We start from the raw sequence: 144,179 nt of genomic DNA on the forward strand, positions 1-144,179 counted from the left end.
TGGAAGGCTCGGCCTTATGCCTGGTGTTTTGTTCCACTCTTGCCGCCCTAGTTTCCATCATACCGGTATTATGTTCCCGGATTTTTGCGTTCCTTACGTGGTCGGGTGATTTATGTGACCCCCTTGACAGTTCGCTTTGAATAAAACTCCTCCAGCAAGGCCCAACCTTGGTTTTACCATTTGCTTCACCACCACCTATACCTTTCCCTTGGGTCGGCCAACCCGAGGGTCATCTTTATTTTAGCCCCCCCGGGCCAGTGCTTCTCTAAGTGCTGGTCCGAACCGAGCGATGTCCGGCGCCCCCTGGGCAACCAGGGTCTATGCCAACCCGACGTTTGGCTCATCCGGTGTGCCCTGAGAACGAGATATGTGCAGCTCCTATCGGGATTTGTCGGCACAGCGGGAGGTCTTGCTGGTCTTGTTTTACCATTGTTGAAATGTCTTGTAAACCGGGATTCCGAGACTGATCGGGTCTTCCTGGGAGAAGGTATATCCTTCGTTGATCGCGAGAGCTTATCATGGGCTAAGTTGGGACACCCCTGCAGGGTATAAACTTTCGAGAGCCGTGCCCACGGTTATGTGGCAGATGGGAATTTATTAATGTCCGGTTGTAGATAACTTGACACAAGATCTGAATTAAAACGCATCAACCGCGTGTGTAGCTGTGATGGTCTCTTCTCGGCGGAGTCCGGGAAGTGAACACGGTCTTTGGGTTATGTTTGACGTAAGTAGGAGTTCAGGATCACCTCTTGATCATTACTAGTTGACGACCGTTCCTTTGCTCCTCTTCTCGCTCTCTTTTGCGTATGTTAGCCACCATATATGCTTAGTCGCTGCTGCAACCTCACCACTTTACCCCTTCCTTTCCCATTAAGCTTTGCTAGTCTTGATACCCATGGTAATGGGATTGCTGAGTCCTCGTGGCTCACAGATTACTACAAAAACAGTTGCAGGTACAGGTTATGCGATGATCTTGACGCGAGAGCGATGTTTGCTTGTTTTGGAGTTCTTCTTCTGCTTCTTCTTTGATCAGGGGATAGGTTCTAGGTCGGCGGCCTGGGCTAGCAGGGTGGATGTCGTTTGAGTTTCTGTTTGTGTTTCATCCGTAGTCGGATGGTGCTCTTATGTAAGATGATGTTGTATTCGGGTGACATTGTATGTCTTATGTATGTATCCCCATCTATTATGTAATGTTGATATAATGATATCCACCTTGCAAAAGCGTTCCAATATGCGGGTCTATCCTTGGTGGGACCTTCGAGTTTCTTTTGGATAGGGTCGCATATTGGGCGTGACATGAAGCTCGGGGATGGGGCGCGCTCGAGTGTTGCGATGCGAGATGCAAAACTGCCGAGAGATGTGGTGCTCGAGCGATGCGAGATGCGTGATGTCGCTCGCTCGATTTGGATCAAAACAAACGGCATCCAGGTGGTGTGGCGTTTTTGCAATCTGTCACAGGGTTGCCAAATATATATTTCGTTTATCTTATATTAAATTAACTAGCAAAAGAGCCCGTGCATTGCAACGGGAGAGAAAACATAACACACGCTCTCAACTCAACAACCATCACTCAAGACCACAATAGGTCCATCTCCTTTATTTTGGCGAGGCATCATATTTGTGTTGCCGCTTATTCTCCTTCTCAGCCTCGCCGGCGATGGCCTCGATGTTCACATAAAACAAAAAAAACGTGTGTTGGATATGGTTAATCCTAAGGCGTCTCTCTCTCCCTCTCTCCTCCCTCTCCTTCTCTCTCTCTCGCTCGCTTTCTCTCACTCTCGCGATGAGAAATCTGTTGTTTGCCCCTGCGACATTTTTCAGAGGTATGCATGTGTAGTTATCGATGTTTTCTTTTCCCTATATGGTTATAGTGGGGTGTTTATTTGCAATCCGGATCGTCGCCGGTATGGAAAAAAAGGATCTTGTACTATAAATTATAAGTTTGCTTTCATAACAATATTTTAAAAATATTTAACAGGTAAAATTAACATCATATTAAGATTCCACATATTTTTCTAATAAAAGTTCATATATAATTCTCCCTCTGTAAACTAATATAAGCGTGTTTAGATCACTATTTTAGTGGTCTAAACGCTATAAGAGGGAATATGTTAAAATCAAAGTTACGGTTTAAAAGATACAGATAATTTGAAAAATCATTTGGTTTGACTCAAATATATTCCAAAATAATATTTAAAAATACTTAACAGGTAAAAATAATCTCATATTCATATTCTATATATTTTTCAAATTTTATATATAACATGTTCAAATCGGAGTTACGGTTTAAAAGATATGAATGATTTTAAAAAGCATTTGTTTGACTTAAATATAATACGCGGATGAATTACCTAAAACATCAGGAGAGTTTCAAAAAATCTAAAATAACGATTCGGGTGTAACTTAAATCCGGACGGCGGGTTGATTTCAGGAAATAGAGGGATTTTTCTGAAAAATGCCATGACGGACGAAAGAAATCCAATTTGTTTTATTATTAGGTAAAGATAATACAGAATATATGACATATGTGTCAAATTAAGATAAACTATTATCTGATTTTTTTGTTTTACAGTTTCGCTGTGCGGGTCTGCTCGGTCATCATTCGTACCGACCCGCAAAGCCGTTTTTCCGCAAACTGTAAATGAGTTGTGCGGGTCGACGATATACAGGTCTGGAGATGTTCTAAAAATGGGAGAGTGAACCGAGAAGCCGCCCCACATCTCTACTCCTAATGGAGCAGTTGGTAGTCTCGCTTCCAGGTTTTTTTTCGTCCCACCACTTTCGTCCGGTTTTTTTTCGTAGGTTAACCGTCGTAGATTTTTTTCGATGTTGGTTTCTTATTCACCGGTTTATTTACCCCTCATCTCTTTCCTTGCAAACCAGCACTTTCCAAACGTGCACGCAATCACGGATCTAAATTTACTAACTTATCCAAATCAACCGATACCTTCCATTATTGCAAATTTCTTTAGGAAACAAATAATAGATTTTAAGGAAACAAATAAAAGATTTTAAAGACGCATCATACTTTACTAACAATCACTAAAAATCAAATCTAAATTAATTAACCTTACCTTAAATCACTCAATCACTTTAATTAGAAAACATTTTCTTTCCTAACTGCACCCCGCTTAGTGTGCACATAACAATCCGAAGTAATTAGAGTCACATGATTGAATCCATTTATTTAGAGCGACATGATTGCGTTCCGGGATGGAGGCCATGATTTCGTCGAGGTCGTTGCTGCCTCCTACACTCAGGGTGTGTCGCCGAGATCGAGGCGAGCATGAGGAGCTGTGGCCACCGCCATGGTCACCCCATCGCAGGGGATGGAGCACGCCGTCGGCCTACATCTTGTGGAGATCACTGTTGCTCTTCAGGTCGCGTGGTGACCGGATCTTGCCGATGTGTCCCTCCCCGACGACCTCCTCTTCGCCCGGTTGGCTGGCATGGATCTCGCCACTACTGCCCTCAACTTCTCTGCCTCGAGCTCGACGGTCAGCCACCATGGATCCCCCAGCTGGAGGGTCACGTGAACCAGCCGTCCTCCCATGCTGCAGCGGCGAGAATGTGACATGGCTCTCCGTACACGAAGAGTGGAGTTCGGTCAAGTACTTATATACTTGGCCTCTACTGCTGATCCATGTACATGGAGAAGAACAGGCAACCGCTCATTCATGCTTCGTTCCACTCCTTTGCCCTACATTACTGGAGGTGACATTTTTCTATCTCTCTATGTTGTAACAAGCCTGCTGCCTGCATAGTTAATGGATTTTTTATTTAAATTTATCGCTGCTTAGTGCTTTGTTGCAATTGTTCATCCAAGATTCTTATATATAATCTGAGCGTATGTAGGCATACTTAGCTTTGCTATTCCATTTTTTTCTGGCGCATAGAAATAAGAGTATTGTCCAGGTTAGGTATTCAATTGAGTATGGTATTTGGATTGCTATCAGAATGTCTTTTCTATGCATGTGATTTCTCATATCTGATTATAATATTTGTGAAGTCGTGCATTGCACGTGCACTTGGAAGCGGGCCCGTGGCCCGCGCTGGACGGCGCCAACGCCGACCCAAACCACCTCGTCCGCGTATTCTTGGAGTTATGGCTGGTCGATTTACATGAAATTAATTCCCTCAATTCTGGTGGTAAATATAATACACATAATCCATATTGTTATGCACTAGCGTGTATGTGTGAAATAGATGGATTATGGTCCCGTACCCAATAAGATGGATATGTGTGTGTGTTAGAGCGAGAGGGAGACGGGGATAGAGTGAGGAAGAGGGAGGGAGAGTGTGGTTCTGTGTGTGTGTGAAGATTTGATGGTAAAAAAAGTCGCCAATGTCGTAATATTGAACTCTTAAAGTTAATGTGGCCCCGTTGCAACGCACGGGCGTTCTTCTAGTCTTACTCCTAATCTTCTTACTCCTAATATCTCAGTACGGGTCGTTCGTTCGCTTCATTCGTTTCCACCCTTCCATGATCGATCCCACAAGGCGATCTCTCTCCCACCGATTTGTCCTCTCCCTCCGAAAACCAAGACCGGTTTTTCCTCTTCCCACCTCCCACGTAATAACACCTAATGGAAAAAAATCGGAGAAAAAAAACCCCAGCCTGGGGAGCGACCACCCCTCGCACGAAAAAAGCTGACGATCGAGGGCAGCCTCGATCCATTGGGACAGGAACCACGTCGTCGCCGCCGCCCTCGATCTATTGGCTACGTCGACAGGAACCACGCCGCCGCCGCCATCGCGGTTTGCTGATACGCTGCCAATCTATTCTCTACATCGATGGAAACCAGGCGCTAGCCGCGGATCCCTTTGCCGCCGCCGAGATCGAGGCGCCGCCGCCATTGTTGCGGGCCTCCGGGTCACCATCGATACACCGTTGCCAAGGTCCGCCTTCGCCTTCTGCGGATCCCTTTGAACGCCACATCCTTCTTGCCCTATCAATTCTTCATAGGTAATTTCACTGTTTTTTTTTTGAACAAGAGAGGGATCCCGAAGGATCCCGAACTATTTATTCAAATAAAGAAAAGTACAGCGTCTTACACAAAGGACCCTGAAGAAACAACAAACGACGAACAAGTCCCAGGACTTTTGCAAGAAGGACCTCAACCTAAAGATGAAAAACGCGATCAGGTCCACATCGTTCTCAGCGGATACACCTCGCCGTCGCCGGGGACGTGACCACTTGGGGCGACGAGGGAGCCATAGCAACCAGCCATGGCGACCGCCGGAACGAAGATCTGCCTCCCAAATGGCTACAAGGCCGGGAGGAATGGGGATGGCCGCCCTTCGGCCAGAAGAAGCAGCAGAATGACGGCGACGACCGGCCATCGACCGCCACAGCAGGCGCCAGCGCCCCCACCGCAATAGCTACTGCTGTTGAGCTCGAACCCGAACTGACATCTTCAGATGACCGCTCCTCCCAAGCTCCCGCTCCATCACCGCAACGGCTTGAAGAAACCGGGAGAATCGGCTGGCCTTTCTCCAGATCCAGGGCACGAAGACCACGCGCTTATTTAGAGAGCTAGCACCAGAAACATCATCTCCCCTTCGCCACCACCATGGGAGAAGAGCAGAAGATGTCACCGGCGACCACCAGGCGCTGCGCGCAAGCGGCGGTGGGTTGCGCTCCATCGGCATGACGCCAAACACCGGCACAAGGCCAAACTCCACAAAGGAAACACCTAGACTAGGCCTACTATTTACAACAGAGCACCACGCACCTCTCCCATCTCCTTCCCGACCGGCGTCGCCGGCGGCAAAGATCCAGGATCGGGCCGGGCCCGAGTCGCTCTCGTGGTCGCCTCTCTCGAACAGTAGAGAGAAAGGGATAGAAAGGAGAGTATCCGTTTGGACTCCGGTAATTGGAGATGTGCTACACATTAACGGCTTACATTCATGGTACGTACATCCGTTGGAGGCCACCACAACTCTCCAGGTTTGCGAATGTGTTGCGGTAGCGGTAGCCCTCGACGGGGTGCTCGCCGGCGATGACCTTGTTCATGTCGGTTCAGGTCGCCATGACCTTGTTCGCAACTTGATTGATTGCTGATCCATATATTAGTTCCATGTGGGCGTTCGTGTCATCATCCTGGAAAAGCAAAGACAAACTCCAAGATGAAAAAAAGCCTTTCACTATACATCCTTTATTTTTTTTCATGCATCCTGAAAAATCAAAGACAAACTCCAAGATGAAAAATAGCCTTTCCCTATACATCCTTTAATATTTTTCATGCATCCTGAAAAAGCAAAGACAAACTCCAAGATGAATAAAAACCTTTCGCTCTACATCCTATATAGTATTTTTCATGCTTCGACTGAATTTCATGTATCTGCTTTCTTTGATGTCAAGGAATTAGGTCGCATATTCTAAAACCTTGGGATAATTATCTGGAGGTGGCCTCTTGGCAATTACTGCAGTATTCGTTACTTCATCTGACATTTGTCCACTTGATCCATGCTCAACCTCATGAAGTCTACAAAATTCATAGTACCATAATTGTATCAGTGAAGTAGTACATATATCAAGCAATGATCTTGGAGTCTCATGGATCTGGCAATTCATAGGTACGTATGGGAAATTCAAAAAGCAAGCCAACTCAAGATACAAAGGCGGCAGGTTTGCCTACAGGTTGTTCCGCTATCAGATTTAGCTGTACCATGGCTAATATCATGCCCTTCTCACATTTTGGATACATGATGTATTGCAGGCCATGTGGATGGGCCAAATGTTGATGAATACAACACAGAGAGTATACCCTTGGCTGACAATCTTGACGATAGTTACTCCATCTTTGCAGGTTTAATTCTATGCAAATATCGTCAACATGGCTAACATCATGCCCTGCTCACAGTGTGTATACATGATGTGTTGCAGGCCATTCCTTTGGAGCAAATGCTGATGAATACAACACAGAGAATATACCCTTAGCTGACAAACTTGACAATAGTTACTCAATGGGTCCAGGTTTAATTATGTGCAAATATCGTCAACATACTTCTGGTATAAAATCATCGGTTTTGTATATTCTCTATCATACCTTACAGACTACGAGGGGGGCAACAACACATCAGATGGGTTAAGTGATGCTTCGTTGACGGCTCCCAGTGAACTCACACTCGCTCCCGGGGATATCACAAATGTTGATCGACCTTACAATGCGATGTCAGGTATTCTTATACTATGTGTATTACATCCTATTGTTGGACAGATTCAGTAAACTGGCAGGTGTGGTCCAGTCTCCTTTGTACATAATGATGCCTTGTGGTTTTTTTCATTTTGTTATTTTTACATGATGCAGACAACCCAGCAAACTCATTCATGCATAATGGTGCTTCCTTGCCGGCTCCCAGTAATCTCACACTCTTCTATGCCAGCAATGTACGAGACAGTTCAAATGGTATTACCCGTCCGTCTTTGATGTGAAGTAATTAGTCCTTACGGGGGTTCATCTTCATATATTTAATCAGCTTATGGCTATTATGTTGTTCCAGTAGCTCTAGAATCTTCCCATGTCGATGTGGGAAACCAGGTCGGGCGTAATGCTCTAGCTCGTGAATGTTCAGTGTCTAGACCAACAACCGAGCACTAGACAACATGAGTTGTGATGAATGACCGCAAAAACAGCTTCACCGACAAAAAGAGAGAGCTGATAAACGCCCGGAGGCGAGCTGCTTATCGAAAGAAAAAGGAAGAGGGTACGGTCATGAAAATCAGCCTTTTGCTAGACATTCTTCTCGCTTTATAATTAATACTTTTCATACTTTTCATGCCAGATACGTTTTAAGGTACTGCTGATACAATTCATGATTATGGAGAACATAACAAGACCTCATCAATAGAAAAAAGGGACATTATAAACACGCGGAGAAGGGCAGCTTATAAGGAGAAAAAAGAAAAGGAAGATGCTCCGATTATGTACCATCACAAGAACAAAGGGATAAGATAGACGCTAAACGACGGGCAACGTACCACAGAAGAAAAAAGGTAAAACAAGCCCTGATCATAAATATTCTTTACTCCACTTATTATGTGCATTTTGACTTTTATTAAGTATAAAAAATGTTCGTTAATTCAGTTAAGAAATAAATTGAGATCGTGGTATGGGTCGGTAATACCCAAAAAAAATAACTAAATCAGAGGAAATTCCCCTCTTTAATAGTACAGATCTCAGACTAATGTTAGAAAAAAAATTGAGCTATTCCAGACTAAACTTGTATGAACAGTATGTACATGTCATGCTTTTTGATTTGTGGCCCAGACTTTCTAATTACGTATATGATGCTTTCATACACTTATATAGACCCAAACTGTTTATATTGTTATCCTTGATGTTTCGCATCTGTCATATAGTACAAGACATGAATCACAAAGTAAAGCTTACAGTCAAAAAAGTGTTAAGCTTGGCAAGGCATGGTGCTCAAATATGTGTACCTCAAAACTTAATTTTGTTCGCCTGCATCAATCATCCAGTTCTGGTCTGACTTCATTTGCAAGGTTAGTGTGAGCAATATTTGCTTTCCACACTATATCATGAACTTCTCTCCATTTTACGGGTACCTGCAAAACTAACCAAATTAAACAGGGCCATCTGAATATAAGTACAAATTAGATAAGTCAGGAGACAGTAACAGGAACGTCCAGCTTCATAATAGAGCAAGCAAAATTCAAACATTTTCTTGTGGCCAAATTAAAACTAAATGTACACGCGCAAGACATCTTGACCACATAATGTATAATCACTAAATTAGGTGGTTCAGCTTGAAGATATGGGTGGTTCAGCTTGAAGATATGAGACATTTTTAGCTCAGAGAGTAAACGGCTATAGAATTTTACAGGAAAAAAACTACATACTACTCCCTCTAACAAAATATGACACATTTTTTGCATTTCCGACAGCTCCCAAATCTCTGTAAGAGTACAATTCTGCCCTCACCATTGTCCAACTCCCAAATCAGTTTGAATTTGAACCTCGCCGTCGGCAACACCTCGTGCCTCGCCCAGCAACTCACGCCTCGCCCGGTGCTTGCAGCTCCAGGTGCTCACCACCTCCTTGCCCGCTCCTGCTCGCCGCGCCCGCTCCTTGCCCCGACACTGCTTGCCCAGGCCCAACAAATCAGTTATGTTTATTTTAGCATCAGTACGCTGATTTTCAAACCGTGTACACTATGCAACAGTACAGTTCATACCAATCAGTGCTACTCCTTTCAGTTACAGAGTCCATCCCTACTGTACTGCAAAACCTAGATTGAGGAGACGCAGTACTGTAAGTGCTGGAGTAACTGTCTTACAGCTAATCAGTGCAGACGCCGCAACCGCTTCTTCAGGAGCTGCATCATTGTCCATATCACATCGTTCTTCCCTCTGCAACACGCATCCCTACTCTTATCTGCATCCCATCAAGAATCACAACCATATCCCATCCACACAAGAATCACAACGGACTATACTCCTAATCAAGAATCCACCCCACGCAGATAGTACGGGGAGGATGCACACCTTGTGGGTCTTGCCGTCGAGCGTAGAGCGTGGTAGGCGATTGGGATTCCGGTGCGGCCTCAATCTCGGGTGCCGTCGAGATGGAGGGGGGCTCCGGCTTAGATAGCCCGTGGGGGACGGTAGCGTCCAGTACGGGAGCTCCTGTTTGCAGATAGAGGGTAACGAGGAGCGCCGGCGTTTGTCACAGCCGGTGTCGAGTAGGATAAGGCCGCCGTGCCCGCGCTCCTCCTCGGCCTTGGAGCACGCAAGACGCAGCACGGGGGGGAGGGAAAGGCGACACGGGCGAGAGGGAGAGAAGGCGGCGAAGCACGTCACTGGAGGGAGGCGGCGACGCCGGTGGGAGGGAGGCGACAACACGCATCATAGAGGAGAGCTAGGGATTTGGTGGAGGGGAATGACCGAACGAGAGTGTGGTGCGGAGAGAGTGAGAGGTAAGAGAGCGTTTTGCGGCTTCGGTGTTGTGAGGCTATATTTGGGAAAGTAAAAGAAAATGTTAGGTGACAGAAAAAGTGCAGGCCATGTTCGGCTAATCCCCTCGGCACAGGGGGATCGAAGGGGATTGGGGAGGTTTGACGGGAATTTTCACTTGCAAGGGATTTAGTACCCTTCAATCCCTTTCAAACCTCTTTAAACCCTGTCTAACTGAACAAGGCTGCATGGGTCCTAAAAAATGTCTTGTATTTTTTATATTTTGCTATAGAGGGCTTAATAATTTACAAAGACACCACATCGCTAGGGAATGGGGTGCGGACCGTGTGATCACAGCTCGAGCCGAGAGGAGAGCTAGCGATAAGTGGCGGGGCGACCCTTCTGCACCTCCTGATCGGCGGACGAATCCGGCTGCTCACCGCGAAAGGTTTGCTCATGGTTGTTAACCATATTCGGCCAAAATCGTAAACTTTGGCGGGAAGTGGAGGGGACGGACGACATCGTGGTGGAGGGGATGGGTGGCGGTGGTGAGCATGGAGGGGAGGCGGCAGATCCAAGCCATGGCAGGGAGATATGGCAGCGGTGACGCTGTGGCGGGGGGAGATGGCAGCGGTGACATGTGCGCGGAGAGTGAGATGTGAGTGAGGGCTTGTGCCCATGTAGTGAGAGAGTGAGAGGGGTGACCTGTTCTTTCTTTTTATGATATTTCTTTTCAAGGTAAAGAAGGAAAATAAGAGGTTGGTTGTATGTTATTTTTAGAAAAATCTGTTGTTTTTTTTATAAAAGGAAAAATCGGTTGTTTGCTCTAGAGAATTGTAACATACTTTTATTAATTTCTTCAAGTAGGGATATGTCTGGCTATTTTGTTTTTGATTTTATGTTCCCATGAAACGATAAAGAAGTCCTGTTTGCACAATATTCTCCGTTGCATATTTCTAGATCGTCAACGTGAAATATTCATGCTAATTACATATGTTGCTTGTGCAAGATGGTTATGAGCTGGGGAAGAATTTTTTTACTATATTTTCTCAAGTAAGAATGAAGCTAAAGACAACATTCCTAACATTATAGTTGAATACCTTAAGCGCACCAAGTAGATCTTAATTTATAACCGATTATTAGTTGCTTCATCGCTCGCTATGTATACATCATCACATTACATTTTTTTATCAACTTATATCATTGCAAGTGAAATGGATTTTAACTATTTTCTGACTGTTATTGGTTATCTTTTCTATACATGCAGAATTTGACATGCATTACAGTCTTATTATATATAATTCCAGCAAAGATTTAAAATGCCCCATAACAACGCACGAGCATTCTACTAAAAATATATAAAAACTTATATGTTTGTCGCCCGTGGCAACGCACGGGCACTCTACTAATGTACAGAAGTTTGCGGCCGGGGACCGTTTTCGAACAATCCATTCCGGCCGTGCCCACACAGATACAGCCCGAAACTGCCGACGCCAACCGTCCTCTACTCGGGAACCGAACCATCCCCAAAACCCCACCACCTCATGATCTCCACCCTTCCGCGGTCCTGCCCATGGCCGCCGCCGCCACACCTCACCTCGCCGCCGTGGGGACCGCCGCATCGTACGCCCGTGTCCATCTCGGCCAGGCCGAGGGCGCGCCTCGTGCCCGTCGCCGCAGCGGCCGCTACTCCGGCCACCGACGGCGTCGCGTCGGTGCCACCCCACCCCAGGCGCTCGTAAGACTTCTCTCTTTCCGTGGACCAGTTTTGAATCCTGAGCGAATTTGATCTTCGATTCTTCGCCGCGCTTCGTCATTGATCTATTACGATTCCTTCTCCCCTTCAATCTCTTGTATGCATTAATGTATAGGGTTGTAAAGCGCCACACCATATCGGTTTTTGTTGGGGATGAGAGGGATGATCAATCGGATTGCCGGGGTCTTCGCTAGAAGAGGGTACAACATTGAGTCATTGGCAGTTGGGCTGAACAAGGATAAGGCGCTGTTCACCATTGTGGTGTCAGGAACAGAGAAAATACTCACAAAGGTTGTCGAGCAGCTCTATAAACTTGTTAATGTTATACAGGTCAGAATTTTCTTATTCCAGTATCCCGTGAATAATGAAAATGTTTGCTAACTAATACTCCCTCCGTCCGAAAATACTTGTCATTGAAATGGATGTATCTAGATGTATTTTAGTTCTAGATACATCCATTTTCACCCATTTTGATGACAAGTATTTTTGGACGGAGGGAGTAGCAACATGTGATTAATGGAATTACTCTGTTTCAGTTTTCGTGCTTGCTCCAGTCATCACTGTATCTGATATTCATAGTTTCATATATCAGTTGAACAGGTTGATGATTTGTCAAAGGAACCACAAGTTGAAAGAGAGCTCATGCTTATAAAACTAAACGTAGAGCCGGAACAGCGGCTCGAGGTAAAAGTGTTGGGGAACGTTGCAGAAAACAAAAAATTTCCTACGGTTTCACCAAGATCCATCTATGAGTTCATCTAGCAACAAGTGATTGAATGCATCTACGTACCTTGTAGATCGCGAGCGGAAGCGTTCAAAGAACGGGGATGAGGTAGTCGAACACGATGTGATCCAAATCACCGGAGATCCTAGCACCGAACGGACGGCACCTCCGCGTTCAACACACGTACGGAGCAGCGACGTCTCCTTCTTCTTGATCCAGCAAGGGGAAAGGAGAGGTTGAGGAAGATGGCTCCAGCAGCAGCACGACGGCGTGGTGGTGATGGAGCTGCAGTACTCCGTCAGGGCTTCGCCAAGCACTATGAAGGAGGAGGAGGTATTGGAGAGGGAGAAGGAGGCAACCAAAGGCGTGGATGAAGAGCCCTCCTTCCCCCACTATATATAGGAGGGCCAAGGGGGGGCGCCGGCCCTAGGAGATCCAATCTCCTAGGGGGGTGCGGCCAAGGGGGAGGAATCCCTCCTCCCCAAGGCACCTAGGAGGTGCCTTCCCCTCCTAGGACTCTTCCTCCTTGAAACCCTAGGCGCATGGGCCTCTTGGGGCTGGTGCCCTTGGCCCATGTAGGCCAAGGCGCACCCCCTACAGCCCATGTGGCCCCCCGGGACAGGTGGCCCCACCCGGTGGACCCCCGGGACCCTTCCGGTGGTCCCGGTACAATACCGATGACCCCGAAACTTGTCCCGATGGCCGAAACAGGACTTCCCATATATAAATCTTTACCTCCGGACCATTCCGGAACTCCTCGTGACGTCCGGGATCTCATCCGGGACTCCGAACAACATTCGGGTTACTGCATATACATATCCCTACAACCCTAGCGTCACCGAACCTTAAGTGTGTAGACCCTACGGGTTCGGGAGACATGTAGACATGACCGAGATCGCTCTCCGGTCAATAACCAACAGCGGGATCTGGATACCCATGTTGGCTCCCACATGCTCCTCGATGATCTCATCGGATGAACCACGATGTCGAGGATTCAAGCAACCCCGTATACAATTCCCTTTGTCAATCGATATGTTACTTGCCCGAGATTCGATCGTCGGTATCCCAATACCTCGTTCAATCTCGTTACCGGCAAGTCACTTTACTCGTACCGTAATGCATGATCCCGTGACCAGACACTTGGTCACTTTGAGCTCATTATGATGATGCATTACCGAGTGGGCCCAGTGATACCTCTCCGTCATACGGAGTGACAAATCCCAGTCTTGATCCATGTCAACCCAACAGACACTTTCGGAGATACCCGTAGTATACCTTTATAGTCACCCAGTTACGTTGTGACGTTTGGCACACCCAAAGCACTCCTACGGTATCCGGGAGTTACACGATCTCATGGTCTAAGGAAAAGATACTTTGACATTGGAAAACTCTAGCAAACGAACTATATGATCTTGTGCTATGTTTAGGATTGGGTCTTGTCCATCACATCATTCTCCTAATGATGTGATCTCGTTATCAATGACATCCAATGTCCATAGTCAGGAAATCATGACTATCTGTTGATCAACGAGCTAGTCAACTAGAGGCTTACTAGGGACATGTTGGTGTCTATTATTCACACATGTATTACGATTTCCGGATAACACAATTACAGCATGAATAAAGACAATTATCATGAACAAAGAAATATAATAATAATGCTTTTATTATTGCCTCTAGGGCATATTTCCAACAGTCTCCCACTTGCACTAGAGTCAATAATCTAGTTACACTGTGATGAATCGAACACCCATGGAATTCTGGTGTTGATCATGTTTTTCTCTAGGGAGAGGTTTAGTCAACGGATCCGCTACATTCAGGTCCGTATGTACTTTACAAATCTCTATGTCTCCATCTTGAACATTTTCACGAATGGAGTTGAAGCGACGCTTGATGTGTCTTGTCTTCTTGTGAAACCTGGGCTCCTTGGCAAGTGCAATAGCTCCAGTGTTGTCACAGAAGAGTTTGATTGGCCCCGACGCATTGGGTATGACTCCTAGGTCGGTGATGAACTGCTTCACCCATATTGCTTCATGTGCTGCCTCCGAGGCTGCCATGTACTCCGCTTCACATGTAGATCCCGCCACGACGCTCTGCTTGCAACTGCACCAGCTTACTGCCCCACCATTCAAAATATACACGTATCCGGTTTGTGACTTAGAGTCATCCAGATCTGTGTCGAAGCTAGCGTCGACGTAACCCTTTACGACGAGCTCTTCGTCACCTCCATAAACGAGAAACATTTCCTTAGTCCTTTTCAGGTACTTCAGGATATTCTTGACCGCTGTCCAGTGTTCCTTGCCGGGATTACTTTGGTACCTTCCTACCAAACTTACGGCAAGGTTTACATCAGGTCTGGTACACAGCATGGCATACATAATAGAACCTATGGCTGAGGCATAGGGGATGACACTCATCTCTTCTATATCTTCTGCCGTGGTCGGACATTGAGCTGAGCTCAATTTCACACCTTGTAACACAGGCAAGAACCCCTTCTTAGATTGATCCATATTGAACTTCTTCAATATCTTATCAAGGTATGTGCTTTGTGAAAGACCTATGAGGCGTCTTGATCTATCTCTATAGATCTTGATGCCTAATATATAAGCAGCTTCTCCAAGGTCCTTCATTGAAAAACTCTTATTCAAATAGGCCTTGATGCTGTCCAAGAGTTCTATATCATTTCCCATCAAAAGTATGTCATCTACATATAGTATGAGAAATGCTACAGAGCTCCCACTCACTTTCTTGTAAACGCAGGCTTCTCCATAAGTCTGCGTAAACCCAAACGCTTTGATCATCTCATCAAAGCGAATGTTCCAACTCCGAGATGCTTGCACCAGCCCATAAATCGAGCGTTGGAGCTTGCACACCTTGTCAGCATTCTTAGGATCGACAAAACCTTCCGGCTGCATCATATACAATTCTTCCTTAAGGAAACCATTAAGGAATGCCGTTTTGACGTCCATTTGCCATATTTCATAATCATAGAATGCGGCAATTGCTAACATGATTCGGACGGACTTCAGCTTCGCTACCGGTGAGAAAGTCTCATCGTAGTCAACCCCTTGAACTTGTCGATAACCCTTAGCGACAAGCCGAGCTTTATAGATGGTCACATTACCATCCGCGTCTGTCTTCCTCTTAAAGATCCATTTATTTTCTATGGCTCGCCGCTCAACGGGCAAGTCAGTCAAAGTCCATACTTCGTTTTCATACATGGATCCTATCTCGGATTTCATGGCTTCTAGCCATTTGTCGGAATCCGGGCCCGCCATCGCTTCTTCATAGTTCGAAGGTTCACCGTTGTCTAACAACATGATTTCCAAGACAGGGTTGCCGTACCACTCTGGTGCGGAACGTGTCCTTGTGGACCTTCGAATTTCAGTAGGAGCTTGATCAGAAGTATCTTGATCATCATCAATAACTTCCTCTCTAGTAGGTGCAGGCACCTCAGGAACATTTTCTTGAGTTGTGCCATTTTCCGGTTCAAGAGGTAACACTTCATCAAGTTCTACTTTCCTCCCACTTACTTCTTTCGAGAGAAACTCTTTCTCTAGAAAGAATCCATTCTTGGCAACAAAGATCTTGCCTTCGGATCTGAGGTAGAAGGTATACCCAACAGTTTCTTTAGGGTATCCTATGAAGACGCATTTTTCCGACTTGGGTTCGAGCTTTTCAGGTTGAAGTTTCTTGACATAAGCATCGCATCCCCAAACTTTCAGAAACGACAGCTTAGGTTTCTTCCCAAACCATAATTCAAACGGTGTCGTCTCAACGGATTTCGACGGAGCCCTATTTAAAGTGAATGCGGCAGTCTCTAAAGCATAGCCCCAAAAAGATAGCGGTAAATCGGTAAGAGACATCATAGATCGCACCATATCTAATAGAGTGCGATTACGACGTTCGGACACACCATTACGCTGAGGTGTTCCAGGCGGCGTGAGTTGTGAAACTATTCCACATTTTCTTAAGTGTGTGCCAAATTCGTGACTCAAGTATTCTCCTCCACGATCTGATCGTAGAAACTTGATTTTCCTGTCACGTTGATTCTCAACCTCACTCTGAAATTCCTTGAACTTTTCAAAGGTTTCAGACTTGTGTTTCATTAGGTAGATATACCCATATCTACTCAAATCATCAGTGAGGGTGAGAACATAACGATAGCCACCGCGAGCCTCAACACTCATTGGACCGCACACATCAGTATGTATGATTTCCAATAAGTTGGTTGCTCGCTCCATTGTTCCTGAGAACGGAGTCTTGGTCATCTTACCCATGAGGCATGGTTCGCACGTGTCAAATGATTCGTAATCAAGAGACTCTAAAAGTCCATCTGCATGGAGCTTCTTCATGCGTTTGACACCTATGTGACCAAGGCGGCAGTGCCACAAGTATGTGGGACTATCATTATCAACTTTACATCTTTTGGTACTCACACTATGAATATGTGTAGCATTACGCTCGAGATTCATTAAGAATAAACCATTCACCATAGGAGCATGACCATAAAACATATCTCTCATATAAATAGAACAACCATTATTCTCGGATTTAAATGAGTAGCCATCTCGAATTAAACGAGATCCCGATACAATGTTCATGCTCAAAGCTGGCACTAAATAACAATTATTAAGGTTTAAAACTAATCCCGAAGGTAAATATAGAGGTAGCGTGCCGACGGCGATCACATTGACCTTGGAACCATTCCCGACGCGCATCGTCACCTCGTCCTTTGCCAGTCTCCGCTTATTCCGCAGCCCCTGCTTTGAGTTACAAATGTGAGCAACTGCACCGGTATCAAATACCCAGGAGCTACTACGGGTACTAGTAAGGTACACATCAATTACATGTATATCATATATACCTTTTGTTTTGCCGGCCTTCTTGTCCGCTAAGTATTTGGGGCAGTTCCGCTTCCAGTGACCACTTTCCTTGCAATAAAAGCACTCAGTCTCGGGCTTGGGTCCATTCTTTGGCTTCTTCCCGGCAGCTTGCTTGCCGGGCGCGGCAACTCCCTTGCCGTCCTTCTTGAAGTTCTTTTTACCCTTGCCCTTCTTGAACTTAGTGGTTTTATTGACCATCAACACTTGATGTTCCTTCTTGACTTCTACCTCTGCTGATTTCAGCATTGCAAATACCTCAGGAATGGTCTTTTCCATCCCCTGCATATTGAAGTTCATCACAAAGCTCTTGTAGCTCGGTGGAAGCGACTGGAGGATTCTGTCAATGACCGCATCATCCGGGAGATTAACTCCCAGCTGAGTCAAGCGGTTATGTAACCCAGACATAGTGAGTATGTGCTCACTGACAGAACTATTTTCCTCCATCTTACAGCTGAAGAATTTGTCGGAGACTTCATATCTCTCGACCCGGGCATGAGCTTGGAAAACCATTTTCAGCTCTTCGAACATCTCATATGCTCCATGTCTCTCAAAACGCTTTTGGAGCCCCGGCTCTAGGCTGTAAAGCATGCCGCACTGAACGAGGGAGTAGTCATCGGTACGTGCCTGCCAAGCGTTCATAACGTCTTGTTCTGCAGGGAGAACAGGTGCGTCACCCAGCGGTGCTTGTAGGACATAATCTTTCTTGGCAGCTATGAGGATGATCCTCAGGTTCCGGACCCAGTCCGTATAGTTGCTGCCATCGTCTTTCAGCTTGGTTTTCTCTAGGAACGCGTTGAAGTTGAGGACTACGTTGGCCATTTGATCTACAAGACATATTGTAAAGATTTTAGACTAAGTTCATGATAATTAAGTTCATCTAATCAAATTATTTAATGAACTCCCACTTAGATAGACATCCCTCTTCTAGTCATCTAAGTATAACATGATCCGAGTCAACTAGGCCGTGTCCGATCATCACGTGAGACGGACTAGTCAACGTCGGTGAACATCTTCATGTTGATCGTATCTTCTATACGACTCATGCTCGACCTTTCGGTCTTCTGTGTTCCGAGGCCATGTCTATACACATGCTAGGCTCGTCAAGTCAACCTAAGTGTTTGCATGTGTAAATCTGTCTTACACCCGTTGTATGTGAACGTTTTGAATCAAACACCCGATCATCACGTGGTGCATTGAAACAACGAACTGTCGCAACGGTGCACAGTTAGGGGGAACACTTTCTTGAAATTATTATGAGGGATCATCTTATTTACTACCGTCGTTCTAAGTAAACAAGATGCAAAACATGATAAACATCAAATGCAATCAAATAATAATAGTGACATGATATGGCCAATATCACATAGCTCCTTTGATCTCCATCTTGGGGCTCCATGATCATCTTGTCACCGGCTTGACACCATGATCTCCATCATCATGATCCCCATCATCGTGTCTCCATGAAGTTGCTCGCCAACTATTACTTCTACTACTATGGCTAACGCGTTTAGCAATAAAGTAAAGTAATTTACATGGCGTTTCTCAATGACACGCAGGTCATACAAAAAATAAAGACAACTCCTATGGCTCCTGCCGGTTGTCATACTCATCGACATGCAAGTCGTGATTCCTATTACAATAGCATGAACATCTCATACATCACATATAGATCATTCATCATTCATCACAACTTTGGCCATATCATATCACAAAGCACTTGCTGCAAAAACAAGTTAGACGTCCTCTAATTGTTGTTGCAAGTTTTACGTGGCTGAAGTAGGGTTCTAGCAAGAACGTTTTCTTACCTACGTGAAACCACAACGTGATTTGTCAACTTCTATTTACCCTTCATAAGGACCCTTTTCATCGAATCCGCTCCAACTAAAGTAGGAGAGACAGACACCCGCCAGCCACCTTATGCAACTAGTGCATGTTAGTCGGTGGAACCGGTCTCACGTAAGCGTACGTGTAAGGTTGGTCCGGGCCGCTTCATCCCACAATACCGTTGAAGCAAGATAAGACTAGTAGCGGCAAGAAAGTTGACAACATCTACGCCCACAACAAATTGTGTTCTACTCGCGCAAGAAGAACTACGCATAGACCTAGCTCATGATGCCACTGTTGGGGAACGTTGCAGAAAACAAAAATTTCCTACGGTTTCACCAAGATCCATCTATGAGTTCATCTAGCAACGAGTGATTGGATGCATCTACGTACCTTGTAGATCGCGAGCGGAAGCGTTCAAAGAACGGGGATGAGGTAGTCGAACACGACGTGATCCAAATCACCGGAGATCCTAGCACCGAACGGACGGCACCTCCGCGTTCAACACACGTACGGACAGCGACGTCTCCTTCTTCTTGATCCAGCAAGGGGAAGGAGAGGTTGAGGAAGATGGCTCCAGCAGCAGCACGACGGCGTGGTGGTGATGGAGCTGCAGTACTCCGTCAGGGCTTCGCCAAGCACTATGGAGGAGGAGGAGGTATTGGAGAGGGAGAAGGAGGCAACCAAAGGCGTGGATGAAGAGCCCTCCTTCCCCCACTATATATAGGAGGGCCAAGGGGGGGCGCCGGCCCTAGGAGATCCAATCTCCTAGGGGGGTGCGGCCAAGGGGGGAGGAATCCCTCCTCCCCAAGGCACCTAGGAGGTGCCTTCCCCTCCTAGGACTCTTCCTCCTTGAAACCCTAGGCGCATGGGCCTCTTGGGGCTGGTGCCCTTGGCCCATGTAGGCCAAGGCGCACCCCCTACAGCCCATGTGGCCCCCCGGGACAGGTGGCCCCACCCGGTGGACCCCCGGGACCCTTCCGGTGGTCCCGGTACAATACCGATGACCCCGAAACTTGTCCCGATGGCCGAAACAGGACTTCCCATATATAAATCTTTACCTCCGGACCATTCCGGAACTCCTCGTGACGTCCGGGATCTCATCCGGGACTCCGAACAACATTCGGGTTACTGCATATACATATCCCTACAACCCTAGCGTCACCGAACCTTAAGTGTGTAGACCCTACGGGTTCGGGAGACATGTAGACATGACCGAGATCGCTCTCCGGTCAATAACCAACAGCGGGATCTGGATACCCATGTTGGCTCCCACATGCTCCTCGATGATCTCATCGGATGAACCACGATGTCGAGGATTCAAGCAACCCCGTATACAATTCCCTTTGTCAATCGATATGTTACTTGCCCGAGATTCGATCGTCGGTATCCCAATACCTCGTTCAATCTCGTTACCGGCAAGTCACTTTACTCGTACCGTAATGCATGATCCCGTGACCAGACACTTGGTCACTTTGAGCTCATTATGATGATGCATTACCGAGTGGGCCCAGTGATACCTCTCCGTCATACGGAGTGACAAATCCCAGTCTTGATCCATGTCAACCCAACAGACACTTTCGGAGATACCCGTAGTATACCTTTATAGTCACCCAGTTACGTTGTGACGTTTGGCACACCCAAAGCACTCCTACGGTATCCGGGAGTTACACGATCTCATGGTCTAAGGAAAAGATACTTTGACATTGGAAAACTCTAGCAAACGAACTATACGATCTTGTGCTATGTTTAGGATTGGGTCTTGTCCATCACATCATTCTCCTAATGATGTGATCTCGTTATCAATGACATCCAATGTCCATAGTCAGGAAATCATGACTATCTGTTGATCAACGAGCTAGTCAACTAGAGGCTTACTAGGGACATGTTGGTGTCTATTATTCACACATGTATTACGATTTCCGGATAACACAATTACAGCATGAATAAAGACAATTATCATGAACAAAGAAATATAATAATAATGCTTTTATTATTGCCTCTAGGGCATATTTCCAACAAAAAGTGTATATGTGGCTTTTGCAGGCATGCTATCTCATAGCAGTAGCGCGGGTTTTAGATGTATCAGTAGCGCGGGTACCCGCGCTACTAATAAGGCGCTACAGCTAACTCATAGCAGTAGCGCGTGCGCACCCGCGCTACTGCTACACAAGTGTAGCAGCAGCGCGGTTAGAAGAAGCTCGTTACTGCTCGTAGCGCTAGCGCTCTTTGGCTGGACGCGCTACTGCTATTGAGGCGCTGCTGCTAACTTTTATACACTCGCTACTGCTCATTTAAGTAGTTTTTTTTGGCATATTTGTTTTGTATTTGAACAGGCTTTGTAGAAGAATCTTTAGCACATAGAAATGTCATCATGATACACATATAAATGCCTGCGAAACCACAAATGTAATCATAGCATGTACATACAAATAGTCTCATCATAATCATCATCCAACACAAAGTGATATCTTGTCATCATCTCGAAAATAGCAATACATGCAAGTCTCGAATACTTGCAACTACAACAACTCATCCATCTAAACAAAGGTATACGCAAGAAGTGCACACCTTCCAGACCCTTCCTTAACCCCTGCCCAAGTGTTCCCGGGCTAAGTACTGTACGACCCTCGCGCCCGGCTAGTTGAGCCTGTGTTGAGGCGGCATCTTCAGGCGTGTCCTATGAGGATTTCATGAAGAGAGACTTTTTGCAACCCATGGTACGACCCTGCCCGGGCATATCATCCATATCCTCATTAGCAAGCTGATAGCCCGATTCGTCATATGGTTGACTCATCATATCTATGTCACAGTCATACGCGTTTGTATTGAGGTAATCCATAGGGTTGACCTCCGTCTCATCATCCATTCTCTGTTCTACAGGAGAAATTATATCAGCCAGTACTATTGCACCCCCTTCATCATGTCGTCCGCCGCTCTCACCCGGCACTACAGGAGCTGGTAATTGCGTAGGCGGGGTGGTGGTCTCCACACATGCTTGTTGATGTGTGGTAGTTATTGGTGTGCTCTCGACCGGCTCCAGACGAATAAGATTCTTTGGCCATAGCAGCACCCAACCCTTGTAGCTTCCAATCCGCGGCGGGGTCTCGTCATCCGCTCCCACATGCTGTACTGGAGGAGGCAAATCCTCGTGCCCCGATTTCACACTGGTCAAGCTAACCCTGAAGTGCCCAGCGGGGATCGGCTGGTTGTGGAACGTGCGTTGAGAGGGGTCCATTATCATCCCCTTTCCCACGTCCACCTTCTGGCCTTTGATCAAGTAGAGTATGGTGCACGGGGTTTCTTTCGCCTGCAAACACATATGTCTGCGGCGTAAAACAACCGAAAGGCAACAAAAATGGAATATTATCTATATATATGTTGGTGCGACATGTAATTACCGTGACGGCGTCGAGCTCAGCCAAAGATGAAGGCCCACCTAGCGCGCCTGAGACTAAGGACGGGCTGCTATGAGCGGGAGCGGCTGCGAGAGGAGGCCCGGTTGCTTGAGCAAGTGATGGTGCGATGGTGTTGTTGTTCATGGAGTTGCTCGCAATGAAACTGGGCATCGGGAAATCATGTACCGTCTTGTCTGGATTTTCCTTCGCCCAGTTGATGATAACTGGAACCAAGTTAGTAGCGAAATCATTTCTGCAGGCAGTTACAGCTGCATTGACTGCCTGCTGTAGCAACTCATATTTGTCCTCGGCTGCTTTTTTCGCGTCCTCAGCTGCTTTTTTCTCGACCGCAAGCTTCACCTTTGCGTTGATGTCCGCCTGACTAAACTTCTTTTTCTGCTTCTTGGCCTCCGGGCCGTCGTTGTAAAACACCTTCCACGTGGCGTCGTCTCCAGCGCCGTGCACATGACCATATTGCGGCCGCTGGTCCAACGGGAGTCCCTTAAGTTCGTTCAAGGCCCGGTTGAGAGGGGTGTCCCACTTGGGCCTCATCGGAGAAGTAGGGCTTTCGGCTGCAAGCCGGTGTTGCTTCTCCAGTAGTCTAATCAATTTCCTCGTGATCTTGTCCGTGCAAAAAACCTTTTTCTCCTTGTCCCACTTGTAGCGGGCCCTGATGAAGTCATGCTCCAAGGGGTTGGTGAACTTCGCGAAGGGGTCTGGGAGACCCGCGGCTTCACGTTCCGCGTCCTCCTTATCCCATATGGGCCTTTTACCGAGGTAGACACGGCTTCCGAGGCGATGCTTCCCCGTGTTCCTTTGCTGAAGGCTTTTGAATTTCGCAGCCTTAGCCTTGGCTGCCTCGGTAGCGCAAATGTCCTTGAACTTTTCGAACTCCTCTTCCGTAAGTGTCGGATTTTCCTCCAGAAACTTGGACAGGGGTTCATCAGCCTCAATAGCTCGTTTCACCCTCCCTTTCCAGGAGGCCAAATCATTGCTGAACATGCCCATGGCGTGATTGTTAATCTTTTTCATCTTCGGATCATCCCACGGTTGTTCTATGTTATCATCCCGGTCGGGGAACTTGAATCTCTTGTGCAACTTCGTTAGGAGCAACTGCGTCAAATGTTCTTTACTCCTTAAGTCATCGTCGTTGATGCTCGCGCATTCCCGTAGGATGCATCCTACTTGGTTCCCATAGCACTTGCGAGGTTCTTCCGGCTCTAACGGCTCAAACTTGTCAGGTGCCATCTTTGTGATCACAAGTCGTCCAATCCCTAGTTTGTTAGGTTTTCATATCCTCTGCTTCTTATGCTCCTCTTTTCGGTAGCGGCATCGGGGCCGGTACCTTCCCCGCCGGTACCTTCCCCACCGGTCTCGGTGCCGCCATCGGTGCCGGCGCCGTCGGTGTCGATGTCGGCGTCAGTACCATCATCGAGGCCGACCTGCAAACCTTGCTTAGCAGTCAAATAGTCGAGGTACTCTTGTTCACCCTCATAATCCATCTCGTCTGCATCTTGGTCAGAAGGCCCAGTTTCTTCGTTGTTCGACATGTTTCCTATGATTAAGTGGCCTCATTTATTTCTAAAAGTATGAATAAATGAGAAATGACATAAAAAGGAATATATGTGCCAGCACTCGATATGCCAACTATGTAGCACAAATCATGCCTTTAATCACGGGAAATTTCGGCATGACCGTTGCTAAAAAATGGACATATCGAGCGCCTGAAATTCACCGAAACGAAAATGAATCAACATTCAGGCGTAACATAGGCCACTCGGATCATTTTCCAAACATGACATGTCCAAAACATGACATATGCACATATAACATGTCCAGTTCAAATTTGCATATAAATTCAGCTAATTTTGAAACCTAGCTAAATTCATAACTAAATAGATAACCTAATTAATTAACATAACCGAAGAACCCTAGCAGAGAGGGGGGGTTTACAGAGAGTGCAGGGGCGAGGAGGCAGGCCCGACGACGGCCGGCAGGGGAGAGGAGGGAGGCGAGGGCCGACGGGTCGGGGGCGAGCGCGCCGGGGTCGGGGGCGAGCGCTGGCGCCGGAGTCTGGGGCGAGCGGCGGGGTCGGGGGCTAGCGCCGTCGCCGGGGTCGGGGTCGAGGGCCGGGACGGGGGCGAGCGCCGGGGCCGGGTCGGGCGCGGCAGTGCGACGGGGGAGAGAGAGTGGGGATTTGGGGGGAAATGGCGGGATGAAGCAGGACGAGTGAGAATTTTGGGTTAAGTGGACGTAGCAGTAGCGCGTTATGTCAAAACGCGCTGCTACTAACATCAGTAGCTGCAGCGGTTTAGGAGAAATGCGCTACTACTAAATTCAGTAGCTGCAGCGGTTTATCCAAAACGCGCTGCTACTACCGTCGCTACTGCCAGTTTTTCTTTTTATTTTCCTTTATTTTATCCCACTTTTATTTCCCGAGGGCAGTGAACGAAGGGAGGGCGATATATATTGCATCATTTGACGGTTAAATATGTATGCAAAATAGGAACATATATATTACACATCATTGGACCCATGCATAATAATGGCTAAGTGTGTATACAAAATAGGAACATATATATATTACACATCATTGGACCCATAACATACGTTTCCTCAGTGCTGACGTTTTCGTTTTTGAGTCACCTTCTTTCCCTTCTTGTTCGTCGAAGAATAATTGAGCCCCTCATTGTGACTTTGCCTTTTCCATGGAGTACGATTTTTCTTAGGTAATGTAGTATTGATTCTTCTTTTGACGTATACTTCATCATCATCGTCATCTTCCCTCATTGGGTTGCCGTACTGATCATAGTCTTCCTCGTTGGCGACTCCATCCATTCCAATGATGTTCCTTTTGCCTCTCCTCACGACAACACGGCTGGGATTGCGCGGGTCAATTATGAAGAAGCATTGTGTCACGTGCTTAGCGTGTACCCATGGCTCGTTTTTTGCGATAGTGTTCACGGTAGCGCTCTTGGCGTCGGGTATAGTCATGGTAGTGAACATCCGGCTTTCTCTTTCGACATTCTTAGCCCATCTGACACGGAACATCGTCGTGTTGTGCAGTCCAGAGTAGTCAAGCTCCCAGATCTCCTCGACCCTTCCATAAAATCGTTCAGTTGTGCCGTTGTCGCTGCCGGACATGCATTCCATCGTCACCCCTGAGTTCTGATCATCACTGTCCATATCTTTTGCCTCCGTGTAGAACGTGTATCCGTTGATATCATATGCCTGATAGGTTATGAGGTTGGGCGAGGGGCCATGTGCTAAGGCGTATATGAGCAATCCGTCCTTAGAGCCCTCCTCCGGGGGATTAGCAATAATATGCTCTTTGAACCAATGCAGGAAAGTGGAGTTGTGCTCTCTAGTAACTTCGGCGTCCGTCCTGCATACCCCCTGGTCACAATACTTCTTTGCGATAATTTCTTTGTGCAGTGCCACGAAAGGATCTACCTCGTCTAGGTGTTGTAGCACTACCAAGTTTGCTCTGTCAAAGTCGCTGCATCGATCTGAGTATGCCACGTGCAGTTCCCTGTGACCGTTGCAGTGACCATCTCCTTCGAGCCTCCCATCGTGCTTGTTAACGGGCAAACCAACACTAACACCAGGCGGCTGGTCTACGCCATATAGAAAATTCTCACAGAAAGAGATGCACTCTTGTGCCAAATAGCCCTGGACGATGCTTCCATCTGGACGGGACATGTTACGAACGAATCCTTTGATGATCCCATTCATCCTCTCAAACGGCATCATGTTGTGCAGGAATGACGGCCCCAGGTCTATTATGTCATCCACAATATGGACACACAGATGCACCATCACGTCGAAGAACGCGGGCGGGAAGTACATCTCAAGCTCATTCAGTATCACAACGATCTCTTCCTGTAGCCTTTGGAGCTGCTTCACACTGATCGACTTTCGAGAGATGATGTCGAAAAAGTTGCAAAGACCAATAAGCGTGTCACGGACGTGCTTGTCCATTATCCCTCTAAGGGCAACAGGTAGTATCTGCATCATCATCACATGACAGTCATGAGACTTCATCACGCTGAACCTTTTCTTGTCCGTGTCTAGATATCTGCTTATCTTGCCACAGTAACCGGAACTAACTTTGACTCCGGTAAGGCACTTAAAGAATTGATTGATCTCAGCCTGACTTAAGGGGAAGCAAGAAGGGGGGCAATAATCCTCTTTCTTTATTTTCTTGCCCTTCTTCTCCCGTGCCTCTGTCTCCGTCTCTGTCTCGTCTGACATTTTACGGGGCGGCATGTGCAGATCTTCCCTGATTTTCAAATCTTGCAAGTCTTTTCTTGCCTTCGGCCCATCCTTGGTCTTATCCGGCATGTTCATCAGTGTTGCGAGCAAGCTCTCAAGGACATTCTTACAGATATGCATTTGATCAAGGCAATGAGGTGTATCGAGTTTGTGCCAGTACTCCAAGTCCCAGAACACAGACCTCGTCTTCCATACCTTCAGCAGCGGCTCCGGCGCCTTTCTCATCGTCTTTCCCGGCGCGGGGCACTCCTTCCAGTTTTTCAACAGCTCATCGATTTCGGCACCGCTCCGCTTACGTGGAGGTCCTCAATGCTCAGCGTGACCATTGAATAGATCTCCACGGTTTCTCCACGGGTCGTCCTGTTCAAGCCATCTTCGATGCCCCATGTACACGATTTTCCCAGACTCGCCATCTTTCCTTGACGTTAGCTGCTGAGACGTTGTATCATCCATGCACCGCGTGCATCCGCAATATCCATGGCACACCTGGCCTGCCACATATCCGTAACCGAGATAGTCCTGTACTGTCGTGATCAGCGCGACTCTCATGTTGAAATACTCACCTTTGCTGGTGTCCCATGTCTTGGCCGGTGTTTTCCATAACGTGTCTAACTTCTCTTGAAGTAGCCGGTTTAATACTGATAGAAGTTGTTCAACGCTCTCCACTGGCTTCCATCCTTCAGGTGTCTCAGCTTCGGATCATCTCCATCGTCGGGCTTCTTCCTCTCCGCGTGCCAGCGCATTAGCTTTGCTTCCTTGGGATCTACAAAATACCTCTGGAGACGAGGAGTGATCGGTAAGTACCATACAACTTTCTGGGGACATTTCTTCCCGGCCTTCTTGTATCGAGAAGCATTGCACACTGGACAGCTTGTTTTTTCCGCGTGCTCCTTCCGATAAATTATGCAATCGTTGATGCATGCATGGTATCTAACGTGTGGCAGATCAAGAGGGCACACGATCTTCTTAGCCTCATCAACACTAGTAGGACATAGATTACTCGCGGGAAGAACATCCTTTAGGTACTTGAGATGCTCATCGAGGCTAGTGTCGGTCCATTTGTTTTTAGCCTTCGTCTTCAGGAGTTGGAGCGTGAAACTCAAGCAGGTCACCTCAGGATTGCAACCATCATACAATGGAGTGTTCGAGTCTACCACCAGTTGCTCCAGCTTAGCCTCCTCTCTAGAAGTAGCTCTCTCAGTACTCGTCTCCTTGCGAAGCAATGCTTGAACATGAGGGTTCCGCACAACTGAACTTAGTACCGACGAACTCTGCTGCGTGGAGTCCATGTTGTTCTCTCCGCCGCCATGTCCGGCCCCTTCTCCTCCGCCATGTGCGGCCTCTTCCCCGCCGCCATTATCGATCATCTCTTCGTCTTGCCCCGTGTCATCATTGCCTGCCCCGTCGGCATCCTCAACATCGTCATCCTCATCTTCAATTATCCACCGAGTATAGCCATCCATGAAACCAGTCATGAGCAGGTGCGCTTCGACACGACCATCGTCATGGGGGTCGAGCCAAACTATTCCTTTGCATTTTCGACACGGACATAAAACCTCTGTCCGGTTATTTTCTTTCATGTCCTGCACCGCCGACCGCAACCACCTGTCCACCATCGTTCCACTGACCATCGTCAACTCTGCACGGTAATAATAAACAAATTGATTATAAAAATGCATGCATGCATCAAAGTCATAAAAAAATTTGGCATGACCTTCCCTAAAAATAGGACATATATGGATCTAGAGTTTGCCCGGAATTCGCCGAAACGGAAATAAATCGACATTTCGGCAAAACATAGGCAACTCAAAAGCACAATTTGGCGGCGTCAACTCATGCCACACACACAATTTCCACAAACATATCACACACACATAAACATATTTCCATTTTGCAAAAGCATGAAATTTTCATCACCTCTATCTCGATTGAGATCGAGCACACGGTGGAGATGATGTTGTAGGGAGATCAAAAGTGCACAAAGCTCTTCTTGACAAAGATAGATCTAGTTAGGGGGCAAATAGGTCACTTAACTAAATCCTACATCTACCTAGCTACCTAATTTGGGAGGAGACAATTTCAACTAGTGGAGGGGGAAGGAAAAAGAAAAAGGAGATGCATTAATGGAGGTGGTGTAGTTATGTAGGAGTAATGAAGAGAGAGAAAGGTGGATAGAAGAGAGGGAGTAATGGGGGAGAAGTATTGAGGAGAAGAAGAAGAGTGAGAGTGGGAGCATGTGGTGGAGGTAGGGGAAGGGAAGAGAGGAGGGGGAGGTAGGGGGAAGGGAAAAGAGGAGGGGGAGGGGAGGGACGGGTGGGGAAAGGTAGTGTTGGGTTGGTGCGGGTTAGCAGTAGCGCGGGACCTAAAATGCGCGCAGCAGCGCGCTTTGGGATGCGGCGCTACTGCTAACTGGGACAAAAAAGTGTGGCAATTTGAAATTTACCAGCAGCGATCTCGGGAAAAGCGCGCTACTACTACATACTTAGCAGTAGCGCGGTTATTGCGACCGCGCTACTGCTACTTAGAGTTAGGGGAACACCGCCGGTCGATATTTGTAGCAGCGCGTTTTAGGCCGACCGCGCTACTGCTAAATCCTTAGCAGCAGCGAGTTTACAGAACACGCGCTACTACTAGTTAGCAGCAGCGCTCCTTTTTGAACCGCGCTGCTGCTAAGATTCTGTGTATAGGCTTTTCCCTAGTAGTGTAAACTTTTCCTTCACAGTGTTCGGAATGGAGGAATCGCTGCCAGGCCATCCTCTGGAAAGTGTCCTCCACCCACAGTTTTCAAAGGAAAAATAACATCTGCCCGGAGCTCTTGTTTTTGCACAGGCCCGAGGCGCCGGGAAGCAAAAGGCTGCTTCAACCCCTACCTGGGACCCACTTATGGTCAGAATAGGTGATTTGTGCAAGCTGGAAGCACCGGGCTGTATTTTTCACACATATAAAAATCGTTAGCTGGGGCCAACGTGTGTTGATTTCTCCTGCTAGTTTTCCTACGTTCCGAACAGCGATTCTTTTCTTATTCCTCTGTTCTGCGGAACCGCAGGACTGAAGTGTACGGCCAATGCTATTCCTGTGCGGTTTTATATTCCTTCGTTTACTAGCCTTCATACCGAACGGGGCCTTAATCTGTGTGCATGTGATGCTCAATTTACATATTTCAGTCCGAGAGGTAATGGAAGTACAGTTTGGGTATTCTTTGCTTATTTTAATACTCATACATGCAGGTGATGGGTTTGGTTGACATTTTCAGAGCTAAAGTGGTTGATCTTTCAGACCATACACTAACTGTTGAGGTAAAATCCGTGATGTTTCGTATCTTGCAGATAAATTACACTATCACTTGTATGTAGTTTATTAAAGTAAAGTATGCTCTCTGTTTTGAGTCATGCCAAAGGTAACTGGCGATCCTGGAAAAATTGCTGCTGTACAGAGGAACCTGAGCAAATTCGGGATCAAGGAAGTTGCCAGAACTGGCAAGGTTATACTCCTTAGAAAGATTAAGAGGAAAGTATCGTTTTCCCCCCGAAATCCTCTCTGATGGATCAATTTCCCCCTCAACTCTAATACCGGATCAATCAACCCCTCAAATCTCTAAAACCGGATCAATTCCCCCCTAAAGTGGTTTTGGACTTGATTTTGAGTGGTTTTGACCCAGATCGTGCACTTCTCTCGGTTATGGCCGCGCACTTCGCGTCTTCAGTGCGCCCAGCTCGCCTCCGTGGCCGGCATGCTCGCCGCTTGCCGTCTTCATGGTCTCGACCAGGCTGCCGCAGAAGTACTCCCACTCCATGCCTACACGGACGCCGATGCTTCCCGAGAAGCCATCTGATGCCATGCTCCTGCTCAAGTCCGACTGCCCAGTGCGGGAACCGCTCTGTGTGCCTCGCACCGCACTGACCGGCGTCCCGCTTGGCCAGCGCAGGAGACGAACTGCATCAGCACCGTCGACGCGCTCATCCGGCCGCCCGTGATCACGCTCTGCTGCACCAGGCCCGCATTCTCTTCCTCCCGGTGAGCGGCGACGGTGTTCGAGGCGGCAACCACGCAGGCGTCGTTCTCGATGAGCGTCTCCAGCGTGTCGGGGCTGCTGGAGGATGACGGCAACGTGATCTCGTCGTCTTCGAGCTCCGTCGTAGGCTCTTGTGGCGGAGACGGCTCTGGGCCCCGGTGCCAACGGCGTCTCTCGCCGGTTTGCGTGGCCGCGTTCGCCCCGGCACCACTGCGCGACGGCCACATGGTACTCGCCGATGTCGAAGGAGCTCCAGTTCATCCTCTTCTCGTTCCCGGCCTAGCAGCTAGAGGTGGAGGAGGACAAGGATGAGTCAGTGGAGGCGTCGCGCGGGGAGGAGGCGGAGCCCTGGAGTGCGTACTCGACGATGCTGACTGGCACCACCTGAAGCGAGACGAAACAAAGGAGAGCAGAGCGGGTACGCGGTCTGGGTCAAAACCACTCAAAATCAAGTTCAAAACCACTTTAGGGGGGAATTGGTCCGGTTTTAGAGATTTGAGGGGCTGATTGATCCGGTATTAGAGTTGAGGGGGGAATTGATCCATCAGAGAGGATTTCAGGGGGAAAACGATACTTTCCTCAAAGATTAATACCATATCCTGCTTTCTTCTTGACTATATCTAATGGGCCTTACTAATGTAACAGATAGCTTTGAGGCGTGAGAAAATGGGACAAACCGCTCCTTTTTGGAGGTTCTCCGTAGCTTCCTATCCTGATCTTGAAGTAAAAATGCCTTCGAAATCTACACTAAGCACTGCAAAGACAACCAGTGGGGATTCTGAGGAATCATCCCAGGTAAGGAATGATAATTCTTATCATTCATATAATTCTTGTAGCATGTATTTATCTTTTTTTTCAGCACTGCAACAACACTGTCTCCATTTATTTTGACCTGGTTTATTGTGTTGTGTGAATTCTTTTTATGTATTCAATGAAAATCAACACGCATAATTTACTTCTTCTATTCTTTATAATAAGAATTGTTCTTTACTGAATTGATCTTGTTGATTATTTCTTGCTGTTCTTTTTTCTTTCAATCTGAGTTTGTAAGGGCAAAATAGTTTCTGTAAATAATTTGCCAATATTGATCCTTGCAAGTGCACCTTATATGCAGTGAATACTGATGTGGTTAGCTAGATTTATCTATTTATGCCTATCAGTTTAGGACAAAAGCAGAAGTTGGTGCATTATTTAAATTGTTGTATCATTCCCAAGACCCGCATTATGTCGAATTGTTAGTCTTGATTTGAAAGTAGTAAGAAGTTGGCTATCTTATAGAATAACCACAATTTCACAAACACTGGTTAGAAATGACCTTGCCTATGTTTGTGTGAACAATTTTATTGCAAATATTTTTTGCTTCAATTTGCAACAGCAGCTGTATGAATTTTTATATAATCTTATGTTCTTATTACTAGGGCGATGTTTATCCAGTGGAATCTTACGAAAGCTTCTCGATGAATCAAATTCTTGATGCTCATTGGGGTGCCATGACTGACAGTGATGTAAGTTCTTGCATTCTTCTTTCACTAGAGCTGCTGTGTTGCTGAAAATTAATGGCAAGAGCCCTGAAGTGTACTTGAACACTAAAATTGTTAAAATTTGTTTGCATTGAACTACAATTGCAATTTTAATACCCATTTGGAAAATAAATGGCATACTTTTCTTTCTTTAGCCTACAGGGTTTTGTTCACATACTTTGTCGATCCTTGTGAATGATTCCCCTGGAGTTCTTAATGTCGTACCGGGTGTCTTTGCCCGGAGGGGCTACAATATTCAGGTTCGTTTTCTGCTTATATATCTTATGTTGCCTCAGTTAGATCATTGCAGGTTACATGGTTGCAGTAAATGCTTAAAAGTTGTATCCATTACTTTGACAGAGTCTTGCTGTTGGCCCAGCTGAAAAAATGGGCACTTCTCGCATCACCACTGTCGTTCCTGGAAATGATGAATCTATCGCCAAGCTAGTACAACAACTTTACAAGCTCATCGATGTTTATGAGGTCAACTTATAAATGTGTGGTTTCTATGATTGTTGTTGCATTTGTAAGGTTAACTCAAATTCATCTTGGTTTCTCAGGTTCAAGATCTTACACATTTACCATTTGCGGCTAGAGAGTTAATGATCATAAAGGTCGCTGGGAACACCTCAGCTCGCAGGGATATCCTGGATATTGCTGAGGATGTTTTCAGGGCCAAAACGGTTGATGTATCAGGCCACACAATAACTCTTCAGGTAATAATTACTTTACCCTCTTGGGTCCGTCCAACTACTAGATTTAGGACTTTATATTCTTTTGTTGGTAGATAAATCAGTCGGTTTAATCTAAGCATTTTCTTAATTCAATCTAGACATGTTGATTGTAGACAGCAGAAATATGAACATTAATCAGATACAGCCTTTACTTGGAGCATTATCTGTGTAGCTGTCAACTAGCTGATAAAAATTTCAGTATAGATCTGCTGCTATTTTGAAATATATGTTAGTGCTTATTCATATTGATTTAAGTAGGATAATAGAGACATGCGACAATGTGGGCGTTTATAGATTGTTTCAGTGTCATGTATGTATGGCTATACCGGCAAATCGTATGTCTGACATAAATGTAATCCATTTGAACAACGAAATTTGACATAAACTGTATTTATATAAATATCTCATAAGAATTCACTTGCCGCTATTTCATAGAAACATTTCCATTAAATCAAAGCTCATGCAGTGATTTCTTTGTTTTTCCTATGGCGTAATCAAACACCCTTTCGTTGGGATTTTGTCGTATTTAATCCTACAATTCAATAAGGCCGGACATTGCGATCCTACCCTTTCCATTTTCCTGCATTTCTTGAATCTTGTAAAAGAGTCCCGCAAGGACTAAATTTAGTGGCATCAATAATTTGTCTTAACAAACAATAACCTTACTGGCATGCAGCTTACCGGAGATCTTGATAAAATGGTTGCATTACAAAGGTTGCTTGAGCCCTACGGCATCTGTGAGGTTCGTACTGAAGGTTACTTTTTTTAAGCTCTTGAGCTCACTTTGCAAATGCTCCATAGTATCCATAATTTGTGTTCATCAGTGGATTAGTTATTCCTTGATTGTGGAGTACTCCCTCCGTAATGAAATATAAGAGTGTTTAGATCACTACTTTAGTGATCTAAACGCTCTTATATTTCTTTACAGAGGGAGTACTTACTAGGCCAATGCAAATTGTAGTTTAGCAACTGCAAATTTTCGAATGGTTATTTGTAGTCGATCCTTTACCCTCCTTGGCCATGCATTTTGCAGATTGCACGAACTGGCAGGGTTGCGTTGTGCCGCGAGTCAGGAGTCGATTCTAAGTACCTCCGTGGGTATTCCCTTCCTGGATAGCATGTCAGTTGGCGACACATCACGCTCCATCAGTTCATGGATTGCCATGATTCTCCTGATCTCGGATCTCCTAAACACCCTCTGTGCAATTGCGTTTTATTCATTTCGAAGCATCCAACAAGAACTCACCTGTTATAGTTTACATTGAATAGATTTATGCTTTATCCTCTAGAGTTTTTCTTATAGAAACCACAGAGAAACAGGATTGGGATGTTTGAATCCCATGTGAGCTCACGGAGGCAGAAGAAGCCCATCCATGGTTTCTACACTGAGGTTTTAGGCTTTGAAGGAAGGGAAAATTCGTTTCTGATCATGAGCACAGCTGAGCCCGTTATCTCATCCACATGCTGTTCTTGGGATCCTCGTGTTCACCCGTATTCTGGTCATTAGAATGCTGGGTATTGTAGATGTATTTCAAGATGGGACCGCCTCATTTATTATGCAACCCAGCAACCCTGTGGCACCGGTACAGGAGGAGGTCGGATGGATCAGCCATTTTTATGGGCCTACCTGAACCGTCCCGGCTTGACGTCTACTCTGCTGCCTCGGCCTCATAGGCCTGGTTGCCAGCAGCTTACGAATTTGAATACATTTGGCGCACACGAGCGATCCAGTGGTCGACAAAATGCAAGCACACATGTCATGGAGTAGTTGACTGTAGATGTACACTGCAACAACAAACTGGCACCCACAAACGAGTTTTAGTCATGCTCGGGGGCACGAGTTTTAGTCATGCTCGGGGGCATCATCCAAGCCAATTTCAGTGACGCACAGGGACATCACCCCGGCCAGTTTTCAGTCATGCTCGGTGACTAGAAAAACTATTTGTCATCCAGACATCAGTAGGTGCAAATTGGAAAAATCACATTTGTCTCAAATGACTTAAAAGGTACAGAAACCAAATATTATAACTCCACACATTTCAGCATAGTTAAAAATACAGCAGTTTACACTCGGGGAGGAACAAGCGTGGGGGTCCATGCATAAATCACACACTAGAAAATCCTCAAAACTTAAAATTTAGAGTTATCATACATGTTTCTCCAAGTTATTAAGAAGCATCAGCGAACAGCGGCCTGGTGCACGAAGTGCGACGGTGTCCGGCGATGCCACAGTTCTTGCAGGTTGTAGGTTTTGGCACCCCTGTCAGGGCAGGTAGTCTTCTCATGTCCTGGCAATTTGCAAATGCTGCAGAACTTTGTCCTTTTAATCAGTCCTTCATATGGTGCCTTCTTCCTACTGAAGCATGGTCGCCCGGCACCACATTTCTTGCTCGGAGCAGACAGTCCAGCAAGTGCATCCCAGTTACCAGAAAGATTTGTTCACGGCCTGGTCTGTTTTGAAGTGAGCAAGATGCCGGGGCAGGATATCCCTAGCATCTTTCGTCCATCTCTTGAGGATGTGCCGCTTTGGCATCTCCTTCACGCCAACATAGTCCATCACCTGAAACATTGGAAATCAAAATATGACTTTTCGCGGATAGCAGAGGAATGAGCAATATTGAGATAAAAAATACCTTCAAAGCATGGTAACAAAGCATCCCCATGAGGGTGAATTGCCCGCATTCACACTCGAACCACTCGCCATCGTCCGACATGGTCACCTCGTAATCAATCACGCTCCACTTCTGGTGTTTCTCGACATCGTTGTGTCTTGCAATGTACTTCTTCTCAATTTCCTCGACCTGGTAAGCCCGACCCTCAAAAAGGTTCTCATCAAATTGCTCAAACATTTTCCTGGTGTAAACCTTATTTGTATGTTGTTGAATGGCAATATTTGTTCTCATGACTGCTCCGCTCTGTATTTCTCACAAAGAGATTCATCATTAGAATTTTTCGACGACGTACACTTGCACAACAATTAGGAAGAGGGCACAAAAAAATCTAAAAGAAATTGCTTACAATCCGTATCCTCTTCTCCTGGTAGCTCTGATCCGACTCACGGTCGAATTGCAGCCCCATATTCTGTCGCACAAACACATGCATCGGGAGTGACCTCTTCGTGAAAGGCACATTCTGAGATGAACCGAAGAAGCTTCCTATTATGTTGTGCAGAAAGGTTCCGGAGTGGCCTCTTCGTGAAAGGCACATTCTGAGATGAACCGAAGAAGCTTCCTACTATGTTCTACACCGCTGTTGGTGCTCCGGCCACCGGAGCTTCAGCTCAATGGCTCATACGACGGGTACCCACACCGCCTCCGGCTCCTCGGCCGGCTCCGCGCTCTCCAACGGCGCTCCGATCTGGTTTGGCTCTCACTGTGTTCTCACCAATGACCTGCCACCATTCCGTCTCCCGCTCATCTTCGGGCCACGTGCATCCTCATCCTCCTCCCCGGCGCCGTCCTTCGCCCCGCCTCCGCCTCCATCTCCTGTCAACATTCCCTCCGCTGCATCAGGCTACACCCACTCGTCACCACATATCCCCCTCCTCGTCCCACCTAGTTGCCTTGTTCGGCAGGTTGACAACCTCGCCTACGTGCACCTTGCCACTCCACTGCACAACCCATTTAGGTTCATACGCCAAGCCATTGCTCACCACCGCAATAACCCTGCCTTCGGCCTCACATCCTCTACACATGGCGCCGGGCGTCTCTCCTTCCCTAACGCGGAGGAGCGCCTAGCGGTCACTGGCCATGGTCCTATCCACTTCCAGGGCAACACACTCTTCTTCGAACGGCCAGAACACGCCGACAACAGATCCACAACCATCTTCATTCACATGGCTGAGATCGAGGCTTTCGATTTCCCGGACGAGCTATGGCACCCTGAGGGTGTCGACTATTTCTTCTCCCATCTTGGCGACTTTGTCTCTGCCGACCAACACTGCTTTCAGGGTGACTACCCGAGCGTCCGTGCTCTGGTCATGGTTGCCCGTGATTTCGTCCTTCCCCCATGCCTAATGGTTAGGCTCCCCGACAATATTGTCAAGCTTGAGAGCCGTGCACTCTTCCGTCATGGTTCTCAGGCCTCACCCTTCTCCTCGGAGGATGATGACGATGGCTCCATCTCCTCAAACCCTCATCTCTCTCCCTCCACCATCTCACAGATCAAAAACATCGCTACGGCAATGTCACCATTTGCTTGCACACCGGAGTCACCCACGGGCCCTCCTCCATCTCCTGTGGACCGGCCTCTAGAAGGCATCCCGATCCTGGCTGTCATGGCCGATGGCATGCCCGTCGCCATGCTGGTTCGTGCCCCTTGGGCTCCCCCAGCTCGCTCTCCCTCTCCGGCTCGGGATCGGGCTCGCCTTCGCCCCTCTCGTTCTCTGCTAGCCTTACCAGCCCCACCACCTTCACCTCCGCTGCCTGCTGCACTATCTCCTTCGCCATCTCCACCTGCTCCCTCGGCCATTCTCTCGCCGCAGCCAACCCATGAATGCCTGGCTAGGCGTATCAGCAGGCGCGCTAAGATGGCGGCTGACTCTGGCATCAAGGCCAGGCGCAGCGCCAGGCTGGCTGAGATCGAGCCGCCTGTCTACTCCACCATGACCGCCAGGGCCATGCGCTCCAAGGCCAAGAAGCTCGACTTGGCTGCTGCGTCCAAGGATCTTTCTGATGCTCTGATCCATGCTCGTCTTTGCGACGAGTCTGGGTTTGTCGACGGAGCTTCTCGCGGTCTTGCCTCTCCTGAAGATCTGGCTGCTGTTGCTGCTGCCTGCGGTGCCTCGCAGGGAGCGGTTGCGGAGATTGCTTCCGCCTCTGGTGACATGGACTCGCCATGATCAGCTCTCCGTTCTGTGGCCACGTGTGTGGCGGCCAACTATGGCCATGTAACCGGGGTCTAGCTCCGCTATGTAGTTGCTATGGTAGAAAGACCGAACCTGTTAGTGTGCTCACGCCTACTTCTGTCAGCTTGTCGTTCTGTAACTTGACACGATATGGTTGTCGATCGTGTCAATACCCCTATGTATGGTGCTACCTCAAGTTTCATCTATGAAGAATGCTTCCTACTCAATTGTATCCTGGAATGTCCGTGGTTTAGGTGACAATGACAAGTGCGCGAACGTGTTCTCTGAAATAAACTGCTTGCGGCCGTCCATAGCCCTTCTTCAAGAAACCAAATTACAAAAACCAGACACAATCAAGCTTCGATCGATCTTGCCACATTTCCTAGACTCGAACAATCACCTGGACGCTTCTGGAACTGCGGGCGGAATTCTTTCGGCCACAAACTCCCGATGCTTCTCGCTCATCAATTGCCAACACAAACGCTTCACATCTACCTTAACTCTATCTTGTCTTGCATCGCCACACAACATCTTCGTTACAAACGTATATGCTCCATCGCAACGTGATCTAAAGACGAACTTCCTTGACGAACTAAAACTAATTGAACCACCAGCGCAATCACCTTGGCTCCTGATTGGAGACTTCAACATCACTAGATTCCCCCACGAACGTAACAACAGCAACTTTCGACGATCAGAGGCTGACGCTTTCAACGATGCAATCGACAAACTTGCCCTCTTAGAGCTTCCATTACTTGACAGAGAGTTCACCTGGTCAAATAAAAGACACTCCCCTACTCTAATCCGACTAGATAGGGTACTAATCAACTTAGCTTGGGATGCTATCTTCCCAAACTCTCACTTAACCTCTCTTACTAGGTTCATTTCTGATCACGTGCCACTACTAGTCACAATATCCACGTCCGTCCCATCTTCCCGCATTTTTCCATTTGAAAGATTCTGGGCCTCATTCCCAAAATGTGCAGATACCGTGCGTGAATGCTGGCAGCCCATCTCTGCTCATCTGAGGCCCCCCACAGACCATGCTGCCGCCCTTGCTGGGTGTATCAAATCTACACGATCGGCCCTAAAGTCTTGGGCCAAAACACTGAAGCCCATCTACCAACGAGAAACCAACTGCAAACTGGCTATCCAGGCCCTTGATTTAAACGAAGAAATCGCCCCACTTCTCCCGCTCGAACAAAAACTTCGGCTTACGCTCTCCAATCTGCTCCAACTAATTATCAAACAAAAGATCTCCTTCTGGAAACAAAGGGGGAAGGTACGTTTGGCCATCGACGGTGACGAGAACACTAGATTCTTCCATGCTTCGGCAACCCAGCGATCGAGAACAAATAAAATCCCCATGCTTATTCACAACAACACTGAAGTTTTCCTCCACGAACAAAAAGCTCACATTTTAAAAGAATTTTTCCAACAGTTGATTGGCACCACTAAACAGGCAACCTGGAACTTCAGTCTTCTGCAGCTATACCCCTCTCCCCTCCCTCAGCTTCGTGACCTAACACTACCCTTCTCCCACGAAGAAATCCATCAAGCTTTTCTCTCCATGAACACCAATGCCAGCCCAGGACCAGACGGCTTCGGGCCCATCTTCTTCAGGAAATTTTGGCACATCATCAAACCATCCATCCTACCTTTTTTGCTGCCTTCCAGGATCAAACATGCTCTCTCGAACGCTTCAACCGAGCCTACATGGTACTATTACCAAAAACACAGGCGCCAACTGCTCCTGATACATTTAGACCAATCTCTCTCCAAAACTGCACGCCAAAAGCAGTTGCCAAAATCCTCACAAACAGAGTTAAACCTCTCATACCGCTTCTCATTCACTACGATCAGATGGGCTTCCTCCATGGCCGTAACATTGCCGAAAACTTCATTTATGCTGCAGATATTCTCAGTACGTGCCACACTCGCAAAGCACAGATAATGGTTTTTAAGTTGGACTTCAGAAAGGCATTTGACTCCATAAGCTGGACCTCCCTCATTCAAATCCTAACAGTACGTGGCTTTCCCTCCATCTTCTGCGATTGGGTCCAAAATATCCTCTCCACTGGCAAAACGGTTGTTCTCTTGAATGGTGTTCCAGGGCCCTGGATTCAATGTGGATGTGGACTTAGACAAGGGGACCCATTCTCTCCGTATCTGTTCATCATTGTCGCGGATGTTCTCCAAAGATTAATTGCCAAAGCATTTCAACCTAACATACTCTGCCACCCTCTAAGACCTAATGAACCACCGGTGACACTGCAATACGCGGATGATACCCTCATAATCGCTGCTGCTAGTGATGCAGCAACCCTGATTCTCAAAAAAACACTTCATGACTTCGCTCTGGCAACGGGGTTGGTTATCAACTACCACAAAACTGCTGTTCTCACAATTGCTACGGACTCTGCTACTCAAAATAACATTGCTGCTACTATCGGTTGCTCAACATCCGATTTTCCGCTGATGTACCTAGGGCTTCCACTTTCCCCTTCAAAATTACCACTGACAGCTTTCGACCCCATCATAGATAACTTTCGGAAATTCCTATTTGGCTGGGTGGCGCGCCTTCTCTCAAGGGGGGCCAGGCTCACCCTCCTGACTGCTGTCCTCGACTCCTTAACGGTCTATTTCATGTCTGTTTTCAAGCTACCAAAATCCATCTTAGCAAAACTTGACGCTATTCGGAGAGCCTTCTTCTGGTCTAACGAGTCTACATGCACTGGAGCGAGCTGCCTTGTCGCGTGGAAAAATGTTTGCAAACCTAAAGATACTGGTGGTCTAGGCATTAAAAATCTTGAGATCCAAAACCGTTGCTTGCTTATGAAATTTTCTTCCAAAATTATGCAACACCCAAATGTTCCCTAGACCCAGTGGTTCAACCAACAGCACCCTCTCGGTATTGCTGCAAAAACTACACGACCTTCCTTTCTATGGAAGGTTATCAACAACAACTTGCCATTGCTCATTGAGCACTCCTTTGTCATCACATACAATGGCCTCTCCACCTTCTTCTGGCTAGATAAATGGCTGCTGCAATCACCACTTCAAAAAGTTTTTCCCAACCTCTACTCACACTCCATTGACGACAAGGTTTTAGTGGCTATTGTCTGGCAAACCAGCTTATTAGCGAACCTGCGGAATCGTCTATCTAATGCTGCTGCTCGCGAGCTGGATTGTGTGTTGTTGTTGTTGCCGGACTTCCAACAGGTCGACCAACCAGAGAACGGTCGCTCACCCACGGCCTGCCGTTCTCAGCAAAGAATGCCTACTCCTCTATTGTTGCTGAAGACTACATCGACCCATACCACGATCTTGTTTGGGCCTCTAAAGTCCCGATCAAGGTCAAGATCTTCGCCTGGCTACTCCTTCGCGATCGGATCAACACGAAGGTCAACTTATTTCGCAAGCATATTGCTCAATCAGCCGCATGCCCTCGCTGTCAAGATCCTCATGAAGATGCGCTACACCTCATCTCCAGCTGTTCTTATGCTTCACAAGTATGGTCCGCCCTGGGGCTGCATGCTCCAACCTCTCTTGACGACCTGCTACAACACCAAACACTTCAAGGCCTCAACCCCAACATATGGCCATCAGTCGCTCTCACTATACCTTGGAAAATTTAGGACTCAAGAAACACCCTAGTTTTCAGAAACGATGATCATTCTCACAGAACCACGCTACGCAACATTGTAACTGATTTCTCTCTCTGGGTTTTTCGGTTCAAAAAGAAGGAAGACAAATTATTCGCTAAGCAATGGCTTCACTTCTTATCCTCAGCTACATCCTAAAAGGCTGATGTTGTAACTTATCTCTGTTGTAATTCTCGAACTTCCTTTGAGTGGTAATATATTCAGGTGGGGAAGCTCTCCCCCCCGGTGACCGTTCAAAAAAAAAACTAGATCTTTTGTGTAGACATCTATGTGCTTGTGCGATGTACAGTGAACCTTTTCACCACAAGTCAGTGACAATGAATGGTTATGGCTGGCCCGGTGCTCAGCAATGAACCATCCATCGCAGGGCATTCGCACCGGCTGTTTTGCTGCTCAGGCTTCCCCTATAAAAAAGGAATCTACCAGTTGCAGTTAAGGCAGTCGCATAGCCAGTGATCAAGCGGATTAAAATAAAATGTAAGTGCTTGCGAGTGTTGTGTTATATGTACTGACCAAGCATCCACACAATTTCCTACATACACTTTGTCCGCTCGACATTCAGATGGCTCTTGCCATATCTTATACCAAATTTGAGCTCCCATAAATAATTAAAGGTTGTAGAAATCATACACTTCCCTGAGAGAGTCAAAACTCATTCCAATATCAGCGTACCTCCTGATTGTTTCTTCTAATGGAGTAACTCCCCCAGGGCATGGTTTTCTGTCAGCAGGTGCACGGCCAACTCGCAACATGCAAGAGAAAAATATCCCAAGTTTTGTAGATGATATCTCAATTTAGAGCAACACCTTTTTTTATCATGGTAAAACCTTATTTTACTGATCAGTGACACAACCCACCAGAGAACAGTCCATGCTTCTGCGACAAACGGATTAGCATTGCATTTTACAACTACTACCTCCGTACAAAGACGTCTTATATTTTGGTACAGAGGGCTTACATGGCAAGGCATCCAAATTGATATCATAATTTTCATATCACAATTCTAGCAGAGCACCGAATTCCTTGATTTTGTCTAATGGTTTTCTTTTTACCTTCAAAACAGACCAAGCTACCTGTGTCAAACGGTTTAGGATTTAAAATCGCACCAGGATTTCTCTATTAAGTGACTTAAATTAATATTTTGCCGACATTGGGTTTTAAGGGGCTACCAATCGACCCTAGTGAGCACAAATTCAGACATCTCCTAAAATGACAAAGGCATGTAAATTGCAGAGTCATCTCACCTCCTAGTCCACCTAGGGGCCTCTGGCTTCACTTTCCCGGTGGATTCCACGGGTTGTGTCAGAGACTCCTTCCTCTTGCCGCCTGTGTCATGTTGGCCAGCAGCGCCATCGAGGTGCCCCACCACAACAACACACGAAGAGTCACCGCCGGGCGTAGCTGGTGGCTAAACCCCCTTAGTACCAAAGGATCTGGCTGCTCAACGTCCACAATCACCTCTCTCGGTGGGAACCTGCATCGTGATTGGCAAACAAAGCCCGCCGTCAGCATCAGCAAAGGCCGTAAGCGTAGGGCGAGAAACAACATCAGAGTAGGCCCGAGCAAGTACCTGTCTAACGGATCCGGCAGGAGCTTCAGTCCGTTGTCAGCCATGGCAGGGACTGCTTGAAAGTTGCTCGCCACCGACATGGCTATCAGTGCGCCAGAGATATCGGGGGGAGGGGATATCAAGGGGCATATGGCTTGCGGGGAGGAAAGGCGAAATGAATCGAGTGGGTAAAGATAGTTCCAGTTGACCCACGCTAAATCGGGCGCAAAAGCAATTACTGCTCCATTGACGGAACCGTCTTCCAAGGAAATGACGTTTCATCCAACCTGATCCACCGGACAGTTTCCTGGTCTCTACTTATCCGACCATAGAGATTGTGCAGTGTCCGTTTTGTGAAAGGCACATTCTGGGTTGAACCGAAGAAGCTGCCAACTATGTTGTACACCTTGTTTAGGTTCACATTGTTCCCCTTAGTTGCTTCACCAAATCTTTCGTGTACACATCTATGTGCTTGTGCAATGGCCAATGAACTTTTTCGCCACAGGTCAGAGACAATGAATGTTTGTGGCTGGAGCGGTGCTCAGCAATGTACCATCCATTGTCTGCAGCTCTAAGCAATCTGATCATTGCAGGACACTCACACCGACAAGACCAACTATTCTGCTATTCAGGTTTCCCCTGCAAAATGATTTTTTTCCTGTGTCAGGTATATGAATCCAGTCCAAGCATTATGTAAAAAACTGCCAATTTTTTATATATGGTATTAAGTGCTAACTAACCATCCGCAAACGATCTCCTGCATACACTTTGTCCGCTCAACATTCAGAAGGCTCTTTCCATATCATATACCGAATCCAAGCTCCCAAGAATACAGACTATAGAAAATCATATGCTTCCCAAAGTGAGTCAAAACTCATCCTAATCTCTGGCTTCACCACATTCTCCAAGGGTTTATCATCATACCTCATGATTGTTTCTTCTAATGGAGTCGCTCTGCCTGGACAGGTGCCCTATCCGGAGGGGCGCGACCAACTCTTAACCTGAAATTAAATTCACATTCATTCAGATGATGCAATAATATTTTATTCAATAGCCTGGAGGGCATGTTCTTTCGAGTTTCATTACAATAGTTCACATGATATGCCCAGAAAACAGTATGCATGCCAATTCCATGCGAGGATGACATGATTTGACGCATAAACCATTTGGGAAGCTAAATTGCATGAATGAATGACTGCCACAGCCAGAGGATCAGCTACTTGGCAGTAGTACTAATGCACATTGGACATCCATCGACATAGGGAATAGGGAACAAAAAACAGAACCATTTATACAGAAAAGAAAAACACTCAATTATATGTATACCTTCAGGTCCACCCTGGTGCCTCTGAGTTCACCTTCCCGGTGGACTCGGCGGACTGACTTGGAGACTCCTTCCTCTTGCCGGCAGAATTGCTCTGCTCAGCAGTGCCCCTGAGTTGTCCAAGCACAACCGCGCACAATGATTCGGCGCGTCTCAATGCCGATGGCCCAACAACCATGGAAACGAATGGATCTGGCTGCTCAACATCTGCACTTATCTCTCTGTAGTGGAATCTGTGGCAAATTCAAGAAATTAAAGAGCGGTCACTGACCATTTTCTAAAATTCAAAATAACAGTTTCTGAGATAATGTGATCAATTTTCATACAACAGTGATACCGTGTTTTTTGTTGCATTTACATATGGATGGCATGCTATGCCCATAGAAGACTAAGGCCGCGTTCGGCTCCTCTCCGCTCCCTCGACTGCGCTCCCAGAGCGGACTGGTCTGTAGCTCATTTTCAGGGAGCGGCTAAAACCGAGCTCCGCAGCTCCGTGGAGTCAGCAATATTGGAGCGGGATGGAGGGATTCCGTACAGGGTCTAAGTATTCTAATTTCGGCATGGTTGGCATGGTCTAACCGGGAAGCATTATATATGCTAATTGCACGCATGGTTTATTACCCGAATTATAGGCTCAGTTTCAGAAAAAGAAAAAAAAATCATAGGATCAGCTTGTTGACAGTAGTACTCATGTCCACTAGACAGAGAATTAGGCAATAAAATAATCAGAACCATGGATCCAGAGGAAAAAACACTCATTGTTATGTATACCTTCTGCTCCAGCCTGGTGCATCTGGGTTCAAAATCCCGGTGGACTCGACGGACACAGACTGAGTTGCTGAGTGCTTCCGCATCCGTTATAGGCAAATTTACAAAAATATGAGGGCGCTCACTGAGCGATCGAACCAGAGACCTCCCAAATGCAGCTTGGTTCGTACTACCACCGCGCCAGCAAGCGGGAACTGATAACTTTCAACTCTTCAGTTCTTCGTTCCTTCCCTCCCGCTTTTTTCTTTTTCATTTTTCCGTTTTCCTTTTTTCCATTTTTCTTTTCTGATTTTTCTTTCTTCTTCTTCCTGGTTTATTCCCTCGTCGATTTTTTTCGTTTTTTCTCTTTTCTTAAATGCATGAACTTTTTCAAATCGATGGTGTCTTTTCTTTTCAAATTTGATGAACTTTTGTTTTAAAAATCAATGAATTTTTTCTATTTTTAGTTAACTATTTTAACAAATTATGATTTTTTTCAACTTTGATGAACTTTCTTCAAATCTGATGAACTTTTTTCAATTTGGTGTGCTTTTTTCAAATTCAAATAACTATTTTCAAATTCGATGAACTTTTCTCAAATCCGATGAACTTATTTTCAAATTTGGTGAACTTTTTCAAATTTGATGAAGAATTCAAATTCGATGAACTCTTTTTCAAATCCGGTGAACTTTTTTGAAAAGTTGATGAACTTTTTTAAATTCAATGAACTTTTTCCAAATTCAGTGAACTTTTTTTAAAAAATTCGATGAACTTTTTTCAAATTTGATGAAGAATATTCAAATTCGATGAACTCTTTTTCAAATCCGATGAACTTTTTGAAAAGTTGATGAAGTTTTTTAAATTCAATGAACTTTTTCCAAATTCAGTGAACTTTTTTTTAAATTCGATGAACTTTTTTCAAATTTGATGAAGTTCGATGAACTCTTTTTCAAATCTGATGAACTTTTTTTAAATTCGAGAACTTTTTCCAAAATCATTGAACTTCTTTGAAATCCGATGAACTTTTTTAAAATCTGTGAACTTTTTTCAGACTCATGGTCGTTTCATTGTTGTGAGCTTTTTTTAAAAAAATTGTCCACTTCTTTTTTTCATTTCATGAACTTTTGTTTTTGAATTCGTGAACTTATTTGAATACATGTACCTTTTTTACATTGGCCAACTTTTTTTTGCATGTTCATGAACTATCAAATTTGTTTTACATTTTTTCCATAAATTCACATTTTTCATTAATGTTCATTTTTACCATACGTTCACGTTTTTCCTCAATGTTTTCAAATAAACTAAAAAATCTAAGCGAGATATGTAGCACTGCGACGCTGGTTCTTAAATAAAATCACGCTGAAGTGAATCACTAGCAGCCAGTAAGTCTACTGGTTGGCTAAACGTGAAAACTACTGCGAGGTCGCGAGTTCGACTCACTGAGAGCCACCTTTTGAGATCTTTTGCGCATAATAATATATATTTTTCTTCGCGCGCGTTCATGGGCCGGCCCACCAAGAGCCGCCGCCGCAGGCGCCAGCTGCCTTCCGTTCAGCGCCGAGTAGGCGCTCCCGCCGAGTTCTCCCACCAGAACCGCGCACGACGAGTCGGCTCTTGCCGGTGCCGACGGCCCAACAGCCATCAAAACTAATGGATTTGGATGCCCATCACCGGCAATGACCTGTCTTAGTGGGAATCTAAGAAATCGAATACAAGTCAAACATATATTTGTGCTTGGGCGTGTCTGGATTGAATCGAACAGATTTATACAGTTCAGACATTACCGGATCTAGCAGAAATTCGAGTCAGTTGTGGCGTAGGCTTGCAAACTCCGCCATACCATTTGCCGCCGCCATGGTTTCGCTTTCCGCCATCAAGATAGGAAGGTTGGGGGGAAGGGGAGAAAGGCCATGTGTATGCAGTCACACTTCGTCGCCGCCGCAGGCGCCAGCTGCCTTCCGTTCAGCGCCGAGTAGGCGCTCCCGCCGAGTTCTCCCACCAGAACCGCGCACGACGAGTCGGCTCTTGCCGGTGCCGACGGCCCAACAGACATCAAAACTAATGGATTTGGATGCCCATCACCGGCAATGACCTGTCTTAGTGGGAATCTAAGAAATCGAATACAAGTCAAACATATTTTTGTGCTTGGGCGTGTCTGGATTGAATCGAACAGATTTATACAGTTCAGACATTACCGGATCTAGCAGAAATTCGAGCCAGTTGTGGCGTAGGCTTGCAAATTCCGCCATACCATTTGCCGCCGCCATGGTTTCGCTTTCCGCCATCAAGATAGGAAGGTTGGGGGGAAGGGGAGAAAGGCCCTGTGTATGCAGTCACACTTCGTCGCCGCCGCAGGCGCCAGCTGCCTTTCGTTCAGCGCCGAGTAGGCGCTCCCGCCGAGTTCTCCCACCAGAACCGCGCACGACGAGTCGGCTCTTGCCGGTGCCGACGGCCCAACAGCCATCAAAACTAATGGATTTGGATGCCCATCACCGGCAATGACCTGTCTTAGTGGGAATCTAAGAAATCGAATACCAGTCAAACATATATTTGTGCTTGGGCGTGTCTGGATTGAATCGAACAGATTTATACAGTTCAGACATTACCGGATCTAGCAGAAATTCGAGCCAGTTGTGGCGTAGGCTTGCAAATTCCGCCATACCATTTGCCGCCGCCATGGTTTCGCTTTCCGCCATCAAGATAGGAAGGTTGGGGGGAAGGGGAGAAAGGCCCTGTGTATGCAGTCACACTTCGTCGCCGCCGCAGGCGCCAGCTGCCTTTCGTTCAGCGCCGAGTAGGCGCTCCCGCCGAGTTCTCCCACCAGAACCGCGCACGACGAGTCGGCTCTTGCCAGTGCCGACGGCCCCAACAGCCATCAAAACTAATGGATTTGGATGCCCATCACCGGCAATGACCTGTCTTAGTGGGAATCTAAGAAATCGAATACAAGTCAAACATATATTTGTGCTTGGGCGTGTCTGGATTGAATCGAACAGATTTATACAGTTCAGACATTACCGGATCTAGCAGAAATTCGAGTCAGTTGTGGCGTAGGCTTGCAAACTCCGCCATACCATTTGCCGCCGCCATGGTTTCGCTTTCCGCCATCAAGATAGGAAGGTTGGGGGGAAGGGGAGAAAGGCCATGTGTATGCAGTCACACTTCGTCGCCGCCGCAGGCGCCAGCTGCCTTCCGTTCAGCGCCGAGTAGGCGCTCCCGCCGAGTTCTCCCACCAGAACCGCGCACGACGAGTCGGCTCTTGCCGGTGCCGACGGCCCAACAGCCATCAAAACTAATGGATTTGGATGCCCATCACCGGCAATGACCTGTCTTAGTGGGAATCTAAGAAATCGAATACCAGTCAAACATATATTTGTGCTTGGGCGTGTCTGGATTGAATCGAACAGATTTATACAGTTCAGACATTACCGGATCTAGCAGAAATTCGAGCCAGTTGTGGCGTAGGCTTGCAAATTCCGCCATACCATTTGCCGCCGCCATGGTTTCGCTTTCCGCCATCAAGATAGGAAGGTTGGGGGGAAGGGGAGAAAGGCCCTGTGTATGCAGTCACACTTCGTCGCCGCCGCAGGCGCCAGCTGCCTTTCGTTCAGCGCCGAGTAGGCGCTCCCGCCGAGTTCTCCCACCAGAACCGCGCACGACGAGTCGGCTCTTGCCGGTGCCGACGGCCCAACAGCCATCAAAACTAATGGATTTGGATGCCCATCACCGGCAATGACCTGTCTTAGTGGGAATCTAAGAAATCGAATACAAGTCAAACATATATTTGTGCTTGGGCGTGTCTGGATTGAATCGAACAGATTTATACAGTTCAGACATTACCGGATCTAGCAGAAATTCGAGCCAGTTGTGGCGTAGGCTTGCAAATTCCGCCATACCATTTGCCGCCGCCATGGTTTCGCTTTCCGCCATCAAGATAGGAAGGTTGGGGGGAAGGGGAGAAAGGCCCTGTCTATGCAGTCACACTTTGTCGCCGCCGCAGGCGCCAGCTGCCTTCCGTTCAGCGCCGAGTAGGCGCTCCCGCCGAGTTCTCCCACCAGAACCGCGCACGACGAGTCGGCTCTTGCCGGTGCCGACGGCCCAACAACCATCAAAACTAATGGATTTGGATGCCCATCACCGGCAATGACCTTTCTTAGTGGGAATCTAAGAAATCGAATACAAGTCAAACATATATTTGTGCTTGGGCGTGTCTGGATTGAATCGAACAGATTTATACAGTTCAGACATTACCGGATCTAGCAGAAATTCGAGTCAGTTGTGGCGTAGGCTTGCAAACTCCGCCATACCATTTGCCGCCGCCATGGTTTCGCTTTCCGCCATCAAGATAGGAAGGTTGGGGGGAAGGGGAGAAAGGCCATGTGTATGCAGTCACACTTCGTCGCCGCCGCAGGCGCCAGCTGCCTTCCGTTCAGCGCCGAGTAGGCGCTCCCGCCGAGTTCTCCCACCAGAACCGCGCACGACGAGTCGGCTCTTGCCGGTGCCGACGGCCCAACAGCCATCAAAACTAATGGATTTGGATGCCCATCACCGGCAATGACCTGTCTTAGTGGGAATCTAAGAAATCGAATACAAGTCAAACATATATTTGTGCTTGGGCGTGTCTGGATTGAATCGAACAGATTTATACAGTTCAGACATTACCGGATCTAGCAGAAATTCGAGCCAGTTGTGGCGTAGGCTTGCAAATTCCGCCATACCATTTGCCGCCGCCATGGTTTCGCTTTCCGCCATCAAGATAGGAAGGTTGGGGGGAAGGGGAGAAAGGCCCTGTGTATGCAGTCACACTTCGTCGCCGCCGCAGGCGCCAGCTGCCTTTCGTTCAGCGCCGAGTAGGCGCTCCCGCCGAGTTCTCCCACCAGAACCGCGCACGACGAGTCGGCTCTTGCCGGTGCCGACGGCCCAACAGCCATCAAAACTAATGGATTTGGATGCCCATCACCGGCAATGACCTGTCTTAGTGGCAATCTAAGAAATCGAATACCAGTCAAACATATATTTGTGCTTGGGCGTGTCTGGATTGAATCGAACAGATTTATACAGTTCAGACATTACCGGATCTAGCAGAAATTCGAGCCAGTTGTGGCGTAGGCTTGCAAATTCCGCCATACCATTTGCCGCCGCCATGGTTTCGCTTTCCGCCATCAAGATAGGAAGGTTGGGGGGAAGGGGAGAAAGGCCCTGTGTATGCAGTCACACTTCATCGCCGCCGCAGGCGCCAGCTGCCTTTCGTTCAGCGCCGAGTAGGCGCTCCCGCCGAGTTCTCCCACCAGAACCGCGCACGACGAGTCGGCTCTTGCCGGTGCCGACGGCCCAACAGCCATCAAAACTAATGGATTTGGATGCCCATCACCGGCAATGACCTGTCTTAGTGGGAATCTAAGAAATCGAATACAAGTCAAACATATATTTGTGCTTGGGCGTGTCTGGATTGAATCGAACAGATTTATACAGTTCAGACATTACCGGATCTAGCAGAAATTCGAGTCAGTTGTGGCGTAGGCTTGCAAACTCCGCCATACCATTTGCCGCCGCCATGGTTTCGCTTTCCGCCATCAAGATAGGAAGGTTGGGGGGAAGGGGAGAAAGGCCATGTGTATGCAGTCACACTTCGTCGCCGCCGCAGGCGCCAGCTGCCTTCCGTTCAGCGCCGAGTAGGCGCTCCCGCCGAGTTCTCCCACCAGAACCGCGCACGACGAGTCGGCTCTTGCCGGTGCCGACGGCCCAACAGCCATCAAAACTAATGGATTTGGATGCCCATCACCGGCAATGACCTGTCTTAGTGGGAATCTAAGAAATCGAATACCAGTCAAACATATATTTGTGCTTGGGCGTGTCTGGATTGAATCGAACAGATTTATACAGTTCAGTCATTACCGGATCTAGCAGAAATTCGAGCCAGTTGTGGCGTAGGCTTGCAAATTCCGCCATACCATTTGCCGCCGCCATGGTTTCGCTTTCCGCCATCAAGATAGGAAGGTTGGGGGGAAGGGGAGAAAGGCCCTGTGTATGCAGTCACACTTCGTCGCCGCCGCAGGCGCCAGCTGCCTTTCGTTCAGCGCCGAGTAGGCGCTCCCGCCGAGTTCTCCCACCAGAACCGCGCACGACGAGTCGGCTCTTGCCGGTGCCGACGGCCCAACAGCCATCAAAACTAATGGATTTGGATGCCCATCACCGGCAATGACCTGTCTTAGCGGGAATCTAAGAAATTGAATACCAGTCAAACATATATTTGTGCTTGGGCGTGTCTGGATCGAATCGAACAGATTTATACAGTTCAGACATTACCGGATCTAGCAAAAATTCGAGCCAGTTGTGGCGTAGGCTTGCAAACTCCGCCATACCATTTGCCGCCGCCATGGTTTCGCCTTCCGCCATCAAGATAGGAAGGTTGGGGGGAAGGGGAGAAAGGCCCTGTGTATGCAGTCACACTTCGTCCACCGGTCAACATTTACTAATCGTTGACGGCGCTGTGTACAGGTCACGAGACGGCGAGCATACGATTCTGATCCACGCACTACTTTTCATGACGGAGGCGAGCCACGGCTCGGCTCGTCACCGTCGCCCGCGGGCTTCCGTACGCCACTGTTCGCCTGTGTATTACGTCAGACAATCTATTTTCTTACTCCCGTATTATGCCGAACGGTCCCACTGGATCAAATCCCTAGACATGTACGTACAACCAGGATAACATGTTCAGATGCCACCGCTCTCAGTAACGCCGCTCTCCATGTGGCACACTATCTCTATAGCGTTAGTGTACCTTTGAAGTAGATTCCTAATATATAACTCACATACATACATGTCCACATCCGGAAAACGCGGTTATCATAGGTAGTGAGCAAAGTATATGAACCTAGGGATACATCTGGTGTTTTCAATAGGATTAGGAATATATACGATTCAAAATTAACCCTAATTGGGGCAGTTTCAACTTGTATAGTGTGTCAAGAGGATTCTAGTCATAGTGATTGAAGACGATATCCATGAAAATGCTACACCCAATTGCACAAGTGATATGGGTTGTTCATGGGAGGAAAGACAGAGAGGAGGATGAAGGACACACACGATATACACTGAGTCGTGCTTGGTCATAAAAGAAATGTTGACCAATTTGCCTATGTGTTTTATGTTGTTTCATAGCAATGGCGAGCACTCGGCTAGTCTAGGTAAAATAGGACCAAGGAGCATAGACTGGCAGGATGCATATTGATGCGGATCTTACGGCAGGTGGACCGTGGATGTACAACCCAAGCAAACACACAAGCAGTTTGTTGGAGATTTGATATTCAATGCGCCTTTTCCACTGTGCAGGCCAACACTCCCATTTTTGAAGTATCTCCTAGTAACACAAGAATATTTGCATTTGTGCCCCTGGCTCTACAAAGCTCGGTGATTTTTGGATCCACGTTTGTATGGTGCTTTTTGGGTTTGTTCTTTACCTGCCTTGGTGTCCATATCACATTAGTAGGTTCACGTGAAAAGGGCCTCAATGGCCACTTGTTTGCCTCTTGAACCGTTTATTGCAATGGCGTCTTGGGTCTCGCAGTTTCTACCTTTTGAATGATAATTGGTGAAGAATAGTCAGATAAACCGTTTGACCATTTTTGACATACTCACTATGTGCGTACGGTTTATACGTTTTTTCGGTTTGTATGGTATTAATATATTGGTGAATACGGTGTGAAATTTAGATACGGCTCGGTCTCCGTATATACCAAGTTATTTCGGTATGGTTTCGGTACATATCTTAAAAACCAAAGTTGACGCGAATTTGAAAATGATATATAATAGTTTGCAAATTTATGACTCAAAACACATATCTTTTTATACAAAGAGCATATAACTATATGCGAGTGCATATGCATGCATGGATTCGATGGTTATGGACGTGCTTAGTATTCTTGTGAAGAGAAGTATGACTGTTACAATAAAAGTGGATGCGCTTAATAGGAAATCTAGCTTATGTAAAAAAATGACTACTTGTATGGTTGTTCTCCCCAAGATATATACATATATTTTTACTTCGGTTTATTCGGCAAACCATTCGGTTTTTCGGTATATACCATAAAAAATAGAATTCAAAACGGTATGAAAAGTTCATACCATACCGAGACCATAAAAACCATAAAATTGGTTCGGTTTGGTTTATTTTCGGTATGGTTTTTCGGTTCGGTTTTAAAATGCACAGATGAGACAATACGACACATTAATATTGAGAACACATTACCGGGGTGATGACAGGGACAATAGGGCAACATGGCGCACGAGATAGAGGTGGCAAGATTGGGGTATGAGGAAGGGCGAGAAAGGGTGGCTCAACCGTGGTCTAACTTGTCCGATGATATGAGACATGGACACATGCGAAAATGGGTTGTATAAGCTGATGACCCCATGTGAAAGTCGATGGCATTGGTTAGGGCACAACCAGGTGGATTTGATAGGAGTGGTGGTGGAGGCTTGCGGTCTCAAATTATCGGATGATACTGTGAAGATTATTCTGGACAATCATTTTCAACAAGTCACACAAATGTCAAGAGTGGGCATGTATACATGTGAGAATGGGGTGGTATGACGCAATGCTCATCTGAAAATCAACGGCCTTATATGAGCGAGAGAGCCAAAGAGGGCCCCTCTTTGGAAAGAACTATTAGGTTAAAAATAAGCGAGCAACAAAGAGGGCCCCTTAGAAGAACTATTAGGTTAAAAATAAGCGAGCAGCTCTATAGATAGGTTACAAGTAGGATAATTTTGTACTCCCTCAGTCCAATATTATGGGACAGAGGGAGTACCATTTTACCAAAAGCAAAAACTTCAGCCCAAGGTTATTCTTTTAGAATGTGCATTTCCCTCTTCTATAGAAATAAAATATGAGTAATTCATTATGAAAGATTTCTAATTTCCTCAACCTCTCAACATTAGACTTGATTCTTATTTAACGCTTTTGGTTGCTACAAAGTGCACCTAACATGTGAAATGTGCTCTACCTGGAACACCATCGTCGAGTTGAAAGTACCGGATATTCATAAAGACTTTCTTGAGACAGCAACCAAGAAGATTAATGAACAGTGCTACTCAACTCGAAAAATGAGGGAATCGTCGTATACATATAAACTTGGATTCAAAACCGAACTCTGCCCAGTAACGGTTTTATAGAAGATAGAGAAAAGAAAATACAGAACGTAAAGAAACTAATCCTTCACTTAACCTATTTCCAGCTTTGTGTTGTTTCTCTCTCAGAAGAAAAAAAAGGAAAAGAAATCTGTCACTAAATATTAAAATCCAGGAATGAACCAACTAATTTATGTGTACCACTATAAACAACCACAAGAGAAAAGATTGCAGCGCCGGCTATGGGTTGCAGTTGCTTATGTCAGTTTGGCAAACCAAATCCTACTTCTGCAACATTTTTTCTTCTAAAACCTGCACATGAAACAGAAAGCCTGTCATCAGATCAGTACTGAGTTTCGGCGTTGAAGAAAGGAACAAGCTGGCTTAGCCAAACACAGACCTATAAATATGCATGAAAACCACTGGTACAGTAGTCGAAGAAAACTGAAGTGAACAGGATGCGCATCTACATGTCCGGATGCCCAAATGGCGCACGCACAAATAGCTGGCCATGAAGCGTGACAACTGCTGATGTTTGATGCGGATCAATCCTTAACGGCAAGTTGATCACCTGAGACAGAACAATCAGTTCATGTTAAGTTGAGGAAGTACCCAATCATTTATGTGTTTAAATGTTTATAAACAATCACCTTCTTGAATGCAGTGATGCCCCAAGGGTTATCAGGCTGGTCAGGGTCCCCAGTTATAACCAGACGTCCAGCAGGATCAGACTGAACATGCACCTGCTCCAGTTGGTACAAGAATTAATATTTTATCCCTGGCGCAGACTCAATTTCGTGTGACAAGCTCTTTTTGTTTATGTTGCACAGATTTTATTTTATTTTTGGATCAATGATTAAGTGTGGCAGCTGAGATGCAATCTCACCTCTTCCCTTAGAAGCCCAGGAACTAGCGCATATATCTCAAAGCATTCTTTCTGCATGAAAGCAGTAACAAAATGTAGCAGTTTCAGCTCAAATCCAAATGGAATTTCACAATGAGAAACGACTCTTAAGAAATTGTTTAATATTTCAGACTATCAAGACACTTCATGTAATATTCGTGCACCACCTTAAAACAAAATAATTATGTTGACACTTACAGTTTGACGAACATTAATCTTCACCCAATCGGCAGGTTCTCCAACATCAATGACCATAGAATCTTCCCTGAAATTGGGCAGTACGTTACATATAATAACATGCATTATAGACATAACATCCAAATCCATGGATTCTTCTGACAAGTTCAATCCTACTATAAGGTCCTATAATTTTTTGGGATTTTCCTTATTAAATTGAGGAGTGACATTTCAGGGGTCAAGTTGTCTATTGCATGCCATGCCATATTCGGAGAGCATGCCTGTTAATTCCCATTGGTTTCAGCACAAACAAAATTTGAATGTTTAAACTCTTATTTTATTAGGTCCATTCAGCAGGTAAGATTCTTGATCTCTTGAACATAGGCAACAGCAGATGCAAGATAGAGAGCACATAAGCAAATGCAACTTCTTCACAGTAAAAAAATTCTGCTTGCACTTTAAAACGAACCATGTATGTGTAAGTGAAACTTAAATAACTGCTATTAAAGGTTACTTAATGTTTTCAATCTGCTAAATTCTTGAGATTGTAAGTTTGTCTTAACAGCTGAAGTAAACATAGCCAACTGAGATTGATGGGAGGTCTTAACTGTGACTTGTTCACTTTTGTACGTGAGACCTTGAAAGCACGCTCTGGACTAGATGCTTTCTTCCTCTTGAGTACCCCTGAAATGCCAGAAAGATATAAGAGAAGAAAGCATCACATGCTAACGCAAAAATACTTGTGAAGCATACCAAAGCCTTTCAGATTCTTATCACGACTTGAAAGGGGTATTGAGTCTTTGTCCTGTAGAAAAGTGAATATATTTGCATGAAAAGATCAAAATTGTAGGAAAATCAAAGTATGTGCAAGTAAATGTCAAGATATTATTTACCTTAAAAATGTGATCTCCATACATGTCATTGGCAAGGAGACGGTGCGCATGCCAACCCTGCATAGCACGTGCTGCAGCATCCCTTCTAATTCTTGCAGAAGATGATGCATTTACACCCTGCGAAACAGGAAACAAAATCATCAAGCTTACTAATGTTAGCAGGTGACAGCAAAACATTTTCGGCAATGTCAGATATCTTAAAGGCAGTCATTGAAATAGTTCCTATCTTAACATAAAACTGTGTTAATTCCGACTGTGAAATATATGTACACCAATCCAGCTCTGAGCCCGATAAATCTTTTAACCATTTATGGAAAGCAAGAATTCCTTTGAAAATCAGAATTTGGTTGTCGTTTACTTGGCATAGGTCACTAATGACACATTGAAAAAAGGGATGGGAAGGGGATGAAATCTGTCGTTTCTGCTCACACACTGAGAACATATACCATATTTTCTGTGATTGTGTAGCTGCTAAGTTTGTTTCGAGTTCTGTTAGCCTCACTCTGGAAGCAACACATCATCCTAGTTGTTTTACACTATTTTTGGCGGGCACCTTCATATATACCAGGCATATGTAGTTTGCAAGTGGTGGGATTGACTGCCCTGTGCTAGGCCTGCTGGAAGTTGAGAGAGGAGCTGGTTTTGATAACAAGCTGATTAAAACTCGTGCTGAGTTAATCTGTTATGCTTGCACCTTTATGAAATATTGGGCAGGGCTCCACTCAAGCCAAAGATCAATTGGTTCCTAAGCTTAATGAATGGCTGGTAATGAGGTGGAGAAAATGATGTTACAAGAAGATGTAAGGTGATGATGAGAAGAGAGGTCCTCAACACTGAACTTGCGACCACTTCATGGTTGATATTGTTCGGATTTTTACCTGTGTGCTGCTCCCTTTGCGAGTGTGGCTGTGCACCTTTACAGTTGCGCTGTGCTTGTGCACTTTTGATACCTTTTAAGTCTAAATAGATAGCAATTGCCTCTGTACGGTGGTTAGTGTTAGGTGATACCGTGCAAGCACTCAAGAGTTTTGTTATTTCCTTTTTGGTATGGTATGCACTGAACTTGACATGTTCCATTATTCCTTGGAATAGTAGAAGCAGGCATAACATTGTGTCATGTGGAAAACAGTTCAACAGGACAAGAAATCAGTGGTGACAGAACAAGAAGTCAGTATTTTTTTTAATACAAATCTTAACATTTCCTTGATTTTCAGTTAGATTGAAATATGAATTTGAAATCCTTAATATTTTAGACAGGGGTATGTCAACCCATCAAACTTTCATATGTGCACCAAACTAGAAAGTGAACTGCAAAAATTCATATATAGTTAAAACTCTACTTCCCAAGATAAATACCTCACGGTTTGTACCACCAGGTTGTGGTATAGCAGGTATTGATATTTTAAGCTGGCCAGTTCGTACTTTGTGTTTTTCATATTCAAGAAGTGCCTGAGTTGATAAGAAACAACAGTTAACAACAAATGAAGCAAATGCATAAACATAACATGGAAATACATAAGCTTAGAATAGTGTTTTTCTTTCTTTTATTCCATCCGAAAACTGACAAGGCGGCATCTCACAACAACAACAAAGCCTTTCAGTCCCAAACAAGTTGGGGTAGGCAAGAGTTGAAACCCACAACATATCGAAACCAAGTCATAGTTCTGGCACATGGATGGCTAACTTCCACGGACCCCTGTCTATGGCTAAACCTTTGGTGATAGTCCAGTCCTTTAGGTCTCTCTTTACGGACTCCTCCCATGTCAAGTTTGGTCTACCCCGACCTCTCTTGACATTATCGGCACGCCTTAACCGTCCTCTACGCATGGGCGCTTCCTGGAGGCCTGCGCTGAACATGCCCAAACCATCGCAAACGATGTTGGACAAGCTTCTCTTCAATCAGCGCCACCCCAACTCTCTCACGTATATCACGAGATGGCATCTCGCGAAATAAGGAAAATGAAGGATCTTAAGTCTTACATAAATACTCCCTCAGTCACATATTAATTGACGCTCAAGCGGATGTATCTATACGTACTTCAGTGCTAGATACATCTGTTTGAGCGTCAATTAATATGGGACAGAGGAAGTAGCATCTACTCCCTCCCATCTGATCAGCTAGTCCCATCTCCAAAATCGCAGCAACCAAGATGAAGCTAATTAAGTGGTTCTACGTCCTTTCCGGTTTAAACGGCTCACGTGTATCCCTAGATTGACAATTTGATCAACGTAACACGAGTTATATATCACAAAAGAATAACCATTAGAAACTTCAAATGTTGTATTTTCTAATGGCATACCGTTTATGACGTACAATTTGTACTGCATTTATCAAATTGTCGATATAGGGTACACCTTGGCCTTTTAAACCAGAAGGGAGGAAGTAGACAACATACCAATGCTACATGCATATCCACCTCTCTCCTTCATGCATTAGTTGATTCCACATCAAGAAACAAAATTTGACAGAATTTAATGTAGCCATAGCAAAAATTTACCTATTCCTAAAGCAATGAGCCTTACAAAACGGAAAATCAATCTTTTTTAGATGAGACTAACAAACCAGAAGGGAGGGAGTATCAAATATGGAAGTAAAGTACAACAGTTTCTATGAAATGAAAAAGAAGCAAGTATTATAGTTATATCTGTTTGGTTCCTAAACCATTAAGAACACTAACTATTGCAGTGGATCCATTTCAGCTCCATATTTCTATTTGTAATAACCATCCTAGTAGGTTTTAATGGTATATAGCTTTTCGTTCAGCAAGTAAATTTACAGTAAAGCTCCATATGCCATAATATTGTTTCAAGAGAAACTGCTTCCCAGCTACCATAGTGGGGATGAGATGCGCTTGTGAGACAAGTACAACATGTAACCAAATTCTGCGAGCAATCTATCACCTTCTCGTAGAAAATCCGAAATGACCAAGACACCGTAGTGCAAGTCCTACAAAAGAACACAATAACAACAATAAGCTGACACAAAATTTAAATCTTTCACTGCAAACTCGTTTAACATGTACCGCTGGAAAAAAAAAAAGCTTACTTTGGTGGCCTGAAAGTCTCTCCAACTTGACGCCATAGTTTACAAACTGTTACCTGAATAATCAAAATAAACGTCGTGAATAACTATCAATGTTCAACGGAAAGATACTGCAGTATTTACAATAGAAGATGAGCAGTGGATTCTGCACAAAAGCACAGTATCCTTAAATTTGTTATCATCGGTGAGCTACTTGCTAGTTATTGCATTCATTGGTGGAACATGTGGAGGAACTTCAACGCTTTCACGGTACTAAAAAATCACGCTGTAGTATCGGGATTCGGGAGCATGTCCAGTCTGTTCCTGTTCAGTTGTGCGACGAAAAGGAAATCATTGATACCTGCTCATGGCCTCCCAGGTGAGCGACCTGCCTCCACAACCTGGAACAGAACAGCGTAAGGCACTTCGTTAAGTTCATTTAGACGAGAAAATGTGGTTCGAGTAGCTCGGAGAAACGAGAGGGATGCGCACTTGAGGCAGTTGAGGCCCTTGCCGTAAAACTTGGGCGGCTTGAACTCGAGGCTGTGCTCCCTGTGGAAGCGCTCCAGCTCAGACATGAACGCCGCCTGCTCCTCCTCCGTCCCGGAGTCGTGACCCTCGAGAAAAGGGTCGGGCTCCACCGGCTGCTGGCTGGCGCACTGCGCCAACCCGGCCGACCCGTCGCCCTCCGCCTTCACCTCCGCCCTCGGCGACGCATCAGGGGTGGAGTCGTCGTCCTCGTCCTCGTCATCCTCCTCGTCGTCATCATCTTCGTCGTCGTCCTCGTCCTCGCCGTCCCCCTCATCGCCGTCGTGGCTCATGGCGTCCTCGCCGTTGGTCTCCACCCTCACGCCCACGGCCTCCTCCCCGGCGTCGGGCGGCGCGGTCTCCCCGCGGTCCCCCGCATTGGGCAGCCCCGCCCGATCCGGGGAGCGCTCGCCGTCGCCGTCGCTGTTCGTTTCGGGGGACGGGGGCGCGTCCTGGAACTCGTCGGCCACGGGCGGCTCCTCCTCCTTCGCGGCCCGCGGGTCGGGGTGGCGCGGCTCGTCGTCGCCGTCGGCGCGCGGGAGGTCGCGGTCGGAATCGGCGCCGTCGCTCATCGCGGCACGGGGGAGGAGGAGTGCGAATGGGCGGCTGCTATTTTCGCGGTTTGCACCGAGGGGGGGAGAGGAGCGGAGAGAGGGAGGGAGGGAGGGAGGGGGAGGGGGGTAGAGAGGTGGCGACTCGCACGGGAAGGCAAGGGACGGAGAAGAGAGAAGAGAAGGATGGATCTCCACGGCTTGCGATGGATGGAGGGACGGACGGGAGCCAGATTCCTCTCTCTCGCGGCCCGTCGGAACCCGTAGGCCGATCCACCCTGTCAGTGATTCCTCCTGGGCTAGGCCCATTACTGTTTTGGAAGTCACTAGTAGGTATTGTAAAGGACCCTCCTAAGTTCGGACGTTCGGATTCTAAGAGCATCTCCAACAGCCGCGCTAAAGCGCCGCGCGCAAAAAACCTATTTAGCGCGCGCGCTGCGGCTGATTTTGCGCGCCCGCCTGCGCTGGCTCCAGCAGCCGCGCCATAATGCAGCGCGCGCGCGCCGCTCCAGCAGAGCGCAAAAATACAGCGCGCGCGACTTGCCTGGCATTTTGCATATATGGATATTTTGGACAAAAATGAACATGTAAAATTTGACACAAACAAGTTGATGAATAAAAGTTCATGCCCACAAGTTCAAAATCATGCCCACAAGTTCATCCAACCAAGTTCAAATGCAAACTAAAAGTTCAAGACATGAAAGACACATCAATCTTCATCTTCCTCTTCTTCGTCTTCGTCCTCATCTTCCGAAGACGACTCTTCCGCCTCCGAAGATGAATCTTCCTCCCTCTCCTCATCACGCACACATCACGCACCGCATCATGTGAAGCTCCGACGGTGTTGGTAAGATCTTCAACGGCATCTTCATGGGAATGTGTGTGAGAAGCCATGACGGCCGGAGGTGCACCCATGGCGGCCGGAGGTGCACCCATGCCTCCCATGAGAGAAGCAAAACTCATGCCTCCCATGGCGGCCATAGCGTCGAAGGGTGCTCCAAAGCCACCCATGCCTCCCATGGCGGCCGGAGGTGCACCCATGCCACCCATGCCTCCCATGGCGGCCGGAGGTGCACCCATGCCACCCATGCCTCCCATGGCGGCCGGAGGTGCACCCATGCCACCCATGCCTCCCCGGAGGTGCACCCATGCCACCCATGCCTCCCATGGCGGCCGGAGGTGCACCCATGCCACCCATGCCTCCCATGGCGGCCGGAGGTGCACCCATGCCTCCCATGACTCCAAAGCCACCAATGCCTCCCATGGCGCCGAGGCCACCGCCTCCCATGGCGCCGAGGCCACCGCCTCCCATGGCGCCGAAGCCACCCATGCCTCCCATGGCGCCGAGGCCATCGCCACCCATTGCACTAACCAAGGCTCTTTTTCGGATCAAGACTTCTTGTTGGGCAAGATTGACATACTCTTTTTGCGCCGTATTGAGGTTAGATGTGTCCATGAAGAACAAGTGCTTCTCCCATTCCAACAACTTAGCTCGCTCCTCGTTGCTCACTTTCCTCTCCTCTAAAGTCACCTTTCTCTCCTCGGCCGCCACCCTTCTCTCCTCGGCCGCCAACCTCCTCTCCTCGGCCACGGCATCTTGGTTCCTTGCCATTTTCCTCACCTCATTGGCTTTGACCCTTGCCTTCACAATAGCTTCCATAGCATTTTTGAGCTCATCATCTCCTTTCCTCTTCTTCTTTTCGGTTTTGTCTTTCTTGCACCCATCCGGTCGTTTTGGCTTCGAGTATGAAACCGAGTTGGGTGTGGGGCTTCTCTTGCCGTCATCACTTGATGCATCATCCTCCTCCTCATCATCATTCATCTCAATTGCTCGCTTCCGTTTGTTGCTCAAATGCAAATCCTCCAAACCATCACGCTTCTTCCATTTCTCATCATCCTTTAACACTTCATAGCAATGAGGCAAGGTAAAGATCCTGCCTTTCTTGATCTTCCCCTTCTTGGTTGTCCTTGTCTCTTGTTTGAACAAGTTTTGTGCAATCTTGAACTACAAGAAAAACAAAACAAGTTAGCACTTCGGTCACCAAAAACAAGTATGATGAACATATATGAGATGCCACTTACTCGATCATCCTCATTTGTGCCACTTGGGTTAATCTTGTCCACTGACTTTTGCGCGGCCGCCCACTTTTGACAATCCGAGTTGATTGTCGACCATCGGGACCGAAGTGATCTCTCGGAGCGGTCAATTCCACTCTTGTTGTGAGCATCAAAGTGTTCTTTCATTCGCCCCCAATACGCGTCTCTACTTTGATCACCTCCAATGGATGGATCCCTCGACACATGCAAATAAGTGTAGCATAGTAACTTGTCATCGGTGGTGGAGTAATTGCCCGCTCTTCCTTTCGGCGCCTCGATAATTCCCTCACCCTCCTCGTCCACCTCAAACTCATGGTCTTCGAAATGGATGTCATTGGTTTGAGACCAATGCGAATTGTTGGACCCAACACCCATAGTGGACATGTATGCATCATCGTTGAGACTACAAAGTTTTTTGAACAATGCAAATAAGCTATCTATATGTGATGATGATGCATTGAAAAAATAAGAAGAAGAAAATACTTGGAAATTTTTTCACCTTGGGGGCATTTCGTCGAACACGTGGTGCGCGTCGGCGGCCGGCTCAACGAGTGAGCTCGCCGGCGCTTCGGTAGCCGCCGCGGCCGTCGAACGCCCTGCAAGCTTTTTTTCCCTCGCCTTTGTGATGCCGGAGCCGTCCGCCGCCTTGTTCTTCTTCGCGGATGTTTTGCCCTTCTTCGTCCGCGCCGCATTGGGTACCTTCTTCGATGGTGCAGCGGCGGCACGGGATGGCGCCGGCGCGACGCCACCCGGCGTCGTAGTCATCCGCGGCGGCAAGAAGAGGCTGCGCGCGAGGCTGACGCTCGGCGGAGCTCCGGCGGTGGTGACGCCAGCGCTCGCCGCGCTAGGGTTTCCGGCGGCGGCTGCGGCGGCGGCGGTGGGGGGGTCGCGGCTGTACAGCGGGGTGAGCGGGGCGCCGGTGTGCGCGTCCATAGTCGGTGGTAGGGCGCCGGCGCCGGCGCGCGCGGGGCATAGGACGAGGAGAGGAGAGAGTGCGGCGCGAGCGCTCAAGTGTGCCGCGCGCTGTAGCTGGCGCCCCAAATACACCGCGCGGATAAGTGTTTTTGACCGCGCGCCCAATCCGTTATAGCGCGCGCGCCGTTTTTGCGCGCCCGCTGGAGCGACCCGCCGCGTTGCGCGCGCGCTAAAAAGGCCTAATTTGCGGCGCGGTGCTAGTTTAGCGCGGCTGTTGGAGATGCTCTAAGCATGCCAACCCGAGGGAGGAGTAGTTAAGGCCATGCTTAAAACATCAAGATGGCGAAAAGTCCATCAAAACTCTCTGATGACGACTAGTGGTGAAGGACCAACATCAAGCTGGAGAGAATCCATCAAAACTCTTTGATGACAATAGATGGGTAAGGTCCTTAAGGTACCCTAACAAAAACTCGTGTGCATCAGCTAGGTTTCCAAGTTTGATCGCTGTCGTCGGCTGCTCTTGTTCTCATTAGCGATGGTTCTCGTGGTAGTCTTGATATGTCCCTTTGGTCCTTGTCCCTGCTCGTAGTCTCCATTGTTTTTCACGTCCATGTCAAAACCCTAGAAATTCCATCCGTGTTCTACACCTTTCGCGTGTGGCTAAAGTACGTGATCGTAATACATCGAACCTAGATAGAATTTTGGACTAAGGTTTGCAAAAGGGAGTACAGATGGGGTGGAAGGAATGCCGCGTGGATTGAAACTGACGGTTGCGTAGAAGAAGGGGGTCAACGCCGGGTGGAGAGATTTTGGCAAAGTGGGAGTGGTGGAAGCGAAGGTGTGGGGAAGTTGATAGACCAGAAACCCGCCTACGCGTAAGCAATAGCGAATGCACTTTGGTATGATCTGGTGCTCGATAAAAGGTATTGACTGCAAGTTCATGGCGAGGATAGGTTTCTGATCACTCTCCATCAAGAATCAGTGAAAAAAGAAAGGTTGTAGATGGATGACCTTGGATGTTTGATATAGATCTCACCGTAATGGAGGAGTATGTAGCTATCAAGTCTATAGAGGAGTATAAGTTTAGCAATATTCCCATATGGGTTATGATATTTGGAATGTAGATGGGTATGATGAGCAGTGATACAGTGGAGTCCTTGGGAGAATGGATGGCTTGGAAAATGAGGCGAAAGGATAGTTCATATGTATAAAAGTGAGGTTGGATATTAGGATCTCATTGCTCCACAAAAAACCAGTTGATTTGGTTGTGGGAATTGATGTGACCGAAAGGAGATAATAAAGAAGTGGTTCAGATTTGAATATGAGTATCTACCAGACTTGGTATCATATGTGGGATCATCGGGCATGTTGAAATGGAGTGTAAGATCATTGGACCCTGGTGTTCTTGCCCAAGTGTCTTTATTGAATCTTTTAGTTTCCTTTTTATCACTAGTTTGGTTAAAACAAAATTACAAAAAATGGACGTAAAGTTGCGTCAAGCTTAATCTTGATGAAGTCTTTCTTGAAAATGTGGATTCTGAGAATTGCTATGAAGTGTTAAAGGAAGAATTTAACACAATGTTTGGTATGAGTTCCTTTAATGATAAGAATGACTGCAATGATATTAGTATGAATTCTTTTAATATCCATTGATGGAGTCATGTACCGCGGGTGGCTAACACTAAGGAACCTGGCCTCGTCAACTACAAAGGGGCCCATGGGCCCATGATGTGGCATTAACCCTAGAAGGCCAGTCGACTTTCTTGGCACCCAAGACTAAAGGACGACGGCACCCCCAGATTGCATCCAACATGTAAACCCTAAGACATCTCCTATCTATCTAAAGGGAGGTTTAGGGTTCCCCTTGATCATCGATCCTGAGATAGAAGAAACTTTCGGTAGCAACATCATACACCATCGTAACCCCTCGCATGAGGTATCCCTCCACTATGAATAACCAAAACTAGCAGGACATAGGGTATTACTCTCCGGAGGCCCCAACCTAGATAAACCCCTCGTGTGACCTCCGATCCATGGCTTCCAGCTACGCTTGGACCCCTACCAAGGGATCTGGCGTAAATTAGCTCCGTCAGGCGTGCCAGGCACGGTTGGCGCTGGCTAGAGACCTATCATGGATTGGATCTCGCTCTACTTCCGGTGTCCAATCGTCGGGGGAGAGTTTAACCTTTGGCTCCTTCACGTTCATCGCAAACAAGGCAGGCCGGGTCGACATCAACCTACCCACCGGCCTCACCTTGGCGGGACCTCACAGAGGACCTCCTCACGATCTCGTCCGGACTAAGGAGCGCACCACGCCATCAACCTAGATGCACCTCGTGGGCCGCCTCCATTCCATTCATGGAATGGAGGTCACGCCAGCAATCCAGCTAGTCGCGATGGTCTGCGGGCCCCGCTGCCTCAGCTAAGTGTCAGGAGACTGTCTCGTCGTCGACCCAGAGACGCACGAAGGCGCCGACACGGCGAGCATGGCTTCAACCTCAGGCGACGAAAGAAACCACGCACCAATCTCGCTCACCAACGAGGACGAGAACGCGGGCCTCTAACCCTTCAACGAGATCACATACTCCAACCTCTGGGGAAAGGAAGGGTCGTCCACGCACTCAGAGACCGACACCTCTTCCGATCAGGGGACATCCCTATTCGAGGCCCTGCAAGTGATATCTTTCCACCAGGTCATGATGACGAAACCAACCACAAACGTGCAATGCACGACAGAATCGATGGAGCCTGCGGCCTCGGGAACCCCGATGGTAGGACTGATATCGCCCATGACCCAGCTATAGGTAGACCCTGCGTTGACGCCTCAACCACAAGTCAGCACGGGCCTCCATGTGTGTTCGCCGGCAGGCCTCACCACGACGACTACGCCCCTGCGGGGCACCACATCAACGCTGCCCCCGATAACGGGGTATGCCTTGAACTATCTCACAACCCCCATCGGCGGTACCAACCTCGCGTCAAGAATGTTGGAAGCCATACGCGTCTCCTAGCTTAACGCACAGCTCGCGCTACAACAAAAGGCACTGGAGGTTTCCACTCGTGAGGCCCGATGGAACAGGACGATGACGCTAGAACGACTGAGTCGCCCACACCACCAACAGCAGAACCTCCTACAGTTTTGGAAGTCACTAGTAGGTCTTGTAAAGGACCCTGATAAACTTATCATTTTCGTTTCTAAAAACATCAAGATGGTGAAAAGTCCATCAAAACTCTCTGATGACGATGAGTGGTTAAGGACCAACATCAAGCTGGAGAGAATCCATCGAAACTCTCTGATGACAACAAGTGGGTATGGTCCTTAAGTGTAACACCCCGAGAATCATGCTACAGTAACCTCCCCCTAATGATGGCCATGTCATCATGATTACTATGCAAATTGCTACTTAATAAAAATCAAAGTCAAATTCAAATTTAAATTGCAAGTCAAATATTTACATCTTAAAAAATGCAAACAAAATAGTTCATAACATTGCAAATAATCACTAAGTACTTGCCATGATGAAACCAACCTCATTTGAATTCCCAAAATGCCCCTGGAAATTGATTAAGTGGTTCAACAACAAAATAATTAACCTTTTCAATTTCTAAAAATGCTTACACATTTCTAATTGCCCCTAAACTTTTTGTGCCAACCCAGAATATTTCCCTGTATTTTTGTGCCAAGTTTCATATTGAGCAAAAATCTTTTACTAGCTAAACTAAATGCAAAACAATAATGAAACTAGTAAGCAGAAAATAAAAAATGAAAAGGTAGAGCTCACCTGTTCACCTGGGCCTTGATTCAGCATAATGCGGCTCGGCCCAGACAACTTTATTCTTCCTCTGTTCACCCGAGACCCCATGGACGAGTGTGCCATGTCAATCACTTGGATGGCCACGCACCGGCTATCCGCCGCTCCCCGACGACTACAAGAGCGTCCTCGAGCCCCTTGCTAACCCTAGTACCTTTCCCTTCCTCCTCTATGTCACCCTCCTCTCCAAAGCCGCATCTGAGCGCCGCCATCATCGTGCCATCATTGTTGTTGTTGCCACCGGCTATCCCGTGTCAACGGAGTGTGTCCAGGAGGCACGTAGTCATCGCCTTCATCGACTACAACACCAGAACGAGGCGAGGAAGCCTCATCGGCGTCACCATCACCCGGTCTTCCCCATCGGCCTCCGCCAGTGCTCGTCGGTGATTCATCACCCCCAACACCTCTCCCCCCTCCACGAGCTCGCCTTTGTGCTCACTGTGAGCTCCCGACCACTCCCCCTCTGTTTCCCCTCCGTCTTGCCACCCCTATGATGTCTACTACACAACCTTCTTCTTGTAGACGATGTTGGGCCTCCAAGTGCAGAGGTTTGTAGGACAGTAGCAAATTTCCCTCAAGTGGATGACCTAAGGTTTATCAATTCGTGGGAGGCGTAGGATGAAGATGGTCTCTCTCTCTCAAACAACCCTGCGACCAAATAACAAAGAGTATCTTGTGTCCCCAACACACCCAATACAATGGTAAATTGTATAGGCGCACTAGTTCGGTGAAGAGATGGTGATACAAGTGCAATATGGATGGTAGATATAGGTTTTTATAATCTGAAATTATAAAAACAGCAAGGTAGCAAGTAACAAAAGTGAGCGTAAACGGCATTGCAATGCTTGGAAACAAGGCCTAGGGTTCATAATTTCACTAGTGCAAGTTCTCTCAACAACAATAACATAATTGGATCATATAACTATCCCTCAACGTGCAACAAAGAGTCACTCCAAAGTCACTAATAGCGGAGAACAAACGAAGAGATTATTGTAGGGTACGAAACCACCTCAAAGTTATTCTTTCTGATCAATCCATTGGGCTATTCCTATAAGTGTCACAAACAACCCTAGAGTTTGTAGTAAAATAACACCATAAGACACACATCAAACAAAACCCTAATGTCACCTACATACTCCAATGTCACCTCAAGTATCCGCGGGTTTGATTATACGATATGCATCACACAATCTTAGATTCATCTATTCAAACCAACACAAAGAACTTCATAGAGTGCCCAAAGTTTCTACTAGAGAGTCAAGACGAAAACGTGTGCCAACCCCTATGCATAAGTTCACAAGGTCACTGAACCCGCAAGTTGATCACCAAAACATACATCAAGTGAATCACGTGAATATCCCATTGTCACCACAGATAAGCACATGCAAGACATACATCAAGTGTTCTCAAATCCTTAAAGACTCAATCCGATAAGATAACTTCAAAGGGAAAACTCAATCCATTACAAGAAGGTAGAGGGGGAGAAGCATCATAAGATCCAACTATAATAGCAAAGCTCGTGGTACATCAAGATCGTGCCAAGTCAAGAACACGAGAGAGAGAGAGAGATGAAACACATAGCTACTGGTACATACCCTCAGCCCCGAGGGTGAACTACTCCCTCCTCGTCATGGAGAGCGTCGGGATGATGAATATGGCCACCAGTGATGGATCCCCCCTCCGGCAGGGTGCCAGCACAGGGTCCCGATTGGTTTTTGGTGGCTACAGATGCTTGAAGCGGCGGAACTCCCGATCTAGGTTTCTTTTCGGGGGTTTCTGTATTTATAGGAATTTTTGGCGTTGGTTTCACATCAGGGAGGGTCTCCGAGTCAGCCACGAGGCAGGGGGCGCGCCCTCCACCCTTGTGGATGACTCAGGACTCTTCTAGCCCAGCTCTTTTGCTTCAGGGGCTTCTTCTGGTCCATAAAAAATCTCCGTAAATTGGTAGGTCAATTGGACTCCGTTTGGTATTCCTTTTCTATAAAACTCAAAAACAAGGAAAAAATAGAAACTGGCACTGGGCTCTAGGTTAATAGGTTAGTCCCAAAAATCATATAAAATAGCATATAAATGCATAAAAAACATCCAAGATGGATAATATAATAGCATGGAACAATCAAAAATTATAGATACGTTGGAGACGTATCAAGCATCCCCAAGCTTAATTCCTGCTCGTCCTCGAGTAGGTAAATGATAAAAATAGAATTTTTGATGTGGAATGGTACCTAACATATTTATCAATGTAATCTTCTCTATTGTGGCAAGAATATTCAGATCGATAGGATTCAAAACCAAAGTTTAATATTGACATAAAAACAATAATACTTCAAGCATACTAATAAAGCAATCATGTCTTCTCAAAATAACATGGCCAAAGCAAGCTAGCCCTACAAAATCATATAGTCTGGCTATGCTCCACGTTTATCACACAAAAAATTCAAAACATGCACAACCCCGATGACAAGCCAAGCAATTGTTTCATACTTTTGATGTTCTCAAACTTTTCCAACTTTCACGCAATACATGAGCGTGAGCCATGGACATAGCATGGTGGAAGAGAATATGGTGGTTGTGGAGAAGATAAAAAGAGTGAGATAGACTCACATCAACTAGGTGTATCAACGAGCTATGGAGATGCCCATCAATAGATATCAATGTGAGTGAGTAGGGATTGCCATGCAACGGATGCACTAGAGCTATAAGTGTATGAAAACTCAAAAAGAAACTAAATGGGTGTGCATCCAACTTGCTTGCTCACGAAGACCTAGGGCATTTTGAGGAAGCCCATCATTGGAATATACAAGCAAAGTTCTATAATGAAAATTCCCACTAGTATATGAAAGTGACAAAATAGGAGACTCTCTATCGTGAGGATCATGGTGCTACTTTGAAGCACAAGTGTGGAAAAAGGATAGTAACATTGCCCCTTCTCTCTTTCTCTCATTTTTTGGGCCTTCTCTTTTTTTGGCCTCTTTTTTTATTTTATTTTATTTTTCGTCTGGAGTCTCATCCTGACTTGTGGGGGAATCATAGTCTCCATCATCCTTTCCTCTCTGGGACAATGCTCTAATAATGACGATCATCACACTTTTATTTACTTACAACTCAAGAATTACAACTCGATACTTGGAACAAAATATGACTATATATGAATGCCTCCGGCTGTGTACCGGGATGGGCAATGAATCAAGAGTGGCATGCATGACAGAATTATGAAAGGTGGCTTTGCCACAAATACGATGTCAACTACATGATCATGCAAAGCAATATGACAATGATAGAGCGTGTCATAATAAACGGAACGGTGGAAAGTTGCATGGCAATATATCTCGGAATGGCTATGAAGATGCCATAATAGGTATGTATGGTGGCTGTTTTGAGGAAGGTATATGGTGGGTGTACGGTACCGGCGAAAGTTGCGGGGTACAAGAGAGGCTAGCAATGGTGGAAGGGTGAGAGTGTGTATAACCCATGGACTCAACATTAGTCATAAAGAACTCACATAATTATTGCAAAAATCTATTAGTCATCAAAACAAAGTACTACGCGCATGCTCCTAGGGGGGTAGATTGGTAGGAAAAGACCATCGCTCGTCCCCGACCGCCACTCATAAGGAAGACAATCAAAAAATAAATCATGCTCCGACTTCATCACATAACGGTTCACCATACATGCATGCTACGGGAATCACAAACCCCAACACAAGTATTTCTACAATCCACAATTACTCACTAGCATGACTCTAATATCACCATCCTCATATCTCAAAACGGTCATAAAGAATCAAACTTCTCATAGTATTCAATGCACTTTATATGAAAGTTTTTATTATATCCCTCTTGGATGCCCATCATATTAGGACTAAATTCATAACCAAAGAAAATTACCATGCCGTTTAAGACTTTCAAAATAATATAAGTGAAGCATGAGAGTTCATCTATTTCTTCAAAATAAAACCACCGTCGTGCTCTAAAAGATATAAGTGAAGCACTAGAGAAAATGACAAACTACTCTGAAAGATATAAGTGAAGATCAATGAGTAGTCGAATAATTATGTAACTATGTGAAGACTCTCTAACATTTAAGATTTCAGATCTTGGGATATTATTCAAACAGAAATCAAAACAAAATAAAATAAATTTACGCTCCAAGCAAAACACATATCATGTGATGAATAAAAATATATCTCCAAGTAAAGTTACCCATGAACAAAGACGAAAGAGGGGATGCCATCCGGGGCATCCCGAATCTTAGTTGCTTGGGTATTCCTTGAATATTACCTTGGGGTGCCTTGGGCGCCCCCAAGCTTAGGATCTTGCTACTCCTTATTCCATAGTCCATCGAATCTTTACCCAAAACTTGAAAACTTCACAAAACAAAACTTAACAGAAAACTCGTAAGCTCCGTTAGTATAAGAAAATAAATCACCACTTAGGTACTGTTGTGAACTCATTCTAAATTCATATTGGTGTAATATCTACTCTATTCCAACTTCTCTATGGTTCATACCCTCTGATACTACTCATATATTCATCAAAATAAGCAAACAACACATAGAAAACAGAATCTATCAAGAACAGAACAGTCTGTAGTAATCTGTAACTCTAGAATACTTATGTAACTCCAAAAATCCAGCCAAATTTGGAAAACCTAAGAAATTTTTGTACCAATCCAGATAAAAAAGAATCAGATCAAAAATACATTTCTGTTAATTATTAAAACTAATTTACTGGGTGCAAAAGTTTCTGATTTTCAGCAGGATCAACACAACTATCACCGTAAGCTATCCCAAAGGTCTTACTTGGCACTTTATTGAAACAAAAGCTATAAAATATGATTACTACAGTATATTAATCATGTGAACACACAAAAATAGTAAGGGTAAATATTGGGTTGTCTCCCAACAAGCGCTTTTCTTTAATGCCTTTTTAGCTAGGCATGATGATTTCAACGATGCTCACATAAAAGATGAGAATTGAAACATAATAGGAGCATCATGAAGCATATGACTAGCACATTTAAGTCTAACCCACTTCCTATGCCTAGGGATTTTGTGATCAAACAACTTATGGGAACAAGAATTAACTAGCATAGGAAAGCAAAACAAGCATAGCTTCAAGATTTTCAACACATAGAGAGGAAACTTGATATTATTGCAACTCCTACAAGCATATATTCCTCCCTCATAATAATTTTCAGTAGCATCATGAATGAATTCAACAATATAACTATCACATAAAGCACTCTTTTCATGATGCATAAGCATATAAATTTTACTACTCTCCACATAAGCAAATTTCTTCTCATGAATAGTAGTGGGAGCAAACTCAACAAAATAACTATCATGTGAGGCATAATCCAATTGAAAATTAAAAACAAGATGACAAGTTTCATGGTTATCATTAATCTTTATAGTATACATGTCATCACAATAATCATAATAGATAGGAACTTTATTCTCATAATCAATTGGAACCTCTTTCAAAATAGTGGATCCATCACTAAATAAAGTCATGACCTCTCCAAATCCACTTTCATCATTATTAATATAAGAATTAACACGCTCCAAAATAGTGGGATCATTACTTCCTAAAGTTGACACTCTTCCAAACCCACTTTCATCAATATAATCATCATAAATAGGAGGCATGCTTTTATCATAATAAATATTCTCATCAAAACTTGGGGGACTAAATATATCATCTTAGTCAAACATAGCATCCCCAAGCTTGTTGCTTTGCATATCATTAGCATAATGGATATTCAAGGAATTCATACTAACAACATTGCAATCATGCTCATCATACAAATATTTAGTGCCAAACATTTTATTGCATTCTTCTTCTAACACTTTGGCACAATTATCAGAATCCTTATTTTCATGAAAGACATTAAACATATGAAGCATATGAGGCATCGTCAATTCCATTTTTTGTAGTTTTATTTTATAGACTAAACTAGTGATAAAACAAGAAACTAAAAGATTCAATTGCAAGATCTAAAGATATACCTTCAAACACTCACCTCCCCGGCAACGGCGCCAGAAAAGAGCTTGATGTCTACTACACAACCTTCTTCTTGTAGACGCTGTTGGGCCTCCAAGTGCAGAGTTTTGTAGGACAATAGAAAATTTCCCTCAAGTGGATGACCTAAGGTTTATCAATCCGGGAGGCGTAGGATGAAGATGGTCTCTCTCAAACAACCCCGCAACCAAATAACAGAGAGTCTCTGGTGTCCCCAACACCCAATATAATGGTAAATTGTATAGGCGCACTAGTTCGGCGAAGAGACGGTGATACAAGTGCAATATGGATGGTAGATATAGGTTTTTATAATCTGAAATTATAAAATCGGCAAGGTAGCAAGTAACAAAAGTGAACGTAAACGGTATTGCAATGCTTGGAAACAAGGCCTAGGGTTCATACTTTCACTAGTGCAAGTTCTCTCAACAATAATAACATAATTGGATCATATAACTATCCCTCAACGTGCAACAAAGAGTCACTCCAAAATAGCGGAGAACAAATGAAAGGATCGAGAAGAGGTGTCTAGAGGGGGGTGATTAGACACTCAACAAACAAAGTTGGTAGTTTTTAAGTTTCTCAAGTTTAGGTGGAGATTTAGCATAAGTTTAACCATTCACAATACATATCAAGCAAGCATGCAAAGAGTATATGAGCAGCAGAAAGTAAAGCATGCAACTTGCAAGAAAGTAAAGGGATGGGATTGGAGTGTGCAAACGTAATTGGAGACACGGATGTTTTTGTCGTGGTTCTGATAGGTGGTGCTATCGTACATCCACGTTGATGGAGACTTCAACCCACGAAAGGTAACAGATGCGCGAGTCCACGGAGGGCTCCACCCACGAAGGGTCCACGAAGAAGCAACCTTGTCTATCCCACCATGGCCATCACCCATGAAGGACTTGCCTCACTAGGGTAGATCTTCACGAAGTAGGCGTTCTCCTTGCCCTTACAAACTCCTTGGTTCACTCCACAATCTTGTTGGAGGCTCCCAAGTGACACCTAACCAATCTAGGAGACACCACTCTCCAAAAGGTAATAGATGGTGTGTAGATGATGAACTCCTTGCTCTTGTGCTTCAAATGATAGTCTCCCCAACGCTCAACTCACTCTCATAGGATTGGATTTGGTGGAAAGATGATTTGAGTGGAAAGCAACTTGGGGAAGGCTAGAGATCAAGATTCATATGGTTGGATTGGAATATCTTGGTCTTAACACATGAGTAGGTGGCTCTCTCTTAGAAAATGGGTAGTGGAAGTGTAGGCATGATCTGATGGCTTTCCTCACGAATGAGGAGAGGGTGGAGGGGTATATATAGCCTCCACACAAACTCTAACTGTTACACACATTATACCAAACTCAGTGGGACCGAATCAGAAAACTCGGTTGGACCGATTCAGTACATATGTGACCGTTAGGCAATTTTGGTGGGACCGATATGATCAACTCGGTGGGACCGATGTGCAAGGGTTAGGGTAAAACCTCATCTCCGTTTGACCGGTTACACAACTCGGTGAGACCGATTTGGTAATAAGTAAAACATAGAGTTGGTCAGGCAAACTCGGTGTGACCGATTACATCTTCTCGGTGGGACCGAAAATGTTGCAATAGACAACAGAGAGATTGCAAGCCCATCTCGGTGAGATCGAGATCCCATCGGTGTGACCAAACTGATTAGGGTTTCTGTCAGTGGCTATGTCAAATGAACTCGGTGGCGCCGGATGGATCAATTCGGTGGGGCCGAGTTTGACTTTTGATTTGGGACATATGTGGATATGAGAAAGTGGCCGAGGGCTTTGGAGCATATCACTAAGCACTTTGAGCAAGCAGGCCATTAAGAAACACCTCATCCCCTTTTAATAGTATTGGCTTTCCTATGGACTCATTGTGATCTTGGATCACTGAAAATAGAAAATTTAGAGTCCTGAGCTTTGAGCTTGAGACAATCCTTTGTCCTTAGCATCTTGAAGGGGTTCCACATCCTCTTGTCCATGCCACTACACTGTTGGGCTTATCTGAAATATACTAGATGAAAGTATTAGTCCAACAAGAGATATGTTGACATTAATTACCAAAATCACCCAGGGAACACTTGTGCTTTCAATCTCCCCCTTTTTGGTAATTTATGACAACATACATCAAAGCTTTAGATAAAGATATAGAGAAAAGCAAGTAAAGCTTTGGAAAGACATGTAACATGCATAGGCTCCCCCTACATGTATGCAATCATGTAAATATAGAACATAAGATCATGTGAGTGCATAATTATGACAGAGCAAGCAATGAGTTACATGTATCTTCGCTATATGCATCAGAGCAAATGGTGTGAACATGGGAAATGTACCTTCATGCTCATGAGTCCTTCTTGCAAACAATATGTACATCGGCAAGAGATCCTCATGTACATGAGTGTGATGCATATACTTAGCTTGTGGTCTTGAACTAGCTTTGGAAGAGATGAACCTGAGTAAACAAGGTTAGACAACACAGAAACATCTACTAAGCAGAGCAAGAGCAGTAAACCACAAGAGTACCAAGATCTGGGATGACATGTATAGAGTGAGTACTAGGTACTCTATTTGAGTGTAGACATGTCCCCAAAGGTAAAGATGTGCAATGTATTTTAAGATTTCCTTCCCTTAGATGTCTTTCTCCCCCTGAATCTTATAATGGATATTGAGAGAAGATAAGGAAAAGAAAATCAGAGCAAAGCAAACACAAAACAACATAAACATGTCTTTCCCCTCTAAAGACATGCAACTACTCTCCTCTTTGAATACCAAACAACTGGGGTTTTTGTTGGGGAACGTTGCAGAAAACAAAAAAATTTCCTACGGTTTCACCAAGATCCATCTATGAGTTCATCTAGCAACGAGTGATTAGATGCATCTATGTACCTTGTAGATTGCGAGCGGAAGCGTTCAAAGAACGTGGATGAGGGAGTCGTACTCGACGTGATTCGAATCACCGAAGATCCTAGCACCGAACGGACGGCACCTCCGTGTTCAACACACGTACGGAACAGCCACATCTCCTTCTTCTTGATCCAGCAAGGGGGAAGGAGAGGTTGAGGGAGATGGCACCAGCAGCAGCACGACGGCGTGGTGATGATGGAGCTGCAGTACTCCGTCAGGGCTTCGCCAAGCGCTATGGAGGAGGAGGAGGTGTTGGAGAGGGAGAAGGAGGCAACCAAAAGCGTGAGAGAAAAGCCCTCCTTCCCTCACTATATATAGGAGGGCCAAGGGGGGGGGCGCCGGCCCTAGGAGATCCAATCTCCTAGGGGGGTGCGGCCAAGGGGGAGGAATCCCTCCTCCCCAAGGCACCTAGGAGGTGCCTTCCCCTCCTAGGACTCTTTCCCCTTGTAACCCTAGGCGCATGGGCCTCTTGGGGCTGGTGCCCTTGACCCATGCAGGCCAAGGCGCACCCCCTACAGCCCATGTGGCCCCCCCCGGGACAGGTGGCCCCACCCGGTGGACCCCCGGGACCCTTCCGGTGGTCCCGGTACAATACCGATAACCCCGAAACTTGTCCCGATGGCCGAAATAGTACTTCCTATATATAATTCTTTACCTCCGGACCATTCCGGAACTCCTCGTGATGTCCGGGATCTCATCCGGGACACCGAACAACATTCGGGTTACTGCACATACATATCCCTACAACCCTAGCGTCACCGAACCTTAAGTGTGTAGACCCTACGGGTTCGAGAGACATGTAGACATGACCGAGATCGCTCTCCGGTTAATAACCAACAGCGGGATCTGGATACCCATGTTGGCTCCCACATGCTCCACGATGATCTCATCGGATGAACCACGATGTCGAGGATTCAAGCAACCCCGTATGCAATTCCCTTTGTCAATCGGTATGTTACTTGCCCGAGATTCGATCGTCGGTATCCCAATACCTCGTTCAATCTTGTTACCGGCAAGTCACTTTACTCGTACCGTAATGCATGATCCCATGACCAGACACTTGGTCACTTTGAGCTCATTATGATGATGCATTACCGAGTGGGCCCAGGGATACCTCTCCGTCATATGGAGTGACAAATCCCAGTCTCGATCTGTGTCAACCCAACAGACACTTTCGGAGATACCTGTAGTGCACCTTTATAGTCACCCAGTTACGTTGTGACGTTTGGTACACCCAAAGCACTCCTGCGGTATCCGGGAGTTACAGGATCTCATGGTCAAAGGAAAAGATACTTGACATTGGAAAAGCTCTAGCAAACGAACTACACGATCTCACGCTATGCTTAGGATCGGGTCTTGTCCATCACATCATTCTCCTAATGATGTGATCCCGTTATCAATGACATCCAATGTCCATAGCCAGGAAACCATGACTATCTATTGATCAACGAGCTAGTCAACTAGAGGCTTACTAGGGACATGTTGGTGTCTGTTATTCACACATGTATTACGATTTCCGGATAATACAATTATAGCATGAATAAAGACAATTATCATGAATAAAGAAATATAATAATAATGCTTTTATTATTGCCTCTAGGGCATATTTCCAACAGTCTCCCACTTGCACTAGAGTCAATAATCTAGTTACATTGTGATGAATCGAACACCCATGGAATTCTGGTGTTGATCATGTTTTGCCCTAGGGAGAGGTTTAGTCAACGGATCTGCTACATTCAGGTCCGTATGTACTTTACAAATCTCTATGTCTCCATCTTGAACATTTTCACGAATGGAGTTGAAGCGACGCTTGATGTGCCTTGTCTTCTTGTGAAACCTGGGCTCCTTGGCAAGTGCAATAGCTCCAGTGTTGTCACAAAAGAGTTTGATTGGCCCCGACGCATTGGGTATGACTCCTAGGTCGGTGATGAACTCCTTCACCCATATTGCTTCATGTGCTGCCTCCGAGGCTGCCATGTACTCTGCTTCACATGTAGATCCCGCCACGACGCTCTGCTTGCAACTGCACCAGCTAACTGCCCCACCATTCAAAATATACACGTATCCGGTCTGTGACTTAGAGTCATCCAGATCTGTGTCGAAGCTAGCGTCGACGTAACCCTTTACGACGAGCTCTTCGTCACCTCCATAAACGAGAAACATTTCCTTAGTCCTTTTCAGGTACTTCAGGATATTCTTGACCGCTGTCCAGTGTTCCTTGCCGGGATTACTTTGGTACCTTCCTACCAAACTTATGGCAAGGTTTACATCAGGTCTGGTACACAGCATGGCATACATAATAGAACCTATGGCTGAGGCATAGGGGATGACGCTCATCTCTTCTATATCTTCTGCCGTGGTCGGACATTGAGCTGAGCTCAATCTCACACCTTGCAAAACAGGCAAGAACCCTTTCTTGGACTGATCCATTTTGAACTTCTTCAAAATCTTATCAAGGTATGTGCTTTGTGAAAGACCTATGAGGCGTCTCGATCTATCCCTATAGATCTTGATGCCTAATATATAAGCAGCTTCTCCAAGGTCCTTCATTGAAAAACTCTTATTCAAGTAGGCCTTGATGCTGTCCAAGAGTTCTATATCATTTCCCATCAAAAGTATGTCATCTACATATAATATGAGAAATGCTATAGAGCTCCCACTCACTTTCTTGTAAACACAGGCTTCTCCATAAGTCTGTGTAAACCCAAACGCTTTGATCATCTCATCAAAACGAATGTTCCAACTCCGAGATGCTTGCACCAGCCCATAAATCGAGCGTTGGAGCTTGCACACCTTGTCAGCATTCTTAGGATCGACAAAACCTTCCGGCTGCATCATATACAATTCTTCCTTAAGGAAACCATTAAGGAATGCCGTTTTGACGTCCATTTGCCAAATTTCATAATCATAAAATGCGGCAATTGCTAACATGATTCGGACGGACTTCAGCTTCGCTACCGGTGAGAAAGTCTCATCGTAGTCAACCCCTTGAACTTGTCGATAACCCTTAGCGACAAGTAGAGCTTTATAGATGGTCACATTACCATCCGCGTCTGTCTTCTTCTTAAAGATCCATTTATTTTCTATGGCTCCCCGTTCAACGGGCAAGTCAGTCAAAGTCCATACTTCGTTTTCATACATGGATCCTATCTCGGATTTCATGGCTTCTAGCCATTTGTCGGAATCCGGGCCCGCCATCGCTTCTTCATAGTTCGAAGGTTCACCGTTGTCTAACAACATGATTTCCAAGACAGGGTTGCCGTACCACTCTGGTGCGGAACGTGTCCTTGTGGACCTTCGAATTTCAGTAGGAGCTTGATCAGAAGTATCTTGATCATCATCATTAACTTCCTCTCTAGTCGGTGCAGGCACCTCAGGAACATTTTCTTGAGTTGTGCCATTTTCCGGTTCAAGAGGTAATACTTCATCAAGCTCTACTTTCCTCCCACTAACTTCTTTCGAGAGAAACTCTTCCTCTAGAAAGGACCCATTCTTGGCAACAAAGAACTTGCCTTCGGATATGAGGTAGAAGATATACCCAATAGTTTCTTTAGGGTATCCTATGAAGACGCATTTTTCCGATTTAGGTTCGAGCTTTTCAGGTTGAAGTTTCCTGACATAAGCATCACATCCCCAAACTTTTAGAAACGACAACTTAGGTTTCTTACCAAACCATAATTCAAACGGTGTCGTCTCAACGGATTTCGACGGAGCCCTATTTAAAGTGAATGCGACAGTCTCTAAAGCATACCCCCAAAAGGATAGCGGTAAATCGGCAAGAGACATCATAGATCGCACCATATCTAATAGAGTGCGATTACGACGTTCGGACACACCATTACGCTGAGGTGTTCCAGGCGGCGTGAGTTGTGAAACTATTCCACATTTTCTTAAGTGTGTGCCAAACTCGTGACTCAAGTATTCTCCTCCTCGATCTGATCGTAGGAACTTGATTTTCCTGTCACGTTGATTCTCAACCTCACTCTGAAATTCCTTGAACTTTTCAAAGGTTTCAGACTTGTGTTTCATTAAATAGACATACCCATATCTACTCAAGTCATCAGTGAGGGTGAGAACATAACGATAGCCACCGCGAGCCTCAACACTCGTTGGACCGCACACATCAGTATGTATGATTTCCAATAAGTTGGTTGCTCGGTCCATTGTTCTTGCGAACGGAGTCTTGGTCATTTTACCCATGAGGCATGGTTCGCACATGTCAAATGATTCATAATCAAGAGACTCTAAAAGTCCATCAGCATGGAGCTTCTTCATGCGTTTGACGCCTATGTGACCAAGGCGGCAGTGCCACAAGTATGTGGGACTATCATTATCAATCTTACATCTTTTGGTACTTACACTATGAATATGTGTAGCATTACGCTCGAGATTCATAAAGAATAAACCATTTACCATCGGAGCATGACCATAAAACATATCTCTCATATAAATAGAACAACCATTATTCTCGGATTTAAATGAGTAGCCATCTCGAATTAAACGAGATCCTGATACAATGTTCATGCTCAAACTTGGCACTAAATAACAATTATTAAGGTTCAAAACTAATCCCGTAGGTAAATGTAGAGGTAGCGTGCCGATGGCGATCACATCGACCTTGGAACCATTCCCGACGCGCATCGTCACCTCATCCTTCGCCAGTCTCCGTTTATTCCGCAGCTCCTGCTGTGAGTTACAAATATGAGCAACAGCACCGGTATCAAATACCCAGGAGTCACTACGAGTACTGGTAAGGTACACATCAATTACATGTATATCAAATATACCTTTGGTGTTGCCGGCCTTCTTGTCCACTAAGTATTTGGGGCAATTCCGCTTCCAGTGACCACTTCCCTTGCAATAAAAGCACTCAGTCTCGGGCTTGGGTCCATTCTTTGGCTTCTTCCCGGCAGCTTGCTTGCTGGGCGCGGCAACTACCTTGCCGTCCTTCTTGAAGTTCTTTTTACCCTTGCCCTTCTTGAACTTAGTGGTTTTATTGACCATCAACACTTGATGTTCCTTCTTGACTTCTACCTCTGCTGATTTCAACATAGCAAATACTTCAGGAATGGTCTTTTCCATCCCCCGCATATTGAAGTTCATCACAAAGCTCTTGTAGCTTGGTGGAAGCGACTGGAGGATTCTGTCAATGACCGCATCATCCGGGAGATTAACTCCCAGCTGAGTCAAGCGGTTATGTAATCCAGACATAGTGAGTATGTGCTCACTGACAGAACTATTTTCCTCCATCTTACAGCTGAAGAATTTTTCGGAGACTTCATATCTCTCGACCCGGGCATGAGCTTGGAAAACCATTTTCAGCTCTTCGAACATCTCATATGCTCCATGTCTCTCAAAACGCTTTTGGAGCCCCGGCTCTAGGCTGTAAAGCATGCCGCACTGAACGAGGGACTAGTCATCGGTACGTGCCTGCCAAGCGTTCATAACGTCTTGTTCTGCAGGGAGAACATGTGCGTCACCCAGCGGTGCTTGTAGGACATAATCTTTCTTGGCAGCTATGAGGATGATCCTCAGGTTCTGGACCCAGTCCGTATAGTTGCTGCCATCGTCTTTCAGCTTGGTTTTCTCTAGGAACGCGTTGAAGTTGAGGACTACGTTGGCCATTTGATCTACAAGACATATCGTAAAGATTTTAGACTAAGTTCATGATAATTAAGTTCATCTAATCAAATTATTCAATGAACTCCCACTTAGATAGACATCCCTCTTCTAGTCATCTAAGTATAACATGATCCGAGTTAACTAGGCCGTGTCCGATCATCACGTGAGACGGACTAGTCAACGTCGGTGAACATCTTCATGTTGATCGTATCTTCTATACGACTCATGCTCGACCTTTCGGTCTTCTGTGTTCCGAGGCCATGTCTATGCACGTGCTAGGCTCGTCAAGTTAACCCTAAGTGTTTTGCATGTGTAAAACTGTCTTACACCCGTTGTATGTGAACGTAAGGATCTATCACACCCGATCATCACGTGGTGCTTCGAAAGGACGAACTTTAGCAACGGTGCACAGTTAGGGGAGAACACTTCTTGAAATTGTTGTGAGGGATCATCTTATTTACTACCATCGTTCTAAGCAAACAAGATGAAAAATATGATAAACATCACATGCAATCAAATAATAATAGTGACATGATATGGCCAATATCACACAGCTCCTTTGATCTCCATCTTGGGGCTCCATGATCATCTTGTCACCGGCATGACACCATGATCTCCATCATCATGATCTCCATCATTGTGTCTCCATGAAGTTGCTCGCCAACTATTACTACTACTACTATGGCTAACGCGTTTAGCAATAAAGTAAAGTAACTTACATGGCGTTTCTCAATGACACGCAGGTCATACAAAAAATATAGACAACTCCTATGGCTCCAGCCGGTTGTCATACTCATCGACATGCAAGTCGTGATTCCTATTACAATAGTACGAACATCTCATACATCACATATAGATCATTCATCATTCATCACAACTTTGGCCATATCATATCACAAAGCACTTGCTGAAAAAACAAGTTAGACGTCCTCTAATTGTTGTTTGCAAGTTTTACGTGGCTGAAGTAGGGTTCTAGCAAGAACGTTTTCTTACCTACGTGAAAGCCACAACGTGATTTGTCAACTTCTATTTACCCTTCATAAGGACCCTTTTCATCGAATCCGCTCCAACTAAAGTAGGAGAGACAAACACCCGCCAGCCACCTTATGCAACTTGTGCATGTTAGTCGGTGGAACCGGTCTCACGTAAGCGTACGTGTAAGGTTGGTCCGGGCCGCTTCATCCCACAATACCGTTGAAGCAAGATAAGACTAGTAGCGGCAAGAAAGTTGACAACATCAACACCCACAACAAATTGTGTTCTACTCGTGCAAGAGAACTACGCATAGACCTAGCTCATGATGCTACTGTTGGGGAACGTTGCAGAAAACAAAAAAATTTCCTATGGTTTCACCAAGATCCATCTATGAGTTCATCTAGCAACGAGTGATTAGATGCATCTACGTAACTTGTAGATCGCGAGCGGAAGCGTTCAAAGAACGTGGATGAGGGAGTCGTACTCGACGTGATTCGAATCACCGAAGATCCTAGCACCGAACGGACGGCACCTCCGCGTTCAACACACGTACGGAACAGCCACGTCTCCTTCTTCTTGATCCAGCAAGGGGGAAGGAGAGGTTGAGGGAGATGGCACCAGCAGCAACACGACGGCGTGGTGATGATGGAGCTGCAGTACTCTGTCAGGGCTTCGCCAAGCGCTATGGAGGAGGAGGAGGTGTTGGAGAGGGAGAAGGAGGCAACCAAAAGTGTGAGAGAAAAGCCCTCCTTCCCTCACTATATATACGAGGGCCAAGGGGGGGGGGGGCGCCGGCCCTAGGAGATCCAATCTCCTAGGGGGGTGCGGCCAAGGGGGAGGAATCCCTCCTCCCCAAGGCACCTAGGAGGTGCCTTCCCCTCCTAGGACTCTTTCCCCTTGTAACCCTAGGCACATGGGCCTCTTGGGGCTGGTGCCCTTGGCCCATGCAGGCCAAGGAGCACCCCCTACAGCCCATGTGCCCCCCCCCCCCGGGACAGGTGGCCCCACCCGGTGGACCCCCGGGACCCTTCCGGTGGTCCCGGTACAATACCGATAACCCCGAAACTTGTCCCGATGGCCGAAATAGTACTTCCTATATATAATTCTTTACCTCCGGACCATTTCGGAACTCCCCGTGACGTCCGGGATCTCATCCGGGACTCCGAACAACATTCGGGTTACTGCACATACATATCCCTACAACCCTAGCGTCACCGAACCTTAAGTGTGTAGACCCTACGGGTTCGGGAGACGTGTAGACATGACCGAGATCGCTCTCCGGTTAATAACCAACAGCGGGATCTGGATACCCATGTTGGCTCCCACATGCTCCACGATGATCTCATCGGATGAACCACGATATCGAGGATTCAAGCAACCCCGTATGCAATTCCCTTTGTCAATTGGTATGTTACTTGCCCGAGATTCGATCGTCGGTATCCCAATACCTCGTTCAATCTTGTTACCGGCAAGTCACTTTACTCGTACCGTAATGCATGATCCCGTGACCAGACACTTGGTCACTTTGAGCTCATTATGATGATGCATTACCGAGTGGGCCCAGTGATACCTCTCCGTCATACGGAGTGACAAATCCCAGTCTTGATCTGTGTCAACCCAACAGACACTTTCAGAGATACCTGTAGTGCACCTTTATAGTCAACTAGTTTTGACGTTTGGTACACCCAAAGCACTCCTACGGTATCCGGGAGTTACACGATCTCATGGTCAAAGGAAAAGATACTTGACATTGGAAAAGCTCTAGCAAACGAACTACACGATCTCACGCTATGCTTAGGATTGGGTCTTGTCCATCACATCATTCTCCTAATGATGTGATCCCGTTATCAATGACATCCAATGTCCATAGCTAGGAAACCATGACTATCTATTGATCAACGAGCTAGTCAACTAGAGGCTTACTAGGGACATGTTGGTGTCTGTTATTCACACATGTATTACGATTTCCGGATAATACAATTATAGCATGAATAAAGACAATTATCATGAATAAAGAAATATAATAATAATGCTTTTATTATTGCCTCTAGGGCATATTTCCAACAGTTTTTCTTCTGAAAAGAATGTTTATCTCCCCCTGTTGCTCTCTCCCTCTGATGGAGTAATTAAGCTTTGATGTGAACTCTCTCTCCCCCGTTGGCATCAATTTCCAAGAAGGGTCTTCTGGAGTGTGAGTCAAAATAGGTTTGGTCCTTGAGTCACAGAGCAAAGCAGCACATGGAATATGATGTTGGTAGAGGATAAGAATCATCGAGTGGAGCTGGAACAAAGTGTGCAGAATTCATGTGACAGAGTGATTTCTCAGTATTGAAGTCGGCTAAACCGAGTTGGTTCCTTCGGTGGCACCGCAAAATTTTGGTTTGACCGAAAGAGGCAAATCGGTTTATCCGAGTTCATCACAGAGAAAACACTAGTCACCTCAGCTCAGTAGGCAAGAATGATCTCACAAGGATTTGCAATGAATTAACTGAAGGATTTGCAATGAATTGGATGCAGAGAAATGCAGAACAGAAATAAAAGAGAAGAAATTTAGATAAAGTTTTTTTTGAAAGGGGAACAAATATGCATGAGACAGAGTGCAAGAAAGAAAATACTAGAGAACTTCATCTAGAATTGGTCGGCGACAAGGTCACCTACGTTAGAGTATATTGACTTAGGAGTCAAGTGAGGACACTTGATCATAGGTCATACTCATAGTTTAAGCTCAAAATGGGGTTGCCATTTTTCATTTAAGCACTTTGATGTATTCTCATCTTGTTGAGATGCTTTGACCCATGACTTGGGGTAAAGCTTCTCTAAGATGGAATAACATACCTTGGGTGGTGGTGTTGAACTTGATCATGTAGTTGAACTTGTGTGGGATGCTCAATGTTGATGTAGTTCATTTGGAGCACCACTTGTAACTGGAGTTCATCTACCTACATGGATTAGATTTGCAAGGAAAAGCACTTGTGTACCAAAATGACAATCATGAAATTTGATATAGGAATTTGTCAAAGGATATATTTGAAGGGTTTCATGCTTCCTTGTCTTCAACCACCGTAAAGTAGAGACTTGGTGATGTAGAGATTGCCCAAGATGTGAATGAGTTGCAATCTCATAGATTTAGATCCATCCAAGTACCTACATGGGTTAGACAACATGCAAGGGTGAAAAAGTATCCAATACATATGATTATCATCATAAGAGAAATATCAAGGATTAGTCATAGGCTCATGTCTTGCATGTATCCAAATGGAGTTCCTACTCCAAGTTTGAGGCATCAATGATGTTCAATTAGCCTCTCAACCCGCAAAACACTTTCTCATCAAGTGGTTTAGTGAATATATCCGCCAATTGCTTGCCGGTGCGAACATGCTTAAGGTTAATATCACCCTTAACAACATGATCTCAAATGAAATGATGACGAACTTCAATGTGCTTAGCTCGAGAGTGTTGCACGGGATTGTGAGCAATCTTAATAGCACTCATTGTCACAAAGCAAAGGAACATGTTTCACATATATCCCATAATCTTTAAGAGCTTGGGTCATCCAAAGTAATTGAGCACAACATGAACCAGCGGCGATGTATTCCGCTTTGGCGGTGGATAATGATACCGTGTTTTGTTTCTTGGAGGACCAAAACACAAGAGATCTACCAAGAAATTGACAAGTACCCAAAGTGGACTTTCTATCAACCTTGTGTCCGGCATAGTCTGAATCGGAGTACCCAACAAGATTAAAAGAGACCCTGTTTGGATACCAAATGCCAAAGTTTGGTGTATGAATTAAGTATCTCACTATCCTTTTCACGGCCTTAAGATGACATTCTTTAGGGGCCGCTTGATATCGTGCACACATGCACACACTTAGCATGATATCGGGACGAGAGGCACATAGATATAATAATGAACCAATCATAGAGCGATAAACCTTTTGATCAACAGGTTCACCATCTTTGGTCAAGTCAAGATGTCCACTAGTAGGCATGGGTGTACTCATACCTTTGCATTCTTGCATATTTAACTTCTTGAACAAGTCTTTGGTGTACTTCGTTTGAGAGACAAAGGTGCCTTCCTTAGTTTGCTTGATATGCAAACCAAGAAAGAACTTGAGTTCACTCATCATAGACATCTCAAACTTCTCCGACATAAGCTTCCCAAACTTCTCACTAAAATGAGGGTTAGTTGATCCAAATATAATATCATCAACATAAATTTGGCATACAAATAATTCTCCATTAACCCTTTTAGTGAAAAGAGTAGAATCAATTTTTCCAATCTCAAAGCCTTTTTCAATAAGGAACTTGGTCAAGCATTTATACCATGCTCTAGGAGCTTGTTTAAGACCATAAAGAGCTTTGTGAAGTTTGTAAACATGATTAGGTTTCTTGGGATTAACAAAGCCGGGAGGTTGTTTAACATGAACTTCCTCCTCAATTTTACCATTTAGAAAAGCACTTTTAATGTCCATTTGGTATAAAGTGATACCATGGTGATTAGCATAGGCAAGTAAGATGTGAATGGACTCAAGTCTAGCAACGGGGGCATATGTCTCACCATAGTCCATACCTTTGACTTGAGTGTAGCCTTGGGCAACGAGACGTGCTTTGTTGTGAACTACTTGTCCATCTTCATCTTGCTTGTTGTGAAACACCCATTTGGTACCGATGATGTTGTGGTTGTTGTCGGGCTTCACGACCAATGTCCATAGTTGGTTTCTCTCAAAGTTGTGTAGTTCTTCGTGCATGGTGTTTATCCAATCCGGATCGTCCAATGCTTCTTCAACCTTCATGGGTTCAATGCTAGAGATGAATGAATAATGTTCACAAAAATTAGCCAAACGAGATTTAGAGTGAGTGATTCTCCCAGTTTGGATATCATTGTAGATTTGCTGGACGGGATGGTCTCTAGCAACTCTTGCTCGAACTCGTGAGAGCTTTTGCTTTGATCGGGGTGGAACATCTTCTTCATCATCTCGTTCTTCTTCTTGGCCTTCATCATGGTTGACGTTGTCGTTCTCTTGTCATGGTGGAGGAGGTTGATGTGCTTCATCTTGGTGTAATTCCTCATTTTCTTCATCTTGGTGTGTCCCAATTGAGGATGCTTCCATATCAACTCTTGGTTCACCTTGTCGTGAGGTAGAAGCTTCCACTTGGACGGACGAGGTACTCTCCTTCACCTTCGTTGGACGAACCTTGCCAATAGACAAGTCTTGGATTGCTTCCGAAGGATCTTTATCTCCTACATCAATTGGCAATTGCTCTACTTGCAAGCCGTTAGATTCATCAAACTTCACCTCTACCGTCTCCTCAACCTTTCGGGTGAAATTGTTGTAGACATGGTAAGTGTGAGAGTTTGAGCCATTCTAAGGGCATCCTTGTCCCTTAGTAGTTTTGGTGATTGATGACAATGCTTTTGCGGACTAATCGTGTGTATTGAGATTTTCAGATATATCATGACTAAACACAAGACGATTTGTTGCCCCTCGAAGATTATTGAAGACGACGTTTCTCTACGGTTCTTTTCGGTGGAGTTGAGTCGTAGGAAATCCATACTATTAAGAGGGGGTCCGCTTTGGAAAGGTTTGGGTGGAATCTCATGTACACGTCCCTTTTGCACCACCTTTCCTTTGGCTCTTTGGAGTTCTCCTCCGTCTCACCTTGTCTCTGCGAAATGAAGGACTCCGAGTTGCTCTTCTCAGGTTGGCGGTAGTACTGCTCCTCTGAGCGGTACTACCGCAGGAGCCAGCGGTAGTATCGGGCTCCGGCACAGTAGTACCATGGGCTTCCACGGTAGTACCGCTCCTCCTAAGCGGTAGTACCGTGAGGTCTGGCCTGGCGCTGCTGCTCAAGCGGTAGTCGGGGCGGATGTAATTTTTTATATCCGCGCCCTACGTGGTAGTACCATGCTGCGGCGCGGTAGTACCGTGTCGCCTGGCGAAGTGCAGCAACAGGAGCGGAGGTAGGGGCGGATGTAATTTTTTACATCCGCACCCTTCACGATAGTACCGCACCCCTATTCGTGGTAGTACTGTGTCGGATTTTTGCACCGATAAAATCTGAACGGAGGTAGACACGGATGTAATTTTTTACATATGTGCCTACCGTGCCTGGACTATGGCTGCCCTATGGTAGTACCGCACAGGGTCGCGGTAGTACCGCGCCTGTGGTTCTACTACGCCCTATCTGTGCTCATCTGTTCATGTCCAGGCTTTGCCGCGCCCACGGTAGTACCGTGGTCCGCCGCGGTAGTACCGCAGGCCCGTGCGGTAGTACCGCTCCTGTGGTGTGGTAGTACCGCGGGTCGCGGGCTGAGTGGTGGGTAACGGTTGGATTTGTTCCCCCACTATATAAAGGGGTCTTCTTCTCCTAGAAGACTTACCTCTTCCATCCCTAAGCTCCATTGTTGCTCCAAGCTCCATTTTCACCCGATCTCTCTCCCTAGCCAATCAAACTTGTTGATTTGCTCGGGATTGGTTGAGAAGGCCCTGATCTACACTTCCACCAAGAGAAATTTGATTCCCCCCACTAATCCCTAGCGGATCTTGTTACTCTTGGGTGTTTGAGCACCCTAGACGGTTGAGGTCACCTCGGAGCCATAGTCCATTGTGGTGAAGCTTCGTGGTGTCATTGGGAGCCTCCAATTAAGTTGTGGAGATTTCCCCAACCTTGTTTGTAAAGGTTCGGTCGCCGCCTTCAAGGGCACCAATAGTGGAATCACGGCATCTCGCATTGTGTGAGGGCGTGAGGAGAATACGATGGCCCTAGTGGCTTCTTGGGGAGCATTGTGCCTCCACACCGCTCTAACGGAGACGTACTTCCCCTCAAAAGGAAGGAACTTTGGTAACACATCCTCGTCTCCACCGGCTCCACTCTTGGTTATCTCGCGCCTTTACTTTTGCAAGCTTACTTGTGTTATACCTCTTGCTTGCTTGCGTGCTTGTTGTTGTTGCATCATATAGGTTGTTCACCTAGTTGCATATCTAGACAACCTACTTGGATGCAAAGTTTAATTTGGTAAAGAAAAGCTAAAAATTGTTAGTTGCCTATTCACCCCCCTCTAGTCAACTATATCGATCCTTTCAGCCATAACCAAGTAGGAAACCTTCATGAGATTTAGGAGCAAATTTAGAACGATGATGTTTATCAAGAATGTAGCACTTTGAGCCGAATACTCGAAAGTATCCAACTTGGGGTTTGTTACCGGTGAGGAGCTCGTATGTCGTCTTGCCGAGTAGCTTGTGAAGATACAAGCGATTTGTCGCATGACAAGCTGTCTCAACCGCTTCTGGCCAAAAGTGCTTTGGCATCTTCTACTCATCAAGCATCGTTCGTGCCATTTTGATGAGCATCCGGTTCTTCCTCTAAACAACTCCATTTTGTTGAGGTGTGTACATAGTCGAGAACTCATGTGAAATCCCTTCTTCATCAATAAAGGTGTCCACATTTGTGTTCTTGAACTCCGTTCCGTTGTCGCTGCGAACCTTCTTGATCTTCACTTCAAACTGATTCTGGGCCTTCCTAGCAAAGTTTTTGAAGATCTTTTGGACCTGCGATTTATCATTGAGAAAGAACACCCATGTAAATCTTGAAAAATCATCAACTATAACTAGACCAAATGAGTTTCCACCAAGACTTTTGTAAGCGTTAGGACCGAAGAGATCCATGTGAAGCATCTCGAGCGGCCTTCTTGTGGTCATGATGTTCTTCACGGGGTGGCTTCCTCCAACCTGTTTACCTGCTTGACAAGCGCTGCAAAGTCCATCCTTATCAAATATGACATCTTTAACACCAAGGATATGATCTCCTTTAATAAGCTTGTCAAGATTTCGTATGCCCACATGACCTAACATCTATGCCACAACCAACCTTTAGAGGATTTAGCAATTAAGCAAGTTCTAGGTTGAGCCTTTTTTAGTGAAATCAACAATGTAAAGATCACCTTTGCGTATACCGGTAAAGACCATTTTATTATTATCTCTACGAAACACTTGGCAATCTACTTTGGTAAATAGAACACTGAAGCCAAAGTCAGCTAGTCTAGAAACAGGAAGCAGATTATAGCCAAGAGATTCAACGAGCATGACATTTTGTATGGAGCTATCATGTGAGATGGCCACCTTACCAAGACCAACCACCTTACCCTTTGAGTTATCACCAAAAGTGACATACTTTTGAGGGTTGTCGTTTTCAGCAAGCTCACGAAACATGTCTTTATCTCCGGTCATATGATCGGTACATCCACTATGAAGGACCCATTTTTTCCCTCCTGCCATGTATCCCCGGAGATTTGCCATAAGACCAAAGTGTCTCATTGCATCATCAAGATCAAAGTCACTATCATCATCCTCATCATAGTATCCATGTCCAACATCGTCATGTGGTGGATCAATTCCTAGAGAGGGTGATTCATTAGATAAATGAGTTTGACAATGATCTTGTTTATGAATTCTAATAGCTTCAGAAATAATATTGCTAATAATTCCAACAACTCCTTTGGCACGCATAAGATTTGTAAGCTCAAATAGACGATCACCAAACTTAGGATCATTGGAATTCATCTTACTCAAGGCAATAGACTTATGAAGAACCTCATCTAGATTTTGCAAGGAATAATTTGGAAATCGTTCCTCAAGAAATTTCCATATAGTGTAGGTACACTTAAGAGTAGGCAAGCAACCTATCATGTTTCTAGGAAAACCTCTAGTGATAAGATTAACAGTTCTAAGATTGCGAATCATGTCAATTGACTCATCAAGGGTAGGATGCATAGGATCAACATGAGGTACACAAGGGCTAGTAATGTACTTGTTCAAATGATATTCATTGAAAATCACAAGCATCTCATTTTTCCACTCATGAAAGTACTCTCCATCAAGTATAGGCACTTTATGTCTAAGACTCCCCAAAGTAGACTCATCCATCTTCCTCCAATGGTGTTTAAACCAAAGCAATGGATACCAAAGCTCTGATACCAATTGAAAGGATCGAGAAGAGGTGTCTAGGGGGGATGATTAGACACTCAATAAACAAAGTTGGCAGTTTATAAGTTTCTCAAGTTTAGGTGGAGATTTAGCATAAGTTTAACCATTCACAATACATATCAAGCAAGCATGCAAAGAGTATATGAGCAGCGGAAAGTAAAGCATGCAACTTGCAAGAAAGTAAAGGAATGGGATTGGAGTGTGCAAACGCAATTGGAGACATGGATGTTTTTGTCGTGGTTCCGATTGGTGGTGCTATCGTACATCCACGTTGATGGAGACTTCAACCCACGAAGGGTGACGGCTGTGCGAGTCCACGGAGGGCTCCACCCACGAAGGGTCCACGAAGAAGCAACCTTGTCTATCCCACCATGGACATCACCCACGAAGGACTTGCCTCACTAGGGTAGATCTTCACGAAGTAGGCGTTCTCCTTGCCCTTACAAACTCCTTGGTTCACTCCATAATCTTGTTGGAGGCTCCCAAGTGACACCTAACCAATCTAGGAGACACCACTCTCCAAAAGGTAATAGATGGTGTGTTGATGATGAACTCCTTGCTCTTGTGCTTCAAATGATAGTATCCCTAACACTCAACTCACTCTCATAGGATTGGATTTGGTGGAAACATGATTTGAGTGGAAAGCAACTTGGGGAAGGCTAGAGATCAAGATTCATATGGTTGGATTGGTATATCTTAGTCTCAACACATGAGTAGGTGGCTCTCTCTCAGAAAATGGGTAGTGGAAGTGTAGGCACGATCTGATGGCTTTCCTCATGAATGAGAAGAGGGTGGAGGGGTATATATAGCCTCCACACAAAATCTATCCGTTACACACATTATACCAAACTTGGTGGGACCGAATCAGAAAACTCGGGCGGACCGATTCAGTACATATGTGACCGTTAGGCAATTTCGTGGGACCGATATGATCAACTCGGTGGGACCGATGTGCAAGGGTTAGGGTAAAATCTCATCTCGGTTTAACCGATTACACAACTCGGTGAGACCGATTTGGTAATAAGTAAAATAGAGAGTTGGTCAAGCAAACTCGGTGTGACCGATTACATCTTCTCGATGGGACCGAAAATGTTGCAATAGACAACAGAGAGATTGCAAGCCCATCTCGGTGAGACCGAGATCCCATCGGTGTGACCGAACTGATTAGGGTTTCTGGCAGTGGCTATGTCAAATGAACTCGGTGGCGCCGGCTGGATCAAATTGGTGGGGCCGAGTTTGACTTTTGATTTGGGACATATGTGGATATGAGACAGTGGCAGAGGGCTTTGGAGCATATCACTAAGCACTTTGAGCAAGGAGGCCATTAAGCAACACCTCATCCCCTTTTAATAGTATTGGCTTTCCTATGGACTCAATGTGATCTTGGATCACTGAAAATAGAAAATGTAGAGTCCTGAGCTTTGAGCTTGAGCCAATCCTTTGTCCTTAGCATCTTGAAGGGGTTCCACATCCTCTTGTCCATGCCACTCCACACTGTTGGGCTTATCTAAAATATAATGAAAGTATTAGTCCAATAAGAGATATGTTGACATTAATTACAAAAATCACCCAGGGAGCACTTGTGCTTTCAACAAACGAAGAGATTATTGTAGGGTACGAAACCACCTCAAAGTTATTCTTTCCGATCAATCCATTGGGCTATTACTATAAGTGTCACAAACAACCCTTGAGTTCGTAATAAAATAACACCTTAAGACACACATCAACCAAAACCCTAATGTCACCTAGATACTCCAATGTCACCTCAAGTATCTGCGGGTTTGATTATACGATATGCATCACACAATCTCAGATTCATCTATTCAAACCAACACAAAGAAGTTCATAGAGTGCCCCAAAGTTTCTACCGGAGAGTCAAGATGAAAACGTGTGCCAAACCCTATGCATAAGTTCACAAGGTCACTGAACCCGCGAGTTGATCACCAAAACATACATCAAGTGAATCACGTGAATATCCCATTGTCACCACAGATAAGCACATGCTAGACATACATCAAGTTTTCTCAAATCCTTAAAGACTCAATCTGATAAGATAACTTCAAAGGGAAAACTCAATCCATTACAAGAAGGTAGAGGGGGAGAAGCATCATAAGATCCAACTATAATAGCAAAGCTCGCGGTACATCAAGATCGTGCCAAGTCAAGAACACGAGAGAGAGAGAGAGATGAAACACATAGCTACTGGCACATACCCTTAGCCCCAAGGGTGAACTACTCCCTCCTCGTCATGGAGAGCACCGGGATGATGAAGATGGCCACCGGTGATGGATCCCCCCTCCGGCAGGGTGCCAAGATAGGGTCCCGATTGATTTTTCGTGGCTATAGAGGCTTGCAGCGGCGGAACTCCCGATCTAGGTTTCTCTTTGGGGGTCCCTGTATTTATAGGAATTTTTGGCATCGGTTTCACGTCAAGGGGCTCTCCAAGTCATCCACGAGGTAGGGGGCGCACCCAGGGGGTAGGGCATGCCCTCCACCCTCGTGGATGACTCGGGACTCTTCTGGCCCAACTCTTTTGCTTCGGGGGCTTCTTCTAGTCCATAAAAAATCTACGTAAATTGGCAGGTCAATTGGACTCCGTTTGGTATTCCTTTTGTGTAAAACTCAAAAACAAGGAAAAAATAGAAACTGGCACTGGGCTCTAGGTTAATAGGTTAGTCCCAAAAATCATATAAAATAGCATATAAATGCATAAAAACATCCAAGATGGATAATATAATAGCATGGAACAATAAAAAATTATACATACGTTGGAGGCGTATCACCAAAGCCGTCGCATTGTAGTTGCTAGAGCTCGCTGCTGCGATAGCTAGAGTCGTCGTAGCTTGCATTTGGGCGCGTCACTATCCTCAGCATCGCTGTAGGTACCCGTATTGCCCGCCGGATCTTCTCTCCGTGCCTTGTAGACTCAAAATCGAGCACGCTCATAGACACCGCCGCTCGGCCCTCGACGTACTTGTCGTTGCTGGCCCCGTCAGCTCGTGCTCGTCCAGTCTACAAATGCGGCTCGCCGCCCGTGCTCGAAAGAGCCCTCTCCCGGGCCAAATGATGGCCAGGAGCACTTTCCCCATGTGCCACCATCGCTCGTATGGGTCGCCGGAGCTACGCCAGCGCACGTAGCTCTTTTCAACGCCAGCTGTCCCACTGCCATGCGGGCCCCAGGTGACTTAGGTGAGGGAATAATTAGGTTGCTAACAGGCACTAACGCGTGGGCCCGCAATGCTAACTAACTAGTCCAATTAAAACACGTGTCAATGACACTGGGCTCCACCTAGCTATTTAACTAAAATACTAATTAAATTAAATTCTGTTCCATTGACATGTGGGGCCAACTGTCGGTGTCAAAACCGGCGGATCTCGGGTAGGGGGTCCCAATCTGTGCGTCTAAGGCTAATGGTAATAGGAGGCAGGGGACACGATGTTTTACCCAGGTTCGGGCCCTCTCGATGGAGGTAAAACCCTACTTCCTGCTTGATTGATCTTGATGATATGAGTATTACAAGAGTAGATCTACCACAAGATCGTAGAGGCTAAACGCTAGAAGCTAGCCTATGATGATTATGATTGTTCTTGTCCTACGGACTAAACCCTCCGGTTTATATAGACACCGGAGGAGGCTAGGGTTACACAGAGTCGGTTACAAAGAAAGAGATCTAATATCCGGATCACCGAGCTTGTCTTCCACGCAAAGGAGAGTCCCATCCGGACACGGGACGAAGTCTTGAGTCTTGTATCTTCACGATCCAACAGTCCAGCCAATGTATATAGTCCGGCTGTCCGGATACCCCTAATCCAGGACTCCCTCAGTAGCCCCTGAACTAGGCTTCAATGACGATGAGTCCGGCGCACAGTTTGTCTTCGGCATTGCAAGGCGGGCTCCATCTCTGAATCTAGAGTACTTGTTGTAGCAAACAGTGTTTGACTTCCCATCAATGTCGCACTCCTCGGCTTCTGTGCTTCAATAATGTCCATCTCCATGTGTCGGGCGAATACGAGGAGCCGGAGCATTTTTACATTTGCCACCCCGACCCTGCAGGTAAACCGTCTATTTGAAGAGATGGGAATCCTCAGATCCAAATCTCACCTTCTTCCCTTAAGCAAGCATTCAACAGAGTGCATCCGGAAGAAACCATTCCATCATGGCCGGTCGCCGCATCTCCTATTCTCGCTCCTGTAGCTCTAAGCCAGGTGATTGGGAAAAATGTTCTATCCCCCACAGCCGTTTATTAGAGTTGCAAACCCAAGGGTTTCTTCCACCGGCGTACATGGTCCTCGTCTGAGCCAGACTAGCCACCTACAATGGCGGGGCGCAAGCGGAGAGATCTCCTAACCCATCTCAGGGGGAGCGGGTATGCCTCATCCCATACTTGCTAAGAGGTGTCGGGTTTCTAATCCACCCATTCCTTCACGGGCTCCTGGAGTTCTATGGCCTCCAGTTGCACAACTTTACTCCCGCCTCCGTGCTGCACATCGCAGGATACGTTGCCCTTTGTGAATTATTCCTGGGCTGCGAGGCTCACTTTGAGTTATGGAAAAAGTTATTCTGCCTTGTCCCTTGCAATCAGGGGGAATCTATATATCAAGTGGGCGGAGCCAAAATATGGCGCGTCGCCCAGACCGGATACCCGTCCGGCACTCCAAAGAAGGCATCTGAAGACTGGCCCTCAGAGTGGTTTTATGTAGATGACGTTCCCCTTCCGGACCCAGTCCGGACGGGCCTTCCTGAGTTTAATAACACTCTGCTGAAGAAACGCCGAAGTTGGCGCCCTCAGAGCCCCCAGGAGGAAGATACCAGAGAGGTCCACTTCCCGATGAGCAGGATAAAGACACTGGCCCAATCAGGACTGACAATAGTCGAGGTTATATCAATATGCGTAATGCAGGGGGTGCAGCCACTTCAATATCGGGGGAAGCCCATGTGGCATTTCAACAGGGAAGACGATGCCACCCGCTGCGGTCGTAAAGGTCCGGACTCCGCCACTGCTCTGGCAAGAATACCGTCCGATTTATATAAAGGAGAAGAAGAGGAGTTCCTCCGCATCAAACCGCGGGATGGATTTTCCATGTACAACCCCCCAAGCTAGGTCAGCCGTTACTCTTTACTCAACTCTATCCATTCTTGCGCCCTTCATCACAATCATTTACCTTGATATTTCTAAGCAGGAACCGAGGCAGGCCGTGAAAGAGTTCAACAACCCTCCTTCGCAGCCAGAGGATCCTGGCCGGGTGTCACGCCCAATATGTGACCCTGTCCTAAAGGAACTCGAAGGTCCCACCAAGGATAGAAGCACATATTGGAGACGCTTTTGCAAGGTGGATATCATTACATCATACCATTACATAATAGTTGGGGATACATACAAGATGCACACAATGCCACACAAATACAACATCATCATACACAAGAGCAACATCCGACTACGGATGAAACACAAACAGAAACTCAACGACATCCACCCTGCTAGCCCGGGCTGCCGACCTGGAACCTATCCCCTGATTGAAGAAGAAGCAGAAGAAGAACTCCAAAACAAGTAAACATCGCTCTCGTGTCATGATCATCGCAATACCTGCACCTGCAACTGTTGTTGTAGTAATCTGTGAGCCACGAGGACTCAGCAATCCCATTACCATGGGTATCAAGACTAGCAAAGCTTAAAGGGAAAGGAAGGGGTAAAGTGGTGAGGTTGCAGCAGCGGCTAAGCATATATGGTGGCTAACATACACAAATGAGAGCGAGAAGAGAAGCAAACGGTACGGTCGTGAAGCTAGCAATGATCAAGAAGTGATCCTGAAACTACTTACGTTCATACATAACCCAAAACCGTGTTCACTTCCCGGACTCCGCCGAAAAGAGACCATCACAGCTACACACACAGTTGATGCGTTTTAATTCGTATTTGGTGTCAAGTTATCTACAACCGTACATTAACAAATTCATGTCTGCCACATAACCGTGGGCACGGCTTTCGAAAGATAATACCCTGCAGGGGTGTCCCAACTTAGCCCATCACAAGCTCTCACAGTCAACGAAGGATATTCCTTCTCCCAGGAAGATCCAATCAGTCTCGGAATCCTGGTTTACATGACTTTATGACAATGGTAAAACAAGACCAGCAAGACCACCCGACTGTGACGACAAATCCCGATAGGAGCTGCACATATCTCATTCTCAGGGCACACCGGATGAGACAGGCTATGAGTAAAACCAGACTTCGAGTTTCCCCGAGGTGGCCCTGCAGGCGGCTCGGTTCGGACCAACGCTCGGAGGAGCACTGCCCCCCCCCCCCCGGGGGGGGGGGCTAAAATAAAGATGACCCTCGGGCTCGCGAAAACCCAAGGGAAAAGGTATAGGTGGTAGGTAGTCAAATGGTAAAACCAAGGTTGGGCCTTACTGGAGGAGTTTTATTCAAAGCGAACTGTCAAGGGGGTCCCATAAATCACCCAACCGCGTAAGGAACGCAAAATCAAGGAACATAACACCGGTATGACGGAAACTAGGGCGGCAAGATTGGAACAAAACACCAGGCATAAGGCCGAGTCTTCCACCCTTTGCCAAGTATATAGATGCATTAATTGAATAAGAGATATTGTGATATCCCAACATAATCCTGTCCACCATGGAGCAATCTTCAACTTCACCTGCAACTAAGAACGCTATAAGAGGGGCTGAGTAAAGCGGTAACATAGCCAAGCAATGGATTGCTAGGAAGGGTGAAAAGGTTAGAGGCTGACATCGCAATTTGGGAGGCTTAAAGAACAAGTGATAGGTAGCGCAGCATAGCGATAGAACGAAGCAACTAGCATAGCAATGATAGTAGTGAGATCCAAAGTGACGGTCATCTTGCCTAAAATCCCGCTAGGAAGAAGAACGAGTCCATGAAGAAGACGAACAGGAGTAGTCGAACGAATCCTCACAATCGCAACATTACCGGAACTAAGAAGCAACATCGGAAAGAAACAAACAACATGGTAAATGCACAAGCATAAACATGGCATGATGCACAAACACGTATAATGCATGTCCGGTTTAAAGAGGCATGGCATGGCAAAGTGCAACAAACAATACTACAAGTTAAGTGGAGCTCAATATGCAACGAGTTGCATATTGACGAAACACCACATTCAACTATTTAGTTAGCTCCCGTTTAGGTACCCAACAATATTAAATGTTGATTAACATGGCAAGAGGTGAAGCATAATAAAACTACGTATCTAGGCAAGTTTAAATGAGGCTGGAACAACGAACAACAATTCCGGAAAATCCCCATATGCATATTTCAAATTTGATACTGTTCTGCCCTAAAACATATTTTAATGTTGTTAAACAGGAAAATAAAGTGCACCATGTTAAACTAGGCATTTTTTCACCCCATTTACATATAAAGTTTCTTAAAATTGAAGCTACGGTTATTTAGTTATGAAATAAATCATTTTAACATGGCATTTGAGCAAATTTAACCAAACAACATTTTAAACATTTTAAACATGGATGAAAATAGCACATTATGAAACTATATGAAATTCTAAGCACTTTACATATATGAAGTTTTTACATATGATGCATGGTTTGTGAGTTATTAAATGTATGAAGCATGAGGGTTTTTCTGCAATTCTGTAAATCCTGGGATAATAGCTAAATCGCAACAGAGGAAAAAAACACGCATCGGGCCTAATCTGCTGGGGAGCTGGGCTGCTCACCATAGGCCCAAAGGCCAACTGGAGCAGAGGGGTTCACGGGCCGGCAGATCTGGATGCGGCTGCTGGGCCTTGGCGATGCGGACGGGGTCGGGAGGAGCCTCGCAATGAGAAGTCAACGCAGGTGAGGCGCTCGTTTCCCTCACGAATAGAGACGAGCGGGCGAGGCAGAAGCAGGGCACGACGGCGGCAGCGGGGACTTGGCACACGGCGGTCTCGAGCGACAGCGGGATGCAGGGAAGGCCGGCGAGGTGGAGATGGAGCGGATCCGGCTGGCCGGCGCCGGATCCGTGCAACGACGGTGCGGGTGGAGCTCATGGGCGGTGTCAGTTCCCTGTGGAAGAAAGACAGGGAGGGAGCATTCAGCAAGAGAGAGAGAGATCAGAGAAGGAGAAGGAAGCAAGGTGAGGGCAGGCGCGGCTTCGGTCGACCTGCTGTTGGTCGGAGGCGACGAGGGTCGAAGACGAAGGCGCGAGCGAGCGAGGACCGAGCTCGTGCATCTGTGACGTCCTGCGGGACAAAGACAACAGAGAGAGTTTGAGCGACAGAGAGAGAGAACTCGAGGAAGAGGGAATGAAGCTGGGGCACGACCTTGGTGCTGGCGGTCGGCTGGACGGCTCGGGCCGGCGCGCGGCGGCGCAGGGAAGTGGGCACCGTGGCTCAGTGAACCAGGAGCCGACATGTGGTGGCGGAGAGGGCGGTGGACACGTTCGTCGGTGAGTTTTTCGTCCGGTGGCGCGAGGGGAGCGGGGCTAGGGTTTTGGACTGCGAGATTTGGACGGGGTGCACATATTTATAGGTAGAGGGAGCTAGGGGACTCCAATTGAGGAGCGGTTTTCGCCCACACGATCGTGATCCGACGACGGAGAGCATGGAAGTGACTTAGATGGGTTATTGGGCTGTTTTTGGAGGGTGTTGGGCTGCAACACACAAAAGGCCTTTGCGGTTACCCGGTTAACCGTTGGAGCATCAAACGACCTCCAAATGGAACGAAACTTGACAGGTGGTCTACCGGTGTTGTACCAAGGCCACTTGGCAAGACTCAGTCCATTCCGAGAATGTTTAACATCTGCTCATGAAAAAAGACAAGAGGGGGTGCGCCGGTGCATGTGGGAGTGTCGGATTCCAAAACAGACAACGGGGAAAATGCTCGGATGCATGAGATGAACACATATGCAAATGAGATGCACATGATGACATGATATGAGATGCATGACATGAAAAAAATGCAAAACGAAAGACAAAAACCCGGCCACAGAGGGAATATCATAACACATAGCCGAAAATGGCAAGAGTTGGAGTTACAATTATGGAAAGTTACATCTGGGGTGTTACAACACTCCACCACTACAAGAAGATCTCGTCCCGAGATCTAGGACTGAAAGAACTCCGGATATTCGGAACGGAGGTGGTCCTCGCGCTCCCAGGTGGCTTCTCGGTCGGAATGGTGTGACCACTTCAGTTTCAGGAATTTGATTGACTTGTTGCGAGTCTTGCGCTCGGTTTCTTCAAGAATAGCAACGGGGTGCTCGTGATAAGATAGATCTTCTTGGAGGTCAATCTCTTTGAAGTTGATGGTGCGCTCAGGCGTCTTGAAGCACTTGCGAAGCTGTGACATGTGAACCACATCGTTTACGTTTGCAAAGTTGGACGGAAGCTCAAGTTGATAGGCGAGATCGCATCTTTTGCCAATGATCTTGAAAGGACCCACGTATCTAGGGGCAAGCTTCCCTTTGATGCCGAAGCGACGAGTGCCTTCCATTGGAGAGATGCGGAGGTAGACATGGTCTTCGATTTCAAAAGCCACATCACGGTGCTTGTCATCATAATAGCTCTTCTGGCGTGATTGCGCGGCCTTGAGATTCTCACGAATGACTTTGCACATTTCTTCGGCTTTTGTGATCAAGTCGTTGCCAAGAAGTTGGCGTTCACCTGTCTCGGACCAATTGAGAGGAGCAGTTTTCGCCCACACGATCATGATCCAACGACGGAGAGCATGGAAGTGACTTAGATGGGTTATTGGGCTGTTTTTGGAGGGTGTTGGGCTGCAACACACAAAAGGCCTTTGCGGTTACCCGGTTAACCGTTGGAGCATCAAACGACCTCCAAATGGAACGAAACTTGATAGGTGGTCTACCGGTGGTGTACCAAGGCCACTTGGCAAGACTCGGTCCATTCCGAGAATGTTTAACACCCGCTCACGAAAAGAGACAAGAGGGGGTGCGCTGGTGCATGTGGGAGTGTCGGATTGCAAAACGGACAACGGTGAAAATGCTCGGATGCATGAGACGAACACATATGCAAATGAGATGCACATGATGACATGATATGAGATGCATGACATGAACAAAATGCAAAACGAAAGACAAAAACCCGGCCACGGAGGGAATATCATAACACATAGCCGAAAATGGCAAGAGTTGGAGTTACAAATATGGAAAGTTACATCCGGGGTGTTACACCAGGCCTTCGACCCCGGACTTGGAGAAGATTCGGATATATCTGTGGAGCTTGTCGACGGGACATTTTATCAGGCAAGCCGTGACGGCACCTTGGTGGCTATCATCGCCGATTATCTCGGACTGCTCCCTGCATCACGTGTAAGCAAAGCTGCAGCTTTCTGAAGAAGATTCCTTCCTTATGCCATGCCTTATGTACAAACATCTTATTTTTATAGAAACATCCATCGGAATGTGGCGCCGAGCCCCTGGGGGCTCGTCAGCAAAGGGCATCCGGGCCAGGCAGGCTCAAGAGGAAGGCGGTTAGGGTCGAAACACCGTCACAGAGGTATAGTTAAAATCTGCTTTCTGATTATGATGTTTGAAATGTAACAGCGTCCATCGTGTCCTGGCAGAAAGAGTAGTCACCGGACTATATCCGGAGATCCTGCCGGTCACGCCTCCAGCAGCCGGATTCCAGAACCGGCTTCAATAGAGGAGGCCAATGCGGGGCCGATGCCGAATTGTCCTCCAAGAGAGGATGCGGATAGGCTCTCCGCCACCAATTCGGAAGTAGAGAGCGCCATGAATCACCGGCGCTAACGGGCCGTATTTCGTGATGGCATCTTTTCCGAAGAGGCATTCAATGCCTTCAATTCAGGAGACGCATACATCCGAGCTGCCCAAGATGGGTTCGCCCGAGCAACGGACCAGTATGCAAAAGATATACGGGTAAGAGAATTTGATAAGCATATATAGCAGTAGCCCCTGAGACTTGAAACAATTGGAACAACTGATTTAAGGATCATTGTATGCATAGGTTCTTGTAGAGAAGAATACCCATTTGTCTCAAGAGCTAGAGGAGTGCAAGACCCAGCTGAGGGTCGTCGTTGCCAAACTAGAGGAATCCCAGAAGGCCTCATCTGGTAACATTTGTCTCAATAGAGAAATTTGAAGGAAATATACCAGTTAGTAGTTGGCTTGCTTTATAAGTCTAACAGAAAATTCTGCAGACAATCCCGGGGAGAATCTGGAGATCATAAGAGATATTGAGTCACATCTCCAAAGACAGCTAAGGGCTGGCGAGCGTGTGCTTACGCAGGTTAGGGAGGAGAAAAACAATCTCCAAGATGCCAACGTTCGGCTGGGCGTCGAATTAGCAGATGTTCAAGCTCAGCTAGCGGACTCCGTGAAGGAGAACAGGAGGCTTCGTCGCGACATTTATGGTAAGTGCCTAAACAAACTGCAGTATAGTTCGGCGAGGAAGCATTTTAAAAGATTTTATATCTGTAGGTATGCTGAAGGGTCATCCTGAAGAGGAGATGCCCGGGTTCACAGGCGATTTACTGCAAGATCTCTCACAGCTGCATGAACGAGCTCGGCAGGTGATGTAGGGTATTGCCCAGGCCTTGTGGCCATCCACTGCCCTGTCAGGAGGCATGGGGGAGCTCGTGGATATGCTCCAAGGAGCACGGCGGCGCTTCCGGTTGTGGAAGGTATCAGCCTGCCGACAAGGTGCAAGGGAAGCCTGGGCCATGGTGAAGACGCGATACACCAAGATTGACCCGAACCATATGGCCAAAGTCGGACCGGCGGGGCCAAATGGGCAAGAGATTCCTGTAAGTCTGGTGTATGACCAGGTAGCGTTGGCTACAAAGTATTCCCAACAGGATTGCAAGCTAGATAGCCTGTTGGATGGTATAGAGGAAGAATATAGCCAGTCCAAGTGACTATGTAATTCAATGGACATATGTAGTCCCTAGCCAGATTAAAAATCTTTTGTCATGGCGGACCTTTTCGCTTCAGCCCCCGGATCTGACAGTCCGGGGGTGTATCCAAATACCCGCTCAGTTATGTAAAACCGGGGTATGCGTGGAAACCAGGCGTAGGGGTCATAAGTGCTTAAACAGACAAGTACCCAACTAGTTATGTTATATTACATGGGTAGTAAGAAACATCTTCCAGGGAGAATAGTTCCGTTAGGGGTTCCTTTCCCTGGGTACGCATGCATCGATGTGCAATGTCCGAACTGCAAACAGAAACGCACGATACAAAACATCTGGGGATTCATGTTGTAATAAACGAAAGAAACATCTCTTGTTCACCGACCGAATATTCCCTTAAGAACGCTAGCTTTCGGCTTCACCTAGTCTGAGGTACACATCCGGCTGAACCGGCAGTAACAATCGCATAGGTGCTCCCCTTATGCCCTAGCTGAATTAACTGGAACGTAGGGCATAAACACAAGAGCCAGGCAACCCAGCATGGCCAAATCTTAAGTCATATCGATGCATATAATGGTGAAGAAAAGGGCACATATGGAAAAAGGACGCATATGTGATAGGCAGGAAGCCATAAAAGTAATTATGTTTAGCTTCCGTATAGGAAGCCCCCAGGTATGGTGAACACACATAGTGCGGCCGGAGTGATCCGAGCATCCGCACTATATTTAATACTTTGTGTGAAGAAGGGAAAAAAGAGCGAGAAAGGAAAAAAAGGGAGAACATAATTAAAAGAGCGGTGGTAAGGAGACGAACACTGAGTTCGGCACTAGGCGTAGAATCTCCGGAGTCTGGCTGCGTTCCATGGGTTCGGCTCGAGTCTGCTATCGGATGCATTACGCAGGCGGTACGCTCCTTCGGTGAGAACTTTATCAATAATGAAGGGACCCTCCCACTTAGGTTTGAGCTTGTCCTTCTTCTCCTCCGGTAGGCGTAGAACAAGTTCGCCAACATTATAAGTTTTGGCCCGCACTTCTCTGCTTTGATACCTTCGAGCCTGCTGCTGATAGAATGCGGAACGGGCTTTTGCGACATCACGCTCCTCCTCCAGGGCATCTAAGTTGTGTGGGCCTTCCTAATGTCGGTGTCAAAACCGGCGGATCTCGGGTAGGGGTCCCAATCTGTGCGTCTAAGGCTAATGGTAACAGGAGGCAGGGGACACGGTGTTTTACCCAGGTTCGGGCCCTCTCGATGGAGGTAAAACCCTACTTTCTGCTTGATTGATCTTGATGATATGAGTATTACAAGAGTAGATCTACCACGAGATCGTAGAGGCTAAACCCTAGAAGCTAGCCAATGATGATTATGATTGTTCTTGTCCTACGGACTAAACCCTCCGGTTTATATAGACACTGGAGGAGGCTAGGGTTACACATAGTCGGTTACAAAGAAAGAGATCTAATATCCGGATCGCCAAGCTTGTCTTCCACGCAAAGGAGAGTCCCATCCGGACACGGGACGAAGTCTTGAGTCCTGTATCTTCACGGTCCAACAGTCCGGCCAATGTATATAGTCCGGCTGTCCGGATACCCCTAATCCAGGACTCCCTCACCAACCCCCTCTAACTAATACCAGTTTAAATGTTAATTAACCCCTATGTCACTAACAGGTGCCCCCCTCCACTGTTTCTATGGATAAGGTTGACCTGGTCAGCTGTTGACTCAGCAGCTGGGTCCCACTGTCAGCCTCTACCCCATATTGTTGTGTACACTTCCTGTGTAAACTTAGTAATTTATATTTAATTTATTTTCGAATTAAAATAAACCCAGAAATTCTAGAATATTGTTAAAACTTTGAAAATTCATAGGAAATAATCCGTAACTCGGATGAAAATAACTTATATATGAAAAATGATCAGAAAAATAAGACGAATCCGAATATGCCATCCACATACCTGTCGCATGCCTCTAACATTGCAAACATGGAACCTACCCCTGCAGACCGTCTGTCCGATAACCGACTAAAGCTGGGAAAACATTCCCAGATGTTTTCCCGCTCTGTCTGTAATGCGTAGCACTGCATTAGGTCACCCCTAGCACAACATATTGCCATGTCATGCATGGTGATGCATTTTTTGCTTTATATTCTATTGTTTTCCCCCTCTTCTCTCCCGTAGACCCCGAGATCGACGCTGCTCCCGAGTACGACTACATCGACAATGACCCGTCCTTCTTAGCAGAGGTTCCAGACAAGCAAAACCTCGTTGATCATTTCTATATCGCCCATTCTTTATCTCTCATGCTTGCATTAGATTTCGCTATTGTTGCTCCATAGCTCCTATTCTGATGCATAGCCTGCTTTTGTTAGTTTACCTGATATCCTTTATGCTTAGTATAGATTGGTTAGTGATCCATAAGTGACCCTCACCCTTGTCCTTGTTGCCCCGCTTTGTTCACCGGTGACTTGATCAAAGTGATCAACGAGCAGAGACTGACACATCTCGGGCACCCCCCTTAGTTGTACGACTCTGTAGAGCTACTATCGAGTGTCAAGGGTGATGCCGCGTATCCCACTTATGATGATATTTCTGTAGTGTAGCACATCCAGTGTGGTTAGTCAAGGGTGATTCCTCACTCACCACTCCCGATGATGCCTCTGTCATGCAGCTCTTGAAGTGTGAACCTACCGAGGGTGATTCAAGTTCACCTTGACATTGTATCTCAGGTGTGAACCTATCGAGGGTGATTCCTCTGAGTTCACCTTGATGGTAAGGATGCACTGTCACCTTTAACTGTTACCCATTAACTATTACTGTGGGACTGAAGGGACAGGTGGTACCACCCTCGTAAAGGTGGACCTGAGTTCCCGACAGTCCTTGGATAAGTCAAGTTGACCAGGAGGGTGCCCGCGAGATAATTACACGGCACGACCGGGAAGACAGGGACCGCCCTAGAGAGGGATGGCCCTGGCCCTTGCCGTAAGTCCGTGGGACGGGGCGACAGGATCATTGATCGTCTCCGCCCGCTCCCAAGATGCTAACGGGTTTTGTTGGGGATATTACCACTGGGCGTGAACTGGCCTACCTGGGCCGGGTTAACTTCATTAGTAGTATAAACAGATGAAGGCCCAAGGCCTGTAGTCGGTTTAGAACCTATAGCCGTAAACCGGCTTGATATGTAAACTTGTACTGTAAGTTAGGAATAGAGAGAGACCAACCGGGATACGAATATGAACCGGTATGGGACTCCATGGACCGACGGGCGTCACCCGTGTATATAAGGGGATGACCCGGCGGCGGTTCAAGACAGACAACCACAACTCGAGCCTAGGCGAAGCTTGTTTGCTCCCTAGCCATCGAGACCACATCAATTCCATCACAACTAGACGTAGGCTTTTACCTTCATTGAAGGGGCCGAACTAGTATAAACCCTTGCGTCTTTGTGTCCGCTTTAACCCCTTCAAGTTAACCCGTAGCGATGGCTCCACGACTAAGTCCTTTCACTAGGACATCTGCCGTGACAAATCCACGACAGTTGGCGCCCACCGTGGGGCTATCGCACGACGGTTTGATGATCTTGGAGGGCAAGCTCAAAGGACTCAAAGGCTATGCTGTGGGCCGGATGACCAAGAGTCGTCGCGGCAAGCTCTACATCGACAATTCAGGATGGGGTCCCGAAGCCAGCTCGATTGAGTACGGATACCGGGTCCCCTTTGGTGGCATACACGTTTTCATCGACAAGATTGGTGAGCCTGGACCTGAGCCGGACATCTGCACCGACCTCGTCGAGACGGCTCAGCGTGCGAGATCTACCCAGGTTAAACCGGCTGTGAAGCCTGCCTTCGTCGGAGTCATCCACGGAGGAGAGCATGAGGACGAGACAAAATACGGTGGCGAGACCGTCGTCTATTCCGGCGATGAGTCCTCAACCGGAGAGTCTGAATCATTGTACCAGTTGCAAGACGACCAGATTGGGGGCTGTTCCGATGGCGACAGTATTCCGGAGCCCCCAGATCAGATCAACTGGGTTGGAATATTCATGGCCGACACGCAGGCGGCGAATCACTCTTTGACCGCAGCAGCAATGCTCTCCGGGTCAGCAGCGGCGGCGGCAGCAGGGGCAGGAGGCCTTGTGCGCCCACCGATTCAAGTTCTATCCGACCTGTTTGACGCACTAGCGGTGCTTATGGCAGAGGCCAATCCAGCGGATCAGGAGGCCCATGATGCGGAGGTTGCAAAGGTGAGAGAACAGATTGTGCAGGCCAAAGCCGATCTGGCAGCAGAGAAGGACAGGATGGCCGTGGAGCGGGCCCCTTTGGACGCCCAAGCCTATAAGCTCATGCTCGACCAGAACGCATCACAGGAGGTCCTGAAGCGGAAGCACAGATCACGCCTGCCGTTAGGGTTCGACCCTCGAAATCTCTTTCACACTCCGGGAGCTGGAACCAGTAATCCGCCGGGGCACCAGGAGGTAAACCGGGTCGAGGCACCAGGGCCAGGAGAGACGGTCCAACCCCGCCTGATGGAACCTCCTCGGCAGAACATTGTGATTCCTCCGCCGGTCCAGACACCTCCGGGTCATTATTCTAATCCTATGGACAATCTTGTCGCAGCTGCTGCGCGATTAGAAGCGATCCCGGTCGAAGGAGACTCTCCACAAGCAATAGAGACGCGCCGGGTTAAGGAACTTCTCCGGACCGCTTTGATTCAACAGGAGGCATATTCATACAGCCGCGATCGGATTCATTCCACACCTCGTCCAAGCCGGAGCTATAGTAGGTGCCTGGATGAACCGGCCATATCAAGCAATGCGCGGGGCCGTGAAGCGGCCCGTGGCAATAACCCGACAGGTGGTGTTCGTGATGCTCAGGATGTAGTGGACCGGGCCCGGGCACGAAGGGAGGCCGAGTTAGCAGCACAGAACGAGGCGGATCAGCTTACACCGGTTCGTCCTACCACCTCAGCCGGGCCAGGGGTTGCATCTAGCTTGGGAGTACCCTGTTTAGTCCCCGCTTTACGCAATGTACGTCTGCCCAAAGACTTCAAGGGTCCGCGCAAGGTGCTGAATTACACCGCTGATTTATCTCCAGAAGCGTGGGTAGAGAGTTATGATATGGCCATGGAGATGCTGGATGTGGATGAGACCGCGTGTGCAAAGTACTTCACCATGATGCTTGAAGGCACGACCCGTACTTGGTTGAAGAGCCTACCGCCTAATTCTATCTGTTCATGGGCCCAGTTGCGAGCCCGGTTTATCCAGAATTTCAAAGATACATGTAAGCAGCCTAAGTCCATAGTAGACTTGGCGGCTTGTGTTCAGGAGGATGGAGAGTCGAGAACCCATTGGGTACGCCGCGTTTCGGAAGTTTTGCACTCATCTGACAGGATCAATGCTGACTCTGCGATCTTAACCCTGGAGGGCAACTGCCGGTTTAAGCCTCTGAAGCTGAAGCTGGGGCGTATGAAGCGGTTCTGCAACGACATGGGAACTCTCATGGCCGCTTTAGTGAAGTATGCTGATTCTGATAGTACCAAGGATCCCGAGACTGACGATGATGAGGCAGGGAAGGGAAAGAAGAACAACAACTCCAAGGGGCATCAATACAAACCGGCGGGCCATGGAAACGGAGGCAAGCGTAAAGCGGATGGCAGCATGGACTTTGTGGCTAACACTAATGCGCAGGACAAGGGTCAGCGGCGCAGAGGTAAAGCGGCGAATCGTAATGGGGCTCCAAATCCTAACCCGGATCGTTTAAACTATTTGTTGAATCAGCCTTGCCCAAACCACGGGACGAAGGAGGCGCCGGCTAACCACCTTTGGAAGGATTGTTACATTATGCAGGAATTTAAAAACTCTAATGCCTTCCGGTATGACCGTGGGTCAGGTGGTGGCTCAGGATCCGGTTTCCATGGGCCGGGTCATGATGGAGCTTCCGGTTCATGTTTCAATCAGGGCGGTAATAGTAACCAGAATAATCAGAGCGGTCAAGGGGGTTACAACCAACAGCAGCAGCAGCAGCAGTCGGGTTATCAGAGCCAGCCAAAACAATTGAACAATGGGCAGTATCACGTTTTCACAACCAGCTTGGATAAGCGCGACCGGAAGCTTCACAAGCGAACGGTGAACTCTGTTGAACCGGCTGTACCACGTTACTTACGCTGGTTGGAGCAGCCTATCGTGTGGAGCAGGGAGGATCACCCCCCCGGGTTGACAATCCAGGCCAGTTGGCATTAGTGGTAGACCCTCAGGTGGGAGGTTATAAATTCACCAAGGTGCTCATGGATGGAGGGAGCAGTATTAACATCCTGTACTATGAGACATTCCGTCGCATGGGGCTAACGGACAAAGATCTCAGACCGTCTAATACGATGTTCCATGGTGTGGTGCCTGGCAAATCAGCATACCCTGTTGGTAAGATAGCCCTGGAGGTGGCTTTTGGGGACAAGCATGATTCCCGATCCGAAACGCTAACCTTTGAGGTGGTGAAAATCCGGAGCCCGTATCACGCCTTGTTTGGGCGGCCGGCTTATGCCAAATTCATGGCACGACCTTGTTATATCTATTTGCAGCTCAAGATGCCGGGTTACAAGGGGACAATAACGGTTCATGGGAGCCGTAAGATTGCTTTGGAATGTGAGGAAGGTGATGCGGCCTATGCAGAGTCGGTTTGTGCCACAGAGGAGTTGAAATATTATAGGGACAATGTTGATCCGGCGGACATGACCCCTTTGAAGAAGCCGACTACGGAGCATGATTCAGATCTGAAGTTCAAATCGGCGGCTGAGACCAAGCTTGTTGACTTCGTGCCCGGCGATTCGTCCAAGCAGTTCACTATCAGTGCCAACTTGGACCCTAAATAGGAAAGCGCGCTCATCGAGTTCATCCATGAGAATCGGGACATTTTTGCATGGAAGCCTTCTGACATGCCAGGTGTACCGAGGGAACTCGCTGAGCACACTCTTAATGTTGATCCTAAGTATAAACCGGTAAAGCAATTTCTCCGCCGGTTTAACGAAGAAAGACGCAAAGCCATTGGAGAGGAAGTGGCCAGGCTCTTAGCAGCTGGTTTTATCATTGAAGTCTTCCATCCAGAGTGGCTTGCTAATCCGGTGCTGGTTCTTAAGAAAAACGGCACTTGGCGTATGTGTGTGGATTACACGGATCTTAACAAGGCTTGTCCAGCGGATCCTTTTGCCCTCCCCCGCATTGACCAGATTATTGATGCCACGGCGGGTTGTGAGCGTTTGAGTTTTTTGGATGCATATTCTGGGTATCATCAGATCAAAATGGCGGTTAAGGACCAGGAGAAGACGGTGTTTATTACTCCCTTTGGAGCCTTCTGCTATGTATCTCTGCCTTTTGGGCTCAAGAGCGCCCAAGCCACTTATCAACGGTGTGTACATAACTGCTTGCATAAACAGATCGGCCGTAATGTGCACGCTTATGTGGATGATATTGTAGTCAAGTCAAGGCAGAAGGAGACGCTGGTTGATGATTTGAAGGAAACCTTTGACAACTTGCGAGTTTACAAGATGATGCCTAACCCGGCCAAGTGTGTCTTTGGTGTTCCGGCAGGCAAGTTGCTGGGTTTTCTTGTGTCCAACAGAGGGATTGAGGCTAATCCGGAGAAGATTACGGCTATCACCTCCCTGGCTAAACCGAAGTGTATCAACGATGTTCAGCGTTTGGCGGGTCGGATCGCCGCACTGAGCCGGTTTATCAGCCGCCTCGGAGAGAAGGCCATCCCTTTATACCAGATGCTGAGAAAGACAGATCAATTCATCTGGAGTCTGGCTGCTGATGAAGCGTTGGAGGACTTGAAACGACAATTAGCCAATCCGCCCGTTCTTGCGGCTCCGATCGACAAGGAGCCATTGTTGTTATATGTAGCGGCCAATGCTCGTGCAGTTAGCATGGCTATTGTGGTGGAGCGCAAGGAGGCAGGCAAGGAGTATCCGGTTCAGCGGCCGGTTTACTATATCAGCGAGGTGCTTATTGAATCCAAGCAAAGATATCCGCATTGGCAGAAGCTGGTATATGGAGTTTTCATGGCAAGCCGGAAGTTGAAGCAGTATTTCCAAGGACACCCCATCACAGTGGTCAGTTCAGCTCCCTTGGGCGATATCATACAGAACCGGGAGGCGACTGGCCGGATTGCCAAGTGGGCTATAGAACTTGGGCCGCATGGATTGAAGTACGTGCCTCGGACGGCGGTGAAGTCTCAAGCACTTGTTGATTTCATCAATGATTGGACAGAGTTGCAAGCACCAGAGGAGAAGCCGGATCACACATATTGGACTATCCATTTTGATGGATCCAGGCAATTGGAAGGCTCGGGGGCTGGAGTCGTATTAACTTCCCCACGAGGTGATAAGTTTTGTTATGTTCTCCGTTTAATGTTCCCTTGTACTAATAATGCAGCTGAGTATGAAGCTTTGCTCCATGGTCTCCAGATGGCTAAAGAGATGAATCTAAGTCGGGTTAAGTGCTTCAGTGACTCGGACCTCGTGGCTCAACAGGTGTCTGGCACTTGGGATTCTAAGGACCCGCTTATGGCTGCATATCGTCGTGAGGTGGATATTGTTGCGGGTCACTTCAAGGGTTATCAGGTGGAGCACGTGGATCGTCGAAAAAATGAAGCGGCGGACGCTTTAAGCCGGTTGGGCTCTCAGCGTAAACCGGTCCCGCCTAATGTCTTTCTCGATGTGTTGCACAACCCGTCAGTCAAGCTCCCGGGTGAAGCGGATTTGGCTATTCCTGATCCGGAGGCTCAATTGGTGGCAGCCCTGCATATTATACCGGATTGGACAGTTCCTTATCTTGCGTACATGAACCGGGGAGAGTTGCCAGAGGATGAGACTCTAGCCAGGCAGATAGTCCGGTGATCCAAGTCTATGACAATTGTCAATGGCGAATTGCATCATTGCAGTGTGTCAAGGGCGTTTCAACGCTGCGTCTCTCCTGAGGAAGGCTGTAAAATCTTACGTGAAATCCATGAAGGGGATTGTGGTCACCATGCCGGTTCAAAGTCTCTGGTGGCAAAGGCGTTTCGTCACGGCTTCTACTGGTTGACAGCTCATGCTGATGCGGAGGATTTGGTTAAACGGTGTGATGGCTATCAGAAATTTTCAAGGCATGCTCATGTGCCGGCTCAAGAATTGAGGATGATTCCAATTACTTGGCCGTTTGCAACATGGGGGCTGGATATGGTCGGACCTTTTAAAAGATCCAAGGATAAGAAAACCCACCTTTTGGTGGCAGTTGACAAGTTTACCAAGTGGGTTGAAGCGGAGCCTGTCAGCAAGTGTGATGCAGCTACAGCGGTGCAGTTCATTAAAAAGGTGATTTTCCGATTTGGCTTTCCACACAGTATCATTACTAACAATGGTACCAATTTATCCAAGGGCGCTATGAAGGAATTCTGTGAACGTGAGCACATCCGACTTGATGTATCATCAGTGGCTCACCCCCAGTCCAATGGGCAGGCAGAACGGGCTAATCAAGAGATCTTGTGAGGCATCAAACCCCGGCTTATGGTTCCATTGCAAAGAACACCGGGTTGTTGGGTTGAAGAGCTACCGTCTATGCTATGGAGTATCAATACCACGCCCAACCGATCTACATGATACACGCTGTTTTTCATGGTCTACGGAGCAGAGGCGGTTCTCCCTAGTGATATCCGGCACGATTCGCCTCGTGTGGCGGCTTATGTTGAAGCGGACTATGAGATAGCACGACAAGATGCTTTGGACCTATTAGATGAGGAGCGTGACATAGCGGCTGCCCGCTCGGCGATTTATCAACAAGATCTTCGTCGCTATCACAGTCGCCCTGTCAGAACCAGAGCTTTTCAAGAAGGAGACTTGGTGCTTCGGCTCATCCAAGACCAGACGGATATGCACAAGTTATCCCCACCTTGGGAGGGACCTTTCGTGGTCAGCAAGAATCTGCACAATGGGTCATACTATCTGATCGATATTCGAGAGCATAAAGACTCACGCACATCAGAGGAGGAGACCAACAGGCCGTGGAACATAGCTCATCTTCGGCCTTACTACACTTGAGCCATCGGCTCTATCTATGTACATATTATGACAGTGTATATATTATCTTTGATATAATAAAACCGGAGCCTTAGCTAAAGCGGGGTCTCTGTCCTTTCATATCATGTGTGGTTACATGGAGTGGTTCTGTTTTAAAGCGGCCTCCGGTTTACCCCTTGAAATTTGCTTTTCCAAAAAGCTTTGTGATATCACTTGGGGCCTTGGTCGTGTCCGAACCAATGTGACACCTTTTGATAGGCGAAAGCCACCAGATCACTTGGGGACATGGTCAAGTCTGAACCAGTCACGCCTCTTGATCGGCCTAAGGCCACAGAATCACTTGGGGGCTTGGTCGAACCCGAACCATTGCCACGCCTTTTGATCGGCATAAATGCCACGGTTTCATTTGGGGACCTGGCTGACTTGGACCATTGTCACTCCTATTGGGGGCTTGGTCCTGTCCGACCACGGTAACACCATCTGATCAGCTCAGTAAAGCATGTTTTTGCAAACGGTTTTTATCATTGCCTTTGCTTCCATATTTCTTTTATAACTATTCTTCAATTTTTGTTGCGTTTCCTTTAAACCAACAACACTTTTTTGCCGGTTCAGCTGACGGAATTCGGTTCATTTGTAAACCGGAGAAATATGCCCGGTTTAACTTTCCCGTTAACATCATGAAGTAGCAGGGGGGTTCATCATGACCCAGAACGGTTTACATGGGAATTGTTTTCTCCCCTTTGATGATAACGATTTATAAATACTCCGTTTCAAGCCTGGCTAAGCCAACTTCATGCCCACTGATGGCAGGTATTTTGTATCACATATTTGATTATATATCTTAAATACATTTATGATATATATATAAAGGTCATAAACCGGCTGGCGGCATAACCGCCACCGAAGTTCAAGATTTTCTGATTGCAGGAAATATAAATTAAGGATTTCAAGCAAAAGCATCAGTACTTATGCACGAAGGCATATTCAAGGCAGAAGTATTGACTATCCTATTACAAGTCAACGCGGTGCCCAAATAAGATCATTGTTATTCTCTCGGATCATAATAAAGCAGCTATTTAAACCGGCTTCCAGTTCAAGCCTGCTCATCGCCCCGGTTTGAGGGTTGTGGGTCGTCCTGCGCCGCTTCAGCCTCTTCATCTCTATCCATTGGCTGGAAATCAACAGTGGTCCAGTCGATTCCCATTAAATCTTGAAAGACAGCCTCTTCATGGATCAGAGAAGACGGTTCAATATCAGGAGCGTAAGTATGCTTACGGATTGGAGGAATCAGATTCTCCGCTTCAAGAGTTGGTGCAGGCACTCGTTTGTTCTGATCATTGTACTGAGCTTGATAATGCGACAAGTCTGCCTCTTCAGCCAATTGACAAGCCAGAGGGCGTACTGCACGGTTTATCGCCCTCAAATCATCTTCATTGAACTCGGATCCATCTTCCTTCAAGCTGGGATAGCCTTGAGCTGCTTCCACAGGATCGAAATCCGGCACCCATGCTTTTGCCCGGATTAAGGCGTTAATGGCTCCGGTTCGAGCAGCAGATTTCTTTAGCTCTTCAATCCGAGCAGGAAGTATTGACAACCTATTAAGAGTGTCTTGGATTAAAGTGGGTGTCGGATTGTTGTGAGATGCAGTGTTGATGATCCGCTGCGCTCCGGTATACAGCTGTTCAATCAAAGTATAGGCAGCCTTCAACTTCTTCCGAACATCTGACCCTAAGTGACCAATGCGTGTGCCTGCAACAATACAGGAAAGATTAGAAACCGGATCTATTATAAGCAGGTCAGAATTGTCAAAGAAACCAAAAGGAGCTTACCAAAGATAGCAGCGGTCATGGAGTGTACTTGCCGCTTTACGGCGGTCAGTTCATCTACCACCGGTTTAAGGGCAGCTTCAGCGTTTTCAGCTCTTTTTATTAAACCGGCCTTCTCAGTGGCCCAATCAGCCCGCTCCTTTTTGAAGCCCTCCTTCAGCTGTTCTGTGATGCTCAAAGCGCCAGTTAATTCTTCCCTTGCCTTGTCGGTTTCAGCTTGTTGGGTTTTCAAAGTTGCCTGCAGATCAGTAATCCAGTCCTCTTTGATCCTTACTTCAGCCTGCATACAGACAATGCTTGGCTTTAAACAAACAGTACACGAATTTGAAGTACCAACCACATAACAAGTTATACGCTTGATACTTGGGGGCTAATGCACCTTCAATTTTCATCTATTACTAAATCGCAAAGTCCCAAGCTCAATACAGGTATTCAACTTGGCACTTGGGGGCTAATGGCTACTTGCTCAGTTATGTTCTCATGTTAGAATATTTATTGGAGTCCCGGTTTAACTATACTAAGTTGAACCGGCCCTTGGGGGCTACATTGATGGATTTCAAAGTATTGAGGACAGTATTCAAGTCCCGGTTTGAAGAAGGTTATAAACCGGCCCTTGGGGGCTAGGAGGATAAATACAGTGGCAGTAATTAAAGAAAGAAGAAGCACAAGGAAGTTACCTCAAATTTATCTCTCATCATCTTTACCAGGCCAGCTTCACAGTCACGACTAGTATATAGCCGGTTCAAGTAACCAGAATGAAGATCTTGGGCACTTAGAGCAGCATATGTTTCCAGCTCAACATCCCATTTACCTTTGTTTAGGGCAGAAAACTCTTCTTTCACAGTATGCTTGGCTAAAGCGACAGGATTCCCTGGTTCAAAGCGACCTACGCCGGTAATCACAACATCATCATCTTTGGACTCACCGGTTTGCGTTGGCGCGGTCGGTTTATCGACAGGTTTTGAAGGACTGCGGGATTTTTCAATCTGGACGGAGCTGGCAGGCGGGTCAACAGGGACTGAAGTATTGATAGGCCTTTTCTCAGGAATAGCATCATCTTGCAAGGGAGGATCATTGGGAATATCCTCATGAACGAACGCTTCAAGATCTGGTGCTTTATCCTGTTCAGGGGCGACATCGTCCTCGGCCGCTTTATCTAGGCGGGCTTTCTTGCTCGGTTTAGGTTTAGCCCTGAAAGAGAAACAAAGAGTCAAGGAACAGCATAAGTTATAACGTGGTATATCAGAAGTACATGTTCAGTCTAGCTTACCCAAGAACCGTTTTCAGTGGTGGCAGCTGAGTGGCCGACGATTCACCAGTGGAAGAATGAGAAGTAACCTGATAATCGGAGTCGGACGGATTAAGAGGTTGACGGATGAAACCCGCTTTAGGATATAAATTAATAAAAAGGTCGGAGACCTTGGAGCGGCGTTTTCGAACCGGACTATTTGGTAAACCGGCGGAGGTAACTACCTGGCCGCTGTGCCGGGTTGTGCGGCGAGCTTCATGTTGCTGAGTCTTCACAAGAAATTTGGGATCCAAGTAAGCAAGAGGATGAGAAAATTTAACTTTCCGGTTTGCCTGGCGAAATTTTGGCAAAGGCAAAGGATCTGAATCGGAAGAAAGAATAGTTACCTCAGCGACATCAGCATTACTGGCTTCAGCGTCGTCCTGACAAGTATCATCATCAATAAGGCGTGTAAAAAGTAAGCCTAGTGAATCGAGTTCTACCTCAAGGTCCGAGTTACCCACATCATCATCAACAGCCGGATCAGATGAAGCAGTGGTTTTCCTCTTTTTAGCAGGCTTCTTGATGACCTTGGTCTTTGGCCGGGTTGACCGTTCTGCTTTCTCCGGTTTGTCTTGTGGAAGCTTCTTGCTCCAAAACGGATTATCACCCTGGTTAAGCAGCAGTTGACATCAGACAGAGATAGCAATAACATGTTTAGTAATAAGTACAATCAAAATCTTACAGCTGGCGGTTTGTTGGTAGCACAGAAAGGGAGCAGGCCGGTTTGAGCGCAGAGGTGCTCCGGTTCGTTCAGCATTTTCTTCACAGCCTCTGTGACTTCATCATCAGAGAGCTGGATGCTGGTGTGTCGGAGTGGGTCATCAATGCTGCCAGTATACTTGCACATTAAACCGGAGCACCGGCTGAGAGGCAGTACGCTCCATGATATCCAACAGCCTGCGAGATCTACTCCTGTTAAACCGTTGGCCATGAAGGCTCGGAGCTTGGATAATTGCGGAGCATATTTACTCCTCTCCTTGGCACTTAACCTTTGTGGGAAGGGGTGTGTATTGCTGAGCCGCTCCGGACAAAATCCAGGCAAAGGATTTTCATCTTCAGGGGAAGTATCTTTGCAGTAAAACCATGTTGCATTCCACTCCTTGGGGTGACTGTGTAGTCTGGCATGGGGATAAGTGATTTCTTTCCTTTTCTGAATTGCCATACCACCCAATTCGGTATTGGGGCCATCAGTGAATTCTGTGCGGCGGTTTAAGTGGAAGCAGTCTTTGAACAATTCAACTGTGGGTTCCTCTTGAAGGTATACCTCACAGAGCACTTGGAAGTGACATAAGTTGGTAACAAAATTGGGGCCAGTATCTTGCGGGCGGAGTTGAAAATTGGCTAACACATCCCGGTAAAATTTAGAGCCAGGCAGTTTGAAGCCCCAGGCTAAATGATCCGCAAAGATCACAACCTCTCCCTCTTGAGGTGTGGGAGGACATTCATCACCAGGAACCCTCCAGTGGATAGTCTCTTTGCTGTCTAAAGCGCCAATCGAGACTAAATTATCCAACTGAGTTTCTGTGACACGAGAAGGAACCCAGTTGCACTCATATACTTGTTTGGCCATGGTGAGATCTACAAGAAATAGGTGATTCCGGTTCAAGAACATGTTGGATAAAAGAAGGCGCTGGTATGAACAATGCTAAACCGGAGGCAGTATATTTAAACCGGATTTCTATGAAGCGGCATCTTATGGCTAAAGAGTTCTGGCGGTTCAACAAGGGGACTAATGGTGTATACCGGTTTACTAACGTTTTCTATATTAAGTTAAACTGCCTGATCTAAACATTGAAAGCAATTGAGGTTGCGGATGGCTAAGTATGCAGAAACAGGTTTCACAAGGTCTTATTGCAGCAATGGATCTGAAGCAAGTTCAGAAAAACAGAAAATATTCAAAAGGTTAAAGCAGAACGGAAGTAAATCAATGGGCATGTATGTGGATGAGATCTATAGACTTGAGCGGGAAACTACAGGCGGATGTTAAAAAGCTACTGTTAGTCAAAGCAGGATTTCACAGATCTATCCAGGAATCTGAGTACAAGCATGAACAAGGGATGAACACGGCAAGAACACGAAACCCTAGAACAGATCTATGATAAGAAGAACAGAAGGCTTACCAGGATCGAGGAAGACGCGGAAAGCTGCCGCAGTGCTCTGGTGCGTTCAGGTTGATGCAGCGGCCCAGGACGGTGCAGAGGTCGACGGCAGCGGCGGAGCTCTGAGGCTGGCGACGCGAGGAAGACGAAGAGAAAGGGACGAAGGGGAGAAAAGGAAATGACCCTTCGGTCCTATTTATAAGGCAACAGACATGGGTCAGGCGCGCGAATCCAGGAGCCAAAATTTCGGAAGTGGAGCTGATGACTTGGGTATTTTAACTTCGTGATGACGTCATGCCGGTTTACAATAACCAGAGATGATGACGACATGGCGGTTTACCAATTACCAGAAGATGTTGAAGACAAGGTTTTTTGTGAAGGATTGACATGAACAAGTTCAAATCAATCTGGGGCCTAATGTTGGGGATATTACCACTGGGCGTGAACCGGCCTACCTGGGCCGGGTTAACTTCATTAGTAGTATAAACAGATGAAGGCCCAAGGCCTGTAGTCGGTTTAGAACCTGTAGCCATAAACCGGCTTGATATGTAAACTTGTACTGTAAGTTAGGAATAGAGAGAGACCAACCGGGATACGAATATGAACCGGTATGGGACTCCATGGACCGACGGGCGTCACCCGTGTATATAAGGGGATGACCCGGCGGCGGTTCAAGACAGACAACAACAACTCAAGCCTAGGCGAAGCTTGTTTGCTCCCTAGCCATCGAGACCACATCAATTCCATCACAACTAGACGTAGGCTTTTACCTTCATTGAAGGGGCCGAACTAGTATAAACCCCCGCGTCTTTGTGTCCGCTTTAACCCCTTCAAGTTAACCCGTAGCGATGGCTCCACGACTAAGTCCTTTCACTAGGACATCTGCCGTGACAAATCCACGACAGGTTTGGATATGTGATCTGAGTAGGCCTCTGGCCTTTTAGCACTGACCACTCATACATCCATTTTGCATCATGATTTCCTACTATTATTTATAATGCTTTTATGCATAATAATTCTTTCAGGAGTAATTCTAATGCCTTTTCTCTCATATTATGCAAGGTTCACACAAAGAGGGAGAATGTCGGCAGCTCGAATTCTAGACCTGTAAAAGCTACGTCAGAGTTACCTATTCTGCACATCTCCAAATGAGCTGAAAATTTACAGAGAATTATTTTTGAAATATATAAAAAATACTGGAGCAAATAACTACCGAAGGGAGGCCACCTGGTGAGCAGAAGATGCCAGGGCGTGCTAGGCCACCCGGGCGCGCCTTGGTGGGTTGTGCTCAGCCCAGCCACCTCCAGTGCCTATTGATACGTCTCCAACGTATCTATGATTTTTGATTGTTCCATGCTATTATATTACCCCTTTTGGATGTTTATGGGCTTTATTTTACACATTTATATCATTTTTGGGACTAACCTACTAACAGGAGGCCTAGCCCGTATTGTTGTTTTTTTTGCCTATTTCAGTATTTCGAAGAAAAGGAATATCAAATGAAGTCCAAACGGAATGAAACCTTCAGGAGCGTGATTTTTGGAACGAACGTGATCCAGGGGACTTGGAGTGCAAGTCAAGAAGCAGCCGAGGCGGCCACGACAGGGTAGGGCGCCCCCCTTATAGGGCGCGCCCCCTGTCTCGTGGGCCCCTCGGGCGGCCACCGACGTACTTCTTCCTCCTATATAAGCCTACGTACCCCGAAAACATCCAGAGAGCCAACAAAACACAATTTCCACCACCATAACCTTCTGTATCCACGAGATCCCATCTTGGAGCCTTCGCCGGCACTTTGCCGGAGGGGGAATCGACCACAGAGGGCTTCTACATAAACACCATAGCCCCTCCGATGAGTTGTGAGTAGTTTACCATAGACCTTCGGGTCCATAATTATTAGCTAGATGGCTTCTTCTCTCTTTTTGGATCTCAATACAATGTTCTCCCCCTCTCTTGTGGAGATCTATTCAATGTAATCTCTTTTTGCGGTGTGTTTGTCGAGATCCGATGAATTGTGGGTTTATGATCAAGTTTATCTATGAGAAATATTTGAATCTCCTCTAAATTCTTTTATGTATGATTGAGTTATCTTCGCAAGTCTCTTCGAATTGTCAGTTTGGTTTGGCCTACTAGATTGATCTTTCTTGCCATGGGACAAGTGCTTAGCTTTGGGTTCAATCTTGCGGTGTCCTTACCCAGTGACAGCAGGGGTTGTAAGGCACGTATTGTATTGTTGCCATCGAGGATAAAAAGATGGGGTTTATATCATATTGCATGAGTTTATCCCTCTACATCATGTCATTTTGCTTAAGGCGTTACTCTGTTCTTATGAACTTAATACGCTAGATGCAGGCAGGTGTCGGTCGATGTGTGGAGTAATAGTAGTAGATGCAGGCAGGAGTCGGTCTACTTGTCGCGGACGTGATGCCTATATACATGATCATGCCTAGATAATCTCATAATTATTCGCTTTTCTATCAATTGCTCGACAGTAATTTGTTCACCCATAGTAATACTTATGCTATCTTGAGAGAAGCCTCTACTGAAACCTATGGCCCCCGGGTCTATCTTCTATCATATTTGCTTCCAATCTACTTTTATTTGCACCTTTACTTTTTGCATCTATATTATAAAATACCAAAAATATATTTATCTTATCATACTATCTCTATTAGATCTCACTTTCGCAAGTGGCCGTGAAGGGATTGACAACCCCTTTATTGCGTTGGTTGCGAGTTCTTTGTTTGTTTGTGTAGGTGCATGGGACTTTTGAGGAGCCTCCTACTGGATTGATACCTTGGTTCTCAAAAACTGAGGGAAATACTTACGCTACTATTATTGCATCACCCTTTACTCTTCAAGGAAAACCAACGCAAGCTCAAGACGTAGCAAGAAGGATTTCTGGCGCCGTTGCCGGGGAGGTCTTCGCTCAAGTCAAGACATACCAAGTACCCATCACAAACTCATCTCCCTCGCATTTACATTATTTGCCATTTGCCTCTCGTTTTCCTCTCCCCCACTTCACCCTTGCTGTTTTATTCGCCCTTTCTTTCCCAATCTCCTCCTCTCTTTCCGCTTGCCTTTTTCTGTTTGCTCATGTGTTAGATCTTTTACCTTGTCGTTATGGCTAGCTCAGTCTTTGTACCTTCGTCTCCCGACTTTGAAGTTCTCCACTTCAAGCAAAGACAAGGAGAAAATTTAAAATACGCTTGGTTTAGGATGTTAGAGTCTTGTCGTAGTTGTGCTTTAGAAGGAGATTTCAAGATTTTAATTCGCAATTTTTACATTGGGTTAACCTTACCCCATAAACAACTCCTTGATATTGCCGCAAAAGGGGACTTTATTGAAATTGATCCTAGTTCCGCTTATGAAATTTTAGAGGGGATAGTAGGAGTACTTCCCCGACAAGAAGGATTACCCTTCTCTCTTGAAGGAACCCAAATTTTAGAGAAATTACTTGAATTGCAAAAACTTGTTGAACCATTTAAGAATATTGTTGGGAGTATCAACTGCATGAATAATTTGGTTACAATTTACAATAAGCGGTTGGATGCCCTAGATCAAAGGATCTCTGAACATGAAGGGAAATGCAAAGAGCCTCCCGGGCTTGAGCATAACCCCATTAAAAAGTTGAGTGCCAAAGATGGCACTACTTAGATCTATCTTCGCTTTTATGCCTAGATAGGGGCGTTAAACGATAGCACTAGTTGAGAGGCAACCCAATTTAATTTGTGTTTTTTTATTTTTGTTCCTGTTTAGTAATAAATCTTGCATCTACCTTCTTTTTATATGTGTTTTTTATCTTTTAATTAGTGTTTGTGCCAAGTAGAACCTATAGGATAACCTATGATGATAGTTGATTTGATTCTGCTAAAAAACAGAAACTTTGCGCGCACGAATTTGGTTTTGTTAAATCACAGAAACTTGATTTTGCGTTGATTCTTTTTGATGATGATCAATAGATAAATTTTCCAGGACTTTCTATTTTGGTAGGACTTTTAGAGTTCCAGAAGTTTGCGTTAGTTACAGATTGCTACAGACTGTTCTGTTTTTGACAGATTCTGTTTTTCGTGTGTTGTTTGCTTATTTTGATGCATCTATGGCTAGTAAAATAGTTTATAAACCATAGAGAAGTTGTAATACAGTAGGTTTAACACCAAAATAAATAAATAATGAGTTCATTACAGTACCTTATGCAGTGGTTTTGTTTTCTTTCACTAACAGAGCTTATAAGATTTCCTGTTGAGTTTTGTGTTGTGAAGTTTTCAAGTTTTGGGTAAAGCTTTTATGGACTATGGAATAAGGAGTGGCAAGAGCCCAAGCTTGGGTATGCCCAAGGCACCGCAAGATATTCAAGGATATCTAAAAGTCTAAGCTTGGGGATGCCCCGGGAAGGCATCCCCTCTTTCGTCTTCGTTCATTGGTAACTTTACTTGGAGCTATATTTTTATTCGCCACATGATATGTGTTTTGCTTGGAGCGTCATGTATTATATTAATCTTTCCTTTTTAGTTTACCACAATCATCCTTGCTGTACACACCTTTTGGTAGAAGCCCACTTGATTAGAATTTGCTAGAATACTCTATGTGCTTCACTTATATTTTTTGAGCCTGATAGTTTTTACTCTAGTTCTTCACTTATATCTTTTAGAGCACGACGGTGGATTAATTTTGAAGAAATTGCTAGTCTCTCATGCTTCACTTATATTATTTTGAGAGTCTTTTAGAATATCATGGTATTTGCTATGGTTACAAATTTGGTCCTAGAATGATGAGCATCCAAGTTGGGTATAATAAAAACTATCATAGAAAGTGAATTGGATGCTATGATCAATTTGATGCTTGATAATTGTTTTGAGATATGGAGGTAGTGATATTAAAGTCATGCTAGTTGAGGTGATTATGAAAAATACTTGTGTTGAGGTTTGCGATTCCCATAGCATGCACGTATGGTGAACCACTTTGTGATGAAGTTGGAGCACAATTTTATTTATTGATTGTCTTCCTTATGAGTGGTGGTCGGGGACGAGCGATGGTCTTTTCCTACCAATCTATGCCCCTAGGAGCATGCGCATAGTACTTTGTTTTTGATGACTTCTAGATTTTTGCAATAAGTATATGAGTTATTTTGACTAATGTTGAGTCCATGGATTATACGCACTCTCACCCTTCCACCATTGCTAGCCTCCCTTGTGCCGCGCAACTTTCGCCGGTACCATACACCCACCATATACCTTCCTCAAAACAGCCACCATACCTACCTATTATGGCATTTCCAGCCATTCCGAGATATATTGCCATGCAACTTTCCACCGTTCCGTTCATATGACACGCACTACTTTTGTCATATTGCTCTTTGCATGATCATGTAGTTGACATCGTATTTGTGGCAAGGCCACCTTCATAATTTTCATACATGTCGCTCTTGATTCATTGCATGTCCCGGTACACCGCCGGAGGCATTCATATAGAGTCATATCTTGTTCTAGCCTTGAGTTGTAATTCTTGAGTTGCAAATCCATAAAAGTGTGATGATCTTCATTATTAGAGCATTGTCCTAGTGAGGAAAGGATGATGAAGACTATGATTCCCCCACAAGTCGGGATGAGACTTCGGACTTTATAAAAAGAAAAAAAGAAGAAAGAAAAAAGAGAAAGGACAAAAAGAAAAAAAGAAAAAAGGCTAAAAAGAAAAAAAAAGAGAAAAGAAAAATAATAATATGAGAGAAAATAGAGAAGGGACAATGCTACTATATCTTTTTCCACACTTGTGCTTCAAAGTAGCACCATGATCTTCATGTTAGAGAGTCTCATATTTTGTCACTTTCATATACTAGTGGGAATTTTTCATTATAGAACTTGGCTTGTATATTCCAATGATGGGCTTCCTCAAAATACCCTAGCTGTTCGTGAGCAAGCAAGTTGGATGCACACCCACTTAGTTTCTTTTGTTGAGCTTTCATATATTTATAGCTCTAGTGCATCCGTTGCATGGCAATCCCTACTCACTCACATTGATATCTATAAATGGGCATCTCCATAGCCCGTTGATACGCCTAGTTGATGTGAGACTATCTTCTCCTTTTTTTGTCTTCTCCACAACCACCATTACATTCCACATATAGTGTTATGTCCATGGCTCACGCTCATGTATTGCGTGAAAGTTGAAAAAGTTTGAGATTATTAAAGTATGAAACAATTGCTTGGCTTGTCATCGGGGTTGTGCATGAGTAAATACTTTGTGTGATGAAGATAGAGCAACAGCTAGACTATATAATTTTGTAGGGATGGCTTTCTTTGGCCATGTTATTTTGAGAAGACATGATTACTTTGATTTGTATGCTTGAAGTATCACTATTTTTATGTCAATATGAACTTTTACTTGGTATCATTTGGATTTGAACATTCATGCCCCAATAAATAAAATTACATTGAGAATTATGCTAGGTAGCATTCCACATCAAAAGTTCTGTTTTTATCATTTACCTACTCGAGGACGAGCAGGAATTAAGCTTGGGGATGCTTGATACGTCTCCAACGTATCTATAATTTTTGATTGTTCCATGCTATTATATTACCCCTTTTGGATGTTTATGGGCTTTATTTTACACATTTATATCATTTTTGGGACTAACCTACTAACCGGAGGCCCAACCCGTATTGTTGTTTTTTTTTGCCTATTTGAGTATTTCGAAGAAAAGGAATATCAAACGGAGTCCAAACGAAATGAAACCTTCGGGAGTGTGATTTTTGGAATGAACGTGGTCCAGGGGACTTGGAGTGCAAGTCAAGAAGTAGCCGAGGCGGCCACGAGAGGGTAGGGCGCCCCCCCTATAGGGCGCACCCCCTGTCTCGTGGGCCCCTCGGGCGGCCACCGACGTACTTCTTCCTCCTATATAAGCCTACGTACCCCGAAAACATCCAGAGAGCCAACAAAACACAATTTCCACCACCGTAACCTTCTGTATCCGCGAGATCCCATCTTGGAGCCTTCGCGGGCGCTCTGCCGGAGGGGGAATCGACCATGGAGGGCTTCTACATCAACACCATATAGCCCCTCCGATGAGTTGTGAGTAGTTTACCACAGACCTTCGGGTCCATAGTTATTAGCTAGATGGCTTCTTCTCTCTTTTTGGATCTCAATACAATTTTCTCCCCCTCTCTTGTGGAGATCTATTCAATGTAATCTCTTTTTACGGTGTGTTTGTCGAGATCCAATGAATTGTGGGTTTATGATCAAGTTTATCTATGAGAAATATTTGAATCTCCTCTGAATTCTTTTATGTATGATTGAGTTATCTTCGCAAGTCTCTTCGAATTATCGGTTTGGTTTGGCCTACTAGATTGATTTTTCTTGCCATGGGAGAAGTGCTTTGCTTTGGGTTCAATCTTGCGGTGTCCTTACCCAGTGATAGCAGGGGTTGCAAGGCACGTATTGTATTGTTGCCATCGAAGATAAAAAGATGGGGTTTATATCATATTGCATGAGTTTATCCCTCTACATCATGTCATCTTGCTTAAGGCGTTACTCTGTTCTTATGAACTTAATACTCTAGATGCAGGCAGGAATCGATCGATGTGTGGAGTAATAGTAGTAGATGTAGGCAGGAGTCAGTCTACTTGTTGCGGACGTGATGCCTATATACATGATCATGCCTAGATAATCTCATAATTATTCTCTTTTCTATCAATTGCTCGACAGTAACTTGTTCACCCATAGTAATACTTATTGTCGGTGTCAAAACCGGCGGATCTCGGGTAGGGGGTCCCGAACTGTGCATCTAGGCGGATGGTAACAGGTGACAAGGGACACGATGTTTTAACCAGGTTCGGGCCCTCTTGATGGAGGTAAAACCCTACATCCTGCTTGATTAATATTGATGATGTGTATTAGAAGAGTGGATCTACCACGAGATCAAGGAGGCTAAACCCTAGAAGCTAGCCTATGGTATGATTGTTGTAATGGAGGTTATGTCCTACGGACTAAAGCCCTCCGGTTTATATAGACACCGGAGAGGGCTAGGGTTACACAGAGTCGGTTACAATGGTAGGAGATCTACATATCCGTATCGCCAAGCTTGCCTTCCACGCCAAGGAAAGTCCCATCCGGACACGGGACGGGGTCTTCAATCTTGTATCTTCGTAGTCTTGGAGTCCGGCGAACGATGATAGTCCGGCTGTCCGGACACCCCCTAGTCCAGGACTCCCTCAGTAGCCCCCGAACCAGGCTTCAATGACGATAAGTCCAGCGCGTATGTAGTCTTCGGCGTTGCAAGGTGGGTTGTCCTTTTAAGTTCCATGTACCTGCCGAACAGTGTCCGGCTTCCTCATCAATGTTGCGCTTCTTGGCTTCCACACCCAATAATGGCCTTCTTCCACGCGTCGCACGAATGCGAAAAGCCAGGGTATCTTTTACGTTTTACCCCCTAGCTATGCAAATAATCTGCCTATAAGAGAGGCAAGAATCTAGATCCAAATCACACCATCTTCCCTCCGCGAATACTCATCGGAGCGCTTCTGACCAAGAATCCATTCCACCATGGACCGTCGTCGCGGCTCCTCTTCTCGCGCTCCCAGCCCTCTGCCAGGAGATTGGAGGAGATGCTCTGTTTTGCACAACGAGCTGGTGAAGCTCCAAGCAGGGGGATATCTCCCTCCGGCCTTCATGGTCCCGGTCGAGGCGGGCTGGCCACCTACCAAGGTGGGAAGCAGGCGGAGGCTATCCCGAGCCCCAATAAAGGGGAGCGGGTATGCTTCGTCCCCTATCTGATAAGGGGACTCGGATTTCCTATACATCCGTTCCTCCGCGGGCTCCTGGAGTTCTACGGACTCCAGCTCGATCACCTTACACCCGCCTCTATTCTGCATATCGCGGGTTACGTAGCTCTTTGCGAGCTATTCCTGGGCATCGAGCCCCATTTCGCATTGTGGAAGAGGTTGTTCTTCCTAGTGCCCCGCTCTCACAAGGGGTCTATATATCAAGTGGGCGGCGCCGAAATATGGCGCATTGCCGGGACCGGATATCCATCCGGGACCCCCAAGAAGGCGTCCAAAGACTGGCCTTCGGAATGGTTCTATATAGAAGATGCTCTGCTGCCTGACCCTGTTCGGATCGGCCTCCCGGAGTTTAGCACTGCTCCCTTGAAGAAACGCCTTAGTTGGCGCCCGCGGAGCCCCCAACTGGAGGAAGAAAAGAGCGTCCATTATCTGATGGGCCGAATAAGATTACTGGCCCACTCCAGGTTGACCACGATTGGAGTCATGGCAACATGCATTACGCGGGGGGTGCAGCCACTGCAGTACAGGGGCCACCCCATGTGGGATTTCAACGGGGAAGATGATGCCACCCGCCATGGCCGCAAAGGACCGGATTCGGCCGAGGATCTGGTGCAGATCCTGTCTGGCCTGTACAAGGGGGAGAAGGAGGACTTCCTTCAGACGAACCCTTTGAATGGGTTCTCCATGAATAACCCCCGGCGCTGGGTAAGTGAACACTTTAAGGGTCTGACCCGTGCCTTCGAAGTTTAAGCTTCTCATATTGTGTCTTCGGCGCAGGAACTGCGCCGGACTATGGAGGACATGATAAGTCCAGCCCCGCAACCCGAGGATCCGGAGAGATCCCGGGATCCGGCCTCCGAAGAGGATCCGGACATAAAGGTGGAGCTAATCGACGGGGTGTTCCACCAGCTCAGCATAGATAATGCTTTAGTCGCCATCACGGCTGACTACCCCGGACTATATCCGGCTTCCCAGGTGATTGTGACCGAAGTTTTGACACCGTTATTCCTTCTTTGTCTATTTCTGACCACCGTATACGATGGCGCTGTGCAGGAGGCGCCTTCAGGGCGGGAAGCCGAGCCTGCGGTGGCTGACCAACAAAGGCCAGTCCGGACCAGCAGGCGGAAGAGGAGCACGGCATGGACTGAAACATCGCCGCAAAGGTATAGCTCACAACTCACTACTTGGAGCAACGTTCCTAGGAAGCGTTTGAGTGCTCATGACTTTTGTAGGAGAAAAAGCGCCCGCCGGACTGCGGGCGTGGAAGTTGCCAATCCGACCTCTACCAGCCAGGCTCCAACACCTGGTCTGGAGGGCGAGGCGAGCGCAAGGCGCGAGCCGGTCACTCCTCCAATGGAGGATACCGACAGACTGTCTGCCACCAAGTCTGAGGTGGAGAGCGCCATGAACCACAGGTGCTGCCGGACAGTATTTCGTGACGCGTGCTTCTCCCCTGAGGCATTGAATGCCTTTAACGCGGGGGACGCGCACCTCCGTGCTGCTCAAGATGGTTTTACCAGAGCCACGGAGCAATATGTAAAAGACATACAGGTAAGAGAATTTAATAGTTATATATGCTAGTAGCCCCCGAGACTTAAAGTAGTTATGTTAACTGATTTAAGGATCATTTGAAACGCAGGATCTTACCGAGAAGAATACCCAACTGTCTCAGGAGCTGCAAGCGTGCAAGACCCAACTTGAGGCCGCACTTGCTGCCGCAGGAGGAAACACAGAGACCCCTCCTGGTAACACATTTTTATTGATAAATATAAGCGCCGTGCGGCTTTGCGCGCAAGTCTAATAATGACATTGCAGGTGCCGCCGGACAAGATCCGGACAGGCAAGAATTACTGCGCCAGCTGAAGGCCGGCGAGAGGGTGCTGAATAGGGTGCAGCAAGAGAGGAACAAGCTCCAGGATGCCCACGCCAAGCTTGGGGAAGAGCTGAGAGGTGTTCGGGCCGAGCTGTCTGGCTCCGTTAAGGAGAATCAGCGGCTTTGTCGCGGCATCTATAGTAAGTGCTTAAGCGAACTCCTTTGAAAATAAGAGTTCGGCGAGGAAGTCAATTGACAAAATATGTCTTGTAGGTATACTCACAGGTCGCCCTGCGGAGGAGATGCCTGTATCAATGGGTGATCAACTTCCTGAGCTATTGCAACTGCTCGAACGAGTTCGGCAGGCAATGAGCGGCGTCGTCCAGGCTTTATGGCCAGCCCTCTCCCTACCCGAAGGCCTTGGGGAGCTTGCGGAGAAGCTGCAGGGAGTGCGGCAGCGCTTCCATTTGTGGAAGATTTCTGCCTGCCGCCAAGGTGCCAGGGAGGCTTGGGCCATGGTGAAGATGCGTTACAAGAAGGCGGATCCCAACCACATGGCCGAGGTCGGACCTGTGGGGCCCGATGGGAAGGAGATCCCTGTGAGTTTAGTATATGGCCAAGTAGAGTTGGCCGCTAAATTTTCCCAACGGGACTGTAAATTAGACAGCCTGTTAGACGGGATTGAGGAGGAATACAGTCAGTAGATTTGACAATGTATTTTTAAAATGACATGTGAAATGCCTTCTAGCCGGATTGTAGATCGTTTGTCTTTGCCGACCTTTTCGCTTCAACCTCGGGACCCTAGAGTCCGGAGTGTGTCCGAATACCTTCTTGGTTAAGAAACAACCGGGGTATGCATGGAGACCAGGCGTAGGGGTCATTAGTGCTTTATCAGACAAGTGCCCAACTAGTTATGTTATATTACATGGTTAGTAAGAAACATCTTCCAGGGAGAATAGTTCCGTTAAGGGTTCCTTTCCCTGGGAGGCATGCCCTAAAGTCCATGTCCGGACTGCAAAAAAGGCAGAAAAACATCTGGGGGCAGATAGATAAGTAGGTAAAAATCATCTTTCAAGTCACCGGCCGAATATTCCCTTAAGAACGCTAGCTTTCGGCTTCACCCAATCTGAGGTACACATCCGGCTGACCCGACAGTAACAATCGCAGAGGTGCTCCCTTTACCTCCTAGCCGAACAATCGGGAACGTAGGGGTAAGCACAGGAGCCAGGCAACCCAGCTTGGCCAAAACTTAAGTCATATCGATGCATATAATGGTGAGTAAAAGGTACATGTGGAAGCTTGACACATGTGCTGGGCATGAAGCCCTTATAGTTGAGCTTCTGAAAAAGAAGCCCCCAGGTATAATGAGTGCGGATGGCACATCAAGTGTATGCGGACAATACGCAAGTAGGCCCTTAAGGGCTTTTTAGTAAAATGGTTAAGAGAAGAAAGAGAAACAAAGGACAGCCGAAGTGTAAAAATTTGAACGGGGGAAGGGGACGAACTCTTAGTCCGGCGCTAGGCATAGAATCTTCGGAGGCGGGCTGCGTTCCATGGGTTCGGCTCGAGTCGGTTGTCCAACGCATTTCGTAGACGGTACGCGCCGCCGGTCAGGACTTGATCGATAATGAAGGGGCCCTCCCATTTGGGCTTGAGCTTGTCTTTTTTCTTGTCCGGCAGGCGTAGAACTAGTTCGCCAACGTTATAAGTCTTGGCCCGTACTTCTCTTCTTTGATATCTTCGAGCCTGCTGCTGATAGAATGCGGAACGAGCCTTGGCGACGTCGCGTTCTTCCTCCAATGCGTCCAAGCTGTCCTGCCGATCCAGCTCGGCCTCTCTTTCTTCATACATGCGCACTCGAGGTGAGTCATGAATAATGTCACAGGGCAGAACTGCTTCTGCACCGTATACCATAAAAAATGGTGTGAATCCGGTAGTACGGTTGGGCGTTGTCCGCAGCCCCCAGAGCATGGAGTCGAGCTCCTCTACCCAGTGCGTGTCAGATTTCGTAAGCGACCGCACTAGTCTGGGTTTAATGCCGCTCATTATGAGACCATTTGCTCGTTCCACTTGACCGTTGGTTTGAGGATGATAGACTGAAGCGTAATCGAGCTTAATGCCCATGTTTTTGCACCATGACTTAACCTCATCGGCCGTGAAGTTCGTGCCGTTGTCGGTGATGATGTTGTGGGGGACACCATAACAATGTACTACCCCGGATATAAAGTCTATCACTGGTCCGGACTCTGCCGTTTTAACTGCTTTGGCCTCTATCCATTTGGTGAACTTGTCCACCTTGACCAATAGGTACCTTTGCTTGTGGGTTCCCCCTTTAAGGGGTCCAACCATGTCAAGCCCCCAGACCGCGAACGGCCAGGTAATGGGTATAGTTTTGAGGGCGGTGGGTGGCATATGGCTCTGATTAGCAAAGAGCTGACAACCGACGCATCTTTGGACTAAGTCCTGAGCATCTGCCCGGGCCGTCGGCCAATAAAATCCCGTACGGAATGCCTTCCTACAAGGGCCCGAGCTACGGCGTGGTGTCCGCCTAGTCCGGCATGAATTTCAGCCAGGAGGTTTCGCCCTTCCTCTTCGGAGATACACCTTTGAAAGACTTCGGTTGTGCTTTTCTTATAAAGTTCTCCCTCATGGACCTTGGAGGCTTTAGATCGCCGGACTATGCAGCGGGCCTCATTTTGGTCTTCGGGAAGTTCCTGCCTAAGCAAGTAGGCTAGGAATGGTTCTGTCCATGGGGCGATTACTGCCATTATGTTGTGGGCTGAAGGTGTTGTGTCATCGGCTGGATCGCCGGTTGGCGCAGTTTTTTCCGGTTTGTCGTTTCCGGACTCCTCTTCCCATAGTACGGATGGCTTAAAGAGCCATTCCAGGAAGATGTTAGGAGGGACAGCGTCGCTTTTTGCACCGATGCGTGCCAGCACGTCGACTGCTTGGTTATTATCTCGGGCTACGTGATGGAATTCGAGTCCTTCAAACCGAGCTGACATTTTTAGGACAACGTTGCGATATGCTACCTTTTTCGGATCCTTGGCGTCGAAATCTCCATTTATTTGAGATATTGCAAGGTTTGAATCCCCGCGCACCTCTAGGCGTTGAATGCCCATGGAGATTGCCATCCGGAGACCATGTAAAAGGGCCTCGTATTCGGCTGCGTTGTTGGAGTCCGTGTACATTATTTGAAGTACGTATTGGACTGTGTCCCCGGTCGGGGATATCAATACGACGCCAGCCCCCAGTCCGGCCAACATTTTAGAGCCGTCAGAGTGCATAATCCAATTGGAGTATGCGCCGTACTCTTTAGGGAGTTCAGCTTCGGTCCATTCAGCGACAAAGTCAGCCAAAACTTGTGACTTTATAGCTCACCGAGGTTTGTAAGTTATATCGAATGGTAAGAGCTCAATGGCCCATTTTGCAATCCTGCCCGTTGCGTCGCGGTTATTTATGATGTCATTGAGTGGTACTTCGGAGGCCACTGTTATCGAACACTCTTGAAAGTAGTGTCGGAGCTTCCGGGATGCCATGACCACCGCATACGCTATCTTCTGATAGTGTGGGTAACGGGACTTGCAGGGGGTTAACACAGTGGATACATAATACACTGGTTTTTGAAGAGGGAATTTATGCCCTTCTGTCTCTCGTTCGCCGACGAGTACCGCGCTTACAACTTGATGCGTTGCTGCGATGTATAACAACATTGGTTCGCCCAGGTTGGGCGCAGCCAGGACCGGATTTGTTGCCAATATGGCCTTTATTTCTTCGAGTCCGGCAGTGGCAGCATCCGTCCACTCAAAGTGTTCGGTGCACCTGAGGAGGCGATAGAGGGGCAATGCCTTTTCTCCTAGACGGGAGATAAAGCGGCTTAGAGCCGCCACGCATCCAGTCAATTTTTGTATTTGCTTGAGGTCTTTTGGGATATCTAGCTGTGACAGAGCTCGGATCTTGGCTGGGTTTGCTTCAATTCCTCTACCAGATACAATGAAGCCCAGTAGATTTCCGGCTGGTACGCCGAAAACACATTTTTCCGGATTCAGCTTGATGTCATATGCTCTGAGGTTGTCGAATGTGAGCCTCAAGTCGTCTACTAGAGTTTCGACGTGTTTGGTTTTGACGACTACGTCATCTACGTATGCCTCTACTGTTTTGCCGATCTGGGTGGCCAGACATGTTTGAATCATGCGCTGATATGTTGCACCGGCATTTTTAAGTCCGAAGGGCATCGTGTTGAAGCAGAATGGTCCATATGGAGTGATGAATGCCGTTGCAGCTTGGTCTGCTTCCGCCATCTTAATTTGATGGTATCCGGAGTATGCGTCAAGGAAGCACAATGAATCGTGTCCGGCAGTAGCATCGATTATCTGGTCGATGCGGGGGAGGGGGAAGGGATCCTTTGGGCATGCTTTGTTGAGGTCTTTAAAATCGACGCATAGGCGCCATGATTTGTCCTTCTTTGGTACCATTACCAGATTTGCTAGCCAATCCGGATGTTTGATATCTCTGATGAATCCGGCTTCCAGTAGTTTGGCTAGCTCTTCTCCCATTGCCTATCTTTTGGGTTTGGAAAATCGTCGAAGAGCCTGTTTGACTGGCTTGAATCCTTTGAGGATGTTTAGGCTGTGTTCTGCCAATCTGCGTGGGATTCCGGGCATATCCGAGGGGTGCCAGGCGAAAATGTCCCAATTTTCCCAAAGGAATTCTCGCAGTGCGGCGTCTACATCAGGGTTCAATTGTGCCCCGATGGAGGCCGTCTTTGTTGGGTCCGTTGGGTGGACCTGGAATTTTATTATTTCGTCCGCTGGTTTGAAGGAGGTGGACTTGGATCTCTTATCGAGTATCACGTCGTCCCTATTTACCGTAGAGCGCAGCGCGGTGAGTTCTTCTGCCGCTAGGGCTTCGGATAGTGCCTCCAGGGCTAATGCGGCTGTCTTGTTTTCGGCGCGGAGTGCTATGTCCGGATCACTAACGAGGGTGATTATTCCACCGGGCCCAGGCATTTTGAGCTTCATGTACCCGTAATGGGGTACGGCTTGAAAAATTGTGAATGCCTCTCGTCCTAGTATAGCGTGATATTCGCTGTTGAACGGGGCCACTTGGAATGTGACTTCTTCGGATCTGTAATTGTCCGGCAAGCCGAACACCACATCGAGTGTGATTTTTCCTGTGCAGTGCGCTTCCCGGCTAGGGATTATTCCTCTGAAGGTTGTGTTGCTTCGCTCAATGCGGCTCCAGTCTATTTCCATTTTTTGAAGGGTTTCCTCGTAGATGAGGTTTAATCCGCTGCCTCCATCCATGAGGACCTTTGTAAGTCGAAAGCCATCCACTATTGGACTAAGTACCAGTGCTGCTGGTGCTCGGGCCATTCGGAATTTAGGTTCGTCACTGGCGTTGAAGGTGATGGCGGTGTCGCTCCATGGATTTGTTGTTGCTACTTGGTAGACTTCGGCGAGGCTGCGGATTGTTTGTTTCTGCATATTTTTTGATGCGAAAGTCTCGAAGACTGTTGATACCGTACCGGTATTGTTGGAGTGGTTTTCCGGGGCTAGAAGCTCCTCGCCACTTTTGGCCACCTGCCGTAATATCCAACATGCTCGAAGGCTATGTGTTGGGACGACGCCTTCTGTACTGTGAAGTTTACAGGGTCCGCTAAGCCATCCCTCCAGTACGGTTCCGTGCCCTCTATGGGGTTTTTGCTTTTTGATTTTTGTGACCGGTGCCTGAGTGTAATGCACCCTCTTGTTGCGGACTAGGGTTATATTCGGGGTCGGATAGTCCCAAAATTTATTTTCGGTTTTCCGGAAACTCTCCATCGCACAGTACTTTCGTACTATGGACGCCAAGTCGGCGAAGCGTGTAATTTCACGACGGCTGACGGCGTTCCGGATTCCCTCGTCCGTGCAATTATTGCAAAAAATTGAGATTGCGGTTTCTTCTCGGCAGTCCTTTATCCTGTCCATAACCAGGAGGAATCTGGCCCAGTAGTGATGTACTGCTTCAGCGGGCTCTTGCCGGATTAGAGATAGATCGCATAAGTCTGGGAGGGTGGGTGAAATTAAGTCCGAACCCTACCCGTCTCGAGGCTCGAAGGCCGGGAAGTTTCCAAATTTGGAAGCTTGGATTGCTGGACGTTGTCCAACGAGTCCGGAACGATGCCTGACTTTAAGTTCAGTGCTCGATCGGAGTCCGTCCCTCCGCGGGAATCTGGCATGGAGGGTTCGGGAGCCCGGACATGGCTATTTTTCAATACAGGAGAAGAGTCGCCGCATTGTTCTTCTACCACTGCAACGTGGTGGGTGACCTGGGGAGAGTTAATCTCTCTCAGATCGGTTTTAAGCACAATCTGATTGTAGTTTGTAGCGACTCCCAGGGCGGCGATGCGATCCAAGAGCTCATTGACAGACAAGAGCTCTATTGGATCCAGCCGCTCGGCGAATTCCGAGCTGACATGAAGATTGCTTTTGACGACTTGAGAGGTCATTGTCGAAGCGGTGGTCGGACGGGCGGCCATAAGAAAACCACCTAGCCGTATAGTTTGGCCGGCGGCCAAAGCTCCTTTGGTGAAAATACCGTCTTTGAAGACGGGAGAAGGCATCCTTCCTATCGGCGACGGCACAGAGGAACTCTCAACGAAAGCACCAATGTCGGTGTCAAAACCGGCGGATCTCGGGTAGGGGGTCCCGAACTGTGCATCTAGGCGGATGGTAACAGGAGACAAGGGACACGATGTTTTACCCAGGTTCGGGCCCTCTTGATGGAGGTAAAACCCTACGTCCTGCTTGATTAATATTGATGATGTGTATTACAAGAGTGGATCTACCACGCGATCAAGGAGGCTAAACCCTAGAAGCTAGCCTATGGTATGATTGTTGTAATGGAGGTTATGTCCTACGGACTAAAGCCCTCCGGTTTATATAGACACCGGAGAGGGCTAGGGTTACACAGAGTCGGTTACAATGGTAGGAGATCTACATATCCGTATCGCCAAGCTTGCCTTCCACGCCAAGGAAAGTCCCATCCGGACACGGGACGGGGTCTTCAATCTTGTATCTTCGTAGTCTTGGAGTCCGGCGGACGATGATAGTCCGGCTGTCCGGACACCCCCTAGTCCAGGACTCCCTCACTTATGCTATCTTGAGAGAAGCCTCTAGTGAAACCTATGGCCCCCGGGTCTATCTCCTATCATATTTGCTTCCAATCTACTTTTATTTGCACCTTTACTTTTTGCATCTATATTATAAAATGCCAAAAATATATTTATCTTATCAAGCTATCTCTATTAGATCTCACTTTCGCAAGTGGCCGTGAAGGGATTGACAACCCCTTTATTGTGTTGGTTGCGAGTTCTTTGTTTGTTTGTGTAGGTGCGTGGGACTTTTGAGGAGCCTCCTATTGGATTGATACCTTGGTTCTCAAAAACTGAGGGAAATACTTGCACTACTATTGCTGCATCACCCTTTCCTCTTCAAGGAAAACCAATGCAAGATCAAGACGTAGCACCTATCTTCTGGTATATAGGTCATTTTGACCTAGAAAAAAAATCAAGAGAGGCCTTTCGGAGAATTTGTATGGACCAGAAGGCATAACTTGGGCCAAAGAAGTACCACAGGGGGGCACAACCCACCTCGGCATGCCTTGGGGCCCAGGCGCGCCCTGGTGGGTTGTGCCCACCTCGGTGGCCTCCCGCACGGCCTCTTCGCCCTATAAATATCCAAATATTCTAGAACCCCCAAGAAGAACCCTAGATCAGAAGTTCCGCCGCGGCAAGCCTCCGTAGCCATGAAAAACCAATCTAGACCTCGTTTTGGCACTCCGTCGGAGGAGAAATCATCACCGATGGCCATCTTCATCATCCTAGCGCCCACCATGATGAGGAGGGAGTAGTCCACCCTCGAGGCTAAGGGTTTGTACCAGTAGCTATGTGTTTAATCTCTCTCTCTTTCTTCTCTCTCTCTCTCTCTCTCTCTCTCGTGTTCTTGAGATGGCAAGATCTTGATGTATCGCTGGCTTTGTTTATATAGTTGGATCATATGGTGTTTCTTCCTCTCTATCTTGTTGTGATGAATTGAGTTTTCCCTTTGAGATCTCATTTTATTGGATTGAATATTTTTATGGACTTGAGAGTACTTGACATATGTCTTGCATACAATACCCGTGGTGACAATGGGGTATTATATTGATTCACTTGAGATATGTTTTGGCACTCAACTAGCGGATTCCCGAGGTGATATTGGGGTAATCTATGCATAGGGATTGATGCACGTTCTCATCTTTGTTTCTTTGGTAGAAATCTTGGGGCACTCTCTTTGAGTTTCTTTGTGTTGGATTGAGTATTATTAATATGAAATTGTTTGATGTGTGTCGTATAATTAAATCATGGATACTTGTGGTGACATCGGAGTATCTAGGTGACATTAGAGTTGGTTGATGCGTATCACATGGTGTTAGTACAAACTCTTGGATAGATTGATCGGAAAGAATAACTTTGTGTTATTTTAGTATGAACTCTTGAATAGATCGATCAGAAAGAATAACTTTAAAGTGGTTTTGCACCCTACAAACAATTTCTTCTTATGTTCTCTGTTGGATAGGAACTTTGGAGTGATCCTTCATCGCACGTTGAGGGATGGTTATATGATCCAATTACATTAGCATTGTTGGGAGATTGCATTAGGTAAAGTATGGACCCTAGGCCTCATTTTCAAGCATTGCAATACCGTTTGTGCTCACTTTTGTTACTCATTACCTTGCTGTTTTCTGTTACTATTACGAAAATCAATATCTACTATAATTACTACACTTGTATCACCATCTCTTTGCCGAAGTAGTGCGCCTATACAATTTGCCATTATATTTGGTGTGTTGGGGACACAAGAGAATTTTTATTATTTGGTTGCAAGGTTGTTTGAGAGAGCCCATCTTCATCCTACACCTCCCATGGATTGATAAACCTTAGGTCATCCACTTGAGGGAAATTTGCTACTGTCCTACAAAACTCTACGCTTGGAGGCCCAACACGAGTCTACAAGTACGAGTTGTGTAGTATACATTAGCGCCTTACAAGGCGCCAGAGAAGAAGGGAAAGAAGAAGAAGGACCAACCGAAGACCAAGGAAGGCCTCCGTCGAAGAGCTCATCCGGACTCCCAGGCCCGAGATGCCGTGGCCTCGTCTGCCCAAGATGGGGAGGAGGACGAAGACAAGGAGGAAAGTGCCTCCTCCCACTCCAAGAAGAGGGTAGTGTCGGTGTCAAAACCGGCGGATCTTGGGTAGGGGGTCCCGAACTGTGCGTCTAGGTGGATGGTAACAGGAGACAAGGGACACGATGTTTTTACCCAGGTTCGGGCCCTCTCGATGGAGGTAAAACCCCACTCCTTCTTGATTAATATTGATGATATGGGTAGTACAAGAGTAGATCTACCACGAGATCAAAGAGGCTAAACCCTAGAAGCTAGCCTATGGTATGATTGTTGTTCGTCCTACGGACTAAAACCCACCGGTTTATATAGACACCAGAGAGGGCTAGGGTTACATAGAGTCGGTTACAATGGTAGGATATCTACATATCCGTATTTCCAAGCTTGCCTTCCATGCCAAGGAAAGTCCCATACGGACACGGGACGGAGTCTTCAATCTTGTATCTTCATAGTCTAGGAGTCCGGCCAACGGTGATAGTCCGGCCATCCGGACACCCCCTAATCCAGGACTCCCTCAGTAGCCCCTGAACCAGGCTTCAATGACGTCGAGTCTGGCGCGCATACTGTCTTCGGCATTGCAAGGCGGGTTCCTCCTCCGAATACTTCATAGAAGATTTTGAACACAAGGATAGTGTCCGGCTCTGCAAAATAAGTTCCACATACCACCGTAGAGAGAATAACATTTACACATGTTCAATCTGCTGACGTATTCGGTGGCGTGACATCACACCACGGCCAGGCCTTTATTCGAATCGTTTTTACTGTTCCACCTCAGCGTGTTTAGCGAAGCGGTTTCCTTGGCACGTCTTGTCAAAGCAGAGATTGTGTCCCCTTATTCCGGGATTCTCATCAATGCGGGCGTGGGTAGCCCAACCGTGCCATTGATTACGGTGCTTGGGAGATAAGCGAGTTTTACCAGGCTGGTGGGGACGCATAGTTTCATCCGTCCATATAAGGGGATAAGGATCCACCTTTTTACCTACGCCTTCTTCCTCCTTTGCTTACCCATTTCCGCGTACTCGAGCTCCAGCGCCCAAGTCCGCACATCTAGCCTCAACCTTCCCCAGCCATGTCCGGAGCGGGATGCAAGTGGATGGCCTCCTCCGTCACGGAGGGGCACATCAAAAAGTTGAGGAAAGTCGGATACCTGCACAACGACATTGCGCACCGGCTTCCAGACGAGGGGCAGCTCGTCCCCACCCCCAGGCCCCATGAGAGGGTGGTGTTCCTTCCCCATTTCCTTCATGGACTGGGCTTCCCACTCCACCCATTTGTCCAGGGGCTCATGTTCTACTACGGCCTGGATTTCCATGATCTGGCCCTGAATTTCATCCTCAACATCTCAGCATTTATCGTTGTGTGCGAGGCCTTCCTCCGCATCAAACCCCACTTCGGCTTATGGCTGAGGACCTTCAATGTCAAGCCGAAGGTAGTGGGCGGCCAGCAGGCGGAGTGCGGAGGCGCCATGGTGGGCAAGATGCCCAACATCATATGGCTTGAGGGCGCCTTCGTGGAAACCATCAAAGGGTGGCAATCGGGGTGGTTCTACATCACCGAGCCGCGAGACCATGAATGGGCAGCGGACCCCGAATTCAGATCTGGCATCCCCACACGGCTCACCTCCTGGAAAGAGAAGGGCCTGACATGGGGTGATTTGGAAGAGCTGACCGGACTCCAAACCTGCGTCCAAAACCTTGTGAACAAGAAGATCAAGCTCTTCAACGCAGTCCAGGTCATGCTCATCCGCCGGATCCTCCCATGCCAACAACGGGCTTTCAAGTTGTGGGAGTTTGATCCGGCACAGAACCAGACCTTGAGCAGGCTCTTCGACACTACGTACGAAGACGCCTGGAAGGTGCTGTTCAAGGGCGCCGAGGCTCCAGCATCCGCTACCGAAGATCGCGGATTCAGCTCGCAGCGTCAAGCCGGCGAGGTAAGCTATTTTACCCTTTACGGGACACTTGTTTTTCATAGTTTGACTCTATGCGGGATCTAAACTCCCTTACCTTTGACAGGCCTGGCAGAAGAAGTCCGGGCAGGTTAGCTGTCCGGCTCCCTTACCAGAAGACCCAGCGGACGCCCGATTGACGGGGCTGCTGGTTCCGGCACCTCACGTGGTGCCGGACAAGAAGGCCAAGAAGAAGGCCATGGGAAACCGAAAGAGTTCCTGGCATCAGGTGTTATCGTACTCATCGTCCGATGACTCCGAGGCGGACTCCTCCCGCGAGGACGAGGAGGAGAAAAAAGAGGCTTCTCCCCCAGCAGGGGGAGAGAAGAAAAGGAAGGCCTCCCCAACTGGGGAGGCCGGAGGGTCCAAGAAGGGAAGGACCCTTCCTCCGGACTTCTCCACCAACGCCGACGACGGCGAAGAGGATTGGCCCTCGAGGGCCAAGCCCCTGGCAAGATCGTAAGTGTCCGGATTCCAGAATAACTCATGATTTTTCCTTTGTCGCGTAGTGTCTTCTAACGCCGAATACAACCATGTAGCCCGCCCAAGGATGAGCTCCCCGCTTCGTTGAGCGGCTCCCTGGATTCGTTGGATGTGAATAGCACTTCACTTCCGACCGCCTCCTCCCCCCGTGACGCAGACGACGCCGCGGTGGAGTCCCAAAAGGGGCCCAACCAGGAGGAAGTGGTCCTGGAGGCGCCGCAAGGCGACCTCCCGGACTCTAGGCGCAAAGAGGGCAAAACCCCAGAGGGCTCTAAGTCCGGCCCTGTGCCGGACTCCGTACCGGAACCTACAGTGATTCCGAAGTCCGGCAGGCGGGCCCTTTGTAAGAAGGGAAAGACTGCAATGCCGGTGGCCTCCCTCCAACCAGAGGCACCATATAACTTGCTGGAGGCGCTTAACGGCGCCTCCATCGACGAGGAGCACCGCACTGTTATGAGTGCGCTGATCCAGAAAGTTCAGTCCGCCAAGAGCGGGCTGACTAAAGCCTGTACCAGCCTTCTAATAGGCTTTGAGGTATGTAATTAAGATATTTAAAAATAGTACAACATAGACAGTAGCCCCTGATTCTCAGTTTGGTGTTCGGAAAGAAAAGCCGAACTGAGGATCTAAAAAGATATACACAGGAGTCTAACATAAGCATGTCAATATGGGAATGCAGGCTGTGCTGCTGACCTCTGCCGCACTGACTGCGGAGGTCAATGTATTGAAGTAGAGCCTTGAGCAGTCCGAGAATGAGCTCGGCCGTGCCAAGAAGCAGCTTGAGGACAAGGAAGGTAAGTAATACCTTATTAAAGTAATACCTTATAGAAAGGATTTGGTTGCAAAAAATGATAGGAATAACGTGAGTATTGCAGGGGCCACGAACGAGGTGGCGACCCTGAAGGAGGCGGTGTCCAAGGCCGAAAAAAGTGCGTCCACGGAGCGCACCGAGCGAGAGAAGCAGGAGGCGCGGGTGGCGGAGGTGCGGCAAGAGCTCCAGGCTTTCATGGAAAAACACGAGAGTTTGGAGCGTGACTCGAAGACTCGAGAGTCCGAGCTCGCGTTGGCTCTTGAGAGTGCCAAAGCCGCTAAGGCCGAAGCCCAGAAGGCCCTCCAAGAGATTGAGGCGATAAAAAAGATAGCGGCGGGTAAGGCATTCTTCATGCAAAGCAAGTATGTAAAAGTGAATTATCTGTTACTTACCCGAATTCGGAGCTCTCCAGGAGCGTTCACAGATCTGCCCTGTAGTGTGTCCGATGCTGCCGCGTTCTATCGAGCCGAGGAGGGGAGCTCGACGGAAAAGGTATTCTGGTCTCAATATGATGAGGCCGGACATCCAGTGCCCCTGAGCGACCAGCTGAAGCAGCTGGTCGAGCTCCACAAGGTGGCCGAACAGGCCATGAAGGGCCTCATAGTTCGGCTGTGGCCTAAAGAAGCCATGCCTGGGAGCTACTTCGGTCTGGTGCGGTGGCTGGTGGACGCCTGTCCATGGATTGAAGTCATCAAGCGTTCCGTCTGCATTGAAGGTGCACGTCGGGCCCTTGCCCGCGCTAAAGTGCACTGGGGCAAGATGGACGACGAGAAGCTTGTGACGGACGCGCCACTGCCGGGCAAGGAGTATCGCACGCCCGAGATGTACTATAAGGGTGTCCTGAAGGGTGTCCGCCTTATAGTGGGTGAGTGCTCCAAAGATGTAATTTTTGAGTAGACTCGCATTTGTTATCCTGTACGCTGAAAACTTTGTTCATATGCACTAAGCAACGCTTGTTAATTTAAAATATTACCTTCTGTGCGGCCGTTTATCAAATTTGAGAGATGGCAAGTCGTTGGCTTCAGCCCCCATGCCACGAGTGCTGGGGTGTTCGGGATAAACTTGAGCGCTCTTGTTCCCATTTTTGGGTCCTTCGAGGGAGGCGCTCAACACAAGGAACAAGGCAACCAGACTATAATGCTTGAACACTCCCACTTAGCCATAGAACTCTATAATTTTAAATTTCAGCGAAGCCCCTAGTGTTTGGAAGACCGAATTCGGGGTGCTATCCGCGCCTGGGCCGGACAAAGCCGACTCCTCGCTCTAAGCGGCATAAGTCTTTAGGGACTCGAAAAACCTCTCGAACAGCGACCGGCTCTCGCCCTATCATGACGGTCAGTTTTAGCTTTCTCCACTGAGGTGTCAACCCAGCTCAACCGGGGCACAATCGCAGTGGTTTTCCCAGCGCTACCTTAGCCGATATAATGGAACGTAAGGTACCAAAACATGGGAGCCGGGCAAACCCAACTATTGACCCAAGACATGATTCGAAGCCGATGCATATAGTGCTATAAGTTCGGGGTGCCGCACTTGTTAAAGTGTTCGGACTTATCACACCATATTTTGGGGTACTTAAGCCCCTGGTGTATTTGGCCGTACCAAAGCGTACGGATGCAACATGTCATAAGTGAACATATATAGATAGAAAAAGGAATGCAATAATAGGCAAAAAACGATGCATTGTTTATTCAAAAAATACTGCAATGAAAGCAGAATGATACAAATAGTGCGATAAGCAAGGGATGGGACTATTTAACATTCCCCCCTCCAGGGGTAGGCTGCGGGATGGTATGTAAAACAGGTATACTGCTCGTAATAGAGACCACCTGGACACTCGATGTAGCTTTTCTGCTTCCCTGGCTGTTGCATCGTGAGTTCGGCAATTCTACTGCCGGACAGGGCTTCTGGAAAACAGAGTCCTGAGAATAAGAAAAAAAAGAATGACACAATTGGGAGCCCCTGGTGCGGTTGAGCCGCTCTCCGGGCATGCTGTGGTCGTGCCCCCACCCCTATGCCCATGGTATCTCCAGAGCATAGTTATGTACGCGTGGTACTGGTCTCATGATTTCACGAGGGCTGGTGTCGGTGTCAGAACCGGCGGATCTCGGGTAGGGGGTCCCGAACTGTGTGTCTAGGCGGATGGTAACAGGAGACAAGGGACACGATGTTTTTACCCAGGTTCGGGCCCTCTCGGTGGAGGTAAAACCCTACTCCTGCTTGATTAATATTGATGATATGGGTAGTACAAGAGTAGATCTACCACGAGATCAAAGAGGCTAAACCCTAGA

At 46.8% G+C, this 144,179-nt stretch overlaps 1 protein-coding gene, 1 long non-coding RNA gene and 1 pseudogene across 6 annotated transcripts; 1 reads left to right on the plus strand and 2 right to left on the minus strand.

Annotated features, from left to right (window-relative positions):
- Positions 1 to 5,680: 5,680 nt before the first annotated feature.
- Positions 5,681 to 9,960, minus strand: LOC123137995 (uncharacterized). 5 transcript variants are annotated; one of them, XR_006468735.1, is made up of 6 exons: positions 9,512 to 9,960; positions 9,202 to 9,401; positions 8,949 to 9,106; positions 8,447 to 8,572; positions 6,389 to 6,488; positions 5,681 to 6,103 (listed from the first exon to the last, which is right to left on the minus strand). It is a non-coding gene; the product is annotated as an uncharacterized lncRNA (long non-coding RNA). The 5 variants fall into 5 exon arrangements; XR_006468733.1 differs by lacking the exon at positions 6,389 to 6,488 and having other exon boundaries at positions 9,512 to 9,959; XR_006468736.1 differs by lacking the exons at positions 5,681 to 6,103; positions 6,389 to 6,488 and adding an exon at positions 6,594 to 6,910 and having other exon boundaries at positions 9,512 to 9,959.
- A 1,503-nt stretch (positions 9,961 to 11,463) lies between these two features.
- LOC123139380 (acetolactate synthase small subunit 2, chloroplastic-like) lies at positions 11,464 to 34,165 on the plus strand (annotated as a pseudogene).
- A 20,120-nt stretch (positions 34,166 to 54,285) lies between these two features.
- On the minus strand, positions 54,286 to 60,522 carry LOC123137996 (AT-rich interactive domain-containing protein 5). The gene is made up of 13 exons (XM_044557887.1): positions 59,797 to 60,522; positions 59,666 to 59,705; positions 59,329 to 59,381; positions 59,184 to 59,229; positions 57,639 to 57,731; positions 56,283 to 56,399; positions 56,143 to 56,194; positions 55,998 to 56,073; positions 55,411 to 55,477; positions 55,195 to 55,245; positions 54,959 to 55,051; positions 54,709 to 54,879; positions 54,286 to 54,620 (listed from the first exon to the last, which is right to left on the minus strand). Exons 1-12 carry the CDS (start codon positions 60,402 to 60,404, stop codon positions 54,775 to 54,777), a joined length of 1,401 nt encoding a protein of 466 aa, XP_044413822.1. The 5' UTR covers positions 60,405 to 60,522; the 3' UTR covers positions 54,286 to 54,620; positions 54,709 to 54,774.
- Positions 60,523 to 144,179: the final 83,657 nt, after the last annotated feature.

Source organism: Triticum aestivum, chromosome 6B (genome assembly GCF_018294505.1).
Source record: "Triticum aestivum cultivar Chinese Spring chromosome 6B, IWGSC CS RefSeq v2.1, whole genome shotgun sequence".
In the NCBI taxonomy this organism is placed as follows: Eukaryota; Viridiplantae; Streptophyta; class Magnoliopsida; order Poales; family Poaceae; genus Triticum; species Triticum aestivum.

Coding starts and splice junctions, on each gene's coding strand:
- LOC123137996 (XM_044557887.1), bottom strand. CDS start 60,404: ATGAGCGACGGCGCCGATTCCGACCGCGACCTCCCGCGCGCCGACGGC. Junction 56,400..57,638: donor CTGGTGGTACAAACCGTGAG/GTATTTATCTTG, acceptor CCTGTTTCGCAG/GGTGTAAATGCATCATCTTC. Junction 54,880..54,958: donor GCATCACTGCATTCAAGAAG/GTGATTGTTTAT, acceptor GTTCTGTCTCAG/GTGATCAACTTGCCGTTAAG.